Source organism: Miniopterus natalensis, chromosome 12 (genome assembly GCF_054644295.1).
Source record: "Miniopterus natalensis isolate mMinNat1 chromosome 12, mMinNat1.hap1, whole genome shotgun sequence".
Lineage (NCBI taxonomy): Eukaryota > Metazoa > Chordata > Mammalia > Chiroptera > Miniopteridae > Miniopterus > Miniopterus natalensis.
The window spans coordinates 74,552,633-74,691,226 of NC_142092.1; the positions used below are offsets into that span (position 1 = coordinate 74,552,633).

General features: G+C 58.1%; 4 protein-coding genes across 5 annotated transcripts; all 4 read right to left on the reverse strand.

Moving 5' to 3' along the window:
• Positions 1-8,521: 8,521 nt before the first annotated feature.
• Positions 8,522-10,984, reverse strand: TMEM250 (transmembrane protein 250). Its single transcript, XM_016211800.2, has one exon. The coding sequence runs from the start codon at positions 10,809-10,811 to the stop codon at positions 10,335-10,337; it is 477 nt and encodes a 158-aa protein (XP_016067286.2). The 5' UTR covers positions 10,812-10,984; the 3' UTR covers positions 8,522-10,334.
• Positions 10,985-51,551: 40,567 nt separating this feature from the next.
• On the reverse strand, positions 51,552-59,264 carry LHX3 (LIM homeobox 3). 2 transcript variants are annotated; one of them, XM_087823296.1, is made up of 6 exons: positions 59,177-59,264; positions 54,887-55,058; positions 54,125-54,327; positions 53,366-53,517; positions 53,135-53,300; positions 51,552-52,380 (listed from the first exon to the last, which is right to left on the reverse strand). In XM_087823296.1, the coding sequence occupies exons 1-6, from the start codon at positions 59,262-59,264 to the stop codon at positions 51,956-51,958; spliced, it is 1,206 nt and encodes a 401-aa protein (XP_087679422.1). In that variant the 3' UTR covers positions 51,552-51,955. The 2 variants fall into 2 exon arrangements, with proteins under 2 accessions (XP_087679422.1, XP_087679421.1); XM_087823295.1 differs by lacking the exon at positions 59,177-59,264 and adding an exon at positions 57,266-57,359.
• A 1,426-nt stretch (positions 59,265-60,690) lies between these two features.
• Positions 60,691-85,530, reverse strand: QSOX2 (quiescin sulfhydryl oxidase 2). Its single transcript, XM_087823111.1, has 12 exons — positions 85,164-85,530; positions 75,106-75,206; positions 73,484-73,532; positions 72,833-72,938; positions 72,603-72,693; positions 71,532-71,677; positions 70,176-70,310; positions 69,819-69,948; positions 68,205-68,327; positions 67,533-67,683; positions 65,088-65,276; positions 60,691-63,088 (listed from the first exon to the last, which is right to left on the reverse strand). Exons 1-12 carry the CDS (start codon positions 85,489-85,491, stop codon positions 62,574-62,576), a joined length of 2,064 nt encoding a protein of 687 aa, XP_087679237.1. The 5' UTR covers positions 85,492-85,530; the 3' UTR covers positions 60,691-62,573.
• Positions 85,531-89,951: 4,421 nt separating this feature from the next.
• On the reverse strand, positions 89,952-121,046 carry CCDC187 (coiled-coil domain containing 187). Its single transcript, XM_087822594.1, has 24 exons — positions 120,689-121,046; positions 119,232-119,329; positions 115,908-115,914; positions 115,593-115,727; positions 113,988-115,060; positions 113,648-113,718; positions 111,774-112,372; positions 111,247-111,334; positions 107,034-107,146; positions 103,588-103,670; positions 103,098-103,211; positions 102,225-102,349; positions 102,012-102,103; positions 101,317-101,388; positions 98,834-98,919; positions 98,040-98,167; positions 97,230-97,317; positions 96,138-96,284; positions 95,193-95,356; positions 94,133-94,281; positions 93,338-93,474; positions 92,927-93,036; positions 92,335-92,411; positions 89,952-91,813 (listed from the first exon to the last, which is right to left on the reverse strand). The coding sequence occupies exons 1-24, from the start codon at positions 121,029-121,031 to the stop codon at positions 89,952-89,954; spliced, it is 5,961 nt and encodes a 1,986-aa protein (XP_087678720.1). The 5' UTR covers positions 121,032-121,046.
• Positions 121,047-138,594: the final 17,548 nt, after the last annotated feature.

Sequence of the window (138,594 nt, forward strand, 5' to 3'; positions counted from 1 at the left end):
CCAAGCAGGGGTGGAAGTCAGGCCCTCTGTTTAGCAGGTGGGTTTTTGCCACCCCATCCCCAGCTCAGAGTTCGAGTTGAGGCCACCACCTCTTTTAACTAAAACATCCTGATCTGACCCTGCAGCCAACACTGGGCAGGCAGCACCTGCTGCCCAGTCTTCCCAGGACCCCAGGGTGGCACCTGCTGAACCTCTGAGGGGAGCTCTGGCTGGTCCCCTGGGACAAAGGAACCAGCTGCTCAGGCCTCTGGACACTGGGCAACAAAGCTCGGGACACCGGGCAGGGCCTCTCGCCACCCAGGGAGTGTCTGCAGACCAGGTGTCTGGGTGACTTGCCCCATGCCGTGTCGTGTGGACATTTCTGCCCCGGGGGGAAGGGCAGCTCAGACCCCAGGCTCCGCGGGTCCCAGTCCCCAGGAGCATCTCCGGGACTGGGGTCTGCATGCACCAGGAGCCCCCACCTGATGTTGCAGTGCAACTGGGCCCCATGGATTCAGGTGGGGTCTGCTCCTGGGAGGTAGACCAGGGGCATGGTGTCTTCAGGGTCTGCACAGTGATCATGGCTGTTAGCAAAGCCCTCCCCACTGGGCAGGACTGGGCTCACCCCCAGGTTGTGTTAGGTGGCTCGGCTGAGTGCCCTCGGTGTCCTCGGTCAGCCCACACCAGACGCTCACCCAGGTGGTGCCTTCTGGCCGATTGCTGCCCACGCACTGTAAGTCACCCTGTAGATCCGGGCCTCCTGTGGGGGAGGAGGTGAGTCGTTTGCTCTGCTCTCCTGGCCCCAGACCCCTCTGGATCTCATTCCCATGCCCCCGCTGGCCATCCCCGCGGCCACCCTGCCACCAGAATGTCTTGCAAAGGACCTGGTGCCTCTATGCAGCTGCCGGGGTGGGGGTGGGGGGGCATCACCAGATGTTAGCTTCAGTTCCACAGGCTGCAACACAAGGCCAGGAAGCAAGCACCCTGAGCACCTGCTTGGATACAGCTGGGGCCATGCCCTGCTGCTGGAACAGCTGACACCACTCACCCCCCCCCCCCCCCCGCCAGTCCCCCTCCCCCACCTCAACTGCCAGGAGCCCAGGGGTGTGTCTCAGGGTGCACAGACAATGAGGACTCATGTCACCATGCATTTAGTGCACCAGGGGAGGCAGGAGGAGGTGAGAGCCTAGGCCAGAAAGAACCCACTGGGAGAGTGGGGTGCTGAGGGAACAGGCCCCCCTGTGCCGATGGAGGAGCCTGCCTTGCCCTCACACACACACGCCGCCCACCCACAGGCTGCTCCTGGGGCAGGAGGCTCACCTGGCTCTGGAGGGTGTGAGCAGCTATAGACGCTGGAGCAGGGCCTCTGCTGACCACTCACAAAGCTGCCCCTCTCTAGTCCCCACGGGCAGGGCTTCCTGGGCCTTGACTCACAGCTGAGGGATGAACAGGCAGCTGGGTTTAATACCATTCTCCACACAACCCCTCGCTTTCAGAGCCTGGAGAGCATGTTCAGTTCCCGTTAACTCACTGTTAATTCATCCTAGAGACCAGAGCAGGAACACGTCCAGCTCTACCCCTACTCCGTACCCTTGATGAGGGCCTGTAACTGAGGCACAGACAGGTTTCAGAGAGCAGAGATCCCTAAACTCCCCGAGAGCCTGAGAGGTCAGTGCTGGGTCCCTGGGCAGCTGCAACAGCCCAGACCAGGACTCAGCGTTTCCAGCACTGGGCCCAGCCTGGGGACACCACCAGCACCTCTACCACAGGGGTGCAGAGGGAGCTGGCTGTGCAGGGCTGGGGCTGGGTGGGGGAGAGGCCTCCCACCGCCTTGGCTTACAACCAGCCCCTCCTGGGGGGGGTACTCTCTGGCTGGGGCCCTCAGCCATCAAGTTGCTGAAGGCTGCTTTGGCGAGGAGACCTGCTCACCTGGTCCCAGACTCCTCCCCAAAACCCCCTCCAGGGGTGGGGGCAGCCTCTGCTGTCACTGGACCACCTTGTCCAGCCTGAAGCATCTTGGAGCAGACCTGCCAGATGAGCTAGCCATCTGGGCACATGCTAGCTCCCGGGAATCCTGGCCCAGGCACCTGGGGTCAGGCTCTGCCTCTGGGAGCGGGTGCCTATCTGTACAAGCGTTTCATGTTCCCCACCCAGTCCTGGCCTTAGCCTGGCCTGAGTGTTGGATGAACTGGTGTGTGTGAGCCCCGCCTCTGCTCTGAGGCCCGAGGGGTCTGCGGTGCCCTGGGCCAGCTGAGGGCGGCCGCGAGGGAGGGGGGCGCGGGGGGGGGCACATCTTTGAGCTCCTGTCAGGCGTGTTTGGACCCTGTGCACAGAAGGAAACTGGGTGAGTATTTTGGTTCCTGAGCGAGAATCAGGGCAGCACGTCTGCCTGCGTGTGCCTCTGCAGTTTAAATCGGATCCTCCCATCTCCCGTTTTTGTCCTAAATTTCCCTCCAACATTTTGTGCAGCTGTTTGTGCAGCTGCTGCCTCCTCTTGACGAGGCTGAGGGTCGGGCGGCTGCAGTGGTCTCCTCCAGGGCATGCCAGGGAGGGCACAAGGCTTGGGGGCAGTCCCCGAGGCGGACGGGGCTGGGAGGGGCTTCAGCGACAGCAGCTGGAGACACCCCATGAGGCAGGTGGAAGGTCTGGGACCCAGGTCGGCCGGTGGGGCTACCTTTCCAGGATAGCTCTGTCAAAGGCAAGCACCCACTCCTGGGACATTTCTGGAGGGAGATGTCCTGCCTGGGAGACCCAGCTTACAGAGCATGGAGTGGCCCTGGATATGGTCATTCAGAAAGAGAGCTGGAGGGCCTACTGACAGGCCCTGGGGACACAAGGGACATGCTACTGTCTGAATGTGTGTCCCCCCAAATTCATATGCTAAATCCTGACCCCCAACGTGAAGGTGTTCGGAGGGGGGCCTTTGGGAGGTGACTAGGCCATGAGGGTGGAGCCCCCGTGAATGGGATTAGTGCCCAAATAACGAGGTTCCAGAGAGGCCAACTTCCATGAACCCGGACACCACCCTCACCAGACACCATATCAGCCTGTGCTGGGACCTTGGACTTGCAGTCTCCAGACTGAGAAGTAAATGGTTGTTCCTAAGCCCCCGTGTCATAGCCACCCGGACAGGGAGCGGGTTTGGCGCACTGGGGGCCTTTCTGCCCAGACCAGGGCATGCAGCCTTGGTCCTGGCCACCCACCCCACCTGGGGGAATGCTGGCCTCGGGGGCACTCTCCAGATCCCTGTCCACTCACGCTGGGAGTTCCGCTGGCCCTAGACTTCCTCTCCCTTATCTCACAGGAAGGGCTGGGCCTGGAGAGAAGCAGCAGGGTGGCCAGAACAAGGCCTTTCTCCATACGGATCAGCTCAGACACTGGCCATCTGACCCAAACGCGGGCAAGGCACACGAGGCAGCACCCTTGCCTCTCAGCACACAGGAATAATGGCTCCTGGGGTGACCCGAGCCCGTCGGTTCTCTCCAATAGCATCTAGAGGGCGTGCTGAGCGCAGAGGGTGTGGGGGGAGGCAGGACCCACCACCCTGCCCTGCCCGACTCTGGGAGCACAGGGCCAGGACTAGAACCTGAAGACAGTGGAAAACACACATGCACACACAGGCATGTACACACACACACAGGCGTGTACAGGCAGGCATGCACACACATGGTCACACGTGTACGCACCCCAGCTGCATGGCGGGAGGAGGGCGGGGGATCCTTGGACTGTGCCTCCGGCTGTGTCACAGCGGAGGAGCATGTTGAATGGAGGCAGCCAGGAACACAGAAGGATTTTCACAGGGCGATTTGAAAACATACGAATGATTCATGTCACCATTATGTCCATCTCAGGCTGTTTACATAACAGATTCACACTTCACACCCAGCTCTCAGGGGTTGGAGGTGGAAGGACACAGAGGCCACTTTGGTTCTGAAAAGCACACGACTCAGGTGGACAGCGGGCAGCAGCCCAGGCCTGTGGGAGCCCCCCACGCTGGGTCTCATGGGAGACATGGGGGGCAGGGTGTCGCTGGGTCCTGCGGTCAGAGCTGGGCCAGTGTGGGCAGCCAAGGCTGCAATGCAGCAGGAGCAGGGGCAGCTGCTGGTGCTGCTGGAAGGGGCTGGAAGACCACACACTCTGTCACACGCACATCGTGACAGGTCAGAGTGGCGGAAGGGCTCCTACCAGGGGTGCCCTGGGAGCAAGGCATGGGCGGTGACCAAATCCCAGGCTGTATACGGGGGGTGGGGGGGCAGGAGGATAGGCCCCACAGCCTTGCGCACCTGGCTGTGCCTGGCCCTGGGGCTCAGACCATCCATCTCCCTCTCTCCACCCCAGTGAGGGCGGGAGTCACCACCCCCTGCCTGTCTGAGGAAGTCGCACCCACTGCAGGAGAGCCCACTTCTTCTGGGTCTACCAGGAAGGAGCCTAGCCTCTGGGTTCCCAGGTGACGTCACCTGTTCCACCCAGCCCAGAGCCCAGCCCCCACAGTACAGGGGCCACGCCTCCTCCTAAGGCCACCAGCCTGTCCCCGGGCATCACAGCCAGGCTGACTGATGGATTTCTGCATAAACATTCACACGGCATCTCAGCCAGGACTAGTTGTTAGTAGTCTAGGGAAGCAAAGTGGACACTGTCCTCTCGGAAGGAGTGCGGCCAGCACACAGCTGATGGGCACATGGCCGTGGGCATTTCAAACCTGCCCTTCAGCGTCAGGGCTCTTGTCTGAGTCAGTCTCCAGGCTGACCGTGGGGCAAGGGGGGGCAGGACAAACTGTCGGGCCTGCACTTTCCTCCGCCCGTCTCCAGGTGTCTGTCCCACGCCCGTGGCCCTGTCTGCAGTGGGGGCACTGAGGAAGGGCCCCATCTCCAACTCACAAGGGCACTGGCCCTTTCCTGACCTGTGTCCACTGGGCCACCTGTCACTGTGGGATTCCCACCATAGTTAGGAGCAAACCCAACGCATGCTAGGCCCTTGGGTTCAGGCTCATGCCCTGCTCCCCCTGGCCAGGGGTGCTCACCTCAGCTGGCTGGTCTCCGCCCCTTTCAGCCTGTCCCTGCTGGGCTGCGAGTGACCAGGGTTGGATGGGCTGGGGGTAGAGAAACTGCCCCCACCTGGGCTTCTGGGGTACCGCATGGGGCCCGGTGGTGCATTGTTATCTCTGGACTTAGGATGCTCTTTTCTTCCTGGGGGGACAGGACAGCCGCTTACCCACCTGCCCTCCTGTAGGGCCACTTCTGCTGCAGCACGAATGAGACTGGGTCGGGGGGTGCCTGGCAGCCTGCCCCCAGCATCAGCCCGCCATCCCCGGCGCAGTGGGGGCCACACACTGAGGCCACAGCAACCTGCCAGAAGTCCCGTGTGACAGTTGCCAGCAGGCCTGGGCATGTTGCCCGCTGGGGCTGGGGGAGGGGCACGGCCAGGAGTGCTGAATCAGCAGCACCACATATCCCTGTGTGTCCCGGTCTCCTCCCAGGCAAGGATGCTGGTGAGGCAAGCGCTCCTCTTTGGGGAGCTGTGCCAGCTTGCTGGGGGCTCTGGAAGGCGGTGCCTGCAACCAGCGCCGCTGTGTGGATCCTGGTGCACAGCCAGCCAGCTCCTGGGGCAGGCGGGGCAGGGCTGTCCTGGAGGGGCTGGGGGCTAGAACAGACAGGGCCCTTCCAAACACCACCAAAAAGGGAGACAGAAAAGAGGCCTCTGCAGATGGGAGGAAGCACGGTCCCTGCCCAGGAAGTGCCGAGTCAGCACCAGCGCCTGCCATCCCCTCCCTCTCATCCAATCACAAGCTGGAAGCGACAGGACCTCTCAAGGTCAGGGAACATCAATACCCGTGGGCGGTGGCCCTGTCCTCTGCAGGAACACTGGGGTCTGGCCATCCTCCCGGGTGGGTGGGGGCTGTGTCCCTCCCCCAGGTTGTCCAGCAACTGCCATCACACAGGAGGTGGGGGGTCAGGGAGGTAGGGGATACAGGGGGGCTGCCACCCCTGCCAGGACCTGGACAGCACCCAGACTTTCTTAAATAAGCCTGTGGTTTCTAGATACTCCCGAAGCATCACCCCTTCCTGCCACTGCCCCCCCACCTGCTTATTCCCATCACCTGGCCTGGTGGCTGAGGCAGCTCTGGCTCTTTCTGCCCAATGCACCCCAGCACCTGGCCACAGGAAGCCCCCCACTCGGCTCCTCTGACCTTTGTTCTAAGGAGAACTGCTCCCTCCTCCCTCCCTTCTTTGCCCTAGGCCCTGACCTCTGACTTCCAGTCCTGACCACCTGATGCCCCCCAGTGCTCTCCTCCTGCCCAGCAATCCTCGCCTGCTTTCCCCAAACGTGACATCTCCATCCCTGGCCTCTCGCTGCCTCCTCAGGTGCCCCTCTGACTCCCACACCCTGCAGCTGACTCTTACAGCCGCTGCTCTCAGCTCTCCCTCCGGCTCTGCTCCTGGCCCACAGCCGGAAAACTCCTCTGGAGTCATTGTGCAGTTTGGCCCACGCCCGCCCACCTTCCACCCTCCAGGTTCAAAATGTGGCTTTGGTGCCTAGCTCCTGACCTCAAGTCGACAACAGCCCACTGCCACCATCCTCCAGGTGCTGCCACCACCTGGCGGCCTTGCCAACTCCAGGTCCTCGGCACTCCCTCTGTTACATTCCCCTGGCTTTCAGTCCCCATCGTCCCCCACCTGCGCGTCCTGGCCAGGGGTGGCCTTCCTCACCCCTCCAGGCCACTGGAGTCTGACCCGCCAGCTCTCCTGACCATTTCTCTACCTCAGTGGCAGCCTGGGCCATTTGGGGGGTGAGGAGGGAACAGCAGCTGAGGGCTGAGGCTTTGCAAGGATTAACTCTGTCCCCTGAACCAGCCCCCAGCCCCAGGAAGCCTCCAGAAGCCGGATCATGCAGGTAATTCCCAGGAGAAGTAAATCTGCTCTAAGGCATTTCAGCCGATGCCCAGTTCCCCTTCAGGCAAAGTCCCAGCTACAGCTGAGTGGCTGCTGCAGTTGGGATACTCCCCCCTCTGCCCCATAGCACCCGGAGGGCCCCAGGCCCTCCCTGGGTGGATCCTTAGCTGGTAACTAGAGCACTGTCTGGGGGACCGGGGCTCTGGGCAAGCCCTGCCTTCCCTGATTGGCCACTCAACAGTGACTGTCGCATAGGGGACCTCGGGTTAAACCAGCCCAGAGTACAGGAGTGGCCTGCAGCACACAAACCCCCACCCTTATAATCCAGCTGCTCGGTCCCAGTTCTGTCCGTTAAGGTGACCTTGAGCCAGGTGTGGCAAAATCCGTTCGGACTTCAGCTGCTTGGCCACAGCAGCTCCAGTTCCTGATCTCAGGGGCCCTGTGGGGCCAGTGCTCCCGCACTGGACAGCACTGGCCTAGAGAACTGGAGGAAGCTACTCCAACCCACTGAAAACAAAGCCAAACTGGTGGGGAGGCCTTGGTGTGGCGAGAGGACTAACCTGGCACAGAGCCGGCAGGGCCCTCACCACCACTCCAGGGAAGCAAGTGTGGCAGAGGGCTCTCCCATGGGTGCAATCCTGTGCCCACATCTGGGCTCCCTGGGCTCACCCAGGTGCCAGACCAGGCTGGTCTGGGAAGCAGCATCACCCAGCTCAGGTCGGCTTTGTGGAAGGAAGTTCACCTCTGCTGCTCTGGGCTGAGGCTTTTGTGAGGATTTCACCAGCTCTGCCATCAAAAGCTGGACCCAAAATGAGCTGTTTTCTAAAATGCTTAGTTTCTCAAAGGTCCAGAAACAGCAGACAGGCTGCTTGTAACAGCCCCATTCCCTCTCAAGGTCACTCTCTGGCCACTGGGGCTATTCTGAAGGACATCATCTCGTCATCGCATAGTCCCCTGCACAGAAGCCAGGGAAACCTTCACAAAATATTTTCTAAGGAATCATGTGTCTCTCATGTTTCAAACTGCTTTCTGGTTAAGTGAGAACTGTAACTCTGAAAAAGCCTCATAGACACAGGCAACTATGTGGGGACTACGAGAGGGAAACGGGGTGGGGCAAGTAAAGGAGGGTTAGGGGGATCGATGGTGACGGAAGACTTGACTTGGGGTGGTGAACACACTACACAATAGACAGATGACATATTCTAGAACTGTACACCTGAAACCTGTATAATTTTATTAACCAATGTCATCCCAATAAATTTTTAAAAAAATTGTGACTTTGGTTTCCTGCCTCTTTTCCCTGCACATGTGAGTTTCCCTAAAGTGAGAGCCCACTATAGGTCCAGATCTTCCCACTCCCCAGTCCATGAGGGCACCCCCATCTTACTCATCTGCTGGTGGAATCCTGCCCTGGTGACCCCGTCAGGCCCACTCGGGCAGCTGACAAATCTCAGTGCATCTCCAGCAAAGCTGCGGGGCAGGCTCCCATGGCAAAACCCCTGGCCAAGGTCAAAGGAGCCCCCTGCAGCCCATAACCCTTACCCCATTCCCAGCATTGCAAATGACTGCATAAAACATGCCCAATTTTACTTGGTTTTGGCTGTTAATATTCTTTAAAGAAATAAACTTTTTGAGCCCGCAATCACTCCGTCAACACATTAAAAAAATAAGTTTAATGCAGGTGGCTCTTTTCATAAAGAAGTTCACAGGCACTCAAGACCCCGAGCAGCTACATGTTGAGCGTGTCAACTCCCAGTACTGCCACGCAGACATTCCAGGCGACCCACGGCCAGACCCCCTCCCCGCCACCCCTAAGGTGTGGACTCCGTCCACCTCAGTCAGGAGGCTTCAAAGGGTCTGAGCCAGGTGAGTTAATTAACACAAAACAAAGCTTTTAGGAAACAGCATGATTTAGTGCAAAAGATTCTCTGTAGCGCTGAGGATTGGGGCTCCTCGGGTCAGCTCCTTGAGCACCTCCCTTCAAGGAGTCTTCCCATCAACCTGGGGCTGACAATCGTCCAGAGCTGGCTACAGACTGAAGGGCTCGGTTATAGCCAAGTGCTTTTTGCTTTCTCTACCTGATTTGGGTTTTCTTCCAGTGGCACACAACTGTCATGACAGTCCCCTTGGCCACTGGCCTGCGGCCAGGCAGGGTCAAAGGGGCAACTACCCACAACCAGAGGGTGTGGGGACAACTTGGGGCAAAGCAGCATTGGCCCCATGTCCTGTCCTGTCTCTGCCTGTTGTCTGAGCATAATTACTCAGAGCTCCCTCTCACTTGCAGAGGAGGCCCCTGGCGGCCATTAAATAACACGGCCACCCTGTCCCCCTGCTGCAGAAGGCCAGAGCAAGGGGTCTGGACAAGACGCTGGCCCTCTGGAATGTGTTCTCTGTGACCAATAGTCCCCCAGGACCACCGGCCCTTTGTTCTTTCCTGGCCACAGTCCCTGTCGACATTCACTTTTGCTTTTTACCCCCTAGCTGCTCTAATGGCCCCTGAGGCAGGAACAAAGGGACAACCAAGTCCCTGGCCTGGAGATCTAGTCCTGTGCCACGCCTTTGACTCTAAGAGGTGCTTTTAAACAAAGGGTGGGCCCATGTTTCATGTGCACAATCAGAGCGCCTCTCCAGACCTTCAACATCTGTTCCAGACACGTAAGTCTCAATTCTGGGTGTCCTCTCAAAGAGAAACTAAAAGCACCCCCAAAGCCAGAGAGAGATTGAGCTGCCTCCCCAGAAATCCACATGTGAAGAGGCTTGACATTCCCCACAGACCTGCCCAGGAGGAAGGAGGGTCTGCCCTGGGCCAGGCCCCTGATCTATGGCCCTGTCCAGGCCGTGACTCCCTGCTGGACTGTGCCTGCACAAACCAAGGTGACCCTGAAGACTGGCCCGGGACTCAAGACCCTAACACATCCCAGGGTGCCAGGCGGATGAAGGTCTGTGGGCTGTGCCAGACCGGGTGGCCCAGGGCAGAGTGGACAGCTTTGTGGCAGTGTGGTGAGTGGAGCCTGATGCTTCCCTAAGGCTGGGTCAGGGGCCAGGGGTGCGCAGCCAGGAGGAGCCCCCTCCAGATTTGCTCCTGGGCAACACATCCCTTGGGGGGACCCCCTACACCACGGGTGATGCCAGTGTCCTGGAGAACGGACAGGGACACAGAGGCTCTCCAAGTACTGACTGGACCGATGGCCAGCCCACGACAGGGCTGGAAAAGCATGGGCTGGAACCACAGGGCGATGGCCAAGGGGTGACCGCACCTGAACGCACACGCAGGGTGAGGAGAAAACCCCCAGGCTGGAGGGCGCGGCGACCCGTCGACGTCAGTCTCAGCCCCTCGCTCTCCCGGACAGGGACCTGGCTGTGGGATGGAGCGTGAAGGACAAGGCCCTGACCTACCCGCCAAGACGCCCGGCCGCCGGCATCGGCCCGCGGGTGGCAGCAACCGAGCCCGGCGCAGACCGGCGCTCACATGTCCACGAAGACCATGAAGCACCAGCCCAGGCCCCCGACCAGCAGCATGGTCACGTGGATGCCGTAGACCAGCAGCTCGTTGAGCAGGCGGAAGTCCACGCGCCGGCGGCCCAGCAGCAGCAGCAGCACCGACAGCTTGAGCTGGAAGCGCAGCAGCGCGCGCACGCCCAGGTACTGCAGGCAGAAGAGCGCGGCCAGCGCGCCCCACAGCGCGGCCGTGAACAGGCTGCAGCTGAAGTAGAGCAGGAAGCGGATGAAGCCGTAGAGCCAGCGCGCGCGCACGTACACGTCGAAGTTGTTGTACTTGGTGCGCGCCAGGCGCGAGGTGCGCGCGGGCCCGCAGGCCGCGTGCAGGCAGGTGGTGTGCGGGCCGTGGAAGGAGCGCACCCGCCGCGGGATGGGCATGACCGGCATCGGGGCCCGGGCGCTAGCTCGCGGCAGAGGCGGGGTCCGGGCGCTGGTCCGCGTCATGGGCGCCTCGGCCTGGGAGCCCGCCGCTGAGCCCCGGGGGAGGCCTGGGCCTGCAGGGGGACAAGCAGAGGAGCCGGGTCAGCCCCCCGCGCCGCGCGAAACCGAGCCCGGGATGGCGGGTCTGCCGCAGGCGCTAACGAGGGCACTTCAAAGAAACCAAAAGCGCTAATTCCGCCAGTGGCTGGGGAGCGGGCCGGGCCGGGGCCCCTGGACGCAGCCAGGCTGGAACCGAGGGGGCCGGCAGGGGCCCTGCTCACCTCGCCCTCCGCGGGCCTGGCCGGGCCGCGTCACTGCGCTCACCCCTCGCTTTTATCTGAGCCCCTCTATGCAGGGCCTCTAAAAGTCCCTCGATGGCACCCACGGCAGGGCCAGGGCGGGTGCCCACGGGGACCACACGGAGTCCACTTCAGCAACTCGACACCCTGAGCTCTGCGAAACGGGACGCCCCGGCGCTGGCTCTAGGGTGCGGCGGGGGGCGGGCGCCACCGCCGCGGGCCCCGCGCTCGGCTGGGCGGAGGACCGCGGCGGCAGGTGGGTCACGGCGGGGCCGGGCCTGCGGGCCGGCGCCAGCGGAGCAGCAGCAGCGAGGGCTGCCTGGGGTCGCGGAGGCACAAAGGGCCGGAGGGCGGAGGGTGTGCCCGGCGCTCGGCGCCTGCCTCCCGTCAGCGGGTGTCGGCCGCAGCCCTGCCGCGGGGACCTCCCAGGCTCCCTCTCCAGCCGCGGTCGCGGCAAATGGCCGCCCGAGTGCTGGTCCGGCCAGAGGCGGAGGAGGGGGAGGCCGGCGTCCACCCCTCCCTCGCCCACAGGCCCAGCCCTTCCCGGGGTTTGGCCAGAACCGGGTCTAACGGCGGCCGCCTGTCCTCAGCTGCTCCGCCCGGCCTCGGCCCAGCTCCGTCTGGAGGGTCACTCGCGGCCGCGCCTCACTCCCTCCACGCTGCGGACGCGGCCAACCTCCGGTCACCGCCTGGCCCCGGGCAAAGCGGCTCCTGGTGCCCGAACACGTCCGCGCCACGGGCCCGGAGGTCGGCAGGCGGCGGAGGCCCGCGCCCGACCCGGAGCGGCTCCATCTCGCGACCGCCCCGGGCCCCGGGCCCCGGCCCCATCTCGCCGGGGAGCTCAGCCGGCCGGTGGCACCGAGTCTCGGAGCAACAGGCCCCGGCTCCAGGCGGCTCTGCCCTCTTGCCTCCGGGGGCACCGGCGGCCGCGAGGGCAGGACCGACCGGCCGGGCACCCCGGGAGCCGCCCGCGCGTTGCCCTGGAGACGCCCGGGACACCCCCGCCCGCTCGCTCACCGGGTGCCCTCTCCGCGCCCGCGTCCCGGCCTGCGGGCCCCCCTGTCCCTCGGGGCTCCAGGAGCAGGGCGGCCGCATGGTGCCCACGGCGCGGTGGCTGCGGGGCCGGGGGCCTCACGCGTCCCCACCCGCCCCGAAGGGCCAGGGGCTCCCGCGCCCGACGGCCGGCGGCGCTTGGCCCCGCGTGGGAGCCGTAGCGCCGTCCTCCGCGGCCGCCGTAGGACTTGCCTCGACCTCCGCCCACTCCGGCTCCGAGAGCGCCTCCCTCCCCCCAGTTCGGGGTCGACTCTGAGCGCCCGAAACTCGACGCTTGCCCAGGGCGTGCGTGCGTGCGTGCGTGCGTGCGTGCGTGCGCGCGCCCCACGACGTTACCATTGACGACACCGCTCCGCGAGCGCCGCTGGCGCCTGGGCCGGTGCTGCGCGAGCGCAGATAGTGGGTCTGTGGGTGCCGTCCCCCGGCAGCTCCTCCGCGCACGCGCCGCTGCTACCCAAGCGGTTGGCAGTGCGCAGGCGCGCGCCCCCGTGGGCGGGGCGGAGGGTGGCGCGGCTCCGCCCGCACCTGGAGGGGGCGGGGTCCGCGGGGCGCGAGGACCGGGCCCCAGGCCGGAGCCGGAGGCGGGTAGGAGGGGCGGGAGGGCGGACACCCGCGCGCTCCGGAGTCGCCCTCTCCCAGGAGCATGAGGGTCTTGATGCCGACGTTTTAAAAGTATTTTAATCCCACGAGGTGTCGGGGAGGGAGGCGCTTCTCCTTGGATGTAGCCAGCACGGGGCCTTCGCCTGAATTCCGCCCAGTTCAGAGGCTGCAAGTTGCACCCAGGAGGAAGCGGCTGTCCGTCCCCACCCGCAGCAGCCAAGTGCCCGCTTGTCACCTAGTTGAGTCCGGACCCCAACCCGCTCACGCCCAGTCCCTGCCTGTAGGAAGGACCCAGTATTGTTGGCGCGAGTGGTCCTGACCCTTCAGCTCCCGCCGTGCTGGTGAGCGGGGTGTGGCGGGGTCAGACGGAGGGGGGGGGGCGAGGAGGCCCGAGGCCCCGAGTTTTGACAAGTTTCCAGAGCAGCTGTGAAGCAGCGAGAGGAGGGGGGTGTACTGAGGAGCGTTTCTTACGGCGCATCGTCTCCGCACTGGCCCCCTGCTCCGCCCCCCACCTGCCAGTGTTGGTTTTCCTCTCCGGCGCCCGCCCAGCTCTCCCCCCTAGGGATGCCCCAGGACCCCCCTCAGCTCTGGAGGAAGCCCCATGGCTCTAGTTCATGACATGCCCCAGCATACTTGCTTTTACTGCCCCTCTATCACTTCACCACCTGCCGAGCTCCTACTCAACCTTCAAAACCTGGATCAAATGTCCCCTTTTCTGGGAAACCGCCTCCAACCGGGTGCGACCCCTTCCCTGGCCCTCGGAGGGGGATTCTAACTGTGAACCCTACCCTTTCTCCACCCCCAAAGCTGCAGAGTCCCTTATGGACCCGTCTCTCCCGCCAGCTCAGTTTTCTTACCACGGCAAGACGTATTTCTACCTCGCCACCCCGTCCACACGTCCCCGTGTTTAAACAGCTCCGGAAGCTTCACAAAACAATACTTCTGACCACACACTGCAGAGGCGCCGTGACCGGGCTGAGTCCTCCGGGCGAGCTCAGTGGCAGGGCTGGGGCTCCCACCTGCTCTCCCCGTCCCCCCTCCCCTGCCCCGGGTCAGCCCCAGGCCCGCCGGGGTCTCCCCGAGAGGCCGACCTGCGGGCGGTGGTCTGGCGCCACCTGCTGGGGCGGTGCAGGCAGTGCCGCAGCGCTGGCCGCCGGGAACCCGGGAGGACCGCGGGGGGCTCGGGGTTCAGGGGTGAAGTAGCGCGCCCGGGGCAAAATCCCACCGCTCCCCAGTGGTCTGTGGATGCTTTCGAGCTGCCAGGGCTGAGCTGAGTCGCCCCCAAAACAGAGACCCACTGGCCCGCAGGTCCAGAAACCTCTACTCTGACCTTTCAGGGGAGTTTGGCCTTAAAGGCGCGTTTCCTCGCTGTGTCCAGCGCCCCAGCTCCCTCCACTTGGGGCGCAGAGGCGCTGTCTCATCAACGGCGCTGCGGTCCCCAAAGGGTCTCGGTTGGGTTCCTGGTCAAGGGCATGTGCCGGGGGTGCAGGCTCAATCCCTGCCTCCAGTGGGGACTCACGCAGGAGGCAGCCAACTGATGCGTCTCTCACACGATGTGCCCTCCGCCCCCGCCTTCCACGCTCTAAAATTCAGTGGAAAAAGTATTCTCGGGTCAGGATTAACAACAATGGAGGCCTGGGCTCTGGAGAGCAGCAGGCCTCCGCCTGGCATCGCCCAGTGACATCCGTGGCACTCAGCCTGTGCACAGGGCAGGACACAGGGCCCTGGGGGAGGGACCTGGGTCAGTGGGCTCTGAGAGTGACGCTGGGACTGTCCAGGGCATCTGGATTATAGCTCAGTTTACAGATTTGCCTCATTTTGGAAGCGTGCCCCTCACCAGCCCCTGAGCTACAGGAGGTGAGCTCTGGGTTGAGTAAACTGCTTAACTTCCCAAGTGGGCAGCCTTCTCTGTGAGCTGGACAGCACCTGGCCCCACCTTGCACAGTGACAAGGAGGAGGCCACACAGCCCATCTTCTTGGTGGCTCTGACCTCCTCTTGGGCAGCAGGCCCTTGGCCATTCAATGGATGTGTCCTCCTAAAACCCAGACCCAGCCTTCAAGGTTAGCACTCACCTAGGTCTGGTCCCTTTCAGCTACCCAGGTGCCCAGGTCTGTTTCCCCCTGTGCTAATTTCACAGAAGACACAACCCATCCTCCTGGTGACTGAGCCAGCAGTGCTGACAGGAGGGAAGATCTGTGGCCAAGCTGTCATCACCCGGCATGGGCGATCTGTCTGGCTCCAGGAACCTGGCCAGGCGGATGTATTTTACTGCATGCTCGGAAGACAAACATATACATTTATATGTCACTTGTTGCAATATAAATGCAAACCTGTACCTCTTTCAAAACTTTTAATGAATTGTATACATTGGGGAAGATTTAAAGGGTAAACACAATGGCTCACAATGTTACTTTTAACATATTTGTCCCTTTGACAACAGCACCAAAAAAAAAAAAAAATCTGGAAGACGTTACACTCAGAAATAAATTATATATAGATGCATCTTAAAAGAGGTTTATTTTGGTCGTTAATGGTTGATCGGCCCCCAGCGCAGGATTTAAAGTTAAATTATGCAAAATCAAAAACCAACCTTATAATACTTAATCAAACATGCATAAAACTGTCAGGGCCAAATTCTCTCAATTAACTTGCTTCAGACCGTGATTGCATCCGCTAATTTAATCAGCCTGGAATGATCTGGAGGCAGGAAATGATAGATGGATAGATGGCCAGGAGGGCACACCCCACAGGCAGCAGGGGAAGAGCACCCCCAACCCCAACCCCGGGAAGGGTGGGGCAGGACCTTGGAGGTCGCAGGTGGGGGCCCACATTTTCCTAGTGCGCAGCTATTGCCCTTCCGTCTCATGTAGGTGGCACCTATCAGCCAGGCACATGGTTCACATCCATGTAGCCTGCTGTCCTGGGAACACTCAGACTTCACATGTGTCACCTGGATGAGCCAGGTCTGGAATCACCACCTAGAACCAATCCCGCTCTGGTTTGTTGGGCTCCAGAAGCCCTGGTGCTCACATTAGCTGTAGCTCTGGCTCCCTCCACCTTTTCCAGAAAAATTAGAACAGAAATGTGCCCAGGATAGTTCCGTTCTCACCAACATCTCCCCTCAGAGCTCCGCAGTGCCTACCCGGGATTCTTGATTAAATGAGTGTTTTGACTTAAGCTGCATTTTGTCGTCTTTGGGATGGGGTGGTCACAGGCAGGTTAGGGATGAACCTGTGCCCAGCACCTAGGCCTGTGGGGAGAGGAGGTCCCTGTGGTGGGGACCCGGGCATTGTGTTTCCTGTCTGACTCAGGCTGTAACTGGCTGAAGACCCGAGCAGATCACGGATGCCCCGAGACCCACACAAGAGTTTGTGCTTTAAGGGCCCCTCTTTACCCGTCCCCACATTTTGGCAGCCATTGGCACACACTCTGCCTCCCCTGCATCCCTTGCACTCTGTGGGATGGCCTGGAGGGCAGGCAGGCTCTGCCCTAGGACCCCGGACAGCAAGGCAGCGGCCAGGTGAAGTGCTTTCATTTATTTAATTGTTGAGACAGGCACCACACTGCACACCAGGTTCACATTGACTCATATAACGAACATTTCCCGCCAGCAGCCACTCTTCATGTATCTGTGGTTTAGGGCCACGTGCATCCAGTGTCCGATGTTCTGTCACCCTATCCTCCCTCTCCGGCTGGACACATGTTGGTGCCAGTTTCTGTTCTTATAAATTACGGCGTGTGCACCCACAGTCCGTGTCTCTGTGGATGGATGGCCAACATGGGCTAGCTTTTTCGTTCTCCTGACACCGGCTGTGGCAAGCCCCCTGCTGCCCCTGTGCAGCAAACTGAGGGGTGAGGGGCCAGGCTGGGTGCTCCCTGCCTGAAGTTCTGCCGCCGCGACCCTCACTTGCTGTCCCTTGGACAGACATCATCTCCTGAGAGCCAGCCAAAAGAATCATGCCTCCTGTCATTTCCAAAACAAGCCACAAAGAGCACCCGGGCCTTGGGGAAAGAGAGCCCCCGTCATCGCCGGTGAGGGGTGGGTTCCACAGACACCCACTGAGGTCTGTGGTGGTGTGACACTCATTCTGGGGGCTCAAGGGCATGTCTGGAAGGAAAGGCCTGAGGCCACCCGGGCAGATGCTGTGCACAGAGGGTGATGGTCTGTGACGGCCGAAGGGCGCCACTTACTTGAAACTCCTCACCCAGGGGCAGGATGGCCCCAGCCAGCAAATGCACCGAAGCCCACTCAGTAAAAGAGCAGCCTGCTCCTAGAGTGTTGGTCCAGAGGTGCCCAGTTATTTAAAACAAAGTAAAAGGTGGTAAACCTGGAAAGCATCATGCTCAGATGAGCCAGACAGAAGAAGGCCAATCCTGCAGGATCCCACTCATTTGAGGTCAGGGACTGGGGGAGGGGAGGGGTGGGATGTGAGTGTTTAATGGGGGCAGAGTTCCAGTTTGGGAAGATGGAAAGCCCTAGAGATGATGGTGGTGGTGGCTGTACACAGTGTGACTGTACCTAACGCCACCGAGCTGTGTACTCAGAAACTTCCTGAAAGCGCCCTGAGGTGACCTCTAAAAATAGCTCCATATTCACTTGATCCAGAACCCCCCCCCCCCCCCATCATGCAAAGCAGCAGGCTCAAATCTTTGAGTTCACCTTAAGGACGCTCATCAAACTGCCCAGGCCGTCAAGGGTATGCACGTCCAAAAGCCACCAAGTATCTGAAGGATGTCACTTTACAGAAACAATGTGTGACATTGTCATTACAATGGTGCAGTGGGTAGGTGTGCCTGGGGTCCGTGGCCCAAAAAGAATGCTGAATTTTTGCTGCACATGCCTAAAAACTCGGGGAGTAATGCTGAACTAACGGGTTTACCCGTAGACGCTCTGGTCGCTGAGCACGTCCAGGTGAACACAGCTCTCAGGTGTGCTGAGATGCCATTCGGGCAGGCGGAAGGCCTCCTCCCTTCCACCCCTCCTGTCCTTGGTCTCTGCGTGGAGCGGCCAGGATGCCTCGGCCGCATGGAGCCTGCCCTGAAGGCTGCCCAGAGCCGGCTCCTCCACGCGGACCCTGGTGGTGGGCTGGCGGGCTCGCGGCACGCGTGGTGCGGGTCTGCCGGGGCCTCCCGCAGCCCTGCCCGCCCAGCCGGGGAGTGGAGAGCCTGCCCCTCACAGGCCACATCTCGGTCAGGGTCTCTCGATTCCAGGGGATACTCACAGCACGGGGGGCTCACTCAGGGCTGCCCGCTCCACGAACCGGAGACCAAGGGGCCCGGACCCAGCACCCACTCACATGCGGCAGAAGACGAAGTAGTGCCTGGCAGCGGTCCTCCCGCGGCCGTGGGCGGTGGGCGGAGTCAGCGCCGGCAGGGGCGCATCTTTCCGGGGCAGGTGCGCATCCTTCCGGGGCACGTGAGCATCTTACCGCCAGGTGCGCATCTTTCCGGGGCAGGTGCGCATCTTACCCGGGAGCCGGGGCGCAGCTTGGCGCCTGCGCAGTGTGGCGGGAGCGCTCCCCCAGCGACCACCGCCGCCCTGGGTGACGCGGCCGCCGCGCAGGAGGACCCGCCGAGGGCGGAGGTGGGCGCCAAGACCAGCCAGGGTCCCCGCGCCCCCCGCGCCCCCGCTGGGCCTGGCTGTGCGCGCGGCGGCCGGCAGGGGGCGCCCAGGCTCGGGCCGCAGCGCTCCCCCCCCCCCCCCGAGACCGCGCGGAGGCGGGGCGGCTCAGCACCCCGGGCACCCCCGCTCCCCTCTCTCCCGGGGGCCCACGGGCAGGCCGCTCCCTTTCCCTGTGCCAGTTTCCTCCTGGCTCAGGGACGTCAGCAAGACTGGGGGGTGCGCCGCTGCGGGTTGGGGTGCCACTGCTCCGGGAGCGCAGGCTCCCTTGGAGCACCTCGGGTTCCCATTTTGATTCCAGGAGGGACCTGCACCCCCTTGCGCATAGGGCCCCTCCAGCACAGATATGGGGGAGCGTGGGCAACACCACGGAGGGTTGCGCTCCCCGCCCGCCCACTCCCGGGGGCCCAGGAGCTCACCAGGCAGGCCCTGTCCCCGGAGACCCGCGTCCACCTCTCGCGTGGGCTCGGAGCCCCGGCGTGCGGGGCGCGGAGGGTGTCGTCGGGGCTCGAGCAGCTCCCTCCGCCGGCGCTAGGGGGCGGCCGCGCCCTTTCCCGGCTCCGCAGGGGCGGGCGCGGGGGCGGCGGGACTGCAGCTGCCCCAGCTGAGACCCCACTCGCGGAAATAAGGGCGCCGTCGGGGGCGTGGGGAGGGACGGCGGGCTCTCTGCAGGAACTGGGGGGTCACCCCGCCACGGCTGCAGAAGGTTCATCCAACCGACGCGGGACGGAGCTGGAGGCCCTGCGGCCGGGTCCCCGCGGGCTGCTCGCCGTCCTGGGCGCAGTCTCGGCCCCATGACTCGTTCAGAGACTGAATCTGAACAACCGAAAGGGCCAGCGGCGAAAGGGCAGGCCTGAGGGCCGGGTGCGCGGCCTCCGGAGCGGGGGTCTGCCGGGCGGTCGGAGCCCCGAGCAGAGAGCAGGTGGCGGGGTGACGCTCATAGGTCAGGAGGCGCCCGGGATGCCCCTGCCCCGTGCCTCGCTTGCTGCTGTACCCCACATTCTTGGTGGCCAGTAACCATCCGTGGGATGAGCGAATGCATGAACGAAGGAATTTCCCTTTAGGAGAGCCAGCCCCACCCAGGGTTATTTATCTGCAGACACTGTCCCAGGCGGACTGAGCTCTGCAAGAGCTCCCCTTCCACCAGCCACCAAGCACTCACCCACCTTGAGCCAGCTCCAGGTAACAGCCGGGGTGTGTCACCTCTGGGGGGGTCCACACTGCATTAGCATTGCAGCAGGGCCCCGCAACTGTTGATATCAGCACTTCAGGGTTATTTATGAATTCATCTATTTGCTGGGACAAGCCTCTCTGCATTCGGTTGCCATGGTTTCCTTAAAGCCGGTATCATTAATTCTGCATGTTATGAAATAAATATAGATCAGACAATCACAGCAAAGGTTCTTTTCTATTATGCTGCTTGGTTCTCAGCGCCCAGGTAGGACGCTTCCAGCACAGCATCACGTGGACACACATTCATCAGATTCTGGGGCTACAGATTGGTGGGGTGCGGGGGCTGCTCATAAGCCTGAGAATGGGGAAGGGACCAGTGAGCAGAGCTGCAAGGGACAGGTGAGGCCTGCAGGACCCAAGGGGCCTCAGCAGCTGCTGAAGGGATCCCCACAGCTGGATGGACAGAGCCAGCAGTGAGGGAGCTGGGTTTCTTATGGGTGCTCCAGCTGGAGTTGTGAGCACAGTGAGCTGGAATCACCCGACCTGCTGGGTAGTTCTGCACGGTCCTGCCCAGTTGGTGGTGCAGGGGTGAGGGGCAGCTTGCTGCCCTGGGGCCACCTGAGGCCACGGATCCTACTGAGTCTGCCCAAGCAGTAGTGACAATTTGTGGGAGAGGCACAAGTGTCCTGATGTCTGAGGGTTTGGGGTCCATCCATTTCCTGCCAGGGCCTGCAGGGAGCTCTGGGCAGAGCTCAGAGGTCGGGCTAGATGCAAAGCCTGAGCTGAGCACCCTGAGGCTGCCACTGTAGCTAAGGTGCCAATGGCACCCCTGGAGACAGGGCCACTGGCTGCCCCAGGCGAAGGAGAGGGGAGGCCCTGGCAGCAACCTGCTGGGTCGCTGGCTCTGGGCCCTCGGACCCTTTGTCAGATGGCTGGGCTGGAAATTGCTGACCCTCTGCAGGGCTTGGGGCTTTGGAGCAAGGATACCTGTGCAGTGCCCAGCTGCCCAGTGACACCTGTCACACCTGCCACCAACCCTTGGATGTGGGAACCATCGATCCCCTCCCCCCAGAGCCACCGTGGTCTCCTTGGAGGCTCCCATCCCCTCAGGACCTGATCAGGGCATTGACAGAGCCACGCTCGCCATTTAATTAAGCCTAGTTTAATTAAAACCTGGGGTTCTTCATTAGACTCGGTAATTGATTTAATTTTCTGTGGAATTCAAGTGCCAAACACCACTATCCAGTGAACTCCCAAATTCTGGGGGATGGAGACAGATGCACAGAAATCACAAGCTTCTGGGGTTGGGGAAGTGTACTCTCACAGCTCTGGAGACAGGGGCCCCCACAGCTGCCCTGCCCCATCGCTGTCCCACCCCACAGCTGCCCCACTCCCATCACTGTCCTATGATGCTTTGAATGCCCCCTGCTGGGATCTCTTCAGAGAGCAGAGTGCCGGGCAGTGGCTGCCCTGGGGCTTGATGGCCACAGGAAGCAGGGGACACAAGAAAAATGGCCAGGTGTTTGCAGGTTGAAACCCTGCACTTGTCATTTCGAGAATGGCATCACCCTGGGAAGGGGTCTCTGCCTCGAGGTCACCTGTGAGATTAAGGGTCCAGGACAGCGGAGGAGCCGTGGTCCTCCAGCACTAAGAGCCTCAGAAGGATGGACAGCCTCCTGCCCAATATGCAGTGGAGACCTTTGACTCTCTCCTCCCAGGGCTGAGAACACCTGTAGAGGTAACGTCTCCTCTCTAATCAGGGTAAATCCTGCAACCAAAAAAACAAAAAACACAAAACCCAGAGGCTGGGCTGGGAAAGTCTGGGGGTTCCTGCAACACTGAGCTGGCCTCACTCCTGGCGCCCTCCCTACAGTGGAAGACACAGCAGCTTCGTCCACAATGGACGGTGGACAAATAGCAGACCTGGTCCATGCCTGCAGTGGACCAGTATCTAAGAGTCAGAAGGAACAAAGCTCCACAACACAGACGACCATAGAAAATGTGGGGCCCAGTGAGGGGAGCCAGACACAGGTGTCTGAGTCCACTGACACAAGGCCCAGAACAGGCAGATCCGTGGACACAGAACTCGGGTCAGGGTGTTGGGGTTGGGGGAGGGGAGGTGCTGGAGTGTCAGGGGAGAGCTAATGGGTACAAGGCTTCTCATATTTTAAATTCTGGTAGAAATATACACATAATATGACACTGACTGTCTCCACCAGGTCTGAGTGCACAGCTCACTGGCATTAGGCACATTCACACTGTTGGGCAGCCACCACCACCATCTCCAGGACTTTCCATCTTCCCAACTGACGCTCTGTCCCCATTAAACCCTCACTCCCACCCCGCCCCCAGTCCGCCACCCACTGTCCACTTCCTGTCTCTCTGGACCTGGCTGCTCCAGGGACCGTGTGTGAGTGGATCTCATAGCATTTGTCCTTTTGTATCTGGCTTTTTCACTCAGATCATGCCCTTCAGTTTTGCCCAGGTTGCAGCCTGTGTCAGGATCTCCCAGGGTTTCTTTGGAAGTGATGGAACTATTCTCAAATGGCCTTGGTGATGGCTGCACACACTGTGAATGGACTAAAAATGCTGAACTGAGCACTCCGAGTGGGTGGACTGTGTGGTGTGTGCATCATAAATGCAGGTTTGGTCCAGGCTGCCTCCCCCGCCCCCAGCTCCATCCTCTGAGGAGCTGAGCTTGGACACCAGAGGTGCTGGGTTTGCAGCCAGTTCGCATTAGCTGAGGCACACGGGTGGCTCCTGGTGAGGAGAAGGTTCTGGAGATTTTGGGTGCAGAGGACCGAGCCAGCTTTCCTTCCTGCTGGGTTCTGCCCCACCCTGGCACAGACCCTTGCTTTAGAGCCCCTGGCTCTCACCCCACCTGGAGTTCACCCCTGCCCAGCTCCAGCCTCCCCAGCAGGACGGGAAGCTTTTGGAGCTTTCTGAGGCAGTGACCATGTAGTCATAGCCGTTCTCTGAAGCTTAATCTCAGTCAAGACCTCCTGCAGCCAGGCCTGGTGCCTCCTCCCTGGGGTCACAGCCCAGTGGCACCATCCACTTATGGGTGGGAGGGTAGGTGGCTGGGTAGATCAAGGCCCTGGCACGTGGCTGGCGCCCAGAGGAAGACTGAGGCGACTGATAGGGAGCTAGGTCTTCTGCCACATCCATGGCAGGTCTCTGTCTACACACAGAGGCAGATGTGGGCTTGTGCAGTTGGCACGTCTGCAAAGCTGGCTGCTCTCTAAGGAGCTGAGAGTCACCTGTGGCTTTCTTTCTTCGAGCTCAACATACTTGGTGTTGAGATTGAAGAGGCTCCAACTGTGCAGAGGGCTTGAGAGGCACAGGGAGGCCCCAGGGTACAGGGAGGCCTGAGAACAATGGGCTCTGAGGCTCACCTGGAGGTTCCCTTGAAGGTTGGGAGGATGCTCCCGGATGTCCACTGCCCGCCATGTGTCCAGCCCTCCCCCACGCGAGTCCTGGCCCAAATCTATTCTGTCTGCTTCACATCATAACAAGGGCTGGTTGTGCTGTGCCCTGTGGGTATTGATTTTGCTCTATTTTACTGGTTTTAACCTAATGACTAGAAACCCCAACAAATAAAATTTCCTTTAAAAATTCAGGGAGATCAATGACCGAGGCCAGAATCGCTATTCTAGAAGCCGAAGAACCGTCCCCTGGGCTGCCCAGCATCATCGGTCATGGCCAGAGGTTCCTGGGGGGCTTGGGAGGGCGTCCTGGGGTGAGGGCTGGCGTACGTGCCTGGGATCCCCTGGCCTCCCTCGTAAAACTAGACCCCACCTCTCACCTCTGCTGAGGCCATTTAAAAGCCCGTCTCCAGGTTGTAAAACTGGAAACTTCAAACATGATTCATGCCCCGACGTGTCCCGGGCGGCCTCTGCCCTCAGTGACCTCGGAGGCTGACCAGGGAGCCGAGGATGGAGATGTCCAGGGAGGAGGGGGCTCCTGCTAGGTTTGGTCACTGGACAGGGTCTGGGAGACTGATCTGAGGCTCCCAGGAAGAAGGGTCCTAGGGATGTTGCCCTTGGGATGAGCAGCGGGACATGAACAGGCAACCCTGTTACAGGAGCTCTCTGTGCCTCTACTGGACCCCAGCACCCAGCCACCCCGGCCCTGAGTGTGGATGTGGACACGGGAGGCTCCTGGGGACACTCAGGCACCAATGCCCTCAGCCCAAGTTGCCACGAGGTCCTGTCTTCCCTCTTTGATGGGCTGGGGGCCCCTACCACTGCTCCCTCCACCTCAGAGAATACAGCCCACTGGGCGTTGTCAGGAGAGAGGCCACCCCTAGATCTGCCAGCCGCTGCTCCTGCATGAGGTGAGGGCCTGGACAGGATGGGTGGGAGAAGGAAGGACTAGAAGAGGTCCCTGAGGTCCCCAGAGTCAGGGCGGAAGTGGCAGGTCCCTCATGGAAGGGAATGTGAATGTGTGTGTGGTGTGTGCAGGTACATGTGATGTGGGGGTGCCTGTGCAAGCACTCACGCATGTGGAGTGTGCATGTGGACACGCTTGATGTGTGTGACCTGTGTGTCTGCCTGTCTGAGCATCTTGGAACCAGCCAGCAGCTGGGAGCTGAGAACACCTGCCCCAGGCTCCGCCGCCCTGCGGAGGCCCCTCCCTCCCACAGCCTGCACCTGAGTCAGTTTAACCTGATGCTGCCGACGGGTGGTGCTGGTGCAAGCCCTCCACCTGCCAGATGTTCTCCGGGTCGATTGTTAATGCTCCTCATCAATTATTTAAGGGACGGATCCCCCTTTTCTTAAAAAAGTAGCAGAGGAGCAGGCTCAGGTTACCTGCTCTGCAGGTGCCCACTTGACGAAGAGAGGTGCTGGGAGGGCTGAGCCCAGCCACAGAAGGACAAGGTCAGAATCCTGGGAACAGCCACCCAAGCCCTGGGTGGCCTGGGAGAGTCCCTGGGCCCTTGGTGAGCCCCTCCCTCCCCGCCAGAAGCTCTTATGTTTTCTGATATCACATAGCCCGGGCTTCCAGTGACCCACAGGCCTTGGCTACAACAAGAGGTTCCTTTGGAGATGCTGCGTGACCATGGGGGGTGGTCGTGAGTTCTAGATGCTGAGACTTGGGCCTGAGATATCCCAGAGTCACACCTGAGAGGCAGAGCCGCTCTCCAGTTTCCCAGTGAGAGGGCACCGCGTGGGGAGGGGCGGTGGGGCCGCAGGGCCAGCCCAGGTCTCCAGGACTCCAGGCTGCTGGCCGCCAGGGGCCTTGGCTGCTGGGGGCCTTGGGGCCCCCTCACTCTGTCATCATCCCCACAACCCTCCAATCCTGAGCATCAGGCACTGTCCTGAGTCTTTTCAATGATGAGGAAACTGAGGCCACGTGGTTGGTGAGGGACTGGGATCCAATCCCACTGCCACACACCCTCTGAGCAACCTGATCCCAGGGCTGTGTCTCGGGCCAACAGGACCCCACGCCTGGGGAGGAGACCACCCACGCTGCTCCCTGCCCCTCCTGTCACCGTAGCCCAGCCAGGGTTAAAGGACACGTGTCCTGTTCATCGCGTGTCCGATGTCGCGACATCCGATCGGGCCAGCCAGGCCTTTTCAAAACCGCTTGCTGGGGCCTCTCCAAGGCGCCTGAATTATGCAGGAGGCCCAGCCCCGTGGGTGGCAGATGGCGATGCCCATGGTAACTGGATCCTGGGGTGGGCAGGCGGTCAAGGGGAAGCCACACAGGAGGCTCCTGTCCCAGGGTCCCACTGAGGGACGAGCTGGGCCTGGGGACGGCCTCTTCCATCCCTGGCTGTGCTTTTAGTCACTGACACTGTGCTGGTTCTGGTGGCTGCCTCATCCTCACGGAGCTCAGATGGGGACATGAGCACCTAAAAGGGCAGGCTCCTGGCCCCGCCTGGGGAAGGGTGTGGGGGGCAGGGCCTACTGGCCAGAGCCCGGAGTGCCTGGGAGAGTTGGGCAGCCAGGCCTGGGCTGCAGCATTGAACTGGGGGCACAGAGTAGGCTGGGACAGGGGACCTCACATCCAGCTGTCCCTGGAGCTGGTGCTGTTGCCCCCAGGTGCCCCCTCACCCCCCAGCCACCAGGGATCCTGCCGACACCTGCCTTTAGTTGAAACACCAAAGTCGTGAACATCCCTCTGGCAGTCACCAGGGTAGAGGGCCTGTTCCAGGGGAAGGACAATGGAACCATGTCCTCGTGGAACAGGATGGGACGGCGAGCCTGCTGAGGGGTGACACTGTTCCTTTCAGGCCTCGAGGGCAGCAGCAAGCACCCTCACCCCTGGGGTCCAGGCCAGAGCCCACAGTGGGGGTGCCGGGTGCAATGTGGGGAGATGCCTGCCACCAGCATCCCCTCCCCTGTCCTAGCCAAACTCACTGGCCTCCCCCCACACCAGGAAAGATATACTCCTGGGAAAAGCCACCACTGCAGCAGGGGCCACAATGCCAGTGCCCTCCCCCAGCGTCCCTGCCCCCCTGCTCCCCTGGGTGGGGTGGCTGAGCGTGAGTCTTTCCAAACAATGATTTATCCCAGAATTAAGTGTATTACATAGAGAACTTGCCAGTTCTGTCCGACCAACATGCACGGGAAATCTGGCTAATTAAATATATTATGCAGTGTAGCCTTGATTGTTGGGAATGAATCAGTTTAATTACGGTGAGAATCACGCATCATAATTAACGTTATGGCTCTAAATCCCACCCTGGAAGGGGACCCAGGGGCTCCCATGAGACCCAGGGTGCAGGGCCAGGGAGAACAGGCCTCTGTGACGCCACCCATTCCTGCCGCTGTTCCCTTCCCGGGAGGGTTGCCTTAGTGCTTTCCCAGGATTGCAAGCAGGGCTCGGGGTCCAGTTCTGTCTGTAAAACAGGGTAATGTCAGAACCAAGCCCGCAGGGCTGCTTGGGGAGTCGGGACCGGCACACGCAGAGGCTGGGGTCTGCCCAGGGCTGAGCCCGGAGCCAGCTCTGCTCACCACGAAGTCCCTGGCCTCTCAAAGCCGACGCTGGGAGTGGGGGAAGGCGGTTGGCAAAATCAACAACCAGGGAAGTCAAGGATGCCTGAAGAAGGCACAGGCCTCCGCTGATCCAGTCGGCCACCGGGGGGAGGTGACCTGTGAGCTGATTCCTACGTGGCAAAAAGGAGGTGCTGGAGGGAGTGGCAGATGCAAAGTCCCTGAGCTGGGCAGGAGAGGGGGCTTGGGTGGTGAAGAAAGCCACCTGGGCTCCGCCTGCCACCTTGCCTCCCTCCCAACTGGCACCTCCTCACCTCATCTCCATGCTCTGCCCCTCCTCATGTGGGTGGGTCTGGGCATGACCTGTGTAGCCCCCAGGGTGGCCTGCGTGGCTCTGGGGAAGTTGACTGCGTCTTTGGCAGCCCTTGGGGTCATTTCAGGTCACCCTCATCCCGAGTGTACCCCAACATTCTCAGGTCACCCTCACCCACAGAAGCAGCTGCCTCCTGGCGTGGGGGCCACACAGAGAGAGAGGCAGGGCCATGACCCCATGGGACAAACGGCCAATGTCCGGACTTATCTCTGCCAGAGGCCTGACGCCCTTCCCTGCCCCTCAGCCCAAAATCCCATCACCACAGAGCCTTGCTGCTGGTCCTAAAGACCCCCCCTCTCCCAGGGCCCTTCTTGGAAAGCAACCATCTGATCAGCTCTGTGAGTTTTCATGGTCCAGCTGGGTCAGGGCAGCACACTGTCCGTCTGTGGATTGAGTGGGTGGGCACATGGGTGGGCAGTGCCACAGAGGATGAGTGCTTCTGCCTGGACCCCGGGAGAGGGGGAGAGAAGGGTAAGGGAGGGCCCCCACCAATCCCCACCCCATTCCCGGTCTTCCGTGGGTCCCAAACTCTTCTCGTGCTCGCAGGACAGTCTGATCAGGGGCCCAGCCACACCCAGAGAGCAGATCTGGTTCAGTCCTCACTTTAGGGGCCCAACTCCCCTGCCGGAGACCACAGTGATCCTAGGACCTGACCCATGGGGGGGTTCCTGTGGCAGGCATCCCCCTACCCCTGTGCCCTTGGAAGTTCCCAAGGTCAGGGCCACGGGCTGACAGGCTCAGGCCTTTGGGGTGGCAGCGGGGTCAGGGGCCAGGTGGGGCCTCAGAGAGCTGTGTCGGAAGACTACCCAAGCAGCTGAAGGGCAAATCGAGAGGGGCAGCCTGGCGGCCACGGCTCCATTTTAATTTCATCTCCCTGATGAAACAGCAGAATCAATCCGGCTGACCGTCTAGCAAGGTGTCCCCATTTGCATACTTAAAAGATGCTGCAGAGGGAGGGGCGGCTGGGGACCGGAGGACGCACTTCAGGCTGATTGAAGCAGGCTCTCTTTGGGTAAAGGGAATTTAATTTCCAAGTCGCACTCAGAATAGATTGCAGGCCACCCACAGACGCCTGCCCCGAGGGGTTGTGGAAAAGTGTCTCCACAGAGGCGGCAAGCCTTCGCTCTGTGTCCCCTCCCGTCATCGTATCTGTCCACCACTGGCTTTAGCCGGAGTTATTATTGATTTTTAAATGCTAGAGGTTTCCCAGCCTTCTGGGGAAAGGGGAATTTCGTCCCTGTGATGGTGACAGGTGGACTGTCCCCAAGACCCCAGCACAAGGGTCCCCAGTTCTACCTTCAGCCAGAGCCCCACAGCACATGGCCTCCCACCAGGGCCCGTGGAGGGGCTGGTCCCTGAGAGGGCCAGAAGGAGTGGACCTGCCCTCAGGACTGCCCCCGGCCACTGGGCCCGTCCTCCATGTGGCTAAGCTACAGGAGACCCCCTGCTTCGGGCTCACAAACTGTGGGTGAGATGAGGCAGGGCTAGTGGGGGGCTGGGGCAGCTGCCCTCAGCTGAGCCCCCAGTGGGGTTGTGCAGGGGCGCTCTCCCCAGATGCTTTAGCGTAGGCAGCACCCTGGACACCCTCTGATCACTCTGGGCCACTCTCCTAGCTCTGCAGACACAGGCCTGCCATCCTTCAATGGTGAGGGTGACCCTGGCGAGCCCTCTGCCAGTGCCTTCCTCCTCCAGGGCCAGGGCTCTGCCTGGGACTGGGGTCTGGACAAAGGCCCAGCCTGTGGTGGGGACCAGGGACCGTTCTGTGGTGGGGTTTAGGGTCCGGTCTGCGATGGGGGGTTGTCTGTCTTGCGTCTTGACAAGTTTATATACTTCACAGATTTAGGATAACAGGCGTGTGACCAGGGAGGAATGACACTGTCCCTGCACCAGAAGCGCATGGCACGAGTGACGGCCAGAAGGTGGAAACGCCTGTGTGCCTCTCAACAGAGGATGGGAAACAAAATGGTCCAGCCACAGGAGAGAACGCTCTCGGCCACAGCAGGGTCGGAGCAGGAACACCCACAGCACACGAGCCCGGGAGCGTCGAGTCCGTGGAGGAGGCCACACACGTAAGGCCACATAGCACCAGATTCCACTGCTGTGAACCGTCCAGGACAGGCAGAGCCACAGAGATGGCCAGCAGATCAGTGGCTGCAGGGACGGAGATGGTCCTTCGGTCACAGCTGGTGAACCTACATCCACATGTCACGGCTGGCATCAGGATCACTCTTGGTGTTTGACTTTCCATGGGTTTGGACAACTGTTGAATGTCCTGTGTCCACTATTACAGCGTCATACAGAGCAGTTTCACTAGAGTCCCCTGTGCTCCACCTGTTCATCCCCTTGCCCCGGCCCTGAGCCCAACCCCTGGTAACCCCTGATCCCTTACTGTCTCTGGGTTGCCTTTCCCAGAACATCACAGTGGGAATCTTACGTGGCCCTTCCCCCGTTTCATGGTGATGTAATCCACACAGCTTCGTTTTAGCGGCTACACTTGTCTGCATTCCCACCATCTGGTCACGAGGGTTCCCTTTCCTCTGCACCCTCCTCAACACTTGTTTCTTGTCTTTTTGATAATCACCATTCTGACAGGTGTGAGGTGAGGTGATATGTGATGTGGTTTTCATTTTCGTGCACGTGAAGCCAGCCTTTTCCGACTGGCTTCTTTCAGTTACTAATGACAGGTGAGGCTCCTCCAGGTCTTTATGCTCATCGCAGCTTTGTCCACAGTGGCCAAAACATGGAAACAGCCCAAGTGCCCATCAGCACAGGAGCAGATACAGATGTGGCACCTGTGCACAACGGAATATTATTCAGCCACGAAAAAGGAAATCCTGCCATTGTGACCACATGGCCTCTTAGTTCATTTCTCTGTTCCACTGTCTGGATGGACCAGAGCTCACTTATCCATCCCCTGCTGAGGGACGTCTTGGTGCTGCCAAGTGTTGGAGATTCTGAATAAAGCTGCTCTGCACACCCGTGCGCAGGTTTCCGTGGGGATCGGAGTTTCCCACACCTCTGGACTGCTGGGTCGTAGGGAGGGGTGTGCTAAGTTTTGTAAGAAATCACCGAGCTGTCTCAGGGCTCTTTGAGGTGATGGACATGTTCTAGAATTGACGGTGGTCTCGCAGTGCCTGCGAATCCACTAATTCCTGCGTTGTGTGCTCTCAATGGGTGAATTCCGTGGAGTGTGAATCATCTCTCAATAAAGCTGTTTTCTTTCAAAGCAGCAGCAGCCTTGGCTGATGGCAAGTCAGGCCGCATGGGATCGAGCCCTCTCCTAGTCCCCGGCCTCAGGGAAGGGCACCCTGGGCAGTGGGCAGATGGCGCGCAGCCCCCATGCCTCTGTCCCCCGGGGCCCCGAGAGCGGTCCAGCGGTAATCAGTGCTGGTGACAGGCTGAGAGGCCAGATTAAAGGCGCTGAAGGGACCTTCTCGGGTCGAGGTCAATAAATCTTGCCGGCCGCCGCGGCCTCCCTCCCGCTCCGTTCAGCAATCTGTCCGGCTGCCTTTCACGGGCCCAGTTGCTCCCCATTACCTCGGGGGAAGAGCCACAAATCACTGTGACAGACCAATCAACAGGCCAGGAAATTTTTATACACGCAGCCCCTTGAAGGATGGCCCTCCCTCAGCAGCAAATCAGAATAAATCTCTTCAAAACTTTCCAGAGTCACCTCCCCCGCCCCCAGCGGCCGGTGGCCTCGCCCGCCTGTCCCACCAGCTCCCCCCACCCGCCCAGCCGGCCTGGGTCTCTGATGGGTGCCGGCCACCTGGACCAGGGCTGATGGAGGACAGGACCCCTCTGCCTGGGAAGTCCGTCCCGCACCCTGACACCCAGACCCGTTGGGTGGACACCACCAGCCCTCCGCCCGTGGCCTCCAGCAGGGCTGGACACCCCGTTTCAGCAGGAAGAAAGAAAGCTTTATAAAATAATTCATAGGAAACTTAAAACACTCAGACACCGAGAAATTGCAAATGGGGAAATATGATGGATTGTGGGTTGAAAGGAGGCGACTTCTACAGGCAAAATTGATCCCTTGGAAAATGCTTTTGTCTGCTATGAAAAATGGGCACTATCCTGCCGGGGCTCTAGAGCTATAATCCCGAAAATAATTTGCTTTTGGTTTCCTCTCCGTCTCTGCTGTGCCCCCTCCCCGCTGTGGAGCCCTGGAGCCAGCTGGGCCAGGAGAAGGCCCCCTGTCCTGGCTGAGGGGTGCCAGCCAGGCTGCCCTGTTTGCAGGGGGCCCCCCACTCTGTGTCTGGTGGTCCAGTCAGAGAGGGTCAGTGCCCAGCCCGCCACCCACTGTGGCCCCTCCAGGCCGCCCCTCCGTATTTCTCTATCAGCTTGTCCTATGCTGGGGGCTTTTAAAAACAAAGCAAAAACCATGTAAAAACCCCATCTTTCTCTCCAGGGAGAGCTTGCAGAAACCGTACGAGCGTCCCTTCCTGGGTACACTGCCTGCCAGCTAATCTCAGCGTGCTAGAGCCAGACAGGCTGCCCAACCCCTCCATGCAGGTGGGGAAACTGAGGCCCGAGGGGAGGATTGTAGTCAGTCAGACATGGGGCTGCACCTGGGGGAGCTTGGCTTTGTGGAAGGTGTGGACGAAAGCCCAGGCTCCAGCCACGTGGGGTCCCTCTGTAGCTGGGGAAGCCGCCGGCACCTGGACTTATTTTTCAGACAATCGGTGAATCCCCAGCGACTTCTTGGCAGTACATCACCTTGCTGCTGCCCCTCATGACTTTGTCCCTCCTCCCACCTTAATACTCCTCACCTGGTGGGTGGAACCAGGAAGCCTCACTCTGAGTCTAATTCTCAGCTCAGCAGAGGTCGTCCATCACAGTCACTCTCAGGCGTCAGCTTCAAAGGTGAGGGGTGCAGAAGGCAGATTATCACTGGGAAGTAGGAAGCTGAGACATCAGGGATTCCAGCTGGCACCTAGAGGACCCCATGTCTCCCAGACCTTTCCAAGGGACACCTGGGCCGTGAGCGTTGTTCCTCTGGGCTCCAGATCTGAGAAGAGGCAGCCACCCTGCGAAGCCACAGCGGGTTTGGGTTCCTGCATCCCTCCCTAGAACTCCGAGGTCTCACGTGGCCTGGACCTGAGAGAGAGACACCGGGCAGTCAATGCCTGGGGCCACCAGGAATGGAAGATCTACTTGGTACAGACAGACGGGCCTCGTGCCACTGCCCCATTCCCAAAACAGGGCCCCCAGTTGGGGGAGCTTCCCGGTGTGGTCAGTCTCCAGGGCACCCATGTGGAAAGATCTCCTGGTGAGCCTACTGTGTTCAGTGGGCTGAGACCTCTGCCAGCCTCTGGGTCCTTCCTTTCCAAGGGAACCGCTCCCAGGAGGCAGGTGCCAAGCTGTGGGTCTGCCCGATAGGTTTGTGTGAGGGACTCCCGAACACAGGTCACAGAGGCCCTGGGCTAAGGTGCCAGTTACTCAGAGCCAGGAGGGGCCGATTACTCCCTGGATGGGCTGTGATGGCGGGGGGCGGGCAGGGGGGGTAGGTCAGGAAATACTGCTGGGGTGCACTGCACATGGCCTCAGTCCCAAGCCAGCTGGAGCATGGAGTATGGGGGAGCAGCAGAGGAGGGAGGGCCTGCGTGGAATCCAGGGGGAGAGCCCGGGGTCAGCCGGAAGCTGGGAGACAGCAGCCACGTTGAGGTCCACAGATGGATGCACTGCTCCCTTGGGTGGGGCAGGTCCTGGGGCCTGGGGCCTGGCTGTCCTGACCTCTCCTGCTGTCACCTGGATGGAGGGGCCGGCGGGTGGGGCGGGAGGCTGGCGGCCCTCGCTGATTGTATTAGACAGACCATTATCGATCCAGCTTGGGTTTATCCCTGGTGCCTCATTTCAATGAACAGCAGTTTGAAAGAATTAGCAAGGGACCCACTCGCTCCCCTCCCCCCGTCCCGTCTTCGTCAGGAATGGAAGATTTATGAGGATTCAGGGAGATTCTCGTTTGTTCTGGGGATGCAGGGTTGGCCCACCGAGGCCACGTCAGAGTCCTGTTTACATGCCCTTACACAGGACCGTGGCAGGGGCTGTGGGCCACAGAGAGACATCAACAAACTAGGGTTGGGTTCACCTTGGGAATAACCCCATCGGCTGACTCAAGGTGGGCCAGCCCTTGGCCTGCACTGGCCACATCCCCTAGGCCTTAATTTCTCATCGAAAAAGACAGGGGAGACACCAGATGTACAGTGTGTGCTGGTGTTTGCATCTGTATGTCCATCTGTATGTGTATCTGTGTGCATTGTGTGTGCATTTCTGTGCACCTGTGTGTGCATGGTGTGTGCATCTCTGTGGGCGTGCAACTGTGTGCATGTGTCTGTGTGTGCACATGCATGGCCTGTGCTGTGTTATATCACATGGTCAATTTTATTTCCTGTTTTTGCCCATTGCAACAGACATTTTCCCGTTATTCAGTTCTCCTCTTGAAAAGTATTTTTTTAATGAAGGCAAAATCCTCAATGGATTGGTTGTAGCACAAAACCCTTCATAGTTTCCCTGACATTTAGACATTAGCTGTTTCTTTGCTGTTATAAATGATGTGGCCAACAGTGGCCACATGGGATCCAGCCAGTGGCTTTCTTAGCCTGGAGCCCTCTTCCCGATGCCTGTGGGGCTCCCCGCCCAGCCCCTCCTGGAAACCCCATCCCACTCTCGTCCCCTCTTCCGATCACTGTGTCACCGTGTCTCCTCTTTGGGCCTGGCTCTCCTCCCGTGGTTTCCGGAGGGCCCAGGGGGGTGTGCTGGCTCCGTCTCCAGTGTCCCGGCTGCGCCTGGCATGCACATTGCCGGATTCTGCCCATTGTAGCTTCTTCCTTCTGAAGTGTCATTGGACGTAGTTCACACGCCATCAACTCACCCACTGAAATCGTACAGTTCAACGGGTTTTGTCACATCACATTATTAATTTTAAAACTTGTGGTAAAACACACACAGCATAAAGTTTGCCATTTTAACCATTTTAAGTGTGTAACTCAGTGGCATTAATTATGTTGTGCGACCACCACTTCCGTTTCCAAAACATTTCAGCGCCCCAGCCTGGGGGAAGCCTGTCTCTTAAACAGCAGCCCCGCCCCTGCCCCAGCCCCCAGCAGCCTGGATCCCGCCTCTGTCGTTGTGAACTGGACTGTTCTAGGGACCCCACAGGAAGGGAATCCCACAGCGCGGGCTTTCTGGGGATGGCTTCTTTCACTGAGCAGAATGTTTTCAAGGTCCATCCACATCGTACCTGTGTCCAAATTTCATTCCCTTTTACAGCCAAATAGCACAATCGTCGCCTTTTCACCGAGTGTTTAGACTGTTTACGTTAATGTGACTGCTGCTGTACCAGCCATTTGTTTCTGTCCCCTGCTCTTGTTCCCCTTCCCTCCCCTCCTGCCTTCCTGATTCACTGAGTATTTTTGTGGATTTCACTCCAGCCCCTTCGTCGGCTTATGAGTGACGACTCTTTATTCTGACGTCATCACCATCTGTGTCCCGGTGGCATCATGCCACTTCACGTATGTTCAGGGACCACAGGACACAGCATGTCCACACCCCCTCCCACCGGGGCTGCTGTTTCATACTTTAACATGCCTCAGGCGCCACACTATATTATTATAATTTCTTTTTCCTTAAACAATGAATTATTTTTAAAAGTTTAAAAAATGATTTTTAGTGATTTTAAAGAGAGGAAGAGAGAGAAGAACATGGATGTGTTGTTCCTCCTGTCATGCATCAGTGGTTGCTGCTTGTGTGTGTCCTGACTGGGGGTCGAACCCACAACCTGGGCGTATTGGCATGATGCTCCAACCCTCTGAGCTGCCCTGCCAGGGCCAAGGTTTTTGTTTTTTTTAATTAGAAAGAAAGTATTTTATATTTATGCACAGTTACCATTTCCAAAGATCTTTATTTCTTGTAGAGCTATCTTTCCATTGGGGACAATTTCCTTTTTTCCTGAAGCAAGGAGAGGAGGGGGCTCTGGGCCAAGTCGGCCTTTGCCAGTTTCCACCTTGAAGCCCAGGATGAGGGCATAAAGGCTCTCTCCATCACATGCTCAAATGTCCAGTGGGGACAACTCGGTGCCCAGAGGTGCCCCTCCACCAGAGGCACCATTGGCTTGTAGGGCAGACTGTACAGTCCCCAAGTGCTGACAGCAGGCTCAGGGTCCCAGCCCTGAACGTTCAGCCCCCGAAGCTCCCTGGGCAGGGACAGGCTGTTTCCAGGTGGGACGGAGATGGTGTATTTCCTCCTAACGAAAGAATGGCAGCCTGATCCTGCACCATAAAAGAATTTGGGAGGCCAGCTGTTTCTGGGGCCTGCAGGTTTCCCAGGGAGTCCTGGAGGAGTAGAGGGGTCTCTGTATCCTGAAGGAGCAACCCCAGCCTACTGTTTGGGGACATCCCTAGATGGGGCCTCACCAGATTTTGTCCTTGCAGCCAGGGGTGGGGGGGTAGCTGGAGCTAGGCTGGATGCATTTAAGGTGCTGCATGGGCCACAGCCCCATGTGATGGTCAGGGTGCACAGAAATCAGGGTGCCCAGTGGGGGAAGGTCAGCCAAAGGGGGTGCTGAGGTGGGCTGGGGCAGGGAAGGGGGACAGCAAAGGGGTGAGAGGAATGGGGCAAGGCTGTGGGTGCTAGTGTGGGAGGGGAGCCTCCTGGGATGGGCAGAGGGCCCTGTGCCACCTCCACCGCCCTCCCAGGCAGCTCGACCCTGTGGGCGCCGTGGCCGTTGGGATGATGGATCGCCCAGGCAGCCTGGATGCAGCAGCGGCTGGGCTGCACTTGGTCTCAATCGCTCCCCCGGGCCCGATCGATGGCGGCCCAGGCGGCCCCACAGCCTGTGATGAATGACTCAGCATTGATTTTCACTTAATTGACAATTTGGTGAACCTGTTCGCAAAATCCCAGGTTGGGCCAGACTGAGCCTCGAAGTGACATGTGGTGGGGTCGATGCCACCTGGCCAGGGTGGCAGCCAGGGGGCAGCAGAGGCCAGCCAGCCCTAGGGGGAGTTGGGCCAGGGTTGAGCTCCTCTGCGCCCCAGGGAACTCATCCTTGGGAGAGGGTGTGTATGAGGCCAGGAGCCTGGCTGTGATGGGGACTGCAGCTCAGGTCAGGGACCTCAGAAGAGTGAGGGGGGAGGGGGGTGGCGCCCCCCTAAAAGCAGGTTGAAATCCCCAGGCCCAGATTTGATCCTGGGTCAGCCTGTCAGCTCCGTCACTGGGACACTGCCTCTGAGCTTCGCTGACCCTCAGTTTCCTCTTCTGTAAAATGGATCCCACTAAGGCCTGCCCATCCCCCACAGAGCTCATCCCATTGCCGCCATCTCTGACCTCCCCCCGGCTCCCTCCAGTGTTCTCCACTCCGGGAACTTTTCTCCTGTTCCTGGGACACAGGCAGGACCTTTTCGATCTGCGGAACACCCCTCTCCCGACCACACGCAGGGGTCTCCGTAGGGTCACTGAAGCCTCAGTTGAGATGCCCCCTGGCCCAGCCCGGAGGCCCTTCTGCCCACATTGAAACTGCAGCCGGGCACTCATTTCCCTCCTTGGTTTTGTTTAAAGCATTTATCACATCTTCCTGGTGTGTGGGTTTCCTGGCCTGTCTCTCCTCTCACTGGACTGTCAGCCCACAGGTATAGGGACATGGCCCATCTGTGGTTTTGTGGGCTCCCCGCCCTCCCTGCTCAGGGCACTGGGAGGCCTCGAGGAGCCTGGGAGTGGCCATGGGCAGGCTGTTACCAGGACAACATGAAAACAGGCCTCTCGCTCACCTCGGCCACCTGCCCCTGAACTCATTAGCGGGGCCTGACTTGGGAACTGTAACAGTGCCTCGGGGTAATCCCCTCTAGGGGCCAACCAGACAAAAGCCAAATTAAGTTGACAGAATTGTAATGCCCAGGCCAGGGCTGGAATTTACCCCCACGAGCAAACAAAGAATGTGCCCTTCTCAGATGTAGGCTGTGAGGAATCGATTTCCATCCCGTGCAATTTAATGCCACTCAGGAACCAGAGGATGGTCCTCCCCTCCCTGGCCAGCAAGAGGCCTCCGGGTTCCTTGGGGCTGGCAGCAAAGGTCCCTGACAGAGCCACCCTGCAGCTGGGCCGTGACCCTTCTGCCCCCAATCTGCACCCCCACCTGATCCCCTCAGGTGCTAGCTGGGCAGGCCCAGGGCTGCGTGCTGGGGTGAGTCCGGGTGCTGAGGGGTGAGCTCTGGCGGGGGAGGGTTCCCTATTTCTGCACATGGTGCTCAGGAGGACTCTGAAATATGGTCCCCAAGCCTAGCCCTGGAGCCTGACCCCCACCACAGCTCAGAACCTTTTCTGGGGAAGCTGGTGGGGGCCTCTGGGAGGTGCTGGCAACCCTAGGGGCTGCCCTCTGCTGAGAACTTCAATCGGTGGAGGTGGAAGATAAGCCCTTGACATCAGCTGCCTTTGATATCAGCTGCTCCCAGGCCCCACCCCCTGAAGCTATTTGTGAACTTGAGCAAGTGGCCTCACTCCTGCGAGCTCAGTTTGCTCATCTGTAAATGGGGCTGATTGCACACATCTGCCTTCTGGCTTCTGAACATGCAAAGTCTGTGAGCATGGTCCGCGCCTGGGTCAGCGGTGGCCTTGCCCTGGCATGCCGCATTCCTTCCTCAGTGGTGGGTGAGCAGCAGTGTCCTCCGCCAAAAGCCAGCACTCCCTGGAGGACAGCCAGAACTCCTCCTAGTGACTCAGGTGGGAGGTGCACACTGGTTGGATTAATAATGGATGGTATAAAATCAGCCTTTCCCCATTTACCAATGCCTTGATAGTACAAATATAGCTGGAAGTTCACCTTGACCAAGGGCTCCCCCTCCACCTAGGCACAGGGGCACCAAGTGAGCATTTGCTGACATCTCACTGAGGCTGAAATGCTTCCTTTGGGAACACAGGAAAAGGCTGCTGTTGGCTTGGCAAGTCAACTGGGCGAGGCCTCCGAGTCCTGGGCCTGCCTGGCTGTCCAGAGGCATTTCTCTGAGTCCAGTACTGAGCAGGCTCCCCCTGAGGCCTCCCCCACAGTCCTCTAAGTGAGGGCAGCCTGGTCCATGGGAAGCAGGGAGGCTGGCCCAGGCTCACTGTCAGTCAGTGAAAGCAGACCCAGGTCTTTGCAGAGGTAACTAGTTAAGGATCTCCAGATGAGATATCCTGGATTAGGATGGCCCTCAGTCCAATGACTGGTGTCCTTGCAAAGAAGGCAGAGGGAGATTTGAGACATAGACACAGAGGAGAAACCCTGTGAAGGCAGAGTGGAGGCTGGAGTGATGTGGCTACAAGCTGAGGTCGCCAGGAGCTGTGCTCTGGTGATTCCAAGTGGATGAGCCATGTGAAGGGGTCCAGGGAGCTCGGTATGGGCAGCTGAACTGATGTCCCGTAGGGCAGGTGAAGAAGAGTGTGCCAGGCAGAAGACACAGCCGGTGCAAAGGCCCTGAGGCAGGAGATTCAGAAAGAAGCCAAGTTAAAGGGGGATGGGGTGTGGATGGAGGGGTATGGGGTGGGCATGGAGCAGAGAGACCTATGGGCCCCTGGCAGGGAGGTAACAGGTGTCAGCAGAGGCTGATGGAAGCCGGGGAGAGCTGTTGCTCACCTCAGCTCTGGAAACCTACCCCTGGATAGCCCGGCAGTCCTGGCCAGGAGGCCCCACAGGTAGCCTGGGCAGCTGCACTCCAGCCTTCCTGCCCTTGTTGGGCTCACCAGTCTCTCCAGTGAGGCAGTTGTACTCAGGGGCCTGGGGTTCAGGGGTCCGAGGATGGGCCCTCCCTTACTGGGCAGCTCTGGGGTGGGTGGGACCCTGAGTCCCCAGGACTGTAGACCTAATGGGCCTCCTGCTCCTTGCCCAGGCCACTTCTGGCCTTCATTTCCTCCCTGAGCTCAACACGACAGGGACAAAGGCAGCTTTTGTTTAGTCAGGGTGAGAATTTCGGGCTTTCAAATCAGCCCATTATGCAAGGCCAAGGCCTCCCCCTCACCATCCCAGCTGGCCCTCACCAGCCTGGTGACCAGGGATGGCTCCCCACCTCCTCCCAAAGAAAACTAAATAAAATAAATAGATGGGACTTCCGAGGGGCTAGGGGGTGTTGGGAGCGCTCTCCAAAAGCAATCAGCCAAAAGGCCTGAGTGCTTCCCAACCCTCAGATTCATCAGCATAATAGCTCAGCCACCCACCGACGCGGAGGAGCCCAGGGTTAGTGCTTTTGTCTTGGGTGCCAGCACCTAAGCCCCTGCCGAGCAGGAATGTGGCCCCACCCAGCCTGACCGACACCCGACACCGACACTGGGCTGGGAGCTGGACCCTGTGTTGTCGTTGGCTCCAGCTACCTGGGCCCTGCACGGTTTCCTTCTGTGCTGAGCCGTTTCTCCAGCACTTTCCCTGGGATCCACTCCTAACCTCAGCCATAAATCTTTTCCTTCCAAAACACAGACCTCATTCCTTTCAGTTGGTGACGCAGATTTGTAGTTTATTAAGGAAGCAGGCCTGGCACTGGGTTTAAAGACCTAGAGGATTCTGTGCTCTAAGGCTCCAACGGGACCTGCCGGGGGTGAGAGGCTCCTCTGCCCTCCTGGTGGGCGAGAGCACAGGCCACCTCTGCCCTTGGCCAGGCTGTCCTTGGTGCTGCCCTGGGCTGGCAGGGGACGGCCTTCCCCACTGGCTCTACAGCTGCCAGGCAGTCCGGTCATTTCTGTCCTGAGAATGTTTGGGCAGTTTAAGTCCCAGCTGAAGAGCGGGTCAGCTGCTGAGCACTTACCATCTGCGCGGCACCGTGCTTGCCTGTCCTGTCACGTGGCCGTGTCTTCATTCCAGATTAGGTTCAGAGGCTCAGAGAGCAGTCCGGCCGGCCTTGAGAGGGGAGCCAGGCCCAGAACCCCCAAAGCCTCTGCTCCCCCAACTCCCCCAGCTGCCCACTAGTGGCAAAGGCCACCCAGAAGGTCACGTTCCACCACAATCACATGACCATGCCACAGTCAGGGCCTGGGCTGCACTCCTAAGGGCGAGCTCAGCTTCCTTCTTTATTACCACAGAGATTTCTAGAAATTTTAGACCAAGAGCCAAAATGTCCATTGGTGGTAGAGGCAGGTGGCGGGGAGGGGAGATCGGCCCTATGTCTGGGAGTAAGACATTCCAAAACACAGACCTCATTCCTTCGGGTTTCTGACATGTATACGCAGTTTATTAAATGAATGGGCCTGACGCTGAGTTTAAAGTCATAGAAGCTGGAGCCAGAGTCAACATGGGGCCAGGCTCTGCCACGAGGCCGTGTGGCCCTGAGCCCGGCTGCCCCTGCCCGGGCCACCTGCTCCGTCTCCCTCTCGGCCGCGTCACTCGAAGGCGCCGGGAGCCTGGCCTGTACCCACCTTCTTCTCAGCCACTCGCTTTGGAAAAACACAAAGCGGAGTCAGGAACACCAACCTTTTCATCAAGAAAGATTTCATTTATCGGCAGTGCGGAGTCACAAATCATAGCCCTGCAGATTTATGGCCTCCAGGAGCAGAATGGACCACAGAGAGAAGGCAGCGTTCCCACGCCCAGCTCCCTGCTTAATAAAGTTGAAAATGTAACATACCCCCCCTCCCCGCACCCGCTGTGGGCACTGCTGGGAGCTTAGGGAGGGAAGTCACAGGACTGCCGGTCATCAGCTCAGGGGACCTCCCTGGCCAGGTTGGCGTTTATGATTTAGGTGGTAACTGGCAGGGACGGTGGCAGTCCTGAATGGGGGCTGGGGACAGGACCAGGATTCCCCCAGCCTCATCCATGTGGGCTGCCCCCCCTTTGCCCCTGAAAATAATCTCTCCAGCTCAGTGAAGAGCCTCAGACCTGGAGGGTCCACCCGGGGCCTCCTGTCTGGGGAAGACGATACCCCTTAGGAGAAAAGCTAATCCTGCTCTGTCCGGCCTTAATCCCCCCTCAGGAAATGCCAGCTCCCCAAGGCCAGGCCTCCTGGAGAACACGCACCCTCAGCCGCCGTTCCCAGGGCCAGGCACAGCCTCTTGGTGTGTTTCCCGGTAGGGACTGTGTGAGACCTAACCTGGATCTGACCCCCCCAGAGGGCTCCAGATACAGAGACCAGGACCTGGCATCAAGGGGTCTCAGACTGTCAAGGGTGGAAACTCTCTAGTAACGCTGGGGAAACTGATGCCTGAGGGGAAGGGATTCACTCAGCCACAGGGGAAGTTGGGAGCCCACAGGCGGCCCCAGCCATCTCCAACAGACACATAGACCCTTGGAGGTGATTTGCAGGCCCGGATGGGCCAAGTGTCCCCCAGAGACCCTGTGAGGTCCGGGATCTGGCCTCCTGGTCCTCCCACCCCATACACGCAGGTCGGGCCTGTGCCCGGGAGTTGGGCCTCTGTCTGCTGTCCAGGCAGCCTGTTCTTCCTGCGGTGAAATCAGGGACCTGAAGGTGAAGCTCTGTCCTTGGCCTGAGCCCATTTCTGCCAAACAGTGGTGCATCCTCCTCCTGCCCCCAGACACCCAGCAGTGTTTTCTTGCAAGTTAATCTAAATATCAATGTTCAGGGTATCCCTTTGACCTCCATGTGTGACTTTGAGCCCCTCTGAGGATGGGATGCTGGGGGGCCAAGAACTCTCTATAGCAGGGAAATCAGAGAAGTGGCTTTGAAGTAGGTTAAGGAAAGGCTGTGATGGAGCAGGTGTGCATGTGTGTGCCATGTACCCTTGTGCATGTGTCACGCGTGAGTGCTTGTGTGTGTGTGCATGTGCCCAGCCCCACCTGGGGGGTGCAGGGATACTTGCAGGAGGCTCAACTCCTGGGGATATTCCTTCCTTCCCCAGGGATTCCAGAGTCCAGAGATCCTGGTATGGAGAAACTTGGTACCCTCTACCCGGGCAGCCAGCTGGTTCCTGGCTCCCAGACTAATCCTTTCGTGCCCGCAGCCTCCCCCCGATGCCCAGCTGCTCGGGCCCTGCAGAGCGGCCCCTGGGTTCCATCCTTCCTCCCCAGGCTCCCCACCCTTCACCAGCGGCTTCTCTCCCTCCAGTTCAGGGACCACCCACGTGCCCAGCCCCTGCCTTGCCACTAGAGCACTCTACTTAATGTCTTTCTCATAAGGAGTTTTAAATTATAAGCCTAAACGAGGTCTATAAATTTGACTTCATAAAATCCCACGCACATCATCTCCAGCTGAAAAGGCTCTCTGAGAAATATTCCTCGAGACCCCCCGCATCCCCCTCTGCAATATAACATCTCTTCTGATATTAAAATGGCAGGTGTTCTATAAATCGTGGGTCATTAGTGGCTTCATCGATTCGCCCGCAGCCTTGGCTCCGGAGGGGCCGTGTGCAGGTACCAGTCTATTCGATGGAGATTCATACCCTATTTGGGGGTCAAAGAGCGGGACCCCTTGATCTTGGGCTTCTAGCAGTCTAAAGCTGATCAATACTTGGAGATATATTGGGGGCTGGCTGCACACAGATTAAGCGGCCATAAATGTGAGGTGAGGGAGACAGGAGACGGGGGCCATGCTGCCTGACCAACTGGGTCTGGGGCTCTCCTGGGGGCCTGACTGCTAGGTTACTCGAGGTGCTGGACCTGGTGCAAAGGAAAGTGTGGGCCAAGACTCAGGACTGAGGAGCTGCTGCACTCAGTCAGTGAAGGACCTGGCCTGCCTTGACCCCTTGGGAAGTGGTTGGGGGGGGGGGGCTGGGAAGCCTAGAAAACAGTGGAGACCTTGGTCCTGCCCAGAGAGGCCATCTACAGAGCCAGAGGGGCTCAGTGAGTGCCGACAAGCAAAGGGTGTGCACCCCTCTCTTTAATCCTAACAAAGGACTCAACTTCTGGCTGCAGCTCCTTGTCTGGTTTTGGGGACCTCTAAGGCTGTCCTGCGGTCTGTCTGGCTGCTTCCTGCCCACACTCAGGCCACGTGCCCTTCCTGCCCGCAGTGGGACCGCTTCCCTCAGCTCGCCCTTCAAGGCCTCTGAGCAGCCCTTCATCCTGGCCCTCCAGCCACCAGGACCCTTCCCATCCTACCTGGAATCCAACTCTTTCTATCTGGACCCCTGGTGCCCTTGAGGCAGCCCAGGGCCTCCCCTCCCCTGCACTAATGGGACAACCCTGGCCTGGGTGACATGGTGCAATATTTATTTCTAAGTGCCCAGTGCACCCCAAGCCGAGGAAAAGTCTGCAAAAGCCAGCCTGCCCTGGGGAGGTGCCTGTCCCTGTGAAGGGCATGTAGGGTCAGCTCACTGAGGGGTCACACTGACTCTGCTTCTCCCTGGGTGGGGGGGTCTTCAGTTCTGTGGATATTTCTAAGGCAAGGTGTCCTTGCTGTGCCCTTGTGGTGGGGTCACTGCAGTAAAGATCCCACGCCTCCCCTGCCCGCCCCCTCATACATCACCTGCCACCCCAGCACGAGGCCTCCACCACATAATGCATGCGATCTGTTAAGTTATTAGGGAGATAAATAATTTGAACTCTGGCCTTTTACCTTTTCCCCCGGTGGGCGGGCCTCCCCACACCCTCCTGGCTGCCCTCCTGGAGGAGTAATTTCATTAGGGGCATCCTGGCAGCTGGCAGGGGCCCCCTGTGAGGCCCGCAAATAGAATTTTTCTATGAAGATGAGAAGTGGGAATATGAAAATTTAAGCCGGGCGGATGTAATTTAACTTTGCATTATTTATTGGGGATACAAATCCTTTCTAATGTTGGCAGATTTGGGAGGGCTGGGGCAGGGTCGGGGCTTTGGGGACAGGGGGGGTGGTTGGTGGCTTGGTCTCATCCCTCAGCCTCCAGAAGTGATGGCAGAATCAGGGGCAGGCTGGGCAGGGGGTTGAAGCTGCAGCTGCAACATAGGACAGCCCTGTGGGAAGGGCAGACCTGGCTGGTGTGGGCAGAGGTAGGCATCCCAGAGAGGGCAGGGCAAGGACACCCCAGGCCCCTGAGGAATGTGTGTGGGACCCCTGCAGGTGCTCTGGGCTGCTGATGAACTCACTCAGGACTGACGGGTCCTCCTTGCCCTGTGCCCAGCCCTAAACAGGGACCTGAGTGCCCGAACCACAGTCCTGGGTGGACCTGCTGGGGTTCAGTCAGCTCTGGTCAGCCAGCCTGGAGTGGAAGGTGAGAATCCCCCCGGGGGTGTATTAGTGCCGGGCCCCACTGTAACAAAGTTGAACCACACATGCACTGTCTCCCAGTTCTGGAGGCCATGTTCCAGAACCAGGGTGTTGGCAGGTCTGGTTCCTCCGCAGGTCCTCAGGGAGACTCCGTCCAGGCCTCTGCAGCTGCCGGGGGCACCCACAATCCTTGGCCGCCCCGATGGTAGAAGCATCAGCCCAGCTGCCCTCCATCATCACATGGTGTCTCCCTGTCTCTGCATCCAAATTCCTTCTCCTCCTAAGTACACCAGTCATGGAGTAGGGTCCACCCTGGTCCAGCCCAACTTCATCTAACTAATTACGTCTGCAGTGATCCTGTTTCCAAATAAGGTCCCGATCATGAGAGCAGGGATTAGGACTTGAACATCTCTTTTTTCCCCTTTTAAAAAAATGTATTGATTTGAGAGAGAAACATGGATTTTTTGTTCCACTTATTTATGCATCATTGGTTCCTTCTTGCACATGGCCTGACTGGGAATTGAACCCACAACCCTGGTGTATTGGATGACACTCTAACCAAGGAGCTACCAGGCCAGGGCCTTGAACATCTTTTGGGGGACACAATTCAACCCACAACAGGAGAGGAGGGTGGGGCCCAGAAGAGTCTGTCACCTCACACCCAGAGGACACAGTGTACGAATGTGGAATGGCAAGGAAAATTTAATTCGATGAATATCAATATTCAGGACTCGACTTTTTTTTTTTTTTTTTTTTTTTTTTTGCAGAGAAAAGATTATTCAGCATAATCACTTTGATTTCTCAAATACTCTATTAACTAAAACCCTAATGTTTGCTAAGTTCTAAGCTTAGTTTACAAATGTGCTCCTATTATGAAGCTCAGAACATGCTAAAAACAATGTTAGGAAACTTTTACAGATTAATTAAATTTCCTTAAACATTTAAGTTCCACTAATCACCTTCATATTTTGTGTCCTTGTCAATCACTTCAGTTGTCGCCTAACAAAGAAGATTCCCCACGAGCAAACGTCGTTGTCTGTTTTAAAAAGCACAGCAAACGCCAGCATGCAGTTTCCGATGTCATTTACAAAGCTCATAACAGGTTCCCCTAAAAGTTTCAGTTGGTTTTTTATTTAATCGTTGTCGTTGGAATCACAAGCTGGCTGGCTGGCTGGTTACTAAGGGTCAAGCTCTTTTCGCAGAGGCAAACCCGGGAAGCAGCCTCCAGAACCTTAAAGCCCCAGCGAAGCATTTCCAGTCCCCATTCCAGGGCCCTGATGAAAGTGGGCCTCCCCTGAGGACAGGAGCCAGGAGCAGTGCTTTGGGGGTGACTTTCCCAAAACATTGGGGGCAAGGGCTTCTCACAGCTCTGTGGTCAGCCACATCTCTTTGCTCAGCCCCTGCCCTCTGTCACCACCATCCCCCTGCTCCCATCCGCAGGCCCACCGATGATGGCTGGACCAACCTCAGAGGTGGCCCAGGCACGGGGGGGACTCGGACACTCAGAAGTTTACCATGACCAGGGTGCTTGGGACATGAGAGTAGGAAGAAGGGGACAGCAGGCCCCCTCTGGTGGGCTCAGCTCCCGCCCCCTATAACTGCCCCCCTCAACTTGAGCCTATGAACCCCTCTCATGCTTGGTGACTGGGGAAGTCAGAAGGAGACAGTTCCGTTGACAAATTCCTCAGAGGTTTTGTTAAAGAATGGTGACAGGAGGCGGGTCTGGCCAGGCCTGGGGGGGGACTCAGCCCTCCTAGACCCTCATGGAGTGCCTGCCCACCCATCCCCTTTGGCCCCCTCACAAAGGGCCAGATGGACTAGCCGGTGGGCCAGATGCAGGGGTGGGGATGTCGCTGCGGGCTCGGTGCAGGCTGGGCATATGCCTGCATCCCTGGGCTGGAGGAGTGACTGGGGACCAACGGCAGAGAAGGCAGCTATGGGGCCTACAGGATAGGATAGTGCAGAGATGGGGGACCCTGCCCCAGGGCCCTCAAAGCCCGGAGATAGATCAGACAGCAGAGGAAAGGTGGGCTCATCCCCGGCCCAACTTGTCTTCATAGCTGGGAATCTGTGGGAGGTGGGGTGCCCACGCCCTGTGTCTACTCGGCAGCCTTTGGGAATCCGGCACCCTGGCCTTGGACCTAAAGGTCTTGGTGGGGTCCCAGCCATGACGTTATTTCTTTCTAGCTCTCCAGGTGGTCCTAATGCGTGGACAGAATTGAGAATCACAGTCCAACTCAAAAACATAACTTTAACGACGTGTCCCCAGCACCCAGGAGCCTCTGAAGACAGTAACCTTGTGGCCAAAGTTTGAGAAACGCCCCATTACCAAACCAGGGACCTGAGGGGAAGGAGAGAGCTAGGGGTGGAGTAGGAGCCACAAAGGTGATGGCAAGGTCCCTAAAACTGTGCTCAGAGCCTCACAGAGACAGAGGGGATGATGGACGGGGGATGGAAGTTGCCTTGGCATGGACCACGCTAGAAAGGCAGAGGAAGGCTGCCTTTGGTTGGGAAGATGCCCCTGGATAGGGAGGATGCTGACCCTTCCTCGGTGGGTCCTGGGCTCATATCCTTGACTCCAGAGCATGGGGGGAGGGACAGGCAGGGCCCTGGTGAGCTGCCCCTCCCCCGGGGGCTGGACCAGGGGCTGACATCCTCAGGAGCCCACAGAAATGATGGTAGGGAGGGCTCCAGCAGCCCGCTAGACCTCAGCAAGGCCAGCAGAACGAATTTTGAGAGGGACATTTGGTGACCCAGGAACTGGTCACAGTCTGATATGGAGGTGGAAAGGGTTACAGAGCCGCTGGGTGTGAGAGGAGCTGATTGCAGGGGGTGGGGCAGGGGCTTATATTTTCCAAATTTCCCACAATGAGCATATATTACTTTTGTGACAAAAAAATAAGCCATGCACATTAATTTGGGAGATGGGACAGGAAGGGAGGGCCCAGGACAGAAGGACCCAGTGGCCTCTGCGCAGATGGAGGCAGCACCCACCAGCCACTTGCCCATCAGTGACATCGTCTCTGGTTGTGGTGTGTCCCATCACGCCTGCATATTTCAGCCTGACAGCGTCCCTGCCAGCCAGCCCAGCTCCTCCCTCCTCTGGTGCCCGATGTCACCTGAAGGACTGGGAGAGAGCTCCACCCACCTAAGTTAAGGCCCAACCTCCAGAGCCAAGGCCGCCATAAAACTTCCTGCCTTGCTCTGTCTCTGCCCCCCCAGCCGTACATCCAAACCCACCCCACCAGCTTCATTTTAACTAATAGGACACTTAGTTTAATGAGCAGAGTTTGCATAAGAGGAACTTGCTAATTAAATTTTAAACCTTGTCATTCTAAAGATTAGCGAGAGCCCTGGACAAAGCATTTGTCAGGGACTGAGGTCTTGGGTGTAAACTACAGAGAGGCCTCTGGCTGATGCAGCCAAAACGGAATCTTCTGGAAGGGGCTCAGAGGTTCTCATCTCCAGGTCCCCAAGGCAGCCTGGGGACTCCTGGGGCCATTACCCTTAGGAGCCGGTAAGGGGTGTTTTCAGCACACCCACCCACCCCTGCAAGCCAGGGATCTGCGGCAGGGTGGCGGGGTCCCTCCTCAGGAGCCCAACCACACTGAAAGTGCCACGTGAGGTACTGGCAAAAGGCCGGGGCCATCTCCCTGTCATCTGTCTTCACTCTGCCTGCCATTGCTGGGGGCCAGCCCTGAAGCTCAGAGTGGAGGCTGGCAAGAGAGCAGACGCTGTGTGGCTGTCCCCAGCATTGGCCAACCACCCGTCGGCAGCCAGCATTGCTCCCCAAGCAAAGAAAGAAAATGGGAGGGGCCTGTGAAGAGGGTGTGTGTCACCAAGTCAGCCTGGAACATCACAGGCCTCGGCCTCTGACCTTTCTGGAGGTCAAACGAGGCTGGTGGTAAGGGCAGGCTCGCTTGGGGACAATGACCAGGAGCCTCTTGTAGAGCGTTTGAGTGGGAGACAGGACAGTGTCACTTTATAAATGACCAGCTGCCCTGGGGGCTGGAAGCGCACCTCCCTGCTAAGTCCACTCCCTGGAGGGTCTCTCAGGAGCATGTGGGATGGAGGGTTGAAGGGTATGTGTGCTCTGGGGGCTTGTCCCACTGCAGGGTCGACCTGCACACCTGCTGAAACTCACGCGCACGCGCATGCACACTCCCACCCCCATCCCAGGTACATCGCTGACTCCGTCTGCGGAATCTGTGGTTTCCTGCCAGGCTCCCCCTTGGACTCCATCCCTCGACCCCCCTGACAGCTGTTGCTCAGTCTCATACCTGGTTTTGAATGCAAGAGGGGCTCCGTGGTCAGGAGGGAATATTTTTATGGTAAAAAATGAACCTCGCTGCATTGGCTCCGGGAGGAATGGGTGCCGTCCCCGCAGGTTGCCAGGCAGACGGATGACAATTCTGCTTATGAAGCCGCTGCTTCCCCATTAATTAGGGGGGAGGGGGCCCTCCCCGCCGGTGCACCTCACCCTGGGCCAAAAGCTTGTCAACATCTCCCACAAGAATGAAAATGTAGATAACTTTCAGATTATTCAATGTCACCAAGGTAGGGAAAGGTCGCGCGCTGGGTGCCATTTATCTCGTGGTGGATTTAAAGAGCTTTTTTCTATTAAATTTCTTAAAATTAATGTTTTATGTTGCTCAGAGTAATTTGAACAATTATGGGCTTAAAGAATTGATCATCTCAGCCCCCGGGGTTTGGCCTCCAGGCTCATTCCTCTGAAAACCCCTTGATTTACCCTCTTGCTACTCAACCAGGCAAGTCCCGGGGTAGGGCCCCCCTCCTGTCGGTCGGGGCGGCGCCCAGACAAAGCTGCGGCTCAGCCTCCGACGCCGCGGGGGTGTCCCCTGGGCTCCGACGGGGGCCCTTGGCTGTCACCCGAGCGCAAACTCCGTATTTAGAAGAAAAAAGGCCCTTTCCCGGAGGAAAGAAGTGGAAACCCTCGTCTGCACCGTTCAGGCACTTACGTTTGACGATGTGACGCAGTTGCTGGGTTCAAAGGTTAACGAGCCCCGACGCCCCGGGCCGGCGCCCCTGCTCGGCCCCCTGTCGTCCTCGCGCCCCAACGAGCGGGAGCAAACCGGCGCCGCTGGGGCGCCCAGACCCCCCCCCGCTCCGTCCAGTGGGTCCCCCGAGGCGGCCCCTCTCCCCCAGGACCCACCCCCGGCTTCCAGCTGGGCGCCCCCGCGCGGGTTCCGTGGGAAGGCGGGGTCCCGGGAAGCCCGTATTCTGGGGGGCCGCCCACAGCGCCCAGACTCTGCGCCCAGCCAACGGGGCTCATCGTGGGAAACGGGGTGTTTCCCGGGTGAACCCCCAGAAGGGGACCCGGAACGCTGCGCGCCCGTCTTCTCCGGCCCTTCGCCTCGCGCGGGGGGGCCCTGGTCCGCGGTGCCCCCCAGGCCCCCCGCGCGGTTCCCGGCCCTCCCTGCGCCCCGCCCGTCGAGTCCGGGTCCGCGGTGCCCCCCAGGCCCCCCGCGCGGTTCCCGGCCCTCCCTGCGCCCCGCCCGTCGAGTCCGGGTCCGCGGGTGGAGCCCGCGCGCCTGCCGGGGACACGACAGCAGGAGCGCCGCGGGCTTTGCCGAGACGGGGAAACTGAGGCTGCAGTGGGCTGTCGGGTGGCCGTGGGTGTGGCCTGCGGAGCCCCATCGCCCAGGCCCCGCGCCCCGGGTGGGCAGGGGGCCGGGCTCGTCCCCGCGGGGACACGTGGCGCGTCATCAGCCTGAGGCGCGGAGCGTTCCTGGCAGCTGGGGGCGGGCGCCAGGATTTATAGTACCCCCCCCCCCCCGGGCTGCCCCACCCGCACCAACTGCCCTCGGCCGCCTGAACCCCCACCCCGCTGGTCTCATCCAGGCTCGGCCGCGTTCCCCTGGGGCTCCAGTTGTCCCCGGAAACAGAACAAGGTCACCCCTCAGAACCTGCCCAGCCTGCTGCTGCGCGGGGGTCCCTGACCGCTGCGCCCTGCGCCCAGGTTAGTCCTGGACACCCCGTCTCCCACCCCCACACCTCCACCCAGTTCCCCTCCTAGCACCCCATCCCAAGGCTGCCTCTGCCCGATACCAAGGGGCTTTGTGGGCTTGGAGGCTGCTGGTGCTCCAGGTCCTGGGGGCGGGTGGGGCTGGGGGCAACTTGACCAAAGCCCACTGGGCTGTCTGGCCCCCGGGACAACTGAGCACCTGCCCCTCCCAAGTATGAGCCTCCTGCCCATCCCTTATCCTGTGCTCTGATCTGGCACCCAGCTCCCCTCCCATGCACTAGGGGCCTGTTCTCTCAACAACCTCAGTGCCCTAGCTATCCAGTGGGGGCCCTGTTGGGATCACTCATTGCAGGGGGAGGTGGAGTTTCACATCACAGACTCTCCTCTTGTGTCCCCCTCTTCCAGGGGGCTGTCACCACTGTCTCCACCAGAGGAAAGGGGACTCAGAGGGGGCAGGTGACTTGCCCAGGGTCACACAACAAATGAGCAGAGGCTGGGATTGGAACCCAAGTTGGAGAGACTCCCATGAACATGTGCCAAATCTGACCAGCTGACTCCAGCATTACCCACCCCCACTGTGGTGCCAGCTCCCAGGTGTGAGCTGTGCTCTGTCTGTCATATTGTCATGTACCCCGGCCCCCTGCCTCTTTCAGAGACTGAGGTGGAGGCCACAGCCCCAACCCCATAGATGTCACAGTCTGTTCTCCTGCATCTCCTAACAGTGCTCAGAAGTTAGACAAGGGAGCCCCAGTTCACACCAGGTGCCACCCCTGGCAAGGAGCCAGCAGCTACTCCAACGTGGCTTCCCTGCTTTCAAAGAACCTCCTCTACCCAAGGTCCCCCTCCGCCCACGCCCCAGCTTCACTAAAGACAGGGACCTTCAAAAGACGGCAACTGACAAATTTATTTAAGTCTTGGAAAAAGCCGATGGTCAGAGAATAAATAAAAGACACGGGACTTTCACAGAACCAACAGGTAGCTTGGGATGCAGGTTTGCAGGAATGATGGACTCCCAGGCCGCCAGCCTTTGTCTGGAGAAGGCAGCGGGATGTCTGATGGAGGAGGCAGGGCCAGCTCAGAGGGTCTCCGCCCCCAGCCTTCTCCAGCTGACCTCGGGCCCAGGGCAGTTAGCGGCAGCTGGGGAAGGGGGGGTCGGGGCTATTTGGCAACGGAAATGGGTTGGCTAGGCGTGGCCCTGATGCTGAAGCTTGGGGGCAGCTGTGATGGGGGAGGGGATGAAAACTTAATCTGTGCTGGGAGGGAGCTCTTAGTGGCCCGGAAGGGCTGGTCTGGAGACAAGGGCCCCCCTGGGAGTTCTGTCAACTCCCTAGGGTAGTGGAGTCCGGCAAGCCAGGAATGAACTAGAGCCCTGTGCCCCAGGGAGAGGGGTGAGGAGCCTCCTGGGGAAGGTGGGGTTCGGTGGCAGGGAGGTTCCCAGAGGCTGCAGAAAGGATCCAGGTGTGCCAACCTTCCCACACTGCGGCCTCCCTCCTGGAAAGATGAGGCCCACTTCTGACCTAAGAGGGGGCCGGGCCCTACACAGCTCAGACAGATGGAGCCTGGGACATGAAAGCATGAGCAGTAGTAGTTTTTAATTTTGGAAATTAAAGCATTTTCCAGCCTGGCTGGACTGAGCTGGGCTGGGCTGGGGAGAGGCCCCGAGTGAAGGCCTGGCCTAGGTGGGATGACATTTCATGTCTAGAATCAGCAGCAAGCCCTCAGTTAATCGGTCAGTAAAGGGAAAACTCTGCTTATAAAACAAGGCTTGCTGGATGCCCACCAGGCGGGCCAGCCCTGTGTCCCAGGATGAGCAGGCATAGAGTCCTTGCCCCAAGAGTGGGGGCTGAGGGCTGGGCGCTCGACAGCAGCCAGCCCTCCATGGACATCTTCATCTTGTCCCCCGCTGGTGGCACCTGCTTCTTGAAGAGGTCCAGGGCTTTGGGAAAGGAGCATGCAGCTCCAGGCCACCCAGCCAGGGGCAGCACCGCCGTGGGCCAGGCCCTTCAAGTTCAGAGCTCAGTGGAGCTGGGAGCCTCCGTCAGAACTGAGCGTGATCCACCTCGTCCAGCCAGGAGGCAGGGCTGGCGGGGAAGTCTGGATAGCCCCCGCTGCTCCCTGTGGACAGGTCGGAGCTGGGTCCATTCCCTGCCACCACCCTCATGGGCGGGGGCCCACCCGGGGCCCCCGTGGGTACGAGGCCCAGGCCAGCATCAGGGTACACCAAGCTGGAGAGGAGGGGCTGGGGGCCGGAGAGGCTCTGCAGGGCAGCCGGGGATGGGGGGACGCCATAGGGGCTGCCAGGACGCAGCTCACGATACTGCTCTGGGCCTGGGCCGGCCAGGCCTCCGTGCTCCAGCGGGAAGCTGCCTGGGGCTCCTGAGGGCCGGCCCAAGGCTGGGGTGGGCTCCGCAAGGCTGCCATAGAGGCCGTTAGCAGGGCCTATCTCGGCCATGGACGGCTCTTCTGCAATGGAAGCAGAGGGCGATGGTCGGTGCCTGCCCTCCTCCACCTCTGGACTCCCTCAGTGCCACTCCTGCAAGGGTGACCTGCCCACGGCACAGAGCAGGCCAGCCCAGGTCTCTTCTGCCCTTACTGCCCCCTGCACCTCTGCTTTTGGTCAGCTCAGTCCCGGTGTTTAAGGAATTGGGGATTCCCTGTTGGGATGGTGCCAGGAGCAGTCCAGTCAGGACCCAAGGCTCCCAGAATGACCCCCAAGGCTGCCTTGGGAAGGGTGGCACAGGTACCACCCACCCCCATTTTACCTGAGGCCGAGAGGTTGGATGAGTAACCTAAGGGCACAACGCGGCCAAAAGGAGTCTCCTGATGGACACGAAGGGGTGGGGTGGGGGTCCCCTGGTGCAGGAGGATGAGACCCTTGGGTCCCACAGAGGAAGGTGCACCCACCCAATGCCAAGCAGCCAGGACTTTTTAATCACTGACTTCAAAATTATGCTGTCCACTTCCCCAAAATCATAGCAAGGGCCGGGACCCCCCCCCCCCCAGCCTGCTCGAGGACGGGCAGCCGCGCGGGCTCTTTCCCCACCAGGGCAGGGCGGTGGCTCCGAGCGGCCCACCCGCGAGGGCCTACGAACGGAACCTTCAAAAGCTCCGAGGAGGCCCACTGGGGGTCGGGGCTTCCAGGCTCCCCGCCACCCGCCAGCCCCGGTGCTCCCGGCCCGCGGGCTCCGCGCGATGCGGGCGTCCCGCGCCGCCCTACCGGTGAAGGAGACCTCGGCGTCGCTGTCCTGCGCCTCCTCGGGGGCGCCGTCCTTGTCGGGCTTGGCGCGGGCGCGCTTCATGCTGCGGAAGTACTGGCCCCAGCGCTGCCGGCCCGCGTCCTTCTTGAGCCTCTTTTCCTTGGCGCGGCGGTTCTGGAACCAGACCTGCGGGGAGGCGCGCGTGAGCGCCGGGGCGCGCGGGGCGGGGAGGCCGGGGCCGCGGCGCTGACCTGCACGACGCGCATGTCCAGGCCGGTCTCCGAGGACAGCTGCTCGCGCACGTGGCGCGCCGGCTTGGGCGACGTGTTGTAGGCGCTCTTGAGCGTCTCCAGCTGCTTGGCCGTGATGGTCGTGCGCGGCCGCTTCGCCGTGGCCTCAGCCTCTGCGCCGCGGGGAGCCGTGAGCCCGGGGCTGCTTCTCCTGGCCCGGCGCCCCGCCCCGCGCCCCGGGCGCCTGGCCCCAACTCGGAGCCCCCGCTGCGGACCTAGGGGGCCCGAGGCCTCGCGGGCCGCGCGCGCCGGGAGCAGGGGACCCGGCGGCTCCGCGGCTCTGTCGGAACCTGCGGGCCCTGGTCGTGGGCGCCTCGGGCCGCGGCCAGCGCCCGCTCCCCACCCTCCTTGTGCTAAGCGCGTGGGGAGGGCCGGGTTCCCAGCGTCGGGGATTTGGGAAGGCAGTTCGGAGGAGGGGTGACAATTGGCAAATTCAGAGCCTCGCTGCGCTCCGGCGAGGCGGCGCTGGACCCCAGGCCCGCTTCCTCCGGGCGGGTCTGGGAACGGTTCCCCCGCCCTGGCCCCCAGGCCCGGGGTGCGGGCGCGCTCCCCGCCCCAGCCTGCAGGGACGCCCCCGGACTCCCGCCCCAGAGCGAGCGCTTCGCGGCGGGCGCTGGAGGCGAGGGTCCCCCGCGCCCGCGCGGACTGGCCTTAACCCCGCTTGCAGATGAGAAAGGGGGCGCCAAGACCTGCCGCGTGACCGTCGCCCCTCCCGCTGACCTCTCTGCTTGGCCGTCTCGTAGTCCGCCTTGCACACCAGCCGGCTGTCCTCCATGAGGTAGAACTCGTCGCCCGTGGCCAGCTGCCGCTTGCACACGACGCAGGCGAAGCAGTGCAGGTGGTACACGAAGTCCTGGGCGCGGCGCACCACCTGCGTGGGCGGGATGCCCAGCTGGCACGCGGCGCACTTGGTCCCGAAGCGCCTGCGGGACGCACAGGGCGCGGCTCAGCGCGGCTCCTTCGCCCGGAGCGGGAGCGAGAAGCGCCCGCGCCGCGCCGCGCAGGGCGGTTCCGGGAGGGAGGCTCCTGGGCCCTGTCTCCGGCCGCCCGTCCCGCAGCCCCAGCAGAGTCGCACAGATACCGAGATGCGCCCGGGGTCCCGGGGAGCACAGCGCCCTCGGCCTGGCGTCGGGAAGGCGAGTCCCTTAGAGGCCTGTGCCCGGAGATCGACAGCCCCCCCCCCCCCCCATTAGGGACAGAAACAAGACCAAAGCTAAGGGAGTAGGTCCGGCAGAGCTCTACAGACGCGGGATTATTTTTTTAACGGCTGCTCCCACGATTTACAAAATTAATTACGTAAAAAAAGTTAATGTGTTGATGTTTTCGCCGTGCCCAGCTGCCCGCGGAGGCCCGGGTGCCCGGCCTGGGTGACGGTCCTCCAGGGCTTCCCCGCGCGGCCGTCGCTGGGGGCCGCCCGGGCCCGCGCCCGCCCCCCCCGCGCCCCCTGCGCCCCCGCGCCCCCGCGCCCCGCAGCCCACTCACTTGAAGAAGTCCTCCCTGCAGTACACGCTCTCCCCGCGGCTGAAGCAGCGCTCGGCCAGCGGCGCGTGGCAGTCGCTGCACTTCAGGCACTTGCTGTGCCAGTGCCGGTCCAGAGCCTTGAGGACGAAGCGGTCCAGGATGTGCTGGTCGCAGCCGGCGCACAGCGGGATCTCTGCGAGGCGGGGGCGCGCGGTCAGGAGCAGGGCCGGAGCGGGGAGCGGGGGTCACTTTCCCATCCCAGCCCCGAGGACCGGCGATGCCGAGGAAGGCCCCTTCCCTGCACTTCCTCTCCCCCGCCCGCTTGAGGGGCCGCCTGGCTCCCCAAGTGTAAGGAGTACACGGCCTTGAAGCCCACGGCCCAGCCTGCAGCTAAAATTTAATGAAAGCGAAACAGGTTTAGAAGTGTGCCGGCGAGCAAGAGGTGCACAGGCGTCCACAAGGCCAGAAACTGCTAATTACGAAATGGTCCCACTGCGAAGAAAGGCTGCCCACTGAGCTCAAATGAAAATCCGCCCCCGGAGCTCTCAGAGGCAGGGCTGGAAAAGGGGTGCTTACCTTCACCTGGCGGCCAGGCTCGTGCGTGTGGTGGGGCACCCACCACCCAACCACTCTCATTACTTTGCACAATTAAGCACCCTGGTGGTGAGAAAGAGACTCTTTGTGCGTCAGCCCTGTGGCCCTGTCTGCAGGCCACCAAGGTAAAAGCCGATGCCCTCCCTCCCATCTTCGGGAGGCTGAGGGGTACTTGTGAGTAGACTGGACAAGTGGATCCGATGTCCTTATGCACAAGCACGGGTGCCGGAGCACGCAGTAGGTGCTTTGCCCTCCCACACAGCTGTAGTTGCTCCAACAGCAGGTTCTCTAGAGTTTTGCTCCCCTGAGACTGTGGGCCTCGGGGAAATCAGGCAGGGGAAACTCAGGGGTGGCCTGCAGGAGCCCTGGGTCCATGAGGCACTCTTCAGGGTGCTCACGGGGTGAGGACTCCCTGTTAATTCGGAAGAGAGCTCCCAGAGGAGAGGGCCATGCACAGCCCTGGAACCTACACGGATATTGCATCCACCTCACCTTGCTCACCTGGCTGGCCCCGGACCCCTCCCGCTCCCGGCTGGCCGCAGTGAGCGGAAGGACAGAAGGAGGACCTCACGGGGGCACCAGAACTGGAATCGACCTCCCTCCCGCAGCAGCAGGAAACCCGCGAAGGACGCGGACCCGCATCGGGCAAAACCAGGGTCCCAGGTGCGGAGCCTGGGCATCCGCTGGGCGCCCCGGGCCCTCGTTGTGGGCTGCGACGGCAGAGCGGCGAGGACGCCGGGCACAGAGCTGATGGCTGGACGGGCCCTCGCAGCGCCTTTCAGCACCGGGGCCCGGACAGCGCCCGGCCATCCCTTCCCCGCGGCCCGCATCCCGCAAAAGCCGCTTCCGCCGCACCCCTCGCGCTCCCGCGGAACCCTGCGACCGGCCTTACGCTGCATGGCGACTCCAGCCTCGGCGGGTCCGTCGCCCTCCGCGCCGGGGGCCCGGCGGAGCCTCGCGCCCGCCCGCCCGCTCCCGCTGCTCTCCCGAGGGCTCCCGCGAGCCCGCCTCCTCTCCCTCCCTCTCCCTCCGCCCTCCCACCCCTTCCTCACAGCCCCTGCGGCCAACCCCTCCCGAGAGCCGTCGGAAATAAATAAATAAGCAGGAAGGACGAGACCCCGCACCTGGATGTCCCCTTCCCACCTCCCGCGTGCTGCCGGGCCCCAATGCGCCCGGCTGCCTCCGTCTCCATCCCGCGAGTCCTGCCAGCCAGAAGCCCGCGGAGCACGGTCCCGATTCCCTGGGAGCCAGAGTGCTGGGGGTGAGACAGGTGCCACCAGGACGTTGGGGGCTCGGCTGTACAAGGGTCCAGGGGACCAGCCCGAGCGGACCGACAGAGCAAGTGCGCGCGGCCGCCGGTGCCGAGACTCCAGCTAGGGGAGACCTACCGATGGGGCCCAGCTCCACCCTGGCCCCCGCATCCGACTCTTTCCAGGGAAGAGTGAAGGGCCAGGATGGGACTGTCCTCTTGGGGATCCTCCTGCCCCGTGGCCATGGGACCCCGCGGCTGCTCTGCACACTCTCCGCACCAGGGAGCGCGTTTCCTAAACCTGTCCTGGGTCCGGAGGGCTCCCAGCTGGACAGTGCGATGCCACGACCGCGCACCCAACAAGCAACACGGCTCCAAGGCCCCGACCAAACTTGCTGCGGGGGCGCCCAGGCGGGGACGTGCTGGGGCCCTCGAACCCACTCCTGCCGGGTCCCACGGGCCCCGTGGCCAGGCCCGGAAAGGCCCGAGGACCTCTGGGTCTCCGGGGGAGGGGAGGGTCACCCTCTCTGGTGCGGGCGCTGTGCCCGAGCACCCACCTCGGCGCAAGTCCTCCCTTCGCGCCAGCAGCGCCAGCAGCAGGTCGCCGCCCGCCGACTCCCGGCCCGGGCCCAGCTCCCCGCGAGCCTCCATGGGTCCCGCCGCCCTGCGCCGCCGCAGCCCGGCCCCAACTTTCTCGGGGCCCAGCGAGGCAACGGCCTCAGTGGCCCGGCCGGGTCCGAGCTGCTCCGGGCGCTGCGCCCGCGGGCCGCCCGGGGGCCCGGAGCCTCGGCCCGCGCGGGGGGCGGGGCGGCCGGGGGCGGGGCCGCAGCGCTGGGCGGGGCCCGGGGTCGCCGAGACCGCTGCGAGCGTCCGCCTCCGGTCGCCTTCGCCCGGGGCCGCGGTGCCCGAGGCCACCCCGAGCGCGGGCCGCAGGGCGGGGGCGGCAGAGGAGCGGGGTGGGGCTGCCGGGGCCTCGGGCCCGCAGCTTCCCGGCCCCGCGCCGCGGCCCGCTGAGGCCTGGACTCCCGCGCGCAGGCTGGGGGTCGCGGGGGGGGGCTGGGTCCCACGGCCGCTGGCGCTCCGGCTCGCGAGCCGGGACCTAGAAGCCGTAGTGACAACGTCTGGTCGCCACCAACGACACCCAAGCCCCAGAGAGGGTGAGTGTGTCGCCCAAGGGTCAGAGAAGCCACCTCAGACCTCCTGGCTCTGGCCAGCTTCTGGACTCCACCGTTGGAACTTCTGCTCTGAGTGGCCACAGGGAAGGAGGGCAGTTCTTGAGAGGAAAACCCAATGTCCTCGGCCTGGACATGCAGCCAAGACTCCAGGTCAGGAGGAAGAGAACTGGGAAGGCCAAGGATCTACCCTCACTCCCCTCCACCCCTCACCACCCTGGCTTGCACAGAACGCAGCCCCTGCACCTGATTTTCCAGCATCTTGCCCCAGTCCAAACAGGTGAGCCTGCAGGAACCCACCCTGTAGAGAGCTGAATCTACCCCAGGGCAGCTGCTCCTGCCCAGAGGGCCAGCCCCCTGCAGTCACCTACAGTCAGAGTACAGCTGTGTGGGCCCCCTGCAGTGTGGGACCTGGAGAGGGCAGGGGCCCCAGGAAGTGCTAGGGGACTAGCAGGTCGATGCTGTTCTCCAGGTGTCTCTACTTGGAAGCCCCACCCTAAGGCCAGTGTTCCCTTGTCCCCTTCCCCTGGCCTCCAGCCCCAGGTCTGTGTGATGTCTGTTTTGATCAAAGGCGCCTGCAGCCAGCATGCAGCCCTTCACACTGCACTGTCACCCTGAAGGACAGGGCAGTGGGTGCCCAAGCCCTGGAGCCCAGTGGGTGCTAAGTGTTGAATATCAGCTGCTGCAGAGGCCTGCCTGAGAGGGGCCATGTGTGGTCTGATTGGGGAAGGGGAAGGGGAAGGGGAAGGCAGGCCCCAGGTGGAGGAGGCAGCTGCCCCACTTGCTCCAAACCTGGATGGCCCACCAACAATGCCTTCATTATCTCCCCTCGTCCCTCTGTGTTATCCAATGGCTACGGGGAAGGGAGGTTCAGGAGGGAGACCCAGTCAAGGGGTTTAGGTGCTGCGCTGTTGGGCTGGTTGGGGAGCTCTAGGCTGGGCTGTGTGGGAGCTGAGGGGTCTCTAGAGGAACTTGGCACCTCCAATCTGTACCACCCCTTGGCCCAGCAGTGCCTGCAAGGCCCCTTCTGTTCTGGGGTGCTCGGGTCTAGGCCCCCCCACCCACTGAACCGTGGCAGAGAGCTCCAGGCCCTCCACCCCTTGCCTCCCCTCACCCGTGTTCCCATCTCCCTTTCTGCTCGAGGTTTGGTCTCTCAGACTTTCTTTCCTTCACTGCCCTCCCTGCGTGCGATGCCTCTTCCTCCCAAGTATCCCTCCGTCTGCCTCTGCGTCCCTTGCCATTTCCCCGCAGCCTTCCTGTTCGGGCTGGAGGGCGAAGGCTCGCTGGGGCTCTTACCCCGAGTTCCGACGAAGGTGCAGACAGCAGAGGCCCCGGGGGCCCCGGGCCTATCTCGGTTGTGCTCAAACTCCGTTTCTAGCAGCATGGCTGCCACCGGGCTGGGATAGGGCCAAGCCTCTCGGGCCGCACTCCTGCCTCCTCCACCACGACACACCGACACACCGGTGGGTTCGGAGCCTGGAGGCCCCCGTCTCTGTCAGGTCAGCCCTGCCAGGCCCAGGGAGCCTTTGGGTGCAGGCACTGTCCACGGTGCTGAAGGAGGCGTGCTCTGGTCTCTCACCTCCTGCCTCCCCAGGTCCCCCGTCCCTCCTCCTGCCATCCTACCACCCCTTTCCCCGCCCCACACCCTCTGTTCCCTGACCCGCCTCCTCTCCCCATCCCATGCTTGGGCAGCGTCTGGGGTGCGGCTCCGCCCTGAACTCCAGGCTGCCTCAAGGCAAGGGATTAGAGGCAAGTGTGTGCTCCACCCAGATGCTCCTGCACGGGGCCTTCTGGAAGGCAGCATCCAGGACTCCAGCCTGGGGTGGCCCCTCTGGCCCTGTTGGCCTCCAGCCCAGGTCCCCACTAGGCCCTGGCTCCAGATGTGGCTCAGAAGTGAACTGCTGCTACTGGCCTGAGGAACTTTATGCATTTACAACCTCCCCAACACTCAACTTCCCCCATATCTCAGGCCACAGCCCCACCGCCACACAGCCCAGAGGAAGGGCATCTGGGGTGCCCTCCAACAGAAACTACTCAGGAATTAAGGGCAGGGAGCTCCAGGACCCTGGGCCTGGGCAGGGGTCACTGATGGTGAGCCTACACCCATACCAGCACCACACAGACCCAGGCTGGTGGCTGGCATACCCACTGGTTGCCTCGTGCTCTGCCCCAGCTGGCACACCAGGGGCTGCCTGTGTCCTCTCTGGGGGAGGGGCCTGGGCAAAGCCAGGGAGGGTTACCTACCAGCCTCTACACAGCCCGGAGGGGGAAGGGAAGCCACAGAAAGTGCAGCCAACAGGTCTCCCTCTGAAGCCACACATGACTACTGGAGGGGGGCAGGAGAGGAAACCTGTATTGTTCAGGATCTGAGGCAGCAAACAGGTGTCAGGGGCAAAGCCCTGGCTACTCAGCCCCAAAAGGCTAGGGCATTCAGGCTCTATGGCAAAGGGGTGGCCTAGGAAAAGCTGATGTCCAGGACTGAGTGGCTAGCGGGTAGGGTCCTGAGAGATGCCCTGAAACCGGTGTGCCCCGGTGCAGTCCATCTGCACCCGTCACCACCCACATATCACTGCTGTGTGGAATGAAGGCTGCTGCCCTGTCTCAGGACATCAGCCCAAGATCTATAATTTAATTTATCCCTATCTTTCACTTTCCACCCAACCCTGGGGCTGCCTTCCAAAAGCCTCTGGTTCCGAGAAACTCTAGAGCTCCAGGTGTGCTGTCCATAAACTTTAGAGGGAGGAAGCTCCGCTCTGCACCCCTCCCAACACCTCAGTGTCTCTGCTAGTTGACATTTCAAAAGAATTACAATTTTTCAAATGTCAGTTTTATTTCAAAATGTGCACATTATAGTTTACTTAAATACAAAATGTTCACTTTCTTTGCACGTAAGAAATTTCACCGACACTTCCATGTCAAATAGCTTTTTAATCAAAATTCTTCCATTAAAAATAAATACATTTAAATTACTGAACTATTATATTCATTGTCTCAATACTTACAACTTTAGAAAAGAGACCTAAAGGTAGCATCCAGTTATGAGCAGGCCACGTGAGGTGGGCAAGACTGCTCACACTTGCAGGCAAGTGGCCCCCATGGCCCCCGTGGCCCATCACTTCCCAGACCACTAACAGTCTACTGGAAACCTTGCCCCTCCTGACGTCATAAACGTGTCCCTCAAACAGTGGTGAACTCTAACTGCAACATTACTATGAACCTTAAAAGCCAACATTGTCTGTCAAGTGGGTTTTGATGTAGGATGGTGCACACAGCTTACAGAGAAAAAGACATTCCACACGAGCCAAGGCAGCTTAATGAATGACTCTGTTTCCCTTGAACTCTGTGTAAATCTGTTCGTTTTCAAGTTGAAAAGAAACAATATCACGTCTTCAATAACCCAGGCACACACGATATGTGAGTTTTAAACCAGAGGCTTCTAGGGGTTAAAAAGGTATCAACCAACAAGAAACCTCTGGTGGCAGAGAAGCAAGCAGAAAGGTCAGAGGGCAGGGCTCCTGGCTTCCGCAGCCACACCTTCCACTCAGGTGGGCACCAAGCTAATGACAGTGCTAGAGGCACCAGCTGTCCGCCTCCCCCATGCTGCAGCAGAGACATGGGTGTGACAGTGGTCTTACAAACACTCGCAATCAGCTGCAATGAGTGAGCACAAGTACAAAACAGGCAAAGTGGGGAAAACTACCTTCCACTATCACATGCCACAGGCACGTGGGGAAAACACGGGGGCAGACACTGAGGGCAGACACGGGGAAGACACGGGGCACACACAGGGATGCAGACACTGCTGAGCTGCTGTATAAGGGTCTCAATGGAAACGCCCTGGGCAGACTTTGTTTATGTGTTCACTTACCTCTAAATGCTTTGGGTTTTACAAATAACGTGTTAAAATCATTAAATGATAAATAATTAATCACCAAAGCCTGGGGAATGGGCTCTGTGCCAGGGCCCTGCATAAAACATCTTCAGGGCAGACAAAGTTTGGCCTTACAGGTGCCAGGGAGACCACCCGTGTACCACCCACTCTGGGCTCTGGGCAGTTAGTTCAGCAGGGGCTGTGGGTGCTGGGTGACACAGGGCCCCAGGTGAGAGCTCTGCTCTCCAGCTCACAGAGGTTTCCCTAACTGCCCAGGGAGGACAGGCAGACTGCGATGGCCCTCGCTCACTTAGCTCTCTCATCACCAGAATGACAAACAATAAGCAAAGGCACTGTCCCTGAAGAATATGGTGAGCCACCACCGTCCCTTCCAACCACCGGGTCCACCCCATGGCAGGGGTTATTTCTTGAAATGCAGCAAAGCCAGAAATCCAGTACCCGTTCTGCGCCAGTCCATGGCTGCATCTAATCACCCTCCCCCTCCCAGTGGGGGGACCGGGTGAGTTTTTCTTCAAATCCCAAGACAAGGCTTTGTGGAAGGGACATGGAGTTCAGTAAACTCGAGACAAAAGTGGGCACAAAACATTTTGTTCATTTGGCCTGGAATCCCCACCCCCTAGAAGAGTAAAAATAAAGAAGTAGTTTTGCTATGCATCGGTCAAAGGCGTCATTGAGTCTGCCAGGAGTGCACAGTCCCCAGCCCGGACACCAAAGCTGCCACCTGTGAGAGCAGGTCCGAGTGTCTATAAATCCCTGATCAGAAACGTGGAAGCTGCAGGCATGTCCCAGGCCTGTTCAGCTCTACACGGATGGGTGGTAAAGCCGGACTTTCCACCGCTTGGATCGCACTCGGAAGAAAAAGAACATCACCATCAGAAACAAGGAGGAGGCCACGTAGAGCACGACACAGAGGCTCATGTCTAGGCTGGAGAAGCCCATCCCCAGAAAGGGCGCGGCCACCTCAGCCTCCCTGCGGCCCTCGGGGCCAGGGCCGGCCAGTCCCTGGTGCGGCCTCTCTGACAGGCGAGGGGTGGGGGGCAGCAGGCTCTGGGCCCCGCGGTCTCTAGGCCTGCCTGGGTTGGCAAGGCCTCCCTCCTGCTCCTGGGCCTCACCTGCAGGGCCATCCTCACCCTCACCTCCCAGGGCCGCAGAGTAGGTGTGGATGAGGTTGTCACTGCCATAGTGCCTCTTCAGGAACAGCAGCACCTGGTCTTCATTCCAGCTGTCCAGGCCCCTCATTTCCTCATGGCAGGCTGGGCAGAGGTCCGGAGTGGGCCATGGGACCTTTGGAAACCTGGGGTCCTCGCTCAGGTGGCCTGGGAGTGGGAAAGAGGCGGCAGTGAAGGGGCTTTCCCTCGACCTGCCACCCACCCAGGGCCATAGCCGTGCAGCCTCCCTCCCACAGTCGGTCAGGCCAGTGCCTGCCTGTCCCCACCCTGTCCACCCTACCCACCTCCACTGCAAACTCCCCGTGGGGTCTGGACGACGCCCACCCCCCTCACCCCCACCTTTCCTGCACAGGCTGCAGCCCGCTTCCCTAAAGCACCCTATATAAATATTGTTTCTTCCCTTACACCCTTGGATGGGTCCCCATGGCTACACTACACTGCTACTCACCTGGCCAAACCCTGCTCCTATCTGCCCAGCTGCTTTACTTCCCAAACAGTCTGTGCCAAGTTCTCACCTTTGTGCCTTTGACCTTGAGGCCCCCTACTCGATGCCCCCTCCAAGTCCGCTTCCCTCAGGGTGCAGCTGAAGCCCACAGTCCACAGAGAACCCCAGAGCCCCTGCCTGGACACTCGCAGTCCCAGTGTTTCCACATAACTTCAGGCACAGGGGGCTCGTGCAGGGCCCTCCAGGCCCCTAAATACCCTTTAAGGCCCTGTGAAAACTATCTGGGAGTGAGCCCTGTTTCCTCCAGGAAAAGCCAAGAACCACCATGTGCAGAAAGATAAGCACAGCTGCTCCCCATCCTGCCCCAGGGGCTCCATCAACAGGGTCCTTCCCAATTTCTGTGATGCAGCAAATGTCTTTACAAAATTAAAACGCACACAATTCTCAGTGGCTGTGTCCTCAGAACTCCCTGTGATAAATATATCCATCCACAGTGTTTCTGGCAGTCGTTAAGGAGCCATCATGGGCTGTGCGCTGCACAAGAGGCTGGGAGGGGGATGCAGACCATGGGTGGCCCAGGCAGGCCCTGCCCTCCGGCGACCTGTAGAATCCCAGCGTAACACCGGCAGGAAGGGAGGCTCCGGTCAGGTCTCTGGGTTTCCAAGGAATTTGGGTCACAATCCAGAGGCTAGAGGTGGGATTGGGGGACTACAGGATCTAGGAGACAGTTACACGGGCTGTAGAAAGCCTGTTTCTGCTGCAGGGTAGTGACATGGGGGCACATGGGGCTCCTGGAGTGGGGTGGGCCTGCTTCAGAGCTCAGTGCTGACAGGATAACCAGGGACCTTGTGAGGAGCGATGGTGGCAGAGGAACAGAGACAGCAAGGGTGGTGCAGATGGAGAAGTCCCTGTACCAAACCCACCACGGAGGCGCCTTAACCTGCACTGACAGCGATGAGCAAGTCCCAGCAAACAGAAGGGGCCATGGGCATGTGACCACAGCTGCAGCAGGCAGCTCTGAGTGCAGAGAGAAACCAATTTTCTTTAGTGCTTCAGTTGTAATATGTTTTTATAATACAGTGGATTAAATAAAAACCAACAGTTTAGTGGTGTTTTCTATTCATCTCTATTAAGATTTACCTCTCAGTGGAATTATTTTTAAGCCTAATTTTAATCTGCCACTGATTTCGGAGCAGTTTGAATTACTTAACTCTGAGAAAACGTATGTGCCCGACTTAGGTTTTTAAACAAAGCCATTTTGAGGAGTTTGATTTATAGTCTGAAAGCAGATTTTAATGACACTAAAATTCCTTCCTGAAAATTAATTATAATCTAAGTCTTCCAATGCCAATCTTACTGGGGACCCGAGTGGGTTCCTCAAGGGCAGATAAATGATGTGCGTCAATTACCATGCGGCCTAGGAGCCCCTGAGTGAGAGAACAGTCTGTAAAGCAGGACCCAGGAGACCCAGGAAAGTCTATTGTCCGGGCAGCTCCTGGGCAAGGTCATCATGAAACTGACATTTGACCAGGGCAGGCGTCCCAGCTGTGAGTGTGGAGCAGGAAGCCTGGCACAGGGTGGGCAGGCAGAGAGGGACCAAGGCCATCACTGTGTGAGCAGTGCTGCTGCCCACAGCATACGCTTTGATGGGGCGCAGGCAGGGACACCCGGGCACAGGCCACCTGAGTGGCTTCTGCTTACCTGCCAGGCGGCTGTTCACTAGGTTATGTTTCTTCCAAAGCCAGAGAATGGCTTGGTCTGGGGTTTTTACAGAATCCATGGATTCTTTAGCCATTTCCTCAAAGTGCTCACCACACTCCTTACACCCAAAGAAGGTGTGGATGTACCTCCTGATGGTCTGCAGCACTGCCTGGGGGTCGTCTTCAAAACCTGCAGAGGAGCAAACACTGTGGGCACCGTGGGATGAGGCACAGATGTGTCTGTGTCCATGAGAACCTCAGGGCTCCGGGTGGTGTCGGGAGCCAGGAATGGACTGAGTACCTGACATGAGAAGGGGACAGTCCCACATGTCTGCACAGACATAGGAAGGAACCAGTGCCTTCCCAGATGCCTACTGCAGCAGGTACTCCTGGCCTCTGTGGCACTGTGCTGAGCGAGCACCTGTCCAGCCACAGAATGAACATGACTCTAAGGACTTTCAGGGGGACAAGCTGCACCTCCGACCAGGTTCCAGCCTCATGGCCTAGAGCCAGGGGTCTGCTGAGGGTCTGAGCCCCAGTGCTATTTCTCCCGCTTTCACAAGCGACCCCCAAAGGCTGGTGCCTGGGCCATGGTGGCTGCTCCTCTAAATTTGTGCTTGTTTAGCTTTGAAATCCTTGCACAACACAAGCTCAAGTGTGAACATGGCCTTAGCTCGTGCCTCTGGGGGTTGCTGCCAGCCCTGCAATGGTCTTCCTGAGGGGGCGGTGCTGGTGATGGACTGGTCAGCTGCCAGGGCTCCTTCAGGGAACCTCAGGGTGGCAAGGACCTGCTCTCCTTCTAAACAAGACTGCACCTCTGCATGGGGAACTCTGCAGCATCTACCAGCCACACAGATTACAGCCCTGTGTGGTGCCAAAGTAAATACTGCGATGTTTCAGGACAGCGGCTGCCCAGAACAGGGAGGCGGCAGCCAGCATGGTACTAACACGGGGACCCTGAGAAAACCAGAGGCAGCATGGGCTGGGTCCAGCAGGCACCTTCAGACTAGTACGGGGGACTGAGCATATGAATGAGACTGAGATTAAAACAGATTAAATGTCAGCATTAAAAGACATGCAGCAAAATAACTGGGGGAAAAACACATGCTTTTGAGACTGACTCCATCTTAATCAGTAGCAGGCCCTGCATGTGGCCTCTTCACAGCCTGGTGTGGCCCTGAAGCCTGTCATGGTTCTGCTCCCACGGCCCATGTTCACAGCCTTGTGAGCCGAGCCTGGTGGGTGTTTCAATGTCTGTCACTAACCTTGGCGGCCTTGATTATTTCACTGAGAGGAGTGAGCTGAGCTGGCTTCTCCCAGGCGGAGTATTTCCAGGGCAGCCGGGTGGCGCCCACAGCGAGATGACTATGTGCATGCGCTTGGGGCTGGGCCTCTGTCCTGTGGCCCCTTGCCTGCAGCCAGCAGACCTTGGGCTGACATCTGCCACGTGTCACTGAGTAATCCCCCTTCTCTCTCCAGAGCAAAGCGCTGCACACTTGGACCTCCCTAATCTTTAAAGTGGACAAGAACCACAAAGCTCTACCTGAGGGGGATTAGGGGATGCACAGGCTTTTAGTCGATGGGGTTTAAATGTGCAGTAAGGAGGGAAAAAACCTCCCAAGACATAATCCAGCATCTCCGTCTGACCCAGTTCTGCGGCATGAGATGCTCTCCCAGTATTGCTGCGATTTACGTGGCCTCCACCAGGGAAGACCATGGCATCTGTGCACTGTGCTGTCTCCGCCCTCCCCGCCCTCCTGACATCAGCCTCAGTTCTGCACCATTTAGTGGAGTGTCCTGGGGATGACCTGGCCCAGCCGTCACCACACTGCCCTCAGAGCATGCTTCCTGGCAGGACCCCTGGGAACTTGAGCCCTCCAGGTTGCGGCTCATAGCCCAGAGGTGGGTCTGCAGCTTGGCTGGCACAGACCTGGCTGTGCTTGTGCTCCGATTTCACCTTCTGTCCAGGAGCTCAAGGTTTCTCCTGAAATCAGGCTGCTTTTGTTTATGTATGATTCTTAAGAGAATTTGAAGTTTGAAAGCCCACCACCTCTGCCCCCACAAGTCCACTAAAAAGGAGAACTCCAGCGTTGCCTTGAGGAGAGCATGGGTGGTAAAAATTTCCGAAGATGGCCACATGCCCCTCGGCACGGGACTCTACTTCTCCACCTCACATAAGGCTGGATGAGACTTATCTGGCCAATAGGATGTGGCAGAAGCGATGCCATGAGCCTCCGGCTGAGGCTCTGAGAGCTCCTTCCTGAGTGTGGTGAGGAGCAGGCCAGCGGCAGGGCTTGGACCTTCTGAGTCCAGATCAACCCAATGACATATGCTGCCTTACAGCCAACCAACCCTCTGCTGAGCTTCCGATGGCACCAGGCAGGTGCCACCATGGTATATGTGTCAGGGGGACTAACAGCGTCCTTGGCTGTGTGGGGAAGTTTACCTGTGTCATCCAACGCTTCTGGGTGGGTCCCAGCCCGGACAGTCAGAGTGTGGAATAACTTCCAGAGAGAACAGGTGTAACCCCTCAATTCCGGTCGGCTTCCCTGACATCCAACCCACTTTATGTGATTAGTAAGGAATACTCCAGAAATCTGGGAAAAGAAAGAATTAACAGATAACTGCTAGAATTAAAAATAGCTGGTGAATGTCCTGACTGGTGGCAGTTACACATGGGAACACTTATCAAAACTATAAGAACTCCCAACATGCTCACACCAGGTACATGCTGATCATGACCACAACCATGACCATGACCACGTCCTGGCAAGTATGGCCCTGGGTTTACTTCGTTATTAGGCTCTCGGAGACCCTCACTATGGGTACCCTGCCTGAAAGGCAGCTCAGCAGGGCTTCCATACTCTTACTAAACACATCATTTTAATTCATTTTTAGGTGTAAAACTCAGTTTACTGAAAATTTAAATAAAGAAAAAAGGCATGGTGCCACATGCTTGAGAAACCACCTCTGCCTGCGCAGGGCGGGCTGTCACGAACTGTCCTTGACTCAAGGACTCAGCAGGAAGCGGAGAGCACCAGAGGCAGAGGAGGGAGTGGACATACAGTCGTCATGGGCTGACAGAGGACAGTGCGGCAGGAGCCAGGAGGGTGCTCACCCGCATCTTGTTGTTGACCAGGTCCAGGATGGCATTGTAGGGGACCCTGTCCAGAGGCAGGCTGGCTAGCCACTCCTGCAGCATCTCCAGCAGCTTCCTGACGGGTGGCCGGCCAGGGAACAGCTGAGCGAGGAAGCACTGCACTTAGACTCTTTGGAAAGGATGGGCAGCACCACTCAGGTTTCTAGGCAAAAGTGTGCAGCCTGCTGGTTCGCTGAGTGTTGCACCCAGGCCTGAGAAACCCCAGCCCAGCGACCCCAGCGCTGCAAGCACATTGCTGTTAGACGTGCAGATGCTGCTGCCAATGGGCTCCCAGCCCTGAGCCAACCTCACGATGATGAGGCTGAAACAGCAGTGGGAACAGTGCACTGACAACCCCTTAGATGTTGACACAGGCCAGCACCACTATCAATTCACGCGTATTTAACTTCAAATTTGAGTCAACTTTAGGGAAATGGTTAAGATGATGGACGCCCTGATCACAGAGCTGATCCCGTGTCACACTGGACTGAAAGACAGCACAGGAGGCCAAGCAGCCCTGCGACGGGCAGGCGAGCAGGATGCTTTCTCTGAGGAATTGAGGACGTCCCAGAGATTCCTGAATTCTGAACCCACAATGGGATCAAAACCTGTCCAAGCAACTTTCCATTCACCTGAAACATACTAAGTGACTTGTTACTCCTTTCAATATAAATTCTACCTCCTAAGTGGACTCTGACCACCCAAAGTGTTGAATGTGATGCTCTGTTTAGGGACCTTGTGTGAGGCAGAAAAACCTTTTACAGTTGAAGCCTCCTTATCTTTAGATAATAGCAAGTATTCTGGCTGCAGTGCTGTGGTGGCCACTAGGTCTCCATTGTGGAAGCAGCAGGAACAAAGGACCCTGTTCCGGGCACACTGTGACTGCAGGTGGGGGCAGGCTGAGCTAGGCTATTCCAGAGGCCAGAGAGCAGAAGGGCCATGGCCGCGTCCAGACAGGGCTGCTGCGCCAAGAGAACAAGGGCTCAGGTCTGTCCCTAGGAACCTGAGGGATGGCCTCCCGCTTCCCGCTGCTCTGCCCCCCAGAATCGTTCTGGGCCAGAAAAAGACAGGGAGCCTTAGAGATAAGAGCTCTTGGAAGGAACTAAACTTGAGCTAACACACGAGTCTCCTACCCCGCTACCTGCTACTCAAGGTGAAGGACCGGCCAGCCTAGTGCACAGGTTCAGGCCCACACAGCAGACCCCAGTGGACAAGGATGGGGCGCTGTCTGCACCCTCCCTGAGGGAGCTGCCTGCCTGCTCCCTGCTCCCCAACTCCCCTTGTCATCGGGCTAGTGGTTCTGGCCACACACGGAGTCACAGTGCCACTGTGTTTCCACCACACTCACCTCTGACCTGGCAAGTGCCTCTCAGATCTCCCCCTTCCAGCCTCACACCTGCATCCCCCCTGGGACCCCCTGCTCAGTGCACCTTCAGGGTGGTGTCTGCACAAGAGCATGGCTGTGTAAGCCACATCCCGGTGTTCAGAGCAGGACCAGGCCCACAGTTGGCAGGCAGAGCCTATCCACTCAGGTAGGCTTCGTTCCCCAGGGGTCATGGGCTAAGCTCCCAGTCCAGAGCAGACCCTACATACCTTGGCAACAATGGTAATGAAGTCCTTGAGTGTTTTCAGCTCAGCTCCAGCCAGTGTCCTGTGGGCGGCCAGCTCCACCCTCAGGAGGTAATGCAGTCCTGACTCCAGGTCCGCCATGTACAGTTTTGACCTGAGATCAAATGTCACAGAGCCAGGTGTGAATGACCTTCTCTTTACATGACTCCCCCACTCCTCAGGGAGACCTCGCTGGTTCCTCAACAGCCAACAGTGTGGCTGCTGGGCTTTCCAGTGGACCCAAGCTGCCAGTGAGGCGAGCCCCACAGCCTTTCTGTCCCAGCCATGGCCTCCCCCACGTGCTCACTCCCCAGGCAGCTCACGTCCAAAGGGAGCACTTGCCTGTCAAACTCTCTCCACACCACAACTTCAGAATTTTCTTCTTTGTTTGGCTTTTCAGGCAACGAAAGCGATTTTTTTCTCACATCCGGCAACGACTTCAAATAAGAGGAAAAAAACGACCGGAGAGGCTTCATACTGAGAGGAAGGAGCAGGTGGGTGTAGGCTGAGCCAGTGTCCAAAACTAGCCCAGAGCTGCCCAGTCACCCTGTGTCCCAGGCTGAGATCAGGCCCCCTTCCCAATGGAGAGAAGCTATACCCTGCCCTCCCTGCTCCACTCTTGACTGCAGGGGCTGTGGGTGTGGCCTTGGAGCTGGCCCTCCCCTGAGGACATAAGACAAACACACACAACCCTAACACCAGCTGCTCAGTGGGGACACCAAGTTGGTCTGTAAAGCTGGCTGAGCATCTGTCATTATCAGCTTTATGATTATGGACTTCATGGCCTCAGTTGGCTCCCCTGAGCCTGCTGCGCACATGGCCCCTCAAGTGGACAGGGTGGGATACGCTCCGAGGATATAAAGGCTGTACTGAGCACATCTAGTAGCTCAGAGATCATCCAAAGTGTGCAGGTAAAAATATCATCGTTATGTGCTAAATTGTACAGATAACACTTTCAACATAAATCAATCATTTTTCTTCTAAACAAAATGGAAGTGTTCAGGGAAGCTGTCGAGGGCAGTTCTGGGCTTTGACCCTGGCCCCGGCGGCGTCTGCTACAGGGCGAGGTGCCTCAGGTGTGCAGGCCCAGGTGCTTAGAGCATCCTAACAAGCTGGACTGCAGAGCATGATACAAGATGGCCTAACTCCATAGAGAACTTACAACCCTGAATTCCGACTCTTTTGTTAAGAACAGAAATACACCTTAGGAACTGTGGTATGTTGGGGAGGGCACCCTGCCCAGTTACACTTTCCAGCCAGTGAAGCAGAAGCCCCTTGAGGGAAGGAAGCGTCCTGTCTCCTCACTGCTATCCCAGCCTGTGGTGATCACCCGGCAGGGCAGGCCTTTTTCACCACTAAAAGGGGGGGACCTGGCAGACAGCACAGGCTTTGGGATGTGACCTAATCCCTCACCTACGACCTTTCCCACCCTTTTACAAGTTGGGTTTATCTTGGGCCCCAGGCACCCAGTGCAGAGGCAAACGATGTTCTGGTTTCTATGGTCTCAGCAAGGAGAGTGGACTGGGAGGGGACGGGGGCCCGGAGTTCACCTGTGCCCACTGCTCATCTGGAGAAAGGGGGCGTGCTTGCCCCACCAACACAGAATGGACCATGTCTGGCCCCGAGTGAGCTCCCACCTAGAGGGGTTCCCAGATGTCACCACCATTGCAAAAAGTCCTTTAGCCAAACTACGCTTACATGTTAATGAACCCGTGGGACCCATTTGGGTAAATCAAGTAACAGGAAGGAACAGAAGAAGCGCCAAGTTTCTCCAGGAAGGCTCGGTCCGTGTCCAGTGCTCTCTTCACCACGATGTTCTCGTAAGGAATCAGATCCAGAATCACCTGGACAGGGAGAGAATGCGTCACCTCCCCTGTGGAGGCGGTGTCCTCAGGAGGTGTCATACCAGTGAATGGCCTGCTTACAGAAATCAGAAACGACGCCACCAGGAATAAAGAGTCTGCACCTGTCTCTATAACCAGCCATCACTGACAGCTTAACTTCTACTGCACGTTAAGGCAACTGGATGAGACGTATACCACGGCAGAAACTACAACCTGGTTCTGAATCTCAGGCTGTCAGAGGAAATGCCTGGCAGTGACCCTGGAGCCAGCACGTCCTCCACCCAACTGGCCATCAGACAAGGGCCCTCCCACCACTGCACATGTGGGGCCACCCCCCCCAGCAGAGCTGTCCCCTTCCTGTGCCCGAGGCATGAGCCCTGCCCTTGGGAGGCCAGCAGTATCCCCAAAGAGCAGCCGGGCTCTGGTCTCTGCCCTGTTCCCAGATCTCACAGATAAACAGCCAGCTCGGCAGGGGGCAGAGGGAAGAAGCTGAGGGCTCGGCTCCAATACTCGGAGCTAAGGAACTGCTGCCAACCACCCTGGCCAACATCTCTCTGGTCCCAGGATCTCACCACGACAGGCAAAGGCAGAGCTGCAGAGCACACACAATGGCTGAGGAGAGCTGAGTCCCACGAGAGATAAAAACATGTTTTACAGAACCTGGGATTTGGCTAAAAAGCTGAAAGTTCAGAAAATAGTGCCCCCCCAAAATAAACAAAAAATCTTGTAACAGAGCACAAGGAGTAAAGCAGCACCCCCAGACCCAGGTCCCCAGCCCTTGGAGATGTGCTCCCCACCTGTCTCCTCCATAAACTAGCCAATTTGATAACACAACTGCTGTAGTTCTCACCGCCCAGGAGTCTAGTCCCAGGCCCCATGCCGCGCCCACCATGTACTGGGACCCAACAGGATAAAGACACAGTACCTCTCGTCCAACATACGAGCCGTTGCTCTCAAACAGAACAGCCACATAGCGGCCATCACGGTCGTCAATGAGAGAAAGAATGTCGCTGGGCCTTTTAGGAGGAAAAGAGGCTTTTAGTGCTTTCAAGAGCAGTGAGCTGACCGTCAGACACCAGGGCCCATTCCACTTAATGCACATCTTCGTTCTGCAGAACTAAATTCATCTCCTAACCTGTTTACAGATCTACGCACCGAACAGGGTCCAAAGCTGGGCAGGCAGGAGGCCTGTCTGCATCTGTGTGGTTCTGCAGGAAGTCAATCATGGCTTGTCTCACGGTCTGCAGCTCTCTGTTGGGTCCTAGGGGAAGCAACCATCATCACCATGGTGACATCCCTGCACGCATGCCCCACCCCAGGGACCCAGTGGGGGTCCCCTCCCCCAGCTGGTACAGACAGGGGTGGAGTCACACAGCAGGAGGCTGCACAGTGACCTGCGTGAGAACAGGTGGGAACAGGGATGCATCTCACCACTGGGTGGAGACACGTCCAATTCCACCCATACCAGGTTCCCACCAGGCAGGACGGTCTGATTAGAACTCGGTCACCTGTAGGCTGACTGGTCATGTTCTGGGGCCTGATCTGGGCGCTGGCTACTGGGTGGGCCCACCATAAAAATTCACCTGGTGTGCACTTCTCCATATCTTTTTGATTAAATGTTTACTTTTAAAAAAATGTCACCACTGTGTTTGCCAAGGACGACAGAGCACAAAATACAAACTTCCTGCTGAGACTGTGCATGTCTGAGTTCTTACAGGTGACGGGACAGGGGGGCTGGTAGCAGTGTGTGAGGTGGGCTGGGGACAGGCCCATCAGGCCAGTTTGATACATTGCTTATGTCCTTACCTTTAAAATCCTCTCCAGTTGTAAAGTCCTTTGTGAATGCTTTGAAATACTAAGAGGAAAGACACAGAACAATCAGCAGTAGCCTTGCCTGGGGTGTGTGTCAGTGTTTGATCTTTAAGTGGCAAATGAGCACACAGGTATCTCAAGGTCACCTCCCTCCAGAAAGTCTGCATGGACCCTCGAGGACCCAGGTGAGAAGCCCAAGGCTGTGTCTCTGTGGACACTGGGCTTCCTGCCAGGCTTACAGGGGGGTGGTAAGCATCCATCAGAACTCTGTTACTTACATGTTCTCACCCAACAGGGCGAGAACCATGCAGACAGCGCCTCTCCTGGCCCTGGTGTGGAATGTGTGCCCTAGTGGTTTCACTCTAACAACACAAAGGGTTCTGGGGGGGATGACAGACACAGAGAAGGGTCTCTGAGCAGAAGGAAGAATTTTACATTAAAGTTAAAACCCTCTTCATGAAAACACACACTAAAGACAGTTATGAGGCCAAGTGCTGCTGACACACGACTGAGAGCAGCTGAGCATTGTGGACATACAAGGGGCTTCTGGCAACGAGTCAGAAATGGACAAATGACCCAACAGGAAATGGGTAAAACAAGTGAACAGATGTGTCACAGATGGGGTGACACGAGGGCCACAAACAGATAGGGTCACTGCCCCTGGTCAGCGGGGAATGTGTTGGTGCAGCCCTTGCCCAGGGACACATTCCCAGGCCTGTGCCCAGAGGGACTCTTGCCCACACAACAGGGGACACGAGTGAGCGTCTGCACAGCAGCCAAACCTGAATAGCTAAGTGGCAGTCATGGAGGGGATGGTGAAGAGTGCTCCTGTGACAGTGTGGTGACTCTCAGCAACCTATCAAGTAAGATAGAGGCCCCATGTGCACAGTGAACACAACCACACAGGAGCACATATTCCAGGGGGCCAGACTCAGACAGGAGCCAGAGGACAGGCACAGGGCTTGAGGAGGGCTGGGCAGGGAGCAGGGGGTGAGGCTCCATGAACAGGGCAGGCAGGGGAAGCACTCTGGACGCAGCCACACAGAGCATAGGGCTTTAGGGCTGAAAGGGGAGGGGTCACGAAGCCTCCTTACTGCCATATGCTCATGTGCAGCCCTGTGACAGAGCACACGCACATGCACGCACACACCATGTACATGGTTCTCCGCCTTCCAGACTCGTTAACCTTCTGCCCCCTAGTGGGAGAGATGGACACAAACCTGTCTGTTGGCCCACATGATGTGCTCAGGACAGCCAGGCTGGGCACATATCAGGGAGTCTTGTGGGCAATCGGACAGGTCAGTACCCATGGTACACAGAGGGGCTGCCTCATGTAGGCCACATGTGGGGTTGGGGGAAGCATGGGGCAGAGAGACCCCAGACCAGACTCTAACAACAGTCCTGACCACCCCCACCCACAGGGTGCAGGCCCCACAACGATGTGTCCAACGCCACAGGGTGGAACAGAAGAAGAGGGACCCTCTGCAAACAGAAATTCCCATGTTTGCAGAAGCACCCCAAATAAGGAAGATGGAGGAAGCGCCTCCGTGACTCCAACTTAGATGGGAGGGGTCCAGGTGGGAGCCGCGTGAGGATGGAGGGCGAAGGGCACTCACGCGGAAGCTGGGGTAGAAGTGGATGTTGTAGGCCTGGCACACCTCGTGGTTCCTCTCCTCCGCACAGTCTAGGGCAGCCACTCGGATGGCGGAGGCCCAGTCTGAAAAGCAGGGGGGAGACCTTCAGCATGGCAGTGCTAGGCTGGCTGGCCCCTCCCCTGGCCCTTCCGTACAGCTGGGAAGAGGTACAAACCTGGACCCTGTCTCCCTACTGGTGCCAATGGCAAACTGGACTTGCTGAACTGCAGTCACGCTGCAGCCTCAGCGCTGGCTGCAGTCTCCCCCATAAGGGACCGAGCTGGTACCAGCCGCCCGCAGCCCAGGCTGCTTCTCTAGGACGGTCTAGTGCCCACAGCAATGAGTCAGCACCCTGGTGTTACAACACCTATGAAGTGGTTCCCAGTACTTTTCCCAAGATGCCCCCCACAATCCCGTGAACACTGTCACCTTCCTGGGAGTAAAAAAGGAGCAGTTTTAATTACATATACATTTTTCCTATCTTTAAAGTGTTTTTTAAAATCCCCACCCAAAGATATGTGTATTGCTTTCAGAGAGAGAGGAAGGGAAAGAGAGAAGCACTGATGTGAGAGAAACACTGGCTGCCTCCTGTACTCACCCGAACAGCGAGGGAACCTGCACCCTGGGTGTGTGCCCTGGCGGGGAATCGAACCTGCAACCTTTCGGTGTACAGGACGACACTCCAACCAGCTGAGCCACCTGGCCAGGGTTGAAGTTTTTATTTAGGAAAATTCTCAACATCTGAATGAAACAGAGATAACACTCCGTCGCCCCCGTCAGTGCCAGAGTAACCACTCCGTTGCCCCCGTCAGTGCCAACGATGACCAGCTGCCGTGTTGTCCATCAGAATGCCCACCCACTTCCAGAACCATCCCCCGGCCAGCAGTCACTTGGCTATGCCCAGAGCTGCACCTCTGAAGGACAGGGCTCTCCACCCAGCCTTAGCACTGCTGCCATCATGGCAAGTCGTCTACATGCTCCACCAGCAGGTATCCAGGCAGGATTCAAAGCTCCCTAATTGTGTTGTTTTTGTTTAAATTGTTTGAATTGGGTACAAATGAAGCTGTCCATTGCAACTGGTGGATGTGTCCACCATCTCCTGCCCCCAAGCCTGCACTGCTCATGGGAGGACAGGGTCCTGTGCACTGTAGTCTCCCACCAGCTGGGCTCTGCTGACTATACCTGGCCCCCCAATTTTCTGTAAACTTGCGTACCTATGTCAGACTGTGTCCGATTCTTCTGGGGAGATGACTTCCCAGGCAGAGTGCATGCTCCCACCAGGACGTGGGTGACCCCTGTCTGCCTCCCTTCTGACTGACCACCCTGAATGCATTAATTCCTGAGGGCTGCAGCCAGGTGGGGTGTCTCCCTCCTCCGGCTTCACTTACAGGCGGGAAGCTCCTGTGTTCGGAATCTATGCTCATGGCGACCCTGAACGCAGCTCACTTGGGAGTTAAGTGCCGGCTCATCCCTTTAGTCACCTGTTTCAAAGGAACGGTTCCGAACATCCTCCAAAGGAGACTCATGAGGTTTTCCCTTCACAAGGTTGGTTCCCTGCCTCTAGGATGTTAGGATTGATTACACCTCCCTCCTGAATGCTCCCTGGCCTGCCAGGACAGCCTGAGGAAGCAGGACCCACGCGCCAGGTGGTGGCCTCTGCAGAGCACACAGTGGGGACCAGGTCATCCCCAGGCCAGGTGAGTCCTACTCGCCTTCTGCCGTGAGTCACAGCTGTGACTTTTGAGTGGGTCTCACCACTGCTTGTCCCTGGGAAACCGACGATGTTGCCTTGTGTTGCCAGAGCATGCATTGGTCTAAACCAGACCAGTGGTTAAAAACCAGCTGAGTTTCCTCTGAGCTCCACTATGGTCTCAAACTTCAGAGGTTCCGTGAAAAACACGCCTGAAGGAGAGAGGATACTAACCAGTCCCTAACACCACACAAACGCAGAGGCTTGCTGCACACACTACCAATTCAATAACTGCTATCTTTCACCTACTGTACCATTTCTGTTTAAACAGGCATACTTTTTCTTCCATAATTATAAAAAAAATTAACCAACATTATATAAGGCAAAGGGTCAAGTAACATGAACATAAAGCTATGCTTTCCACGACCAATGACCGAATATTATGAGCCTCGGTAAAACCAATCCATGTCCTGAGAACATTTTAAATGGATGGAAAAGAAATGTTACAGACCCTCCAGAATCCCCGGTCACATCCTCCTGGAGGCTCGAATTACATGGGCCAGAGGAAGGACAGTTAATACCCTGGTGCCAACAGCACAGCAGATGGCCCAGCGCTGAGCAACGTCCCGCACCTTCCTCCAGACACTCTGGATGCGGGCCCTGTCCAAGCCTGTTATCTCTGCTGCTCACCCCACGCGTGTCACAAAACCCCCATGGGTGCTACCTCCCGGCTCACAACCCAGGGATTCACTGTTTACTGGGAATTTCCATGACACACTTTCATGCCACGCTTAAAACACTGCACCACTCAGAGAGTAAGCAAATGAAAACGGGTAATTCCGTGCACACAGCACAATCGCGGGAAGTGTCAGGCTGGCCCAGAGTCGGAAAGTCAGACAAACACTGCAGGGTGCTTGTGGGGACCACACCCCATGAGTGTGCATCTGCTCCCCCATGTATCAGCTGCTACCCTGGAATTTTCCCAGAGCGAGACTCCAAATGACACCTAGAGGGGTGTGCGTGTCCCAACCCTGGGGCTGAAATGCTGCCAGACAAATCTGACGTGAGAGTGGTGTCGGTGCCTCAGTAACCCTCCCAAGTTGTACACAGCACCTGCCTGGTAGGAATGGCCGTCGTTCTACAACTTCGTCCCCCAAATGCAGAAGCCAGGGTACAGAAGAGTCCGTTCCAGAACGGGAGGCTCAGCATGGGTGGGCCCCTGGCTCTGGGCACACAGAACACCCTAATGTGAACATCGTAACCCCACTCTCCAGCCGTGCAGATTTTGGAGGACCGGGGCATGGATCACTGCAGAGCAGAGGCCTTTTCCTCATCCAATTCCCAGGGGGAGGGCGGGGGGGAAGGGTGGCTGACCCATTGCATGTGGCTCCCTTACCTTTCCTCTAGGCCCCACCTCAGCCCAGACTGTTCATGCCACCCGCCTACTTGCCATCTCTACTTGGCTGTCTCAGGCATCCCTCCTGAAATGCAACCAAAGAGACTGATTCTCTGCCTCCCCACCCTGTGTCCATCGGCCCAGAGGGCCCAGCTGCCTTCCCAGGGAGGGGCAGAGGGATGCAGGGTGGTGGTGAGGGGGGGATGACACAGTCTGGCTGCAGAGAACCCAGACTGCAGAGGGAAAGCAGCGCCATGCAGACGCAGTCACCATCACCACCTGGGTTTTCAGCCTCCAAAGCTCCGCTACCTCCGGGCACCCAGCAGGCAGACCCTGCCCTCTGAAGCAGGGCACAGGGCTGGAGTGAAACAGGAGAACCTCGTCTTCCCGCAGGTGTGCAACCAGCTGCGCACCCAGTCCCGTGCAATAGCATTCCCTCAGAAGGCAGTGGGAAACCTCCAGCTGACGCCTCTGATAAAGGAAACCCTGGGGCATGACTCTCAAAAGCCAAAGTCCCTACTCGGACAACACAAAATACACAAAAGCAGAATGAACCGGCCGATGGCCTGGTCGGGGCTGGGGGGACATGAGGCTGTGAACAAAACAGCCCGGCTGAGACAAACTTGGCATAAAGCCCTCGAAGTCTCTCACACGTTCCAACTGTGGCCTTTAGTTCTCCAGGGAGCAGCCAGAGGCCAGGTCACTGGACACCCTCTTGTGCCCACTCTTCCTCTCGTAGCTCAGGAAGAAGTCTGTCTATAGGCCTATGAGCCTGGAGCTGCTGCTCCCACCTGCTGCCTGGTCCATGGGAACCCCTACTTGACCACTCTGGCCCCTTTTAGTTCTCTGGACACAGCAGTCCTAGTCCTGCCTGTCCTGGGGCCGTTGCATGTGCCATCCCCTCAACATGGTATCCCACACTCAGCTGCTACACCTCATCTTTGGACTCTCAAATGCCTCCTCCAAGGCTTTCCTCCACAGCCCTATGCGAACCCCATCACTCTATTTATTTCCCAGGACTTATCACCTGCAGCCAACCAATCTGTTCACTCTGTTTTCTGTCATGGTATGTCCTCCCCCTGGGCAGTGGTGTCACTGAGGCATGCCCACTGGTCACTGCTTTCTGCACCTGCCACAGTGCGTACTGTAGGGGAGCACTTGGGACACAGTCCATGAATTACTGCAGAGCAGACATCTGATCTCACAGGGAGCTCGCTGGAGCACACTGGCGGGGACAGGATGGTGCGGGGGGCCATGGCCTGCCTGGCTTCTAGGACCCCTGAGAATCCACAAGTCCATTTGCAACCTCCACTCCACATACACCCGTCCCCCGGAACTGGGCTGCTGTCCTGGTGGAGGGGCAGGCTGACCCTCACCAGGCCTTTGTCTGTCTTTGAAAGAAGGCCTGTCTGTGCGAAGCCACCAAACCCAGACAGGGAGGATTTCAGTTACAGTCCCTGCAAGTCTCGGGCAGATGGACGGCATTCAGGGAACACAAAAGAGAGACACTCTCCATTCCCAAGTAAAATGCAGCCATTTCAAAGGTCTGCTTCAGGGTATTTGCCCCATTCAATGGGGACCCTCCCCTCCTCCTGCCCATCCCACCTGTCTGGATCCCCCCACACAAAGGAGACACCCACTCTGAACTGAAAGCACATCGTCTGCTTTCACACTTCAGGCCACCCCGGCCACACAGGGTGCCAGTGGGAGGCTTCAAGGCTGCCCGCCAGGGGCACAGTGGCCACAGCCTACTTCTCATCTCCACTCACAAGCCTATTTTTAGTACCACAGGCTTAAAAAAATACTTTCGATGTAATTAAGCTTCCAGATACAGTAGACTAAAATGTAGTTCAAGTTTACTTGCCAAATAACCAATTACTTAACCTAACAGGATTAAACCTTTTACTATTACTTGTCAGATTCTAATGAAAAGTCTGTGAAAGTCTGATTTCTGGTCAAACACCAGTTAGTTCTAGACGATGACTGGACAACTTATCAACCTCCCAGGTTTAAGAGAACACACAGGACTGTTGTGTTCAAGGCACAGAGCCTAGTTCTGGCTTCTCCATCCTTGTGCAAAGTTAGGGCGATGTGGGGGTTCCTAATCCCATGGTCCAGCCACAGGAGGGCAGTGTGCTCTCACCTGGTGCAGGTCCTGTCTGGGCTAAGCTCCAAGTTCAAGCCACAACACAGATGGGTAACACATTCAGCTCCCAGACTAGGAGGGAACAGCACAGATTATGTAGAAGCTCCCACTCAGAGTCCAGGCATGCTTTCTGAGCCCCCCGGGGCCCAGGGCTGGGACTGGTCCGCTGTCCCCAGCTTTCGGCCCACCGAGGTTAAACTCAGGCTGCTTGGGGTCCCAGCGAGCAGGCACTCCGGGGTGACTCCAGGGACACGAATCATGTCTTGCTGGTTAAGTGCTGAAGCATCACAATGCTGTGAGATGGAAAAAGCTTTCGAGAACAAGTCCGCACATCTTCAGAGCTGAGGCAGGGCCAGCAGCATTGATGACCTGGCTTCTTCCACTCATGGGCTGTTTCTCGAAGAGGTGGAGCTCCTCTAGACGCAGTTGTAATGAAGCCAGGTCTCACAGGCACATCCGGGCTCACAGCAGGAGACTGCTGCTACTGCCTGCCTCTCACCTGCCCTTCCAGCCTCTGTGAGCCCCTCCAGAGTCCAGGTGAGCTCCCACAGTCCTCCTGGGGCTCTCCATCCAGCCACACTCCTGCAGGTCATTCCCGTGGCCATCAGCACCCATCCTCCTCCAGGCCCCCATTCCTTCTTCAGGTGAACAGACACTGGGTCCGTGGGGAACACCGAGTGCCCCAGTTCATCACCAAGAAGGCTGCAGCCTTGCCACACAGAAGTCCAGACCAGGTGATGAAGAGCTCAGAGGGAGGCAGGACTGAGAGCCAATACCACGCGGCAGCAAGACGGAGTGCCTCCATCCTGTCCTCTGCAGACACAGGGAGGAGTCACCCAGCCTCTCTAGGCTGTGCAATGATCAGTGGGTGACAGCCTCACGGTAGCAGACGGGGAAGACAAGGTGTGGGTGGTGGTGACTGCCTGCCAGGTCTCAGCTCCCCTTCCAATCTCTTCTCCACAATTCCAGTGCCAGTTACAGAAAACCTCCCCCGCCCCCCCCTCCAGGTGAGAACAGATACCAAGGATACTCCTGTGCTGATCAGTCTTTGCAGAGATATCTGGGGTGGGGTGCTGCCCTAGGCACAGGTGTCTCACTCTCAGTCACAGGAGGAGTAGACCAGTGGAGCTAAGACCACAGCCCCAGGCTAAAGATTTCCAGGAACACAGCAGACTTTGTTCAGTGAGTCCTCAGAAGTGACAGGCCTGGGCCAGACCTATGTAAACACAGGAGTGACACTGGCTACACCCAACAGTAGACCTTTTGTTTGTCAAGCTATCTTATTATTATTTTTTGTGTGAGTACATTTATTAAAGCTGGGACAGTGAAACAAGGACGTGCTTAGGACAGAAGAGGCAACAGGAGAGCCTAGGCAGGGCTGCTTGGCTCACTGGGGAGTCAGAGAAAAGGGGGCCTTGGAGACAGGTTCAAGGGGTGAGCCTGGAAGGAGCTACCACTGCCCACTGATCCCTGGTTGAAAGTCCCATGGGACTCTTAGACTAGGAGATGCTGCCTGAGGGAAGAAAGGTGGGCGTGAGCTCCCAGGAGACAGTGCTCAGTCACCCTCTTATTGGAAAAACATTTATTGTCAAAATCTTGAAAATGGCAGTGAAGACTTCAAGTTCAATTCAAATCTAGGGTAACGAAGGTGCCTAAGCTGTGACTACAGGCCCTGCCCTGCCTGGGAGGAGCCCCATCCCCTGCAGATCACCCTCTGGGTGTTCTGCTCCCTCTAAGCAAATGGAGGCCAGTTAGAAGGCGACGGTGGGGGGACAGCAGGGGGAGCAGATGCTCATCTAACTCAGTGACCCCCACCCGCCACCCCAAGGCACTCTCAAGCCAGGAAGCAGAGCCTATAACACGACCATCCACTTTCTAGAAGACACTCAGGTGTAGAGACTGGGAGGAGGGAGGTGGGTAGGGAAAGCTGGCTGGACACTCTCCAGTTTCAGGTGTGCATGCCCTGGGAGGCTGACTGGACAGCCCAACTCACAAGTGACTGATTGGGACCAAAGTGGTGACAACTAAGTGAAGACTCCACTTAGACATGTCAAAGAGAAAACCACAGGCCCCAAATGGTGTCAAACTCTTGGCTTTATTAAGCGTTTGATGGATCGGGTAGCATCCCATCTAGCAACTAGAAGCCCATGACACTGAACCCTTAACACCCAACCTAGCCATAGTTCCAGCCCCTCCCAGGAGCAGAGTTTTCATCCAGTCTGGAACTTCCTGACCCACTAGTGGAGTCATCTGCCTGCTAAGGCCCCTGCCTTCCCCTGGGGAATGTGTCTGAAATAATCCACTCTTAACTTCTCAGCCCACCCTTCTGCTGATGAAACCTCCCATTCTGGACATCCCCTCTGAGAGACCTTCTAGTTGCTAGATGGGATGCTACCTGATCCATCAAATGCCTAATAAAGTCAATTAGATCTTCACATTTACTGTGTTGAACTTTGTATTTTAACAGGCTGGACCATGGGGTGACGGGGAGCTCAGCATGGAGCAGAGGGGCTGCCACTGACTCCACGGTGAGGGCGAGGGTGTGGGCCAGGGCGGTTCTTGCCAATGCATCCCACAGGGAGTGTGCTGAAACGAGGCACAAAAAGGGACCTGTGGTTAATGACACAGCAAAGGGTCAGAGTTAACGGATTCCTTTGCTGAGGTATTTTCTAGCAGTGTCATCCACGAGGGGGAGCCACTGTCACAATCCCTGTCTCCTTGGCCACAGGCCCTTTCTTGCAGGTATCGTGCAGGGTGTCCCTGAGAACAGTGACCCTCCAACTTTGGGGCTGTGCTGACAGGACACTGGGCCTCGTGCCCAGAGCTTCTGACCCAACGGGCCTGGGCTGGGGCTGACTGCATTTCTAACAAGTCCCCAAGTAGACACTCCCAGTCAGAGCTGGCATGTAGGCAGCCTTGCTGGCAGTTTGGCTCCTGGGACCCTCTGCCTAGGTCCCCAGAGATCCCTCCCTTCTCTTGCCTCCCTTGTGTTTTGGGCTACAGCCGTCTTTCACTTTTAGCGGTATCTGCCTTGTCTCAGGCCTAGTTTTTCCGGCCTGGACCTGAATAATGTCCAACACTTTTAAGATAATCTTATTTAGCTAACAGTTGAGTTAATCACGTCACTTGGTATGGATTTGACATTTCACTTTCAGAAGTAACCTTCCAAGTTCCAGAGACAATTTTCAAGACTCCTTACAGGCTGGTTCAACTAAGGAATAGTTTGCAATATTTTAATCATATTTTACGATTTTTGTATTTCAGAAACTAAACTAAAAAAATAAAAATATGCAAAAAGTAGGTGACAAATGTCTTACCAGAGCTACCTGCATTTTATTTTATTTTACTTTATTATTATTATTTTTTAAGTATATCTTTATTGATTTCAGAGAGAGGAAGGGAGAGGGAGAGTCATTGACTGGCTGCCTCCTGCACGCCCCCTATTGGGGATCAAGCCGGCAACCCCGGTGAATGCCCTGACCAGAAGTCTATTGAGATTTCCTGGACCTAGTTTCTTGGATCCTAGGTCAATGCTCAACTGCTGAGCCATGCCGGCCGGGTGAGCTACCTGTATTTTAATTGATATATGTTTCTGTCACTGAACAACAAATGAGAACCGAAAAATTCTCCATATTATCAAAGTGCTTGTTTGTTCTCAAAGCAAAGGCTTAAAAAAACCCTGTTAAGGAGTTCTCTGTCCACTTCTGTCTCTGTCTCAGTTATGACCAGCACAGAACACTAGGGACTTAAAACAGTAGATCAAAGAACAAACCCTTTAGAATGAAAAGGCCCCAACACCCTGAGCTAAGATGAGAATGCACCTTAAAGGTAATCATTTACAGTTATGCACAAAAACCCTATTTAGACTTCTTTAAAGTTTCTTTGTGAACCAGTTTAGATGCGAGAAAATTAGAACAGGGTTGGCTGTAAGACTTAAAAACAAAGGTAGGAAGGAAGCACAGCAATTTGTCACCGTCTTGCCCACTGAAATACATAATTACAGGTTAGCTCAACACAGGCAGGAGCCCTGCCAAACCTCGCTCGTGCCGGGGACGGGCTCCCGCTCCACGCGCGGACCCTCGCAGGTACCAGGCTGCACACGCCCCGCCCCGCCGCCCCCGCCGCCCTTCCCAGCAGGCGAGGAACCGGCCCAGCAAACCGCGGGCCCGCGACCGGCGGGCGCCGCCATCACAGTGCAGAGCAACAGCCCCGTGTGGGGGCATCACCACTAGTTTGCGGGCGCAGAGTTTCCAAAGGCGGCGTGCCTGAGAACCCGAACCTCCCGATGAAATGCTGGGGTCTTTTTCTGCTCCTACAGAGACGTCTCCAGAGCGCCTGGACGTCTAAGTTGGGGGGCACTCTGAGTGCCCGCTGTGCGGTCAGTCACCCAAACCAGGAGAGGACGGAGGGTTTAAAGGGGAGGCAGCTTGGGGTCGAAATGCGGATCCTCAGAGAACGGGGGTTCCAGGCAGTGACAGGGAATGACTGACGGGTGTGCGTCAGGAAACCGCCAGGACAGGGCCCGGGGGGTAACGAAGCTCTGCGGGCCCAAACCAGGTGTCCCGAGAGCCGGGAGGGGCTGGAGGGCGCCCTGTGCCCAGCTGTGGAGTGAGGGCTGGGAGAAGGGCTGTCTTTCCGACTTGAGACAGCAGCTTCCCAGGAAGGAGCCCTTGGGGGCCATCTGGGGGACCCGGGGCGCAGCCCAGCGGGGCCGAAGGGGGGCTCTGCCAGGCGGGGGAAGGGGCTCGGGAGGCCCGCGAGCCCGAGGGGCGAACCCCGGGGCGCAGGGTCCCGCGGGCGCGCCTCACCTCGCACGTCTCCCGCCAGGGCCCGCCAGGTGGGCGCGTAGCCGATGCAGTGGCCGCACCACGAGGAGTAGAACTGCACGAGCCACGCGGCCGAGCTGTTGGCCGTGGCCCCGCGCACGCTGCCGCTGTCCAGCACCCACACGGAGTCCTCGCCCGCGCGGTACAGCCGCGCCGCGCCGCCCGCGCCCGGCCCCGCCGCCGCCGCCAGCAGGACGAACAGCGGGGGCAGCCGCGCGGGCCGCGCCGAGGGCGGGCGCCGGGCTCGGACCGCCGTCCCCGCCGGGGCTCCCGGGCTGCGCGCCGCCCCGACCGCGCCGGACGCCGCCATGTTGGAAGTGCCGCGGCGCGCTTGACCTTTCACCCTGGCAACCGCCGTCACTCGTGCGGCGCGCGCCCGGCCCCGCCCCGAGCGCCGGCCCCGCCTCCTAGGTCCCCCTTCAGGCCCCGCCCCCCTGCGCTCCCGGCGTTGCCGCTCCCGCCCCCACCGCGGGCTCGCCCCGCCCCCGCCCACCCGAGCCAGGCCCCGCCTCCGGCCCGCGGCCTCCCCCCAGCGCCCCGGCCTCTCCCCAGCGCCCCGGCCTCCCCAGCCGCGGTCTCCCCGGCTTAGCCCGGGGAAACTGAGGACGCCCAGGTCTGTGCATTGCGGAGAAGCAGCGCGTGGTTTTCACGGCCAAGTGTATTCCGTCCCATTTGCCCACCAGGTGCGGGACACACCTGGACGAAACGGTGCGCTGCCCACCCGACGTTCGCGCGTCACGGTTCCCGGGCTCGTCCCGCGGCGTTGTAATGGGAGACCCGAACTCCGGGAAGCGTACCGAACGTTCGTGCTGATCAGGTGCGTCCAGGGGCTGCCCTGGGAGTCGCCGCAGCTCACTCCTCTTCAAGCCAGAAGATAAAGCTTCATGTGGCGTTTTGCTTCAGTCAGCGTGGGAGACCTGGCTCCTAAACCGCTGTTTCTAATTGCTATACGTTTCTAGACTTAAGTGACCAAAACAAAAAAGGAAGCGGATTACAGAGCCGATGGGAGTCAGCAGCCCTCATCCATTGCCCTGGAAGTTCGAATTCCTATGTTCCAGGCCACCTCGGTCGTACAGGTGATTCACTTTTAAATTAGTAAGTAAAATGATTTGAACTCAAACTACATGTTTACCAATGCAATCACCTCTCTGCTCCTTACATTGTGGGGTTCTGTGTAAGGTTTTGTTTGTACCCTCTCCCCAGGTCCCATCGCTCCCCACTTGCCATCCTGTTTTTCTTCACTAACATTTACTGGGTTCCTGCTCTCTGCTGAGCCCTGGGGACAAAGTGGAGTCACTGGGTCTGCATTCCAGGAGAGAGGTGGAGATAAGTGCTATAAAAAGCAGTAAAACAGGGCAGGGGGAGGGGACTGTTGTACACAGGGGGTGGGGAGGCCTCTCAGAGAAGGTGATTTGGGTGGAGGTAAGAAGAGAGGTGAGCAGCCGAGGCAGAGGAACTGTACGTGCAAAGGCCCTGAGGTAGGCACTTTGGAAGAGTAGCAAGGAGGCCAGTGTGACTGGAGTAGAGTGAGCCAGGGGAAAGAGAGAGAGCTGGAGATGCAGCTGAGGGCAAGACCCCGCAGGTCTGCCCTAGCCAGGCTGCAGACGGGCGTTGACTCTGATGGTGCCAACGGAAGGATTTTGAGCTAGGATGTGGTTCTGGCTGCTGGAGGGGCAGCAGGAGACCTCTGAAGGCCATCGAAGCCCTCCAAAAGGTGGTGGCACTCAGGCGAGGGGTGGATAGTGGTGCTGGCAAGGAGGGTCAGACTTTGGGGATGTTTTGAAGGTAGAACATGTGGTGAAAATCCAGAGTGTGAGGAAAAGGGGGTCATATCTGCCTACAGGCTTTTGGCCAGTGGCTCTTGGCTGAGATGAAAGGTGGTAGGGGAGGGGTGGGAGAGCAATTTTCGGGGTGAGAGTGGAAATCAAGAGTTTGTTTTGGACCTTTGAATTTGAGAGACTTTTTCAACATCCGTGGGAGGTGTCAGGTCACAAGTTGGCTGTGCATCTGGAGCTCAGAGGGTAAGTAGGGCTGGTTGGAGTCCCCACACTCAGGGAGCCCTGGGGTGGGGCCAGGTGTGTGTGTATGTGGGGGGGGGGGAGATCTTGTCCTGCCCCCAAGCCTGCACTCAAGTTTTGCAAACTCTACTGGCCTTCTCCCAGATGTGCTCACAGGGCATTAGGGAGGGGCCTTTGCTTGGGGCAAAGGACAGGCTGGTTGGGGGACTTAAGCCTAGAAAGAGTTTGGTGTTTGATGGCATAGTGTGCGCTGGTAGGACAAAGGACCAAGGGGACAGATGTGGGATTCAGAAGCATTCTTCCAGGACCTCAGTGCTGCCTGGGAGCCCAGTGTGGAATAGGATTGACTTGCTGGGCACTCACCAGACAGCCTTGTCCCCAGCTGCAGCTGTGGAGAACCTGCCAAGTGGGGACCCAGCTCCCTCCAGGAGACCAGCACTCTCAGGGAGCCAGACCCCCTGGGCAAAGGAAGTCACCAATTAAATGGATCCCTGTGTGTGTGGTGAGAGTGGCTGTTATGGTGTCTAATAAAGCTGGTCTGATGATCTGGGATTTCGAGGGCTGAAGGAGGGACTGTTAAGTGGGGAAGCTGAAAGAGACAGATCACAGGAAAATTAAATGTGGGGTTTAACTGAGAAATAATCATTTTCTATGAAAGGTAATGACTTCTCTAGAGGCAGGTATCAAGATTTATTGGCCCAAGAGGTTACTGGGGATTGGAGCCAAGGCGAGCTTGGTGAGACCTGGACGGGACTAATCCTGATGTTGAAGGTCAATACATCTGAATACCGAGCCCCCTGCCCAGCGCATATCACGTGGGCCGGGATTAAAACTGTCTACCTCCTCGGGGAACACAACTCTCTAGCCAGTCATTTTATAGCCCACCTCCCTTGGATGCTGATGTCCTGAGGGGGGGGGGGCAAGATTCTCATTAGTGCCCCTCAACCAGCCTCCCTTCGAGGTCACGGGGCCACAGGCCGGTCATGTGGGCAAGGCCACATCAGGAGGCCCTGGTTCCAGCTTTGAGCTCAACCAGGGCGTCATGACAGCTTCCACTCCACGGTGACAAGACGGGAGACCACAGAATTGGAGGCAGACCTGCAGGGTTTCCACATGGGAGATTTATTACCATGCCAAATGCGTTTGTGTAAAATACATAATTCCTCTCACATGGCCTCATAAATCCAAAAGGGTCAGCCATAAATAGAAGAAAATATAAAATTACAGACTAATTTGTTCAGAAAACTAGAAGGGAATCAATAAAAAAACTGTAGCTCAAAATTTGGTTTGAAATTGTGTGCACAGAGAACGAACACACATTTCCCTGCTCGATCTAAACCCTCCTGCTCCGTAAGGCAGGCCTGCAGTCTTCTCAGGGGACTCGGGTCCCTCACCAGAGCTGCAGGGTAGAGGGCACAGGCAGCCCCTTGGGGCTTTGCCAGGTCAGCTTTATAGACGTCTCCCACTCTACAAGTCATGGAAGTCTGGGCTCCCCAGGGGCCCATAAACATAGTTCAGTGAGTGAGTTCTGCTCTTATAGCTGGGGAATCCTGGGTCCCTGGATGGGAGAAGCTGACTCCTGGAGGGATCAGCACTGGGACCCGACATTCCTGAGGCCACCACTGCTCACTGGATTCTGGACTCCCATCAAGCAGGGATTTTCCAGTTCAAGAGGGAGTTGGGAAAGAATGGATGGGTGGATGGGTGGATGAATGATAGATAACAGATGACTGATGGATAAATGATAGAGGATGGATAATAGGTGGTACGTGATAGATGATACAGATGAATTATAGTGAATTCCCTGTAGCATGAGCTCAGAGGTGCACTCACTGGAAGGAACTCTCTCCAGCATTCTGTTTGTACTGGGGAAGACGTAGCTCAGGACCCATGGTGGCTCAGATACAATGTTCTGGGACTGGCAAACAGAACATAAGTGTCCGCCATTGTATGAATCGGCCCGAGTGTCCTGTGGCTCCCTCTGGACAGTGGCTGTGGCAACAGCACTGCTGTGAGTGAGGTGCCATAGCAGGAACCCAGTCATAGTCGGTCAGTGTCTTGTGTGGTGGCTCCTATGGGGAGGGGTCACTGCTGCGGTGGCCTGTCCTGCAGGTCCATGAAGGCCAGCTTCCCCGGGGCTGTTCCACCTGTCCCCGACCTGCTAAGACCCTGTCCCCGAGGGCCTCCACCTGGCAGGTCTCAATTCCTTCTACAGGTTCATCTTCTCCAACTTCTTTCCCCGCAGGAAGTCCTCTGTGCCATAGTCAGCACCTGGGACACCTTGGAAAACAGTCCCAGTCCACACGGGGTCATGTAGGACATGCTCGGTAATGGATGCCACTAGGAAATGGGCTCTCATTTTTTCCAGAAAGTGTCCAGGGCACATTCAGAGGGGCCTTGGCCCACCCCAGGGGACAGGCCTGAGGGTAGACTGGCCAAGGTGAAGTGTCCTTTGACCCTTGAGTTGCCACGTCCTCTAATCTGTGCAACAAGGCACAGGAGACGCATGTGCCAGTCACCCAGACACAAGTGACTGGCTGGACACAGTGAAGGCACCGTTCAGTTTTGGCCCTGCATCAGATGACTATCTACACCGCCAGCCTATTCTGAGAGGTGGGTCTACCCGGGGGAAGTCCCAGCTTCCTGAAGCCTCCAGCACACGAACATGCACACACAGACACACAGACACACACACAATCATACAATGACATCACTGATGTCTCTGTGTCACCGTAGGCCATCTACCCTTTTCTCAGAAGGGCCGTCTTCCCCAAGACTGCCCAGTGGCTGCTGTGTGAGGCCCGGGGGCATGGCTGGCATCTGCCAGCTCTTCTGTCTGCTGGCTGCCCGGCGGGGCCAGTGCGGAGAGCACAGCCAGGGTGTCGCACAGGATCCTCCTGGTGAGCTGGGTAGAGACCAGATCCACCACCTCTGTCCTGTCTACACTGGGTGGATCAGTGCAGGGGCCCACGTCCAAAGTAGGAGCTGGATCCCCCTGCCAGGTGCCAGACAGCCTTGTGTTGCCCAGCGTCAACAGTGTTGGCAGACCCTCCCCAGCCACATGGGCCACTCTGGACAGCGTTGGGGGCTGCACTGACAGCCCTGGGAGCCCTTCCGGAGCATTGCCTGCACTCCCACACAAGGGGGACCCTATCCATCTGACAGGTTCAGACCACTGGCCCCCCACAACCTGGTTTCCCCCAACAGAGCTTGATTCACCCAATTGGTCCTGGAGGCTACCACCCTGTCCACCTGCCCCCAGGTTGAGGCTGGACTCCTGGGGCCCCAAGGACAGTACCTCGGGAGGCCCCTCCTCAGACAAGGAGGGCAACTCGCAGGTATTGATGGAGGTACCCTCCTCTGGGGTGCCCAGTGAGCCCCCAGGAGACATGGCATCTTCAGGTGGGGAAGGGAAGTCCTCTGAGTGGGGGCTGGGAGTGGCACCACTATCTGCTGGGAAGTTGGGAGGCAGAGGAGGGAGGTGGTTGTCCCTGTGTGTGGAGGATGGGAGGTCGGCACTGCCATAGGACAGCACCTCGTCCACTGGGGACAGGATCTCAGGCAGGACACCGCTGCCTAGAGTGAGATGGGCTTTCTGTGGGGTAGGGGTCCCTCTACTCCCCCCATGCCCAGGTGCCTGGCTCTCAGCTCTTAGGGCTGCCAGCACACTGGGGGCTCCAGGAGGAGCCTGTGGGGGCTTCCTGTTGGTGAGTGAACTCAGGTCAGCATCCCCAGGCCCCTCTGGGCAGCCAGCTGAGGCCTGCGCAGGCCCAGTCTCTCCTTTGCTGAAATCCGCCCCTTTGGATGCCGAGGATCCCGAGGGAAAGGAAAGGGACAGGTCTGAGTCACTGTAGGAAGAGGTACTGGGTGGGAATGCAGTGCAGGCAACCTCAGGGGATGTCCGTTTGGCCTTTCCTATGTCTAATTCACTGGTCATGCTCCCACTGGTTCCAGGAGCTTCCTGTCCCCCACCAGGGCCCAGAGAAAGGAGTGCCGTGCAGGGTGCCCCTCCATCTCCCAGGTCAAAGGAGCCTCCAGCAGGCAAGGAGTGCCCTGTAGCTGTCTGGGCACCCGCACCAGGCTCCAGCAGGCTCTCCTCATCCCAGACCTTGCCAGACTCTGACAGCTCTGATCCCGACCTGGGTGAAGGGACATAAGGGAGAGGCAGCGGCCAGCCTGCCTGCAGGAGGCCTGGCTTTGACTCTGGGCCTCCCAACACAGTGGAGGAGCCATGGAGGGGACTGGACCCACTGCCCACTGGCCTCTCCCAGGCCACCTGCCCTCTGCCCAGGTGCAGCGCCCCTGAGTCTCCAGCAGGAGACTCCCCTGACAAGCCCAGGTCTGCCTCTGGGTTGTCCCTGGCCTCCCAGTCTGACAGGGAGGTGGAGCTCTCAGAAAGCTGGACCAGAAAGGCAGACACTTTCTGGAACCCCTGGAGAGACGGACAGGACAGGCTGCTCCCAGAGGAGGGGGTGTGGGACCCCAGGGAAGACCCTGAGCAGGTCCCAGGGCTCAACTCACAAAAGGAACCCAGAGCAGAGGGGGTGGTGAGCTGGGGCATGGGGCTGCCCTGGCGCTGGACAGGGAGTGCTGCCTGCTCAGCTGCTGCAGGAGCTACAGAGAGAAGAGAGTGCAGGGATGTCACCAACAGTCTCACACTCTGCCTTCCCCATGATGTCCCCCCGGTACTGAGAGTGGCAGCAGCCTATACCCCACAGCCCCAAGCCAGTGGTCAGAACCGGAAAATCCAGACGGAGCAGAGGACATGTCCAGCAGCACCAGTGTGTGGACCCTGAGATCCCAAGCAGCTAGCCCAGTGCCCCCCACCCCCACCCACAGGAAGTGAGTCACATCTGTGCAGACATGCCTGCCTCTCAGGGACTCAGGCTCAGAACTGCAGCTGAGTGACTGTCTGCGTCTTGTGTGTTATTTAAGATGAGAATGTTTCAGACAGGGAATCTACCCATAGCCCTTCACCAGCCCATCTCACCGGTGATGTGACGGGGAATGGGCGGCCCCCCAGCCCAGCTGCGGGAGAGGCTGGCTATGATTTAGAAGTGGCCTTGAATGACCCTTAAGTGGGGACTTGATGGTCCTGGTGCAAGGTGGGGCACCCTGTGGGGGCTGAGCATCACCTTCACAAGTGGTCAGCTGGGTGGCTTCCTGCCAGGAGGCAGGGTCGTGGGGGTCCTCCTGCCAGCAGGTCTCTGTTCTGCAAACACATGGTAGACAAGTCCGGGGTGCCCCCAGAAGGGAGCCTGTCCTCCCAGCCTCCTCCCAGCCTCCTCCAGGCTCAGGGTCTCTGCAGGGGGCCTTCAACTATCCCAACAGGAGGTGGGGAGGTGACCACCAGAGTACAGAGCTCTGCAGATGGGGGCAAGGGGCCCTGTCTTTAGGGGGTTCTGGCCTCAGTCCCCACTGCATCAGGTAGCTGGGGGGTTGCCACATGAGAGGCTCAGAGGTATGTGCTCCCTGAAAGGGCCCCTCCTGCTGCCCCTACCACTGGCTCTTGGGCTGATTCAGCAGGTGACATCCTTATTTCAGACTCAGAAGGGCATGGGGTGGGCTAGGGGTGCCGAGCAGGGCCAGTGCACAGGGTACCAGGAGAGAGTGAGGGTCCCCCAGAGAGAGCACAGGGAGCAATGGCTTAACCACCTCCATGCCCTAGGTCCCAACCCCTGCCCGAGGGTCTCATGGGCCCCGGTAGCCCCCCTCCAGACCCCGTACCTCTGTTCCTCTGACCACTCGCTTTCCATTTTGGGGGCCTCCCTGACAGGGCTGCAGGCAAAAGCCAGCCCCAGTTCTGCCCCCACCTGGCTTGCGCTGCCTTCAACCACCTGCTGGAAACAAGTTGGAGAAATGCCACATTCAGGTGCAGTCCATGTCCCTTAGCTCAGTGGAGAAGGCGCCTATGCTCTGTTGACCACAGAAAGGAACTAAAACCACCCCCTACAGAGGGCCCCAGAGACCCCCCAGCGGACACCCTTCCTCCCAGTGGGCTCCAATGACCCAACAGAACGACCACCCAGGAATAGCCAAAGAGGCCCTGTCCTATCAGCAGCCTCACCTGATGGACGAGGTCACCCCACCCAAAGCCACATGGCAGGGCCAACAAAGCAAGGCCAGGCCCCCACTCACATTAGATTCTTGGGGGCTGCAGCGCCCTCCTCTGCCCCGGGAGTGCCGGCTCCAGCCCTGGAAGCTCAGTGCTTGGCTTTCTGTCAGAGCCTGGATCTCCTCTGCTGACGAGGGGCTGGGGTTGGTCTGGGGGTCTCCTGTGAGGCAAAGTGACCATCAGGGCTAATGGGCAAGGACACAGGACACAGAAGAGACAGTGCCTAGGAATTCTGAGGTCACATGAAAAAAATATTAAAATTCAAAATAGGTGCAGCACTTATTTATTTTTGGCTCAGGTGAGGGTGTAAAAATACATGGCCACCTGCTCCTGAAAGTATCCTTGTGGGAGAGTTACTGACAGGAGTCCCAGGAAAACTTTTAGAAGGTGGGGCAAGGGCAGGCCTTGACCATGTCAGGTCACCACGGACAAGCTGGAAGATCAGCAGACTGGGGACGGAGTAGGGACAAGGGGGCCTTCAGTAGGGCCTTTGCAGAGAAGCCCCAAGGACTCACGTCTGTACATCACTCTTCCTACACCTTTCCACCCTGGACCTGGCAGATGTGGGACACCAAGACCCAGGAATCTATGAGGGTCCTAAGGTCACCAGCCTGGGGGGATTGGAGCTACCCTCTGGCCTACAGCCCTTGGTGAAGACCGAGGCATCGTGGGTCATATAGAAGAACCCTGGGCTACTGATGACTGTGATGGGCATCACCCAGGGAGCATCCTCAGGCACAGTGTCCTGAGCAGAGAGCAGCTGGCAACTGGTCAGAGTGACCATCTGTCCTCTGGCTGCCACCACTCCTCCCAGTTACCTTGGCCCACACGGCTGTTGCTCTGGGCATGAGGACAGCCGTTGGCCATGGGTGTCTCCTTTCCCCAAGCTGGCCTCAGAGGTCGCAGATGAACATCTGAAGCAGAAGTTGCCCTGGGGGATGTCCCATCCTGCTGCTTGGTGACAAGGCTGCAAAGCAGTGCAGAGGGGCTATGATTGCCTGCCTGGCCGCGCCCTCTTGGGGTGTCCAGCCTAGGCCCCAACTCTCCACACGTGGAACTCGTATCACATCCGGTGGGAGCTGTGGTTGGTGTCCAAGTGGTCAGTGCACAGGCAAGGAAAGACAGATCCTGGCCCCTCCCCACCCAGCAGCTCCTAAGTAGGGCCCATTGCCCCCAGATGGGGCCACTGCTGGGGGGTGACAAGACATGGGGTACAGTGCTGGGGCGTGGTGGGAGGGAGATGTCCATCTGTCCCCTGGCACAGAGCAGGCAGGGCACATGCTCCATCAGGACCTCTGCGTGGAGACTTACCACAGGTCTATGGCTCCATGTGTGTGAGCTGGGCCCACTGAGCTCTGGGAGGCACAGTGTGTCTGGGCCCTGGATGCTACACACGCTGCCATGCTCCTGGCACACTGATAGGCAGCAAGAAGTGGCCTGATCTCAGCCTCAAGGAGGTGACTGGTGCCCTGATTCCTTCTGGCTTTAAGGGCAATGCCTGTGACAGGCCAGCTCTAGAACATTCTGACACTCTCTAGGTGCAGCCTGGGGTTAAGTTCCCTTCTCCCCAGGCACTTGCTACAACCCGGCCCAGCTTCCTAGTCCCTCAGGGTTACCCTGAGCCTCTCCCCAGGATTCACAGTCACATCAGGGCATGGACAGGGGCTGTGGTCAGTGGGCCATCCTCTGCCTGCCCAGCCCTACACGCAAGCCCATGGATGCCAAGAGGGTAGAGTTGGCCTGGGGATTTCAAAGACCTGGGGCTGGCACTCGATGGCAATGTGAGTTATAGGTGTCCTTGTGAGATTTATTTGGAAAGCGCTCACAGAGGGAGGCCGAGCGTGAGCACCAGGGCCAGGGTCTCCCATGATGACTCACGGTGGGACTCGTGGGCTCTCAGGGCTTCTCCAGGGGTGGTGGCTGGGGGGGCTGCCAGGCCTGTGTTGTGTCGGGGGGCATGAAGAGTGCTCTGCAGGCCCCTCTGGCTGCTGGCTTGTTTCAGAGCCCCCCTCCCAGACGGCTTTGACTTCAGGGCTGGAACTCTATGAGAAACAGCAGAGGGTGAGCTGGCATGACACCCTGGTCCCTCTCTTCTTCAGAAAGGGGGTGCATGACGTGCTCCCCTAGTAGGCACCTGGCTGAAACAAGTGGGCCTAACCTCACAGGAGCCCTGCACCTCAGAGCTGATAGCCCACGACAGGGCAGACACCATGACAGAGTGGGGGAGTAGCTGGGCCCATACCCAAGTCTGGGTCAGGCAGCCCTGGGTGCCTCCTCCTATAGGCTGGTCTGAGGCAGGCAGCACACCTGCCTGGTGGTCACCCTGCATGTGCCTGCTGACCTATACCAGGTGCTTCATGGAAACCAGCTCATTTTACCCTTTCTGCCAGGTGAGGCCAGCAGCACTCCCAACTTACAGAGGGAGCTCAGGCTGGGAACAACCACCCCACCTGCCCCACATCCACAGCCCCCTTCATGAGATAGCAGGCAGGGACAGGGCGCTGGACCAAGGATGCCCTGTTGCTCAGGGGCTGGCCTGTCCAAGGAGCCCCAGGTCATGTGCTTCTTCCTGCCCCAGATCCCCTCCCACTACCACTAGGAGTTCAGCTCCTCCTCCAGGGCCTGGCCAGGGCTACCTTGCCCAGAAGACCTCCTTGGGCCCCCTAGCAAGTGGCCGCCCCACCTGCCCTCCGTCTTTACCCCCCAGAGTTCCTTTCCTCCCTGGATGTTTTTACGAGGGACTTGTATGTTCCTGTGAAGCAGCCTGGCGACAAGCATCTCCTGGCCTCAGCTGGAGCCTCCAGCCCGGGTGAGGGTGCCCACCTGAAGCAGTCGGGTTGCGGCCTGAAGCTCCTGCCGCAGGCAGGCCATGGACCGCCGCACAGAGAGGATGTCCCGGTGATGCTGCAGGAGCAGTGTCCTCTCATGGCTCCAGAGCAGGTGACTGCTCTGCAGGTATTGGATTTCCCTCTGAGCCAGGCAGAAGAGGAACTGTTGGCCATAACCCCAGCCCAGAACAAAGGCACACATGGAAAAGAAGCCCACCAATGAACAGGGTGCAGGGCAGCCTGGCTCTGGCACTGGGTGGGACCTCCTTTTGCCCTTCCAGATGCCCCTGCCCTTCTCATCCTGCTTGGCCAGGAGACCCTGTGCACTGTGGCTCCCTTTGGGTTTGGCCAACAGGAGGCTCCAGCAGGAGGCAGGAGGGAAGGTGAGTGATCATCCCTGGGGCCCCCAAAATGGGGCTGGGACAGGCTGGCTGTGCCCTTGCCCTCTCCATGCAGCTCTTTCTCCAGGTCCTGGGCACTGCTCCCACCTCTAGAGCTCCTCCCTGTTAAATGTCCCCATTGTCCTCTGTTCCCTGCTGCATCTCTGACAGCACACCCCTCAGCAGAGCTACCTTGCCATGCCGGGGCCTCTTCACATACACCCTGGGAGACCGCAATCCCAGGCCCCAGAGGCCAGGAGCCCTGATGCCGCCCCCACCACCCTGTCTCTACCTGCAACATAGAGCTCCGGGTTTGGACATAGTCCCAGGCCGTCCAGCCAGGGCTAGCTCTCAGTGGGAGGCAGGGCAAGCCCTCAGGCAAGGCCTGTTCTGTGGGCCACCCTCATTGCCATGTGATAACTGGATCTGCTTCTAAGCCCTCTTCATGGTTCACTGGTCAAGCCAGGCCCTACAGGTAGGGTCACTTGCATTTTTCTGTCTGGGTCTCCTCCCGTTGCCCCCACACCTGGAATTTCCCTCCATCTGCCCTCCACTTCCTCAATCCAGACAGGCCATCTAAGTCAGAGATGAGAAACCTGAGCAGCCTGGGGTGTGGTGAGGGCTCAGGCTCAAGAATTCTCGAGTTGTGGCCACATGACCACCTCGGTGTTCACCACCTGCCCACTCCCAGGTGACGCTCGCCTTACCTGCTCCCGCTCAAGGCTGCTGAGGGCCTGCTGCTGATTCTCTGCTGAGGCCACCAGCCCAGCATCATTCCCCTTGCTGCCTAGACACCTGGAGCAGTGGTGAGACAGACAACCTCAAGTCTGGCGAGTGGTGAAAAACCAGGCATGGCCAGCCCTGGCCAGCCAGGTGCACCTGGGACCCCCTGTCCCTGCAGCAGGGCACCAGCAGGAGGCAGCTGTGCTTGGGCAGGCTGGGGAGCCGTGGGGGGGCCGGTGGCCCCAGTCAAGGCTGTCACTGTTCCCACATCCCCTCATGACCCCTTTTGTGCCTGAGAGATGAAGCACCCTGGAGCCCTAGCCCAGCCTGAGGGTGCTTTGGGGAAGGGTGTAGGGTGTGGAGTGGAACACGTGTAAACTTCTGGTGAGGTTCTTAGCTAGAACCCTTTTTGGAGGCCAATGTGGCAATATCAAGAAGCTGGAAAGATGCATTCTCACTGCTGGAGTCTAAGGAAATCATGCCTCGGAATGAGCACTTCTAGTCTGAAGGCCCAGCCACAGGGACTGGTAAAGGAATTGGTCAGTCCCTCTGTGCTGGGCACCCTGTACATTGAAGCAGTTTAGAAGGGACATGGGAGGGTTTTTCTGACTGTTAAGTGAAGACTGAGGTTACAAACAGTCTGTGCTGTCGATTACTAATGCTGTTTAAATAGCCATGCATATCTCCCTCAGCAAGAGCTGGCCAGACAGGCTGGAAAATAGGCGGAGATTATCTCGGAGAGGCAAGACTATGGGTGGTTTTAATACTGGAGCGGGGCGGCCCACAGGGCTCACCTTCTCTGATGCTCCAGCCAGGCTAGCTCTGAGGGCATGTTCCTCTCCATCGCCTTCTTGTGTGGGGGCAGCAGCGTGGCCTGGTGCTGCGCACACAACTCTTCCTCCTGCAGGCTCTGCCTCAGCATCTGGAGCGTGAAGCAGAGGAAAACTCCTGGCTTGGCTCTCTGGGACCCTGCCGGGCTCTACTGCAGCAGGGTAGACCAAGGTCAGACCTACGGGGCTGTCTCACCACTGCCTTGCTTCCAGGCCGGTTCCCATCAGACCAGCCTTTCCCGGAGTGGAGCCAGCCCAGGGGAGGCCAGTGGCTCCAGGAAGCCCTCCTGGACTGCCAGCCCTACTCATTCCGCCGTTGTGCCTCCCTCCCCAGCTGTGAATTCCCGAGGGCAGTGCGGGGGTCCTCACCATCTTGGCCTTGTGCCCAGCCCCAATCCAGTCCAGGCCCTTGTTTGTGCTCTAGAGGGTTTGAGATAGGCTAGGCCACCTGGTCTGCAATGTGCAGCCTGGGTGGGGGGAGTGGGGGGCCAGCCCTGCCCAAAGCGGCCTGTTGAAATGCCTGCTCTCACCTACCCCCCGGCTGGAGGAAGGGGCTTAGGCTGATGTCAATTGGAAGGGTGGGTGATGCCCATGGCAGGGAGAGCCTCCCCCAGCCAAGGACCCACCGTGGAGACCCCGCTGGGCACAAGCTCTAGGAGAGGCAGCTAAGAGAGGATTTGGGCCTCCACTATTGGCTACCAGTACCTCCCCTGCACCCCACTCCTATGCCCCTCCCCCCAGGGGATGTCTCCCTGTACCTGGTGGATGGGGTTGTCCCAAGGATAGAGCCTGGCCAGGGGCAACTGGTAGGGGCCTTGGTCTAGCTTCCCTTTCTGCATGGGCTCTGAGGACAGAAAGAAAGCAGGCCGTGGCTGGGTCACGTAGGGGTTCCAGGGGCTTTTTCTACAGGATGACTGGGGCAATTTAACGCCCCCTCCCAACAGCTTCACACCAGATCACAAGACCATGCCAAAAGGCATGGACTGTTGCCTTTGCCCTGACATGAAATTTTGGTGTGTGAGCCCACTGACTGTGCAAAGGACCAGACCCAAGGTAGAGGGGCTTGGGGATGACTCTGTCCAGCTGCTTCACTCCCACAGAAGGGGAGACTGAGGCCCAGAGAGAAAGAATGACCCTTTCGAGGTCTGGCACCAAGAAGGTGGGGTAACAGCAGAGCCCACACTCCCGGCTTGGGCAGTTGTCTGGCCACTGACCACTGCTGGCCACCCTTTGGTGCTGGGTGTGATGGAAAATGGACCCTATACTTCTAAAAAGGTCAGATGAGGACCCACACTTCTGCCAAGAAAGAGCAAAGGAGATTGGATTGTGGATTTGATGTCTCACTGAGAAAAAAACTGTAAAAGACAACTAAACAAAAATGTACGTATGTGTATGCATATGTACAGGTATAAGGTTCACACACACACATGAAATAACGGTTTTCCGGACACATCAGGCAACATTGCACAGCAATCCCTGAGAGACAAAAAAAATTAGGTGAAACTTCTGATTGTCGCAGCCTACTGCCTTGAGAGAGGTTCCCAGCTGCAGTGTGGGAGGAGAAACTGAGGCAGAGCCTGCAGACCCCTGGGTGGAGGAGTGGAGCTGAGAGTCTGGAGAGACCAAGGCAGCTAGAGCCAGTAGGGTGGAGAATCATCGAGGAGGGAGCCACAGAGAGACCTGGAGATCCGTGGCGTGCCCCCTGGAGCCTTCAGTAGCAAACCTGTAGGTGATGCGCCTGAGGAAACCCGGGCGCTGGGGAAGGAAGCACTGAGAGGACCCAAAGGCTGGGGGATTATGTCTCTCTCCAATAGCCAGACTGCAGACCCTCGTGATTCGCGGGTCTCGGGGCAGTGTACACAGTAGCTGAAAGGTCACCAGAGGAGCAGCAGCAGAGATGTTAAAGGGGATCTTTCAGGCAAGAGGAAAGTGATGCCAGAGAGGAAGTCGGCTGCACACAGGGGCGAAGGGCAGTGCACAAGGGAAAACATACGTATGCCTGCAGGTGTATATGGGTATGTGAGCCTGCACAGGGTGTCCCCAAACTGTACACACACTTTGAATAATTGTAAAGCAGTGCTTATTAAAATACGTTTCATTTTCAAAATTGAACTATCAGCTGTTAAAGTGTATATACCTTTCTGGGGACACCCTATATGTATATACATATATGTATATATAAACTTTAAAAGATCGTTGTGTGTTTAAAATAATAACAATGTGTTGTGGAGTGTATAAAACATTTCAAGTAAAATGCATGAAAAGAATCACATCAGATCCAGAAAAGGAGAAGCAGACGTATTGGAAGAGCCTTCTGCACAAGAGGAAGTGATGGGGTAATCCTGTAGGCGGACTGGATACCCTAAAATAACAGGCACAGCTCCTAAGTCAACAACACAGATAAAACGAAACCATGAAAGAATATTCACTTAATCCTAAAGAAGTCAGAAAAAGAGAAGAAAGGAACAAAGGATAGATAACAGAAAAGAAAACCAAAATCAAGATGACACATTAAATGAAAGTGTGTAGCCGCCAACCGAGAGGCAGAGGTTGCCGACGTGGATGAGAAAAAATAGAGCAAGACTCAGTGGTGGGTGTCCACTGGGCCTGCACTTGGAACGGACACCAATAGGTTGGAAGGGTGGGAGGAAAGTGTGACCCTGGCGCTTGCTCGGCACAAGGAAGCCGGAGCAGCTAGGTTAATACCCGGCAAAGCGGACTTCAGAACAAAACTCATTCCCTAGATAAAGGGTTACCCGCTGATGACATCATGATAAAGGAAGGGGTCAGGTCCTCAGGAGCACGAAATAACCCTAAATGGTCCTGCCTCGTTCCAGAGCTTCTAGTATATGAAGCAAAAGCTGGCTGCACTGCAGGGAGAAGGGGCACAGCCCAGAGACGGGGCTGTTCCAGTGCCCCTTCCTCGGCAATGACGGGAAAAACCCAGAGGACAAAGCAGATTTGACCAGCCCTCCATCCACCAGCAGCAGACACTCTTCAGGAGCACGTGGAACCTCCCCCAAGACAGGCTGCATTCTGGGGAAGACCCAGGTCTCATCATACTTAGGGTCCTGCACAAAGGCTTCTTGACCACAGTGAAATTAAACCAGAAGCTGCTCACAGGAGCAGAGCCGCACAGGGGAGCGGCTGTCTGGCTGGGCGTGCACAGGGTCCAGAGGCTCCAAGCTCTCCGAGGTTTGCCCTGCGGACCTGCAGCCTGCACTAAGGGGCCCTCACCTACCAGCACACAGCACAGTGTGGGGCTTGGGCTGGATGTTTACTGGCCGGCTCTCAGAGGGCTCAGGGAAAACCGCTGAAAGGGACGGAGGAGGGCATACTGGTGGGCCTGGCAAACGTAAGAACGTGAGGCTCCCTGTTCCCAAGAGGGCTGTAGCCAGGGCTTTGGCGAGGTGGCAAGGGCTACCCTGGAGGTCCGCTGGGAGCAGGCGGGAGGAGCTGAGACCCTCTCCATCCCAGAGCAGGGTGGATGGGGCTGGATGACACCACGCTCTTTCTTACTGGGCCATGGCCATGGCCACACCTCTGGGCTGTCTTACCCAGTGTCTACCGAAAACTTCTCTGCAGTAACCCAGGCTTACTGTCTCCAGGTATGTGTGGGTGGGGATGGTGCCCACCATGTCCACTTGCTGCTTACTCCCAGTTACCCCAGGCTCCATGGGTGCCCAGCTTGCACCTACGAGCAGGAGCAGTGGTGCCCAGTGGTCAATCACGGTTCTGGCCATCAGACGGACTTAGTTTCAAATCCTGGTTCCACCCTTACTCCGTGTTCTCAGGCAAGTTAGTCCATCTCTCTGGGCCTCTCTAGTGTGTGCCTGACTCAGTTTCCCTTGGGATCCATGCACGGAGCCTACTCTGCCTGCTGCCAGGCTCGGGGTCAAGCGCCTGGAATGTGGCTGGTACTGAGAACCCTCTCACCTGTGGAGGCTGACTTGCCGGCCTGACTCTCCCATCCTTCCTCGGGGCCCTGGGAGGGTGCAGCAGCGTCTCTGCCCGGGGGTATCTGTGATCTGCCAGGAGAGAAAGCACTGGAGATTGAGCTCCAGCAGCACCAGAACCCTTGCTTGTCTGGGACCCCCCACCTCACCTTCTATGTTGGGTGGGCACCACTGTCCCAGGCCTTGGACGCACCTCAGTCTTCCAGCTGTCACAGAGCTCCAAGGGGTTTTTGGATCCAGGTCCCCACACACCTGCAGCCCCTCCAGCTCTGAAGCTGCTCCTGGCCTGGCCTGGGTTGCATGCTTCTCCATCAGCCTCTGTGAGGACAGGTGTAAACAGGCAGCCTCATAGCCAGTGGGTCAGGCCAGGTGCCAGGAAGGAGCCCGAGCCCGGGTGCATCTCCAATCTCTGGACACTCCACGTGGAGCGGCTCCTTCCCTGCCCCCTGCAGATACAGTCCCAGACCAAAGACACAGAGAGGAGTCACTTCCGAGAAGGTTCGTCCCATCCGACCAGATCATAGATCCTGGTCCTCACTCTGCCGGCCCCAGGCTGGGTGCTCCCTGTACCACTCTGACCAGCCAGCGCTGCGTGTCTGCTGGGGCTAAACAGTGCAGGCTCAGAGGCTGGGCAGGGGGTCTCAGAGGTGGGGGTCTCCTTCCTGTTCATGCAGATCTGTCCGGGGCTGAGCGGTGAGCTCCCACTGAGAGCCCTTGGCTCAGGTGCCAATAACCCCAGGATGTGTGCAGGCAGAAGGTTCAGATGGTCATCCCAGCCAGGAGCCCCAGGACACTAGTGGGAAAACATCCTGTTTCTGATTTAGAATGAGCATCCTCACATAGCCCATCAACAGGCTTCTGGCAGGTGGCCCTGCTCCTCTCTGGGGCACAGGTGGGGCCCACACTTCAGGAAGCAGCATGTCTGAAACCTGCCCAATTTGCCCTCTGCAAAGGCAGGCAGCCCCACTCAGCAAGGAAGCTGCATCCACCTTAGGAGGGCCACGGGCTCAGAGGGCAGGCAGGGTGTGTTGCCCCTGGGCAGGGAGTGGGGCACAGCCAGTCTTACTTCCAGCCTGTGTTTGAAGTGCAGCTCGTCCAGGGCCTTCTGGGTCTCCCAGACCTCGAGCTCTGCCCGCTGCCGCAGAAGGGCCAGGGCCTGCTTCTGCTTCTGCTGGTCCAGCTGCAGGGAGGGCCCAAGCCTCAGGATTCTCCAGTCCCAGCCTGCTGCTTCCCACAGCTCCCCGTGGAGAGTGCAGGTGGTGTCACCTCTGAGAACAGGTCGTCTCCCACCAAAGGATCCACTCTTGGCAGGGCCCCTCCCTCCAGGTCCCATGCGTCCTGGGTGTCCTGGACCAGCCGGACTGTCGGGCTCTCCTTCCTTCCTCCCTCCCAGCCGCCCCCTGAGGAGCTGCAGCTGTAAATTCTAAAGCTCCCTGCTTTGGAGTCTCTTCTGCTCAGCTTCAGGGGAACAAAGGCTGCTACCAGCTCACCTCAAACAGAAGAGGCCTAAAGGGGACACGGTTGTCATCTGCCTGACACAACGGGGTGGGACACACCTTCAGTGACTGGAGAAAGCTCAGGGACTTCTGCTGGAGGTCTGTGAGGTGCCCAGCGTGTGACCTGTCAGGCTCCCTCTGACCTGCGGAAATCACAGACGAGGGAGCAGCTGTGTGCCTGGGCCTCCTCGGTGTCCCTGGCTCAGCCTCAGCACAATGACCTGCAGGGAAGGAGGAGTCCAGGCCAACTCTGGGGCTGGGCTTCCCCATACATCCAGGGAGGGTGCGAGAGGCTGTGGCTCATGAGGAGGAGACAGACCCTGCTGCATCTCCTGGACCTCCCTGGGGGTTCCCTTTGAACTGACCCCAGCCACACTCCCCCCCCACCCCCCGCCCCCAATGACCCAGGTCTGCAGAGATGACAGGAACTTTCCCATCAGACAGACCTCACTTGTCATGTGTTTGCCGGTTGACCTGGAACAAATCACTAGCCCATCAGAGTCTCCGTGGGGAGACAGAGGTTCCCGCCTGCCTGATGGTGAGTGATTTACTGCACACTCAGCTGTGGTGGCTGTTGTCACCCTCCTGGAGGTGATCATGTCGGGGGTGCAAATTAACATGGAGCCTTAGGCCCCAAGGTCTCCAGGTTTCCTGGCTTCTTCCAGAGAGTGAGCATGAAAACCTCTGCCTCCCTGGTAAGGAAGTGCCCAAGGGTGGTGGAGGGGCCACCCTTTCCCTCTGGTGACCTCTGGGGCTAGCCCTGCGGAAATTGCCTCTAGGGGTGATTCCATGGCCAGAGAGGTGGCCAGCGTGCTTCTTCCTCCCCCTGGTCTCCATCTCCTTGGCCTGGGTCCTGGTGAGAGGTGGCAGAGGATGGCATGAAGGACGGTCAACTCATCCCTGGGCTCAGGACCCTGGTCTGAGGACAGCAGAGCCCTCCTGATGACTCTCAGATGAGCTCCTCAGTCACTGCTGGCGAGTGTGCAGAGATAACACCACCTTCTCGACTGCACTCTCCTTCCCAGAACAAAGCGCTTGGCCTTCCATGGTTAGAGGGTTAAAGAGCTGGGAGCAAAAGCTGCCTGGATTCCTGTGTGTTTCCATGGCAATTGAGACTCTGAGGCACCAGCCTAGAGGAGGGGCAGGGGCTCTGGCCACCTGACATGCACTGAGCATTTGGGGCGATGCTTGGGGTGCCCCCTCCTACTCCGAACTGGCTTCCATGGGATTGAAGACACTTTTAGCAATTGGTTTAAAGTGTGTCCTGAGTTGAAGTTCCCCTGAGAAGGGAAAAATCCCCCCTTGCTTCTGTTTTGTGTCCTGGAGAGAAGCTGAAGTCAGAGAAGGTGCCTGACTCTTGCCAAGTCTGCTAAGCCCCGAGGACCCTCCTCCAGGGACCCAGAGCTGCAGAGGCCCAAGGAGGGGGAATTCCTGGTCATCTCTGCTCACACCAGCATCCCTGAAAGGTCACCAGGGAGACACTGGCTGTGTGCCCCTGAGCTCTGAGCTGTGACCTAGGAGAAAGCAAGCTGTCCCTGACATGGGCATGGCCCTGGATGGCCAAGCAGCCGGCAGCCCCCAGAGACTTTCCCCCCAGAGTCACGCCACTGAGCAGAGGATGACACTGGCCTCTCTCCCAAGTCCTCTGGAGACAATTGGTGAGGAGCCCCCAGAACCGAGTACCACATGCCACCCCAAAGCACCTGGTGGCTGAGGATCCAATGAGAGGTTTTAATAAATGCTGTTAGTATCACCAATAACAGTGGTGATGATATTAACAAGGTGTGTTCTCAGTTACGGGATTGGGGTGTCACGGTCTCAAACCAGAGTGGAGCTGACAGGACACCTGTCCCTGTCTGGCTGGAGAGCCACCGCGTCTGAGAGCCAGGGCTCTACTGTCCCATGTGGCTGCTGGTAGCCACCATGCTGCTTCCATACACACTTAAGTTCACAGGAAATAAAATGCAAAATTCCACTCTTCTGCCACACTGGCCACGTTTCAATGGCTAGAGAGCCACACCTGGCTGGTGGCTGCCGTATTGGATAGCCCACAGGTTAGAACATTTCCCTCATTCCAGAAGGTTCTGTTGGATGACGTGGTATGAGGCATTTAGGTCTAGAAAGCAAGCTCTGTTGGATAGTGCTGATCAAGGTGCTTGAGTCTGAAAGGTTGTTGGGCAGCACTGCTTCCACTTGGGAAGGCTGGAGCTGACTCACTGAGTCTGAGCCCCGCTCTCCATTCGCTGCTTGGAAATGGATGAGCCACAGACAGATGCACATGCAGGAGTCTGATGCCCACAGAGCTGGGCATAACAGGGTGAGTGGCAGCACCTGCCCCTGCCCCAGTGTTATCTGGGAGGCTTCCTGGAGGAGGTGTCTGACATGAGCTCAGAGCAGGTACTCTGGGTGATGTTCACTGTTTAGTTTCTGGCTACCTGTGACCCTGCCCTCAGCTACTCCAGGCCGACAGATTTCAAATGACTCTGGGGCTGCCCGTGGCCCCAGGATAAAGAGATCCTGTCATAGAATTTCAGGAGGGACTGAGAACTTGAGTGAGACCATTGCCCAACCTGCTCCCACCTCCTAGAGAGGAAGCCTGGTGGCAGAGCCAGGGAGAAGAGCTGGTTTTTCTAGAAGGCCCAGGACCTGGCTGCTCAGGTTCAGCCTGTGGAAGCTGCCAGGCCCCAGCCAACAGCTCACAGCTCTGCCCCACCAGACCTCAGAGGCTTCAGAAGGGACGTTCTCAGGGTGGGGCAGCTCTGCCCTGTCTCCTTTCCCTGGAAGGCACAGCAGCTGTGGGTGGGCCCCTGGGGACCCCGAGGTCCCATGGTGGACTGGTATGGGGCAGCCTCCAACCTGGTGTCTCCTTCCCAGGAGGTCTGTGGCCCCTCCCTCTGCTGGTGCCTGCAGAGAGGGGACAGCTCTACAGAAAGGGCTTCCTGCGTCAGCTCTCACCTGTCCTTGCCCTGGCACCCAGACCACCCACTGAATATTCCTCAAGGGAATGAATCAGTGCAAAAGCTCACACCTTCCAGACCCGATTTGTGGACCAAAGTTCAGGTATTTTGCCCTTTCAAAAGGTGACTGACGCTTTTCCCTGTAGGATGCTGAGAGGGTGCCCTTCTCTGCCCCTGGCTCTGGTCTCACACCCCTCACCAGGCAGGGCTGCCTGCCCCCGCCCCAGACACCATACCACATCCCAACCCCACCACATGTGGGCAGATACAAGTCCAGGGAAGGTAGGGGGCTGGGGTGCATGTTGGCTGCATGTCCCTCAAAGCCAGTATCAGTCACAACAGACGTGTGGCAAGAGCACAGAGAAGCAGCTGGTCCCGAAAACCTCCAAAACACTTTAATACTGAAATGTGGGCACTCTCCACATAGAAAAGGATCTTGCTACACCCTCAGGACCTCACTGGAGCGGCAGGCAGTGGAGGGGTTCCCCATCAGACCTCCCCGGCCAACTGACCAGCCAGCCCAGGGCCTGTCTGCAGGCTTGCCCTTACCGAAGCTCCGCATGGTCCAGGGTGTGACCAAGCCTGCCCTTCTGGCCGACGGCATCTCCTCCAGCCACAGGGAGCCACAGGTGGGGTCTGGCGGGGCTAGTACCCCGAGTGAGCTGGGGACACGCAAACATACATGTAGACAGGGTGGGGTGGGTAGGAGGAGCTATCAGGGCTGGGGTGAGAGTCTGGGCTCCTGAAGCCAGAAGAGCTCTCAGACTCACACAGTGTCCAGGGATAGGCCTACGACCAGAGAGCCAGGAGGGCAGTATGAGCAGGTGGGGCCTGCAGATGCTGACACCTGCAGGGTCCTGGGGCTTGGTGGGGCATCATCTGAGAAGCAGTGACTTGGGGTTCTGCTCTCAGACTGGGGGGAACCAGTAGCCCTACAGGAGTGCAGGCAGCTGAGGCTTGGCTTCTACTGGGGCCAGGATCAGAGTGCCCTTTGCCGCAAGGCCACACCTGCCCTGGGTGCCCAGCTTGTGTCCCAGTGTGCACAGTTGTCCTTCCTGGCACATAGCAACCCAGGAAGTGATTGAAGATGCTGGCCACACACACCTGTGGTCATGGAGACCAGGGTGGGGGACTTGGCCCTCCTCCAGCAGCCCTCAGGGACCCATAGGCCACAGGTGTTTGCCAAACACCTGCTGTGTGCCAGCTGCTGTTTAGTATGGGGTTGACTTGTGCCCAGTCCCCACCCCCACAGCTCACAGACTTGCAGGGGAGGTGATGTGGGAGTGTTCCAGAAAGAGCGAGCAGCCTTGGGCCTGAGACAAGATGCTGAGGAGGCAATGGATGGGCCCAGCGGCTGATTCCCGGATGACCAGGAGATGCGGGGGGTGCGGCGTATGTGTGTGCTCTGGGGGTGCAGGGCCATGAAAGGGAAGGAGGGATGGGATCACTGCAGGGTCCTCTCCAGACTCACTCCTCCCGATCCTGAACTTAGGATGCCAGCCTCATGGAGTGGATCAACGGATGGCAGGAAAGATCTATCCCAGCAAAGGTTTGGTTAAACGGAAGGCCATGGATGGCCATCAACTGAAAAGCCAGTGTCTTCTTCCACTATCTAGAGCAGGGTCAGCAGGCACTTCCCATAAAGGAGCAAATGGTAAATTTGCTCTTTGGGCCACAGTCTCCATCTCTGTGGGAAGGACTTAGCATTGCCCTTGCAGCATGAAAGCAGCCCTCTTATTTACATAAAAGTGAGTGCAGCCGTGTGTCAATAAAACTATTTACGAAGACAGGAATAGGCCTCAGGGGCTGTGGCTTGCTGACCCCTAGTCTAGACTTTCTGGGGCAGTGGTCCTCAAACTTCAGTGTGCACCAGAATCCCCAGAGGACTTGTGAAAACACTGCCTACTGCCCACCCCCAATGGAGGGCTAGTGTGCCAGGCACTCTGCATTTCCAATGGGTTCCCAGGGAACAGTGGGAGAATCTGTGGACTAGAGAATAGGCAGAGTGGAAAAACCATGGGCTCTTGAGTCCAAGCCCTGGTCTGAATCTTGGCTTGCCCCCCTACGAGCTGTGTGGCTTGGGCAAAGTCCCTTCTCTCTGAGCCTCAGTTTTCCTGTCTGTGAAATGGTGAGAACATCTTTCCCAGAGGTGCTAAAAGCTGTGCATGAGGTGCAGGAGCCTGTGGGGGCTGGGCAACCCCCTTCCTTCCAGAGATGCCGGATAAATGGGGTATCCTGGGGCCCAACCAAGTGTCCTGGTGACAGACTGGCTCCACCCCACACTGAGTGTCATGGTCCGAGCTGGGAAAGGACGGGGTAGAAGAGGTTGTCCCACTCTGATCGAGAAACTGGCCTCGGAGGGGAGCTGTGACTTTCACGCCTGGATTCGGGCAGTGGGAGAGGTCACCAGGGGCATGGCCACAAAGCTGCACCTATGAAGCAGTGAGTGGTGACTGTGGTTTTAGAAGAGACAGCCCAGGCACCTTTCCAGAATGACCAAAGGTCTGGCAAGCCCCTGGGCTCCCCGATCCCCGCACTCCAAGGCTCTGGGTCATCTGTTAGTCTCATGAATGACTTTCGTCATTGCCTGTGGGACCTGGTCATGGCATCAGGGGAGAGGGGGACTCTGCAGGTGGGAATGCTGGGGGGGGGGAGGGCAGATGCCCTGGAGGTTCTGCCCCTCAGCTCTGAGACCTTTTGGGACTGGGCCCACAGGGCCTTGCTGGCCATCCAGCATCAGAACATGCAGATGCAAGGTGTCTTCCTTGGAGCCTGATGTTCCTACATTAACCTCTCAGAATTCTCCCCACCCTCCGCCCCTTCTGAAGGTCTAGAGGGGAAGCAGGTGTCTGCTGGGAAGACATAGAACACAGCCCAATGCTGCCCCCTACTGGCGGAAACAATCCAATTCCACCAACTGTATGGAGGCTGGTCCTGGGTAGGTGGGGAAAGGAGCAAGATAAGACTCATCCCAAAGAACCAGACACAACCTCCCCACTGGAGAAGTCAAGGGGGGTTCAGGAAGGCAGGGTGGATGGGGATTCCTGGGGGTGACAGGCAGGGGAGGTACACAGGCAGGGAAATTTCCTCAGAGGGGAGGGGTTGAGATAGTGTTGGGGGAACTGCCCCCGCATTTGAGGTGGATACATCACCCTCCTATTGCCTAGGGAAGACTCTGAGGCTGGCAGGGGGCATGTGACTTTGCTCAAAGTCAACAGCTTGAAGTACAGATATGGGATTTGCGCTGACTGCACCTTGGGGTCCCTGGGACAGCCCCATGTGGAGGGGAAATCAGGATCCCTTTTCCCCAGAGATGTAACTACCCCATCTGTATTCCCCACTCCAAACTGCCTCAACTGTAGTCTCCAGCCTCCCTTTTAGCTCTCTGGTAATAAGCTCTGCACCCTTCAAGGCCCCCTAACACCAGGTGCCAAGACCAGCAGACCAGGTGAGTAGGTGGTAGGGAGTTCCTGGCATCCATCCCAGGTGCTCCTGGTGGGCTCTGGCTGATACAGACAACAGGCAAGGCCAGCCCTGTGGAGACTGCCTATGGCCTGTCCTCTCTGCAGCTCCCTTTACCCTCGGCTCTGACCTGTCAAGCCTGGGGTCCTGGAGGACACATGGCCACACAAGGGGAAGGGGCTGCTGGAGGCCAAGCTGGAGACCACTGCCCCAGGGCACTTCAGTCTCAAGACAGAGAGATGAGAGTGACAGGCAATGGCCTGAGAAACTCCAGGCCATGTGGTGTGCCAGGGAAGAGAACAGGGTAGGGCTAGGGATCAGGAGGGCAGCGCTGGCCACTGCGGAAGATGGTAGGGGACCTGAGCCTGCTCTGGCATCGGGAGATGCTTGGTAGGTGGGAGGGCAATGGGCTGAAGGAATAGTTGTTGAGGCCGCAAGTGGGGTCTTTGAGGAGGAGACCAAGCATGTTCATTAGCCCCAGGAGATGAGAGGCCACAGCTGCCCAGGGAGGTCACATATTGGCAAGGAAGCAGCTGCCCCCAAAGATGTTCTGGCTAAAGCTGTGCAGGGGCTGGGCTGGTGGGAAGGACACCCTTCCTGAGGGGAGTCAGGGTTGAGAGGGGCTGGGGGCACAGAGCAGGGACACTGGTTACGGGGGGTAAAATGAGCCAGAGGACAGAGGACAGGAAGGGACAGCAAATGGACCACTGGGGGAGGATGGCCCAGGGGGATGCTGGGCCAGCCAAGGGCTCCTAGTACCCCAGCCCTAGACCAATCATCTGTCTGCAACTGGACCCAATGTCTCTTGGGAAGGGACCTGTATGAAGCAGCCCCCAGAGAAGTGTTGGGGGTTGAAGCCATGAGAAGGTGCAAGGGTTTGTGGCCAGGTGGTCATGAGAACTTAGACATGGACGTGGAACCTGGATGAAAGTGCACCTGCATCAATGTCCCCTGGACACAGTCAGCCTGCCAATCACACCAATGACATAGGAAAGTGTGGCCAACAGTGTCTCCCTGGGGCCTGGAACCCATGCAGGGAGCGTGGGGTGGGGTGCACATCAGGGGGCTGCTCACTCATCAGCAGGGCCCATGGCACACAGCCCGGCCACAGAGGTGTCAGAGCCACTGTCTGACCAGCCTCAGAGAAGCTCAGGTGGGTCAGGAGCTGGGTCATTCCCCTGCCAGGCCTGGCTGCACCCAGACTCCTGGCCTTGGCCAGCGGGGGCCCTGCCATGGGGGCGTGAGAGGCAGCCCTGTGGTTCACAGAGTGGCTGGTGCGTGAGGGTGCTCATGGACTTACCTCCCTGCCAAAGGGCTGAGGGCCCGGAAGGAAGCCATGTTTCTCGCCAGCCTCTGGTCCAGCTCTGAACGTCCATCCTCTGTGAATCCTTTGGAGAGATGGGCACCAGGACTGCACTTCCCAGGTGTTGGCATGAGAGGCAGGGCTGCTGGTTAGTGGGGAGCAGGGAGGGCACCCACCCCACAGCAGGAGGGGCCGGCAGCCTCACTGTCCAGAGTGCCTCACCCTCTTTTGAGCCCATCATTGAGAGGCAGGGCAGGGAGGTGACAGGCACATGAGCCACAGAACCAGGCCTCACCCCTCCAGCCAGAGCCAAGATGGGGACAAGAACTGCAGCTGATGGGAAACTGAGTGAGCACTATTCCTGCTGCCAGGAGTGTCACCTATGTTACCTTATCGGTGACAACAACTGTGATATTGTTATCACATCCCCCTTTAGGGAGAAGAAACCAAGGGACAGGGAGAAAGGGGGCTCCCTTGGCTGTCGACAGGGCTGGCAGTTATCGTGGCCTGGGTGCCAGCCTTACCTTGGGGCTCGCTGGCCAGGTGGCCCCTGGGGCTCCTGGGGCTCAGGCTCCGCCGCTGCTCCCAGCCAGGGCTCCACAGCAGCGTCTCACCCTCTGGGAAGCAGGTGGGAGAGAGAAGCAGCCTGGCCGGTCTGTCTGCCCAGTCCCAGGGAGCCCCTCTGCCCCCGTTGGGTACCAAGGCTCTGGGGCAGGCTTGTGCCGCTGGCATGGGGGCTGCAGGCACAGTGCTGGGGCATGAGGGTGGCAGGTCCAAGACCAGGTCCTCAAGAGTGTCCATTGCCTCGGACCTGAGCAGCTTGGCTGTCAGGATGTCGATGCGCTGCTTCAGGATGTTGGCCATGGTCTCCAGGGCCTGCAGCCGGGCCTGCTTGTACCGGAAGTGCAGGGGTCCCGATGTGCCGAGGCACTCAGCCTCCTCCTGGTCCAGGTAGATGCACAGCCCCGGGTGCGGGTGGTGGGTGGTCAGGTCCTGGAGCTTCAGGGGACCCAAGGAGGAGCTGGCCGGCATCAGCAGGGGAGCACCCTCCCAGCCTTCTTGGGGCCCTCCTGTCTCCAGAGTCTCTGTGCGGTTCAAGGCTCTGTCCAAACACAGGCAGAAGCTGCAGGGACAGAAGGTGCAGAGGGTGCAGTCAGGCCTAGCGCCACTGTGTCCAGCGGCATGTGCAAAACACACATGTGCAGGGATGAGCATTGTGTGTTCTGTGTCTGTGCACGACGGGGCTGGTTATGGGGAGTCCATTTGACCACACACAGCTGTTAGAGCGAGGGTAGCTGGCAGGGATTTCCTGATATGATGTCAAAAACTACAGGAAACAAAAGAAACAGATAAATCTGCTGCTTCAAATGTAAAACTTCTGCACATCAAAGTACACAATCAACAGTGAGAAGGCCACCTATGGAATGAGAGGAAATTTAGAAACCATGCATCTCACAAGGGTTAAAATCCAGAATATGTAAAGAGCTCCTACAACTTAAGAAGAAAACTCAATAACTTGGTCAAAGAGCAGGCAAAGGAGTGGAGCCGAAGATAGAGAGGCAGCGACAGCACGTTAAAGATGCTCAGTGCCGGTGACCACCGGGAATGCGAGTGAAACCACGGCAGATCCCACCTCACACCTGCAGGATGGTGGCTGTGAACAGAGCAGAAGTGTCGGTGAGGAGGTGGCGACACTGGAACCCTGTGCGGTTGGTGGGCGTGGAATGTGGCATAGCCGCTGTGGAGAGTGGTGGGAAGGTTCCTCAGAAAGCAAACGCAGGGTGACCACATCGCCCGCAGCCCCACTCCTGGGTACCCACCACCATGAATTGGAAGCAGGTCTTGGAGAGATATTTGCACACCTTTGCTCACAGCACAGTCACTCACAACAGCCAGAGGTGGACATGACCCCAGTGTCCATGGGCAGAGGATGGATAAGCCAAACTTGGTCCACCCACACGGCGGACCCTCATTCAGCCCTAAAGGGGAACCAAGTCCTGACACACAATCCATCAGGGATGAACCTAGAAAACGTGCTCAGAGAGAGAAGCCAGACACCGAAGCCACAGGGCGTAGGATCCCACCTGGGAACCGACAAATGCACAGAGATGGAAAGCAGGCTGGGGGTGGCTCGGGGGGAATGGGGGATGACTGCTAACCAGGTGGGGTTTCCTTTTGGGTGATGAAAGGTTATGGAACTAGACAGAGGTTCTGGTTGCACAATGAAAGCACTAAATGCACCGAATTGTTGACCTGAAGTGGTGAACCAGGCAGGATGTGACTCTCCCCTCCATGAGATCACTGGGCTGATCCACACAGGGCCCAGGAAGCTGCCCACCCTAGGAACCCCACCCAGTAAGTACAGCCCCTGCCCCTGCCCGTGCTCCTGCACACCCACCTGCCCGGAGCCTCCTGGTCCCCCAGCACCATGCCAGAAGTCACCTTGCTCCACCGCAGTGCTTCCAGGCCCTAAAACAGAGGAGGGTGCAGTCGGAGTCCCCCCTGGCTGGACGACCCTGACACCCTCTCTTGGCCTCATAGCTGACACCCTCTCTTGGCCCGGCCTCCACCGGACCTCAGGCTGGATCCCTGGGGCCTCCTCTTTAGGGGCTGGTACAGAGATAGCAGGATCCCTCCAGAGCCCCATCACACCCAGGGAGGCAGGCAAGCATCTGGGGACTCCAGGGAGTGGAGGCTGTGGCTGAGTTGCCAACACCCATCTGCACCCTGGAGCGTACCCTGGACTGTGCAGCATGTGGGACAAAGGTCACGATGCTGGGGGTCGTCTGGGAGACCAGGGGGAAGGCTTTGGTGGGGACAGCCTTGCTGGGGCTGGCCTTGCCCAGGACCGCCTCCCTCTGCTTCCTGTAGACATCCTGCAGCCTCTGGCTCCTCAGCTCCAGCGCCTGCATGGCCGAGGACTTCTCCTCCAGGGCCTGCTGCCTTCGCGCCAGGGCCTTCTGGCGCATGAAGTCCCGCAAGGACTCGGGGCTGTAAGGGTGGCCCAGGACTCCCCTGGGCTTTGGGCAGGGTGGTGGCAGCCGTGCCTCATTCTCCTTCCCAGGTATCACCCGAGGGGTGTTCTGGGTGGGCCTGGGGCAGGTGATCTTGGTTCCCGAGGGAGGCAGGAGGGAGCCTCTGCCCTTGACTGGGATCCCAGCCCTCTTCATGCAGGAGATGCTCCAGGGCCTCTGTGCTGGAGGGCTTGGCCTTTCCAGAGGGTTCCATGAGCCTCGGGCAGGGGCCTCCCAGTCTTCACAAGTGGCTCCGGCCCTCTGCCCAGCTGAGGCGCTCCATGGCCGCTGAGGGAAGTAGCTCAGCCTTTCAGGGGGACTCCCAGGCCTCTGGAAGGTGGGGTCCCATCCTTGGGCCGACCAGGTCCTCTGCGGATAGGACTCCCACCTGGCCAAGGAGCTCCTGCGCTGCCTGGTGGGGAAGCTCCCAGCCCTCTCTGAGGAGGAGCGCATCCTCTTTGTTGGGCCCTGAGGACTCTCAAAGAGGGATGCCCGCACATCTGGGGTACTCCAGCGGCCCTGGTGCCTCCTCCCAGCCAGCTCCTGTGACCACAGAGTAGATGGCCGGCACTCACGCCCTCCCCTGAGGTGGCGGTCTTGGGCCAACTCCAGCCCTGTCTGGATTTGCTGGCGGAGGTCTTGAAGGGTGGCCATAGCAGACTGGATGGTCATGGCCTGGCCACAGGAAGCCAGGTTGGGTGTGTTGGCAGGTGCCCGTGGGTCACTGTGGGTAGAAGCTGGACTGGGTGTCCGGGCACGGACAGGGGACCTCTCAGCAGCTCCTTTCCTGGTGTCTCCTGCAAAGACAGGCAGTCACAGGGGAGCAGGACCTGTGGCTCATGGAGGAGCAGAGCTGCCCCCTCTCAGAGGCACCCTTGCCCCTGTTCCAGGGAACCCCCTTGGCCTCTACACTCGTCACTGACTCGCAGAGCCCTCAGGGGCAGGTGCTACATCAGGTGACTCGAAGCTGTGCCTGGTACCTGGTGAAAACTCAGCACAAGTTGGAGGATGGGTGTCTGTTGGAGAAGCCCCTGCCAGTGCTCACCCTGCTTCCCTAAGTCAAGGAAGCCTAGATGGCTGTGCCCAGCGTCCTGGGAGCCAAAAGCGTGCCTCTCAGGGACAGAAATCCTGTCCTTAGGCTTCTAAATATAATGCTTTACCAAAGTCCCCCATCTGATGATGGGTTTGAAGGGCATTTAACACGTTGCTGGGAGAGAGCTGCTGCCCCAGCACCTGATGCCACCTCCTCCCCTGGTGGCATGGGGACCATGCCCACCCCCAGATGTGACAGCAGAGCACAGTGGAGCCCAAGGCAGAGGCACAATGTACCTAATTCCATGGTGGGGGCCAGCTCTCTTGAGGGTGCCTTGCTCTGGAGCCTGGGGAGGGCAGGAGGGGGCCCAAGCAGGCCCCTCACCAGAGCTTGTCCTTTTCTCCAGGCGTAAACACCAACCAACTCAGAATCTTAAACAGAGAAAACACACACAGCCGTGCCGGGGCCTCTGAATGCTGGCCCAGGTTGGTGGCTCCATGAAGCCTGGGAGACCAGTTCACATGCTTCCAGAGGGGCTGGGGGTGAGCCACACTCCCAGCCACCACTCAGCAAGACAGGGCTGCAACCCAGGATGACCTGACTTCCTTGACCCTCAGTCTCCTCTTCCGGAAATGGCGGTTATGAAACCCGCTCCCTACAGCTTTGTCTGTAAAACCTCAATACGGGCCCAGACACATGGCACAGCTCGGTAAATGCTGACTGATAATAATGTCAGTGGTGACAACAAGCCACTAGCCACACAGGGTATGTGGGAGGGCAACGTCATAACTGATCATTGGCTCTGAGCTGAAGGAAATTAATCTGTTTTTGAGCGGGTGAGACTCAGTGACAACAGGGGGTGGGGGATCCATAAAGACACCCAGGCTGGCAGTAGGAGGGGACCAAGAGAGTGCATCCAAAACACAGAAGTGCTTTCTTTAATAAATGTTGTCACATAATAAACATCATTTATCAAAGTTTTACTTTATAATCCCAGGTTACAGGCACCAAATGCCAATATCAGCCCCACTGTCATTACAAACCCATCCACGAGGGCCCTGGCAGAGGCAGGAGCAGCAACCTGCCTTTAACTTGCACACACACATGCACACATGCAGACACATGCATATACACAGAGATATACGGCATGTGCACACACACACACACACACGCACACACAGAGACACACAGACATATGCGTATGTACACATGCAAACATGCACACACACGCACACATGTGCACACACACAGAGACACACTGCCCCTCCCCTGGGGACCAGCCCAGGGCAGACGAAGGGGAAACAAGACCACCCAGGTCAAAAGTTGTCCTGTCCCCCATGAAGGGGGCATTTCTGCCAACTGAGGGTGCCTTATGGCAGAGACCATCCAGACAGCTGACTCCCTGGGGGCAGGTGACCAGACAGGGTCAGGGGCCTTGCTGGCACACATGGCCCGCTAGACATGGCACCCTCCCAATGGCCCAGACGCAGAGACATCGGTCACAGGCCTGAAGCTAGGGCTTCAGGAAGAGGGAGGGGCCACACAGAGCCATATTCTCTAGAGGCCATGCCCTCAGGCGGGCCCCTAAGGCCACACCTGGGCCATGCCCTCTCTGGAACAGGACCCCAATACCCTGCCCTCTTTAAGCTGTACCTTTGTAAAGCCATGTCCCCCTAGAAACATGCCCCCTGAGGACTAAGTCTTCCATAAGCTATGCCTCAATAGGACAGAATTGGGAAGCCACTTTCCCTCTAGGACACATATGCCACCTCACCCCTACTCCAGCCATGCCCTGCAGCCCCAGCCCTGGGGCCACCGGAAGTTAAGAGCTTGGTCTCAGGAGTCCCAAATCTGGGTTTAAATTCCGGCTCTGCCCATTACTAGCTATGGGCCTTGGACAAGTGGCTTAACTTCCCCATGCTTCAGTTTCCTCATCTGTAAGCACCTTCCCACAGAGCCACAGGATGAAAAAGCAGTGACAACCACAACAGGAGCTGAGCCCGGAGAGGTCAGGATTCTGCTGGCTCAGAGCAGAGTCAAAGGCTGGGACTGCCCACCCAGTCACCTAAAGGGTGGGGCTTCCCAGAGAAACTACTCCATCTTGGCCCCTGTAGTTGCTGGGCTGCCTGGAAAAGGCCAGGCTCCCTCTGGAAAAGGCCACTCCTCTTCCGCTGGGACACTGGGCAGGGGCCCCACTCCAGGTGGGGAGGGGAGGGGATGCTGCTGCCCAGGCCTGCTTGGCACCCCCCACACGGGCCCCTCCTTCACTGGGTGCTCAGCTTCCCCATTAGCCTGCCGGAGGGTCCAGGTCAATAAATGGGTCCTGATGGGCACATCTTTTTCTTCTGCTGAGCAGTTTAATGGCAATTAATTTTTTTACGAGAGGATTTTTAATCTGTGGAAATGGATGAGGTCCCCAGGTGCCCTCTCAGAGTCCCGGGGCCGACCTAATCTATGATAAAAAATGCAAAGTGAGGTGCTATAGTCTGAAATTAAATATTGGGCTTCATTTTCCTTTGGCCGGATGGATGAATATTTTATAACTATCGTGATTTAATTTTTTGTTAACTACAGCAAATTTCTAATTCATCCTATTCCCAAGTCCCGTGACTCTGACCTCTGAACCCTCACTCATCTCTCCTTAGCCCAGCTGTGACTACGCCACTGACAGAAACTAATGGTCAGCGCCGTCAGGGTGACACGTGGTGACGATGATGAATGTGGCCTGTGGCGCGCCCTTTGACCCAGTGTCGGGCAGAAATCGGGTCATTTTTCAAGTGAGCCATTAAAATAAAACAAACCAAAAAGCTGAGGGCAGGAGGGAGATGATGATGTGGAGAACAGTTATATTTTGTGCATTTTCAGTGGGGCTTCTGGAACCTTCTCTGTGTCTCCCAGCATCCCTCACTCTCCGGCGGGAGTGGGGTTCTTCCTCCTCCCCGGCATTGCCTCGCACCAGCTGAATAAACACGTCTCCCCCAGCATCCGGGCCCAACCTCAGTGTCCCCACCTTGCTCAGAGCCCGTCTCCGGCGTGGCACAGAGAAGGGAGCATGATGTGTGGGCAGAGCACACACCACCCCTTCCCCATCCAGGACTGTCATCTCATGCCATGGGGGAAACTGAGGCATGGGGATGCGCAGGAGCAGCTCGAAGACTGTACCCTGGTGCTGTGTATCTTAGACTAAGGGTCCCGCAGAGCCGGTCTCAGCCCCGGGGAGTTCCACCTGGCCAAGGAGTTCCAGCGCTGCCTGGGGGATGCTCCCACCACCAAGGCCATTTAACAGACCTCTCCCATCGTCACACAAATGCTTTGTCGGCTTGCCCCGGCGTGACGGCTCCACGCCCCCAAAGGGGGGGCCAGAAAGTGGACAATGCTCGAGGCCTTTGCCACTACCAGTGGTCAGGTGAGCTTGCTACCTGGAATTCTAAATCCCAAACCAGGCCCATCGGGGGGCCCATTCCCTCCACCAGTCTTCCCCATGCCAAAGCACAGAACCCCAACAGTGTGGTGTGTGATGCCATGCAACAGGAAAGCAGACACACCTGCCAACCACATGTGTCGTGGGCTCACCATTCACGCATGTCTGTCAAGTGTGTGTCAGTGTGCTTGAGGAGCAGACTAGGAGCATGTGTTAAAGCCAAACATGGGGGTTTGCAGACTTTCACTGCATCACGGGTGGGACCCCCTGGGGCTGCGGAGATGGCTCTATTGTCACCCGAGGTGCAGATGCCAATGTTGCCCCTCCTCCATGCTCAGCAGACCCCCCATCAAGCCTGGCCCCTGTGGATCCCAGATGCCCCCCAGAACACCATGCACACAGTACTCGGGTGGCCGCTGGCAGCTAGCCACCCTACACCAGAAGCCATGTGCCCACTTAGGAGCCAGACCGTAAGCTCACGTCCCTGAGCCCTGCCGGCCCCAAGTGAACCAACCTTACCCTTGTCTTTGGCAGCTCTTCTGGTGGGTGACTTGGAGGCTTTCTCTCTTTTACAAGAACTGCTCTTCATGCTTTTGGGTTTTTCTCGTGGAACTTTAGTGAGAGAAGGGAGGGGGAGGGGAGAGAAGGTGAGCAGTGACACAGGAGCTCCCTGACCAGGTTCCAGAGAACAGTGTGGTGGTCCCACCTGCTCCCTAGTCCTGTTCACCAGTGTGGGCAGCTGAGTGCATGGCTCAAGGGGGCACACATGGCTGTCTGTTCCCCCTCAGCGTCCTGCATGGAGCAACCCCCTGGGGAATCCTCCTCCAGGCTGGGTTTGCCACTCCCTCCCCGACTGTGCACCAATTCCCAAGTGTCTGGTGGCCAAGAGCCCTGAGGACAGGAATAGCCTCCTATCTTGGTCTGCACCCAACTTGGAGCTAGGTCATGGTGCTCATATTTGTTGAATGAATAAATCACTGACTTGGCCCACGTGTGAACCCAGGGCATGGCAGCTGGCCACATTGGGAGACAAAGGGTGGCAGCTGGAGTAAGAGGGGCTTTCTCACAGCCAGGTCTACCCCTGGCTGGACAGTCAGGGGGACATGGAGACTCAGAGCTGGCAGAGGCTGTTTAAGTCCCACAGTGGCAGACTGGAGGGGAAAGCCAACAAGCCAGCGAGTTTGAGAGAGCAGGCCGAGCCTACCATGTTTCTATATACATGGCCAGGAGTGCTCGGGGAAAAGACTGGCCCGAAGGACTCTCCGGGTCTCCAGTGCTGCTGGGTCCAGCCTAATGCCACTGAGCTATGCAGTTAGATGTGGTGAAGATGGTAAACTTTATGTTATGTGTATTTTACAATTTTTAAAAACAAAGATATTATCTTAAAAAAAAATTAAAAGAAAACATCCTCCCTGTCTCCTAGAAAAAGGTATGCACCTGCTCAGTGAGAAGAGCCACAGTGCTACGCCTTGACTGGGAATCTATGTTTGCTGGACAGGGAATCTATGTTTGGATGTTTCTCTAAATTCCCAGCCTCGCCCTTGCCTCTGGCCTCATGCCCCCAGGCAAGAACATGCTATGTCTTTTGGGACCTTTGAAATACCCTGCAAGCTTTTCAAGGTGTTCCTGACCTGAGTCTCCACACACTTGACCATGATTCTCATCTGCTTAACCCACCCTTCTGCAAAGCTGCAGACTCCAGGCCCAGGGGGCCAGGTCCCTCCCACACCTCCCTGTGTCCCCTTCCTCCCCACACACCATCCCTCTGGCTTCTAGCAGCCACCAGCTGGTCTCCGTCAAGGCAGGAGCCTTGTGCTAGAGCCCAGGCAGAGGTGCCTCCCAGAGGACTGTTATCCCACTTGGCTTCCCAGTTGTGAGTCCCTCTCTGGGCCTCGAGGGTAACCATGGGGGGTCCCCCCCAGGCTCCTAGCATAGCCCTCACACCCCTCACCAGGGAAAGCTGCCACTGACCTGGGTAGGCTGGGGTTGGAGGAGGCTTCTTCAGCTTTCTGACCTTCCTCTGGGGGGCTGGTGTGGAGGCTTTGTGGAGGTGTGAGGCACTAGAGGGCATCGAGGTGCCCAGGGACGCACAGCTGGCCTGCCAACGTGCTTGGGCCCGGATCTTCTCCCTCAGCTGCTCCAGCCGTGGGTTGCTCTCCCTATGCTGCCACAGGGACCCCAGCACCTGGGGGGCCCTCTCCTTCCAGGGCCTGGGGGGAGGTGCACACGAGTTGTGGCCCCCTGATGAGCCAGACAGGCGACCTGATGACACTGAGCTCTTCTCATCTTTGGCCTTTTCGCCTGCTGTCCACATTGGGTAGCTGCAGACCTGTACTGGGGGGCCTGGCCTCTCCACGTGGTCAGACCAGGCTACATAGGGAGCTCCCCATGGGGTGCTTGGCTGCTCAGAAGGCCCGGGCCGCCTCAGGTCCTCCTCAGCTACAGGTGGACGCAGCCTGAGGTCCTCCTCAGCTACAGGTGGACGCAGCCTGTCTGCCCTTGGGAGAGAGAAGCAGAAACAGCTGGTCAGGTGTGGAGACCCAGCGGAACATGACACAGTGTACCCCACTGCCCAGAACCCCTCCTGTTCCTCATGATCTTCTCAGAGCACCCACAGACTGAGAAAGGTGAAATGCCCCTGTGCAGGGCAGTCCTGAGACATCCTCTCTCGGATCCCAACCTCACCCCTTGTTAGGCAACATGATCAGCCCAACCTATAGGTGGGGAAACTGAGGCTTGGGAGAAGGCACACAGCAGGGGAACTTTGGCCCTAAGTCCTTGCTTCTCACAGTGACTCAGCCACCCCTCAGGGGAAGGCATGCCAGGTGCACTGACATATGCCTAAGTCGACACAGACACTACCTGCGCTTGGTGCTGGCCTTCCCGGCAGCTGGTCTTCCTGAGGCCCCAAGAGAGAGGGAGCGGTGCCTCTGGCTATTTTGGGGGTGGGGCTGGGCCATTTCTCTTAGGCAGGTTGTCGTGGCTGCAGGGCCAGGAGCGAGGGCAGAGCCATGGGAGCCCCCGTCACCACCTGCCCTGGGTACTCTCACAGGGCAGCCTCAGAGTCTGCAGCCTGGCATTCATTCCTGCTCCAGGCAGGCTGGCCGATGCCCTGCTTGGATGCCGTACCAGTTCCCTGCCCAGGATGGAAACCCTCAGGATGGTCATGGAACTGGGTGGGCACGGTGGGTTGTTGGGCCCTGGGCTGGCAATGGCCTGGGTGGGCTTCCTAGCGAGCTGCCCCTCAGAGGAGTGGGAGAGAATTCCAGGTAGCCCGTGACAGCACAATAACCCCGTGTCACTCAGCAACTGGTGCAGAGGCCTTCAACTCCTGCTCGGGCTCCAGGCAGAGCCCCCATCCCCATCCTCCCAGGGCTCCAGGGCTGGGGGTCAGGCTTGGCCAGAGTTAGCATGGGGACATAGTGAGGTGCTGGGGGAAAGGGTGGGCTCCCAGGGTCAGCGTTAGGAGCAGGGCTTGGCTCAAACCCAGGCTGGTGTCAGGCTCGAGGTTCAATTCCAAGGGCAGTCAGCCTGGAAACCCAGGTACAGAAGAGAGGGGCAAGCCCAAGGCATGTCCCCAGCAGCTGGACAAAGGGACTAAGTGCTCAGACCCTGACACTAACAAAAACATCAGCCACCTCTCTAAGCCACAGCCTTCTGGTGGCTTGAGGCTGATCAGGGAAAATGGGCGTGGCCTCTTGGCTCTCCTTGGCACCTGCTCAGGGCACTCTTTTGCTCATAGAAATAGTAGCTAGAGCTGCCCTAGTACCAGGAGCCCAGTCTTGCCTGGTACTAGGGGGCTTCCTATAACCTTCAGGATGACCCTGACAGGGCAGTGCGGTGGGAGGACCTGGGCCTGTGGTCAGCTGGCCCTGAGCTCAGCATGGCCCCAAGGAGGACAGCTGGTTCAAGTCCCAACCCTGCCCCAGCTGGCAGTGTAATCTTGGGTGACTGGAGACCCCACCCCAGTCCGCCTCGGGATTGTGAGCACCTGGTGAGTTCACTCCGTGGGCGGGCACTGCTCAGGTAGTCAGGTCAGGAGCAGTCAGGGAGTGGCTGAGATGGGGCTGAGCACTCAGTTTTAGGACCTGCCCTAAAGGCACTCCTTCCTGGAGTAGAGCAGCTGCAGAGGAAGGGGGTCTGCAACAAAAGAGCTAGCCAGTGGGAGGCGTGGCCCAGGGACAGGGCCTGCCTGGAGGCAAGGTGCCACCCCTCCACCTGCACCTGCCTGCCCTATAGATGGTCAGAGGGAAAGAACATGCCTGCCTCACCCCACAGCATAGAGCCAGAAGGACCCCAAACCCAGCCTCTGGCCCCAGGGCCCCCAAACACACCTGGTGGCCAAGACAGATGACCTCCCTGTGTAGCCAGGCCCCCCTGCCAGTAGTGCCTGTCCAGCTCTGCCTCACCCAGTTGGCCAGGAGTCGTATGCTGCCTGGGCTGGCTCCGTCCAGGGACCTGGCTCCTGGAGGCTGAATGGAGCCAGTCCCATCCACACATTTCTTTGTGGTATGAGCATGTGCATGTCACAGAGGACTACCTGGGGCTGCAAAGGGAGCCTGGCTTTGGGAAGGTGACCCTTCTGGCAGAGCTGCGGGGCTTGAGCATGTCCCTGTGGTGTGCTGGGTTTCTGGGAGTGAGGGACACCATAAGGGAGTGACCACGGTGTCCCCCACTCTCGGGGACTGGACAACTGAGGGGACAGGTGAAGACAGCTCCACCTCCTTGGGTTCCCAGAGCCTCCCCACACCTGGGTGGAATCCTTTGTAGCCTTGCCAAGGACACAAGCCCCTACTGTCCCTCCCAGGGACCCAGGCCCTCCAGCTCCCACACCAGTATCCTCTGTACCCTGCTCCCAGAAGGGCAGGGGGAAGGGTCGTTATGAGTAGAAGTGGCTGAAACTGAGCACTGAGCAGTTTCTCCTGACGGATGGGCCTTTTCCCACTAGTGGGAAGACCTTGTGGGCACTGAGGTGGGTCCCTTCCCTGCCACACCGGCCAGCGTCACTGGGAGGCCTCCAGACGCCTCTCTACACAAGCCATGTGCCTGCCAAAGGCCTAGGAACCTCCTCTCCCTCCAGGACCTTCTGCTGATGCCCAGCCCACACTGCTGCTCCCAAGGTCACCCCGCCCTGCCCCACACTCTCACCCCTGCTGGGATGACAGCATCTCTGAACTGGGCTGCAGCCCTTGCCCTGCGTCATACAAGGCAGGGTTCTAAGAACGCCAATGGGCAGAGGCCACAGCCTGGGCTGAAGTGGCCCCCATGAAGGCCAGCCTGTGCTTGCTTGGCCCGGGCAGCATCTCAGCTGAACCTGAGCCCAGGGGATATTCTCCCCTTCAGACCCCACAGGCGCCCCCAGCTCGGTGAGGCACACGCAGCTCCCCTCCTGACCCCACCTGCTTTCCACCCTGATGTCACACTTGCTAAGGAAGATCCCCTCACCCTCATTGTGTGAGTGGGCCTGGCACCTCCCATCTTCCTCCCCCACAGGGCCAGGGTCTGCTGGGGGGGCAGGGGTTGGCCTGGTGTGTGAATGCTCCTGGCCAGGTACTGTGGAGCTCATGATGACTATCCTCAGGGAACGGTCCAACTCTAGTCCACAGGCTCAGCCACTGTCTCCAGTCTAGGGTTCCAACAGGGTCAGAAGCCAGGCATGGAGAGATGGTGGTACCTGTGAGTTCTCAGGCCATGCCCAGCCATCAGGACTGGGAGGGTCACAAGGGGTGGGCTTCTTGGTTCAAAGAGCAGACAGAGCAGCCCCTCATGCCCCATCCCCCCAGCACTCAGTGGACACAGTGGTGGAGAGTCCCCACTCCAAGACACACCAGGTGCCCCCTGGTGACCTTGAGCAGGTCATTCATCCGCTGGGTATCACTTTGCCCATTGGAAAAGTGTGCAGATCATTAGCTGCCACTCAGTAGGGTTCTTTGAGGGGTCAGAGGCACACAGAACACAAAGTGCTACCCTGGGGCTGGGCACAGACCAAGAAAGCCTGCACCTCTCTCCTTACCCAGCCCACCCCAGCCCAGACTGCCAGCTCCATCCATTGCCTGGTTCCATGAGGCACCTACCTAGAACCACTGGAAAGTGGTGAGTCACCAGGGCAGCAGTTTCTGCCTTCGATGCCACCAGAGGCTGCAAGTGCTCACGCACCACACCTGTAGCCGCTGCCCTGTGAGGAGCCTGAGGCTTGGGCCAGAGGGCATGGTTGGGTGGACAGCAGTGGGGTGGGGACAGGTTTCCTTCTGGAAGCTGGCAGCACTCTGCTCTAATTAGCCACACTGTTTACTTGTCACTGCCTCGTCCCTAGAGAAGCAAGCCTTGAGCAGGCTTGAGCATGATCAGGGACAGAGAGGGCTGTGAAGGAGAGAGGCCTACCATGCCCACTTCCTCCAGGGCCCCAGGGTTGGAGACCACAGAGAACTGGGCAGCAACAACAGCCAGCACAGGTCTGGACAGTGATATGGCACCCAATGGCCACTAGCTTAGACCCAGCCCTGGGGAAGCAGCGGTCTCCAAACGACCTGCAACAGGCCAGGCCCAGAAGCCACCAGATGGCAGGGACCGGAGAGGGTGCAGGGGCCTGAGGGTCCACATGGAAGTTCTCTGGAGGCTGAGTCAGGCTCAGGCCACATCTGGGGAAATGACGTGCTGATGATGGAGCCTCTGGGCACCTTGGACCGTGCTGCACAAAAGCGCACACCATCCCTGTGGCACACAGGCGTGCGCACGCACACACACATACACACGCACACTAGATCTCCAGAGCCGGCTGGCGGGGCTGCTGACAGTCTTGGTGTGGGATCTGGTCAGGGTGGTGCCCCCCAGCCTCTGCTCCCCATTGAGCTCCAACAGCTTCAGCGCCCCCACCAGGCCCTTCCTAAGGAGCCTGGCTGACTCCTTGAGGCTGGTGGGGCTCCAAGGGGACTCAGGACCACAGAGGTGGCAGATTCTAGGGCGGGAACAAGGTGACACCACAGCCAGGATGTGGGAAGACCATTGGAGGTTGGGAGGAGGTGCCTCTGGGGAAGCCAGATGGAAGCACTAATGGGTGAGGGGCAGAGTGAACACCGAGGACAAGAGGCCGGCCACAGAGCAGGGGCTCTGCGGTCAGAGGCGGTGACACGTAGGACACGAAAGCACAGCTGGCTGCACCCTCAAACTCTCAGCCCCAGCTTGGGCAAACCTCCTTGGCTAAGCAAGTAAGAACAGATGTAGTAGCCCAGAGAAATCTGGAGCCCACAGAAGGCCAGGGATCCCAGAGCCACTGTCTACTCAAGACAGACTCACAGATGTGTCAACTGAGAGGTCAGCAGGGAGTGCCACACCCAGGCCTGCTCACCCCCACCCCAGGCCCTGTTCCCTGCCAGTTCTCCCTGCCCTGCACTCCAACCCCAGGCCTGCTCCCAGCACGTTCCCCAGGCAACCTGGGCCACCTGGGGTTCCTCACCGCAGTTCATGAGGAAGGTGCTGTCACCTTGCCCACAGTCACACAACACAGAGCAGAGACCTGCTCTCAGCACCGCCTCCTCCAAACCAGGAATGCCCAGAGCAGTGGTGCAGCCTTGGATCCCAGTCACCCTAGGAAAGGAGCCTGTGGACAGACACCCCTGCCCTGGGGACAAAAACCGTCATGGCCTCAGAATAGTGCCTAGGGGCCATGGCTGAGGGTCTCCTTCCTCTTGCTGCCTCAACCTCTAACTCACAATTGACATGATTCTTCCAGAAGGACAGGACAGCCCAGAGGCCCAGGCCCTTTGCCTGAGGAGAGTTAGCTAGAGGGGTCCATGCTGAGCTGGGCTCATTGTTGGTAATAAACCTGCCAGGTGAAACCAAATGCAGAACCATCAGCCCCATTTGGGGCCTGGGATAGTGTTTATCCCCATTTTACAGATGGGAAAACTGTAGTTTATTAGATGACAATCTAGTGCCACATATAGTGGGACTTGAGCCCAGAGGCAGGGCAGTGCAGTGGGAGGGCCAGTGGGCATCCCATGTTCAGGGTCAGACTGGCTTTGCCCCTAAGGAGTTCCCAAGCCCTCAGAGGGGAGACCGAGACAGGAAGACTCCTTCGTAGGGGTCCATGATAGAGGAAGGGCGGCTAGTCAGCACCCAGCTAAGTACATGGATGGTGGGAAGGCTAAGTCACCTTCCTGGACTTCCTGTGCCCCCACCCCTATCCACCACTCTGCTGGTGTTCCCCGCCGCCCCCCCCCCAACATCACTACCAGGTGCCTGGGGTAGGCTGCCCCCAGGTACTCACCAGGTGGAAGGCTCCAGGTTTCCTTGTCTGTGGGAAGGCACCAGAAAACAGCCATGGTTCAAAGGCAAGCAGTAAACAGAGCCCAGGAACCCAGAGTGCCAACCCTCCAACTACTCCGGAGGTAGGCCAGGAGGCTGGGAGCGAGGCTGGGCCTCACGTTGCCAGAGAAACCTAGGTGTCTATCCATTAGAGCTCCTCCTCCAGGCCAGCTGCTGCCCTGCAGAGCCTAGGAAACCAGTGCCAGGGACCTTACCTGGGCGGAGGGGGAGGTGCACACCTGGGGCATTCTTCCCCACTGAGTTGCAGGGCAGGGCAGGGCAGGGCAGGTCAGCATTGGGGCAGGGCAGGGTTGCTGGGCTCTGGCAATGCTGGGCTCTCCAAGAGAGGCCCGGGCTGCTGGGCCTCGCTCAGCTAGGCTAGGATCTGATAGGCTTGGCTCTGAGGTTCCAAGGCTAGGCTAGTCTCTGAGGCTAGCATCAGAGTCTCTCTCATTGAGGCTGGCTCCCTTGGTCCTGCTGGAATCAGAGGTTTTGCCTGTGGGCACTGGCCAGGCAGTTCTACAAAAATAGTCTAGGTTCTCAATTCAGGATGGCAAAAGATGGAATTCTTCAGAGGAAAAGCAAGATATAGGAGAGAAATACAGAATAAAACACAAAGTGGTCACACAATGGAAACTGAAGCACATACAGGGAAGGACGGCAGGTGGACATCTGATGGCCACAAGCAAAAGGAAGACAGAAGGCTCTGTGTAGGTGAGGCTTCCCCCTGAAGCATGCCCTCCTGCTCTGCATGTTCAGAAAATGGGACTCCTGGGAGGTGTGCCCACAGCCTTGAACACTAGTGTAGACATGGCTGTTGGAACTCCAGAGGCAGAAAGATGGTCCTTCTCATGGGGCCACACTGCCAGCAGTATGTAGGGGTAGCCCCTTCCCCGAGGTCCAGGCTGGCTTCTGTAAAACTAGCACCCAATGACCCCTATGGTTATTGGTTACTGGACTGTGGGCCTTGCCAGTTCTAATCCCCCAGATAGCATATGACCTGGGAGTTGAAGTCCACGAATTTAAATCCTATCTCTGGCTGTGCGACTCAGGATCATTCTTGCCTGAGCTTCAGGTGGAAACAGATCACCTGTTCATCCCTTCCTGCTGGAATGTTCTAGGATTCTAAGCTTGCTTTTTGCTACTATGCCTGTGCTATCCCCACTATCATTGGTTCTTCCTGATTGCAAAGGTGTGCTGCTTGTGCCTGATGAGGGGAGGCTGGAGTGGAGACTACAGTTGCCAGCATATAGGGAGTGGCAGTGCCACACAAAAAGTGGCACACGCACAAAAATACCTCAAATAATCTTTCTCTACCTCCACCCTCTGTGCTTGTACATTTTCTCTGCCAGGTCAGAAACAGAAAAGATGAAAAAAAGACTGTGTCTTTCCTCCATCCACCTGCGATCCTCTGACTCTCACTTTCCAATGGGAATCTGGTTGCCTAAGTTTCTGAGTTGGGGCTCCTATGCAGTCTCTGCAGCCTGCTCTTCTGGCTTCCCCACCTTTCTAATGAATGGCTAATTAGCATGGAAAAGACGGTCTTTAGTGAAACAGACCTCTCTAAAATTCTGAAACAGCTATGCAAAGATTATAAAGGGAATTCAGGCTTTTAGGAGAGTAAATGGCTTATGTTCTCTTGAAACTCCAAGTCTCTCCTCATAGTTTGACAGTGTGGCAGATAGTTATGCCCTAGACTAGAATCTTCCCAGACAAAAGCCAGTCTTTACCATAACTAAGCATGTCTATTGTCTTTTACATCTATGATAACATACCTTTAAAATGTCAAAATAACTTCCCCTTCTCCAGACCTCTCAGGACACAGCCAATACATCAGAATAGAAACTACAAATTCTCTATTGTTTATATCGTGTTAATTATTAATCATTAAGTATCCTATACTGGCAAATGCCAGTTTGACTCAAACTCACAAAAATTCTTTATAGGTTTAAATATTTCTTACATGAACGACTGTCAGCAGCTTGAACTAAAATGCTCTCCAAATCCCCTGGACTCCTGTGATGAAATTTATCCTGCATGAAGTCAAGTACCCTCACATTCCATGCCATGCTGGGGTGTAAGCACCTAGGGCCCGATCACCTTCCAGCGACAGAGTGACCAAATTTTGTTTATTTATGTATTTGTTGATGGATCCTTAAATACCGTGCCTTCTGGTTACTGTGAACAATGCTATTTTCAACTTCTCAGTTATGTATTTTGGAGTTATTCAGTAAGTTATGGAGGAAGTTCCAAACAATTTTACACAGACTGCACTATTTTAAATTTGCACAATGTTCTATTTTTCTATACCATTGTCAACATTTGTTATGATTTTCTTGATGATACCCATTGTAGTGTCTGCGAAGGTTATTCATGGATAGTAGAATGTTTTTGGAGATCTAATGTGTAACTATTTTCTTGGATGTCCAGAGCTCTCTTTTTCGTTGGATAGCTTCTGTTGGTGTACTGAAGATTTTAATGTCAAAGAAATATCGTTTATATATTTGTCTTTGTTTTTGCTGTGGAAGAGATTGCTCTAATTTACCGAAACCAGCCTTATACAACTTGTGTCTACTGTGCGTCATTATACTATTTTACTGTTTGATTAACTGAACTGATATTTTTCCCCCAAAAAATGTTAGATTAAAATTTTAGAGAATCAGGTTGAGGGTCAGGCTTGAAATCCAGGTCAGGAGGTTGGGGATTGTGTAAGGTGGGGTTAGGGTTAGGGTTAGGGTTAGGAGTTAGGGTTACGGGTTAGGGTTGGGGTTGGGGTTGGGGTTAGGGGTTAGGGTTGGGGTTGGGGTTAGGGTTAAGGTTAGGGGTTAGGGTTAGGGTTAGGGTTAGGGGTGGGGTAAGGGTAGGGGTAGGGGTGGGGTTGGGGTTGGGGTTGGGGTTGGGGTTAGGGTTAGGGGTTAGGGTTGGGGTTAGGGGTTAGGGGTTAGGGGTGGGGTTGGGGTTGGGGTTGGGGTTGGGGTTAGGGTTAGGGTTAGTGTTAGGGTTAGGGGTTAGGGTTGGGGTTAGGGGTTAGGGGTTAGGGTTAGGGTTAGGGCTGGGGCTGGGGCTGGGGCTGGGCAGGGCGGGGCGGGGCCAGGTTAAGGTTACGGTTAGGGTTAGGGGTTAGGGGTTAGGGTTAGGGTTGGGTTAGGGTTAGGGTTAGGGTTTTGCTTAGGGTTAGGGTCAGGTTTAGGCATAAGTTTAGGTTTAGGAATACTGTTTAGGCTAGGATCAGGGTTAGTGTTACTGTAAAAGTTTAGTTTAGGTTTTGTTTTATGGTTCGGTGTTGGGGTCTGTTAGAAGCTGATGCTTGCTGTAATAGCTCCCTATTTGGGTTTGTTTCTATTCATTGGTTGGCTTGCTAGGAAAAGCTGTCCTTTTGGAGGGTCTCTAATGCAGGCCAATGCCAGACCCTGTTTGTGAGTGGCTTTGAGCACCCTGTTTGGAGCTATCAACTACCCACAGCTTGAGGTCCCCTCTATCGGGGCTGAGTGTGTTTGGACAGGACCAAGATGCACACCAAAATCTGATTTTGCAAGGCATCCCTGAGGCTGGGCTTGGAGTGTGGAACGAGGAATCGGATCTGCCAGTGGTTCTGCACTTTGGCCCTTATGAGGGCCAGATCACAGAAGATGAAGATGCAGCCAATAGCGGATACTCCTGGCTGGTGAGAAGTCTTCACCTCTTCCCCTGTCCTCTGGCTTCGCACATCCCTCCTGTGGCTTGGTGGGAGCCCACCTTCTACATGCTAGATCATGGGTAGGCATAATATGGTTAGCTCTGTGTACTGAGTGGAGTTTGTATGAACAGGGAGCTCCTGTTTAAGGATGAGATGGTGATTGGGAGCAAGGTGGTACAGACACAAAGGAGTGGCTCCTCCCTGTGAAACTCCTGCTCTGAGTGGACAAATGGACTCAGACATGTAGATGATGAGTCAGAAAAATATCATGTGGTCACCATCGACAGTTGAATCCCCATGCAGGCTGAAGGAACCCTAACCCTAACCCTAACAACCTTAACCCTAGCCCTAAACCTAGCCCTAAACCTAGCCCTAGCCCTAGCTGTAAACCTAACCCTAGCCCTCGCCCTTGCCCTCACCTACTTCAAAGAATGGATGAATGAATTTGTTAGTCTTTTGCCAATATTTCCCAATCCTTAAGGTTTTAAGAGTGACTGTCCTTATTTTACAATTAGTCTTTATAGGGCCACAGGTGTGGCTCCAAAATATCCAAGCCCACCAAATCTTTTTACCTCCCCAAACCTCCTCAGTTCCACAGAATGCACATAGATAATTGGTTTTATGAAACCTAGTCCTTGTACCTTTGAAATGCAAATACCTGGTCAAAAACTCTTATCTAGATAATCTTTTAAAATACTAAAATAAAATACAAGTTTCTGGGAGGTGAGCCTTTTTGAAAGGAAAAAAAAAAAGAAAAAAAGGAGAACCTTAGTCATCTATGTAAATCAATTTAACTTATTTCAACTATTCTTTTTAAAATTTCAATCTGTTGATGTAATGTCTTATAATTTGTGGGAGGTGTGCTTTTTGAAACTAAGAGTATGTTTGAAATGTGTTCATAAAACTCAATTTAAAGAGTAGTAATTGGTTACTTTAGAGGGTCACTAAAAGTCAAAAGTTGTAAAGAGTTAAGAATTTTAATTAATTGGAAAGAAATTGTATGCTTTGGATAATAGAATGTATAAGGTATGAAAACATATTTTGGAGGGAAAAATAAAGTGAGTTGTCCTAAAGCTGGTTGTTTCAGAATGGGTAAAAAGGTCTGAACTTAATAACAAACTCAAAGAATATAAAAAAGACTTACAAGGGAAAATAGACAAATTTATAATCATAATAGATTTAACACACCTCTCATTCAGGGGCAGAGCCTACCTCTTTCAGAACCAATAGACGCCCACTAAAAATACAATAAGGATGTAAGAAAGTTCAATAACATGTCCTGCAAATGGAGTTCAACATTCCCAGATAATCCACACTACCCAACAGCTTTTCCTGAGCTCCTGAGCCAGGGTGTTATTGCCAAGCTGCCCAAGAGACGGCAGCATTCAACATGCAGGTGATGCCCTCTACCCAGCAGCTTTTCCTGAGCTCCTGTGCCCGGGTGTTATTTCCAAGGTGCCCAGGAGAGGGCAGCAGAGAAACACGCTTGGAATCTTCTCTAAAGTGAACGTGGCCAGGGCGCAGAGGGAGCATAAAAAAGGCCCTACACCCTCTGCGCCCCAAGGATCATGATCCCGGGAAATGAATCTGACCGGGGCCTTCTGGGTGCAGACACGCAGGGAATGCTGTTGGCCGAAGGGTTCCCCGACTATCCCCACTTCACGGACAGAGGCTGAGGCCATGAAGGCAGCCAGTCCGTAGCCAGCTCCGTCAGGAACCTCGGTGTCCAGCCTCTGGGCCCCAAAGATGCGCAGTCAGGCAGGGCGCCAAGCAGCATCACGTGGGCTAAGACGTCAGTGGGCTAAGAAGTCATGTTGGCGTGATATTGTTGGGGGCAGAGATATGGATCATGCTCTGTTAACCGTGATTGTGAAATGGGGAGGGCATCTAATAGGAACAGGCCCCTCGCTGTTTAATGATGATTCACTTCAATGACTATAAAGGATTTTCCTATAGACCCCGGGAAACTGCCGGATATGCTACGGTGCAGCCCACATTGAGCCCACTGAATGAACCTCATTTCAGCCTCAGGACACGTCCCAGTGGCTGCCAGGGCAAGAGGGTTTAAAGGCCACTTCCACCGCAAGGAGACGTTAACTAGGCTGCAATGACAGAGGGGTTGGCGTGTCATTGGCACCCCCGCAGGGTAGTGCAGTTGGTTAGAGGGACCTCCCGACTAGGACAAGGTTGTGGGTTCGATCTCCGTCAGGGCATATATAAGAATCAAGCGATGGGTGTGCATCGCAGAATACGATGCACCAGCTGGGGCCCCAGAACATGGCCTGTGGCCCGTGAAGTCCCCCAAGTGACCACAACGCCAACCACATCCTCCCCCACAGCCAGCACTGATGGCTCAGGGTGCTGAGGGCGCAGAGGGCCCTGAGGCCAACCCCCCCTCCCCAGGGAAGAGGGCCTGCAACCACAGACCTGATAGCTTCACCACCCCGAAGCCCCGTCCTCGATACTCAGACTGGGCGAGTGCCGTGGAGAAAATGAAATGAGGACTGAGGTGAACAAGGAAATTGCCAGATGGAAAACTCCTCCCACCTTGAGATAGGAATGACTTTGGAAGAGAAAGGAAAGCATCATCGGGAAGTTGCGACTCGAAGGCACCCTTGGCCGACCTGGAGATGGATGAAAGCGTCCTGATGAGGAGACAGAAGCACATTCACCAAGGGAAGAACACCATGGCCTACGGCCGCAGCATTAGAGGTCCCAAGGCACCTTTCAGACATGGCATGGGCCAGAGAGCCCACAGGGCTTCTCAACAGAACCCCCAGGGAACTCAGGAAATCTCCTGTTTTCATCAGGATATAGCTCTGTAACTTGTGTTGAATGGCCAAATGGCCACACCTGCTTCCCCAGGACACTGGCCTGGCTCTGAGAGGTAGCTTAGCCCAGGCTTCCGCCTGAAAGCTCAAGGAGCATCCTGGCCCCCCAGAAGGAATCACTGCAAGCCTGGCTGTCAGCCCACTGTGCCTGGAAAACCAACACAGCATTACACAGGCAGGTGCCCTCTGCCTGACTCCCCCCGCCCCGGACAACCCTGCTCCCCACTGCACAGCCCCCAGCTCCCATTCCGCTGACGTCCAGCCTTAAGGCCTCACGTCCTGTGTTGATCTTTGGCCAGCTGATTCCCTCCAGGAGTTAGGAAGGAAACCCACACTACCTCCTAGGAAAGCCTCACCTGGCTGGATGGCAGGGGCTTGCTCAGCTCCACAGTAGTCATGGGGCTGGGAAAGGTAGACAGGGCAGGTGTGGACATTCCTCGCCACACTCCTTGGTTCCCCCTGTCTGCAGGCTACTAAAATGTTGTCCTGGCCCCAAGGCCAGTCCACAGCACCCAGGATGCCCATGGCCCTCCCAAGCCCCTTTAAGACTACAATCTGGATCTGAATCCAGAATCTTTATGCTGCTCAGAAACTCTGAGAGCCTTTCTCTGGGGAAAGAAAATGCCAGAAAGAGGCTGCAGGAAAATCCCAGGGCAATCTCAGGAAAAGGCTTGAGCACCATCCACGGGACATATCTTCTTTTTGGGAGATGCTGGCTGGGGAAAGCTGTGGTATCCAGAAACAGGTAAGCAAAGGGCTTTATGGGCACCGTCTTGGTGGGCGTCTGTAAACCAGGTGAGACTCCCCACATAGCCTGCGGATAGTGTCACCGGAGCCACAAGGCTTTGCTGCCTTACCTCTGCCAGAGGACACATTCCAGAGCCTGCGGTAGGGACTGTGTCACCAGGAAGCTGCCCTCCTGTCTGCCTGCCTGGCTAACACCGGTGCCTGGACCCTCCTCCCAGTATGTGTTCTGGGGGTTGCTGCTGGTGGGTCCGCGAATCCTGCACACAAGGAATGTCCACAGCCCAATGTGGGGGGATGGGGCCCGGCTCACATGCAGCACAACCAAGGCAGAGCTTAGAATTCTCTTAAAATATAGAAATGTCCAAAGAAAATATTAGAAGACAGGGTTTAAGAAACACCCTCGAAAGCATGTACAAAGAAAAGAAGAGAAGACCTAAGATACAAGGTAACCATTTTGGAAGATTGGTCCAGGATTTCGAACATCCACATAACATCTATGCTAGAGAGAGAGCCAACAACACGGAGGGAAGAAATGATCAGTGAGACTATTGAGTAGGATGGCCAAAAACTGCCTTGCAAAATCAGGTCCATTCCGGGAGGGTGCCTCTGAATCCTCCAGGCCCCTCACCTTGCTGCCTCGGGGTTCACTTCTCACCAGAGTCCTCAGGGTCCTCCACCTGGGGTTTGGTGACCTGCCTGCAGTGACACATGAAAGCTGGTCGAGGGGCTCTGAGACCGGGAAGGAAACAAAATCTTGGTCCTAAAAGTGAAGAGGTTGAAGGAGGAACAAAGGCCACCAAGCCGGTGTCACCGAATGGGATGGAACAGGACAGACCCATGGGTTGGGAGGGGAGGGGAGGGGAGGGGAGGGGAGGGGAGGGGAGGGGAGGGGAGGGGAGGGGAGGGGAGGGGGGTGGAGAGTCCAGAACCAGGTGCTGAGAGCTCTGCGCGGCCAGCGCGAGCCCTGCACTGACGCAGGAGCAGCATCCCCGGGACTGGTGCCCACTCAGGAGGGCGCTGCAGGCAGAGCGCCTGAGGAGAGACAGCCCCGTGCGCCGTGTCCCGGGTCCCCCGGCCCAGCACCGCCGTCCCCTAGGCTGGGAGCCCCTCCTGGCTCCTCTTCACGTTCCCGCACCGCGTTCTCCCGTCTCCCACCTGTGCCCGCTCTTCCCGGGGGAAGTAGACGGAAATGTCTCTGAGAGCGGCTCTGGCCTGGAGACGATAATAGATTCCGTCGACAACTCACTCCTGAGGGAGAACTCGCACCGGGGCCTTCGCTCCGCCTCGCGCGGGGAGCAGCCAGGCCTCTGTGGCCTCTGCGGAGCCGGGACGAAGCGCTCTGCCCCCCGCCCCGCCCGTCGCGTCCCCGCTCCTGAGCCGCTCTGGCGCTCGCGCCCCCGCTGTGACCTGACCCGGCCCCTGACCCCTGGGGGGCTCTCCCGGCCTCCGCGCTGCCCATGCGCAGAGAGGGGCACCCAGCCCTGCTCCCCGGCTCCCCGCGGCCCCCCAGCTCCCACCTTGGGTTTCCACCCCGCTCTCCCCCTTCTTCCTCAGGGCTCCCCTGCGAGCACCTGTCGGGGTTCATGGTGCTGCGACCCCGAGTCCCTGAGCCTGAGGCCAAGGTGCCTGTGGAACGAGAAGGTGCTGAGAGGGTGACAGCCCGTCTCCCCGTCGGGCAGGGCGTCCAGAGGGGAAGACTCGGGACCCAGCTGCGACCAGGGCACGGCTGGGACGGGGACGCGGCCACGCAGACCCGCCGGTGGAAGTAGACTCGCTCCCGCAGCTCCCGCCTCGCTGCCGCAGGGGCGTCTGAGGGGCCCTGGGGGGCTCAGCAGGGGCTTCTGAGGGGCCTGGGGAGGCGGGTCAGGGGTGTGTGAGGGGCCCTGGGGGGCTCAGCAGGGGCGTCTGAGGGGCCTGGGGGGCTCAGCTGGGGCCTCTGAGGGGCCCTGGAGGGCGCGGCGGGGTGTGTGAGGGGCCTGGGGGGCGTGACGGTGGGGTCGTGAGGGGCCCTGAGGGGAAGGCTGGGGCTCTGGGGGCCCTGAGGGTCGAGGCTGGAGGCGCGCTGACAGCTAGGAGGGGCTGTGCCGGCGACAATGGAGGGAATTCCACCTGGACATTCTGGAAAAACCTGCGCATAATGAGGCGCAGTCTCCAAGGGGCAGACACTTCTCAGCCTGAGGAGACTTGGACAAGATCTGGGTTTTTCTGGTCAAGGACATTTAGAATGTTCGGGGTGACAGGATTTGGGACCTCTGAGGGTGAGGAGATTTGGGGTCTCTCATTAAGGGGTTTCAGGCTTCCTGACATTGAGTTCCCAGGATGGGGGCATTTAGGGTTTGAGTTGTGGGAGATTTGGTCTTTCTGGGCTGTATTTAGAGTGACCCCGGCTGAGGGGAATGGGGTTTTCAGGGTGTCTGGGGATGTGAGCATTGGGGGGTTTAGTGTTTCTCTGGGTGAGGAGACTTGGGGTCCTTCAGTGCTGAGAGGACTTGGAGCATCTCAGGAGGAGATGCATCTAGGGTCTTGGGCTGGAATTCGAAGGCCTCTGGCTAAGGGTTTCGTACAGCAAGGTCCCCATTTTCCTGTCAGTGTCCCGGCTTTCCTGCTGTGCTGCCCACTCTGGCCGAGCACCCTCTCTTAGCCCCTCGCTACCTGCGCTCAGGAGGAGTGAGGCCACCCAGGGCTATAGAGGCGTCAGGCGCAAGCCACCAATCAGTGCTGCGATCACTGGGCCCTGCGGACCAATGGGTGGTCAGAAGAAGCTGAAAGGGCGGGGCACAGAATGGAGCCCGTCTGTCAGTCACGGTCAGGATCTTGGGCTCGCGTCTGGTGGGCGGGTCTTCGCATCCTGTGGAAGGACCCGCCCCACCGCGCGGTGATTGGCTGCTCTGGGGCCTGCGAGTGCCTGTCAAGAAGCCTTCCGCGCTGCTGGCGGTTTCTCTGGCTAGTTTCCCCCGCGTGGGTGAGGCGCCGGCGCCGCAGGAGCTGGGAGAGCCGAGCGCCCGCAGGTCCTGAGGGCGGACCGGGCCTTCCTGCCGCCAGACTGTGCTCAGGACGCGGACTTTCTCCTGGGCCCGTGGGCGCCCTCCCTTGTCAGCCCCCTTTCAGGATGAACAGTACCCAGGTCGTGTGTGGTGAAGGCTGCGCTGCACCCGGGGGACCGTCAGCACATCCTCCCCAGACAAGTCGTGGACAGAACAGTGCGTGGGGCTCAAAGGGTCAAACAGCAGGTGAAATAATAAATACAGTAGGAGAGTCTCTGGGAGAACTTTAAATCTCGAAGTGGCATCGTGAGTAATAGTTATGTTTAACTAAGGCAGGTCCAAAAAGGCTTCAGAAATAAAGCGTCAGACCGAAGTGTTTCAGAGGGAAGAGGGAGGAGGGAAGAGTCACCAATGAACTTGTAGGAGTTCATGCGGGTGAGGGACCGACCATAGTGTTCATGCGCGTGAGGGAGGGACGATAGTGCTCATGCGCGTGAGGGGCGGACGACAGTGTCCCTGCCTGTGAGGGGCGGACGACAGTGTCCATGCCTGTGAGGGACGGACGACAGTGTCCATGCCTGTGAGGGACGGACGACAGTGTCCATGCCTGTGAGGGGCGGACGACAGTGTTCATGCCTGTGAGGGGCGGACGACAGTGTTCATGCCTGTGAGGGGCGGACGACAGTGTTCATGCCTGTGAGGGGCGGACGACAGTGTTCATGCCTGTGAGGGACGGACGACAGTGTTCATGCCTGTGAGGGGCGGACGACAGTGTTCATGCCTGTGAGGGGCGGACGACAGTGTTCATGCCTGTGAGGGGCGGACGACAGTGTTCATGCCTGTGAGGGGCGGACGACAGTGTTCATGCCTGTGAGGGACGGACGACAGTGTCCATGCCTGTGAGGGGCGGACGACAGTGTCCATGCCTGTGAGGGACGGAGGACAGTGTTCATGCCTGTGAGGGGCGGACGACAGTGTTCATGCCTGTGAGGGACGGACGACAGTGTCCATGCCTGTGAGGGGCGGACGACAGTGTCCATGCCTGTGAGGGACGGAGGACAGTGTTCATGCCTGTGAGGGGCGGACGACAGTGTTCACGCGCGTGAGGGACGGACGACAGTGTTCATGCCTGTGAGGGGCGGACGACAGTGTTCACGCGCGTGAGGGACGGACGACAGTGTTCATGCCTGTGAGGGGCGGACGACAGTGTTCACGCGCGTGAGGGACGGACGACAGTGTTCATGCCTGTGAGGGGCGGACGACAGTGTTCACGCGCGTGAGGGGCGGACGACAGTGTTCATGCGCGTGAGGGGCGGACGACAGTGTTCACGCGCG

Bases quoted from the DNA above. Each gene is read 5' to 3' on its own strand.
- LHX3 (XM_087823295.1), bottom strand. From the start codon at position 57,359: ATGGAGGCTCGCGGGGAGCTGGGCCCGGGCCGGGAGTCGGCGGGCGGC. The intron at 55,059-57,265 runs GTGGGTGCTCGG...CCCGCCTCGCAG, and splicing joins AAGGGAGGACTTGCGCCGAG to AGATCCCGCTGTGCGCCGGC. The intron at 53,301-53,365 runs GTCAGCGCCGCG...GCCTCCCCGCAG, and splicing joins TGGACATGCGCGTCGTGCAG to GTCTGGTTCCAGAACCGCCG.
- QSOX2 (XM_087823111.1), bottom strand. From the start codon at position 85,491: ATGGCGGCGTCCGGCGCGGTCGGGGCGGCGCGCAGCCCGGGAGCCCCG. The intron at 68,328-69,818 runs GTATGTAGGGTC...TTCCTCGCTCAG, and splicing joins TCATTACCATTGTTGCCAAG to CTGTTCCCTGGCCGGCCACC. The intron at 63,089-65,087 runs GTAAGCAGAAGC...TCCCACTCCCAG, and splicing joins AGTGAACAGCCGCCTGGCAG to GCCACCTGAGCGAGGACCCC.
- TMEM250 (XM_016211800.2), bottom strand. From the start codon at position 10,811: ATGACGCGGACCAGCGCCCGGACCCCGCCTCTGCCGCGAGCTAGCGCC.
- CCDC187 (XM_087822594.1), bottom strand. From the start codon at position 121,031: ATGTGGACAGCAGGCGAAAAGGCCAAAGATGAGAAGAGCTCAGTGTCA. The intron at 103,212-103,587 runs GTGTGTCCCACC...CCCTCCCTGCAG, and splicing joins GCTTTCTCCAGTCACTGAAG to CTGGACCAGCAGAAGCAGAA. The intron at 94,282-95,192 runs GTGAGTCATCAT...ACTGCTTTGCAG, and splicing joins GAGAGCCCACGAGTCCCACC to CCTTGTCACCAAGCAGCAGG.